This window comes from Neovison vison, chromosome 7 (genome assembly GCF_020171115.1).
Source record: "Neovison vison isolate M4711 chromosome 7, ASM_NN_V1, whole genome shotgun sequence".
In the NCBI taxonomy this organism is placed as follows: Eukaryota; Metazoa; Chordata; class Mammalia; order Carnivora; family Mustelidae; genus Neogale; species Neogale vison.
The window spans coordinates 188,267,553-188,383,112 of NC_058097.1; the positions used below are offsets into that span (position 1 = coordinate 188,267,553).

Consider the following 115,560-nt stretch of genomic DNA (forward strand, 5'->3'; position numbering starts at 1 on the left):
GCCTGCCACAAGTGGGACATTTCTTTGAAGTCTTGGGTTTTGACTCAAGATTACATACAGATTCTGCCTTCTGCTGCATGATGTTTCTGTTTTTGTTTTATCTAAAAATAGTGCTTGAAATTACTTCCACTGAAGACGATCAACTCTCCAGGAAGGTGTCAGGCTCCTCCTGTGGCTTCATAGACACCCCAGGCTCCCTGCCACTGACCTCTGGGCACTCGGGGCTGGGAACTTGAGAATGCTGGCGCCGCCCCTCAGTGGGCAGGACCTCTGACTTTCCACCTCTGACCTGTGCGTAGACACCCTTCTGAAGCCCCTCTAATTTCAGTCCCTCTACCACTGTAGCTAGCCCTGACCGGTGTCCTACGGCCATCAGGAGATACGGTCTTCTTCTGCCCGGGACCATCCTCCTCTCCACCCTGCCCAAGAGTGAAAGCAGCTCGGCCAAGGGAAAGGGAGCCCTAGACAATGACAGCTCCTGGATGGCACTGTTGGCTTTCCCGGAGCCGGCTGCACCCTGCTTTCCCCGGGGAGATGCCTAGACCTTCCTCTTGTTTTACTTAAGCTGGTAGGAGCTGAGCTTTAGAACTCACAGCTGAGAGAGTCCTGATTAATCAATTTGCTCTAGAGAGCGGACAACTCAGGGAACGTGCTCCTTCTCTTAATGCTTGGAGGCTATGATGGGGATGAGGAAACATGGGTCAGAACAAAGACTGAGATGGAGCGGAGGGAATGAGGCAGGTTAAGGATGATACTGTGAGTCAGATTCTTCAAGAAACAGCGGATAGTGAGCTCCCTGTCACTGGGGGAAAGTAGACAGAAGCTGAGGACCTCTTGGTAGGAAAGGGTAGAGGGAGGGATGGAGGGGCTGGGTGGGGAAAGGTGGGCTCTTGGTCCATAAAGTTGCTTCCCTTCTTGAATCTCTAATCCCATGATACTTTAAGCCCCGTCCAAGCATGTCGCCTTTTGGCTCTGGTGATGACGCCAGCTGGAAGTGACCACTCCTCTCTCAGCTGGAAGCACTATGTGGTCGGCAGGTGGGTGCAAGGACTCCATGAGGCTGTCCTCAGCAGAGGTTTGGGCACCGCTATCCACCTGTCGGGATTCTAGCGAATAGGAAGACTCATGACCCTTGCTTGAAGCTCTCCGCCCCTGCCGTGGCTTCTGCCCCTTGCATGTAAGCCTCCCTGGGAGGGGCAGTGCACACAGTCTTGGCGATGCTCAGTTTAGTCCGAGGAATTTCTCATTCCCTCTCTGGCGGGGCAACTTCTCCCTCAGGAAAGAGGAGACCAAAACCAAGACATGCCGTGTGTTGCCGTTAGAAAAGTGCAGACTCAAGTGAAGCATGCTTAGGAGCTTGCACTTCCCTGAATCCCACTCCGATCCTGACGGAAATGACCTAGAAATTGTGCAAGGGGGGAGGGCAGGAAGTGGGGACTGCAGGTGCATTAGAATAAGCTAAAGAGACAAGGGACACCATGGCTTTTGAGGAATTTTTAAACACATCATAGATGAGGTCAGGTTGGAGAATGTTCCTGAAAGTGAGCCCCAGCCCTGTAGATGGCAAACATCCAGTGGGCCAGTAGGGTCAAGGGGCTCTGCTTCTAAAGTGGGCAAGAGCACCCAAATGGAGGAACGGCTCCTGGTCTGGCCACCCTGGCAAGAGGATCTATACCGGAAACCCTGAAGACAAAGGCCCCTCTGCATCGGTGGCTGCCTAGTGACAGAGCCCCAGCTCCCCAACCAGCGCACCTGCTAAGCCCACTCCTGGGCTGGCGGGCGGGCGGGGTATTACTTCGGGCTTCCAGCAGAGGGCGGTAAAGTGCTCCCAGAAGAGGCACCTTCACCATATTAGCACAGAAACCATCCTGGCTCCTTACGCTGCAGGAATCTTGGAAATGACAACTCTTCAGACTCAAACTTAAGGGTAAGATTCCTTTTTCTATTTACATAGCTCTAATTTTAGTCAAAGCAATACATCGCTCTTTTTAAATGTCCAGCGGTTCTTTAAGACTTATAACAAAATCCAGGGGCGCCTGGGTGGCTTGGTTGGTTAAGCATCTGCCTTCCTTCAGCTCAGGTCATGATCCCAGGGTCCTAGGGAATCGAGCCCCGAGCCCTGCATTGGGCTCCTGCTTAGCGGGGAGCCTGCTTCTCCCTCTGCCTCTGCCCCTCCCCCGCCACTTGCACGTGCCCCCTCTCTCTCTCAAATAAATAAAATCTTCAAAAACAAACAAAAAAAGACTTATAACAACATCCAGCATTCTCCTTTCTGCCTCATCTCATCCACTACTCCCATGCAACCGTTCTCGGTTAGCTGTTTCTAAGGTTGTTCAGCCACCGAATTTCTAAATAACCTGCTTGTAGTTCTAGTGCTTGATTTCTCCATTGTAGGCATCACTTTGACTTATGATAATGGAAGATGAAGATTTCTCATTCTTACAACCCTCCCCAAGCTTCCCCCTTGCACACACGCACACACACACCCTCCTCTCCCTCCCAGGGTAATTATTCCCATATTCTTAAATTAAATCAATATCCTGCATGTGTATAGATTTCTGCCATCTCTGGACAGATGGGATGCCTGATTTGCCATCCTTATTTTCTACCCAATGTTGCTCCTGATCAAGATATTCATTGCATGGCAAGAGTGACCATGGACTTGGGCCTGTAGAAATCCCTCGTCTTGCCACACACCCCATCATCTGGAATCCAGTGGCCGCACTAGAGGGTGGAATGGCCTTCAGAAGACTCAGTCCTGCTTGTGCTCTAGAGACGATGCCCTAGGAGGAGGCGGCTCTATCCTAGGCTGCAGAATATGCTGTCACTCAGCCAATCCACAAAAGGCATTCCCCCACCCCCCGCCCACATCCACAAGAACAGCGCCAGAAAACAGAGACTGGCAGTGACTTCTCTCCCTGTGATATCTAATAGCCACCTGCAAAATTTCTGTTGCTTATCCCCATGACCATGAACTCTGCTGATGTGCAGATCTCTGTTCCCAGGGGGAAAGGCTTCCACTGCCGAACCCAGCAATTGGCCCCACTCTGTTAGCAGACAAGACTGGGAATTCTGGGTTCATCATGCCATTGAACCGACAGGCACATAGAGGAGGCAACTCTACCACCTGATCGATCCTGGTCATCAGATTGCTTGGATTTTTGCAATGAAAGGATGGCCTATGTCTGAAACCCAGTGGACTTTGTGGGGACATCTCTTAACTCCTCCACATCCAATAATAAAAGCTAATGTAAAGCTACTGCAAGCAAAAAAAAAAAAAAAAAAAGGCAGGACCCATGTTGCTGAATGCCCAGGTGGGCCACAAACCATCTAATATGGAATGTGGCATGGAGAGTAGAAGAAGGAAACTGTAAGGTCAGCTCTGAGTGGGTGCCCAGTATGGGAAGCCAGGACGATTGCAATGATGTGTACGAGCTTCTTGTTTATTATGTGTGTGTGTTTATATTTGTATATATTGTTAATTTTCTTTTCGTTCTCTCCCCCTATCCCCCTAGGATTTCATTAAGGGACTGTTGATGATAGTTGGTTTCACAGCTTAGTCTTTAGGTCATAGGATAATCAGGTGAGAGTGTGATTCGACCTGAGGATTAATTACTGTCCCCCATGGATGAGCCCTGTGACTGTCACCCCAGGGCTGGAAATGATGAATGTTAGGACAGTGTCTCCCCCTTTGCGACAGTTCCACGCCCACTCTTCTCTCTTCTGCTCTGTGATGCCAGGCTCAATCTGAACATTTCTTTTCTCACTTGCCAGCTGGCTGTCTGCCATTTGAGGGTGATTAGCTGGAGAGCAGAGGCAAGAGAAGGGAAGGAGGGACTGGCATCCTTTCCTCCTTGCTTGCATCCATTCCTGTCAGTTTAACCTCAGCAAAGGCTGTTGACCTTGGCAGTGACGCTGGCTCTGGAGGACGCTGGTTCCTGTTTCCAGCTTCCTTCAGCAGTCCCAGGACTAGCCTCATTGTATCCCCTTGGAGGTGCCAGCCACAGCTGGGCAGTGCCCCTTCCTTAAGGGTCACAGTCTCAGTGACATGAGGCTCTCCTCTGAGATCTTGATATGCAACCAGCAGCCAACAGTTCCCTTGCCCCAGGAGTCAAAGTGACAGCTCTGCAGAGCCCTTCTTTTGAGCTCCGGAAACCCCTAATACCAGCCAGGCAGCAGCTCCTCCAGAGAGGTCTGAGCCCCAACCCCATGGGATGCCTCCTCCAAAAATATAGTCCGAGCCAGGACAGGCGGAGTTCGATCCCAGGACCCCAAGTTCATGACCTGGGCTGAAGTCAGACACTTAACTGATTGCTCAACTCAGGTGCCGCACAAAACCTTTTTTTCTTTTTTTAATTACTAATAGTTTGTGATAAATTGTTCAAGGGACTAGCATCTAGAGGAAGAAAACTACAAAATGCTTGTGAGCAACATAAAGTCTGACAGAACCGAAGGAGATCTCTACCATTAGGGGAAGAAAGTTCCACTATTATAAGGATATTAAGCAATGATTGTACATATAAATCTACAGATGTAGGGGAGCCCGGGTGGCTCAGTCAGTTAAGTGTCCAATTCTTAATTTTGGCTCAGGTCATTATCTCAGGGTTGTTCGATCGAGCCCCCTGTTAGGCTCTGCATTCAGCGGGGAGTCATTTTAAGTACTCCCTCTCTCTCCCCTTGCCCCTCCCCCTGCTCTCTCTCTCTCCCTCTCAAATAAATAAATAAATCTCTAAAAAAAATCTACAAATGTAAAGAAATTCCATTCTATATCCTTCAAGGATTTTTTTTAAACATAACCAAATAAGTCTAAAGTTTATCAGGAGGAATGAATCACCAATAATCAACAAAGTATTGAAAAGAAGGGGAGCCTGTGTGACAGTTATTAAAATACATTACAAAAATACAGCTATTAAAACAGCGTCAGCCGGTTTCAGTGAAATAGCTTTCATTGAGTTAAAACTTCCTTCAGGTAGTAATTATACCCTCTGAACAAACTATAAAACCACAACTATTCTGAGCTACTAAAGAGTGAACAGAAGTCAGAAATGAGCAATATTGACCCATTAAAAGAAGGGAAACAGGTTGAAAAATCATGTCAGTTTTTCACATGAGAGCGCGCTCCTTGGTCCATGCACTAGGGGATGGCGAAAACAGAAGCAGAAAACTCTAGTCTCACTGAGGAGGGCAAGTCCTGGAAATGGCTTGAGGAGTCATGTGATAGAATTCAGGGCAGCCAGAGCAAATAGGATCTGATAGATTCTAATAGATGGCGAATCCCAGAAAGGATGAAGCCATGAGATGGGGAACAACACAATGGGTATAAACTCTACAAAATCCCAGGCTGCCCCTGGGGATTCCAAGGTTACTGTCGAAAAGCAAGAATAGAAGTCCGAAGGAAGTGGTGGAAGATTTCAGTCGCTACCCCTTGGAGAGGAGACAGTTGGTAGTGTGTGTTCAGCCAAGTTAAATCATTGCCGGAATGCATATCAACGCTCTTCCTAGGAGGATAACAGATTTTACACTCTCTCAACATACCATTCACAGTTTTAAAAATTACAGGACATGTATGAAGAAACAGGAAAATACGACCCAGAGTTCAGGAAAAACTAATTAATAGAAACCAAGGTTTTGGGGTGCTTGGGTGGCTCAGTGGGTTAGGCGTCTGCCTTTGGCTCAGTTTATGATCCCAGGGTCCAGGAAGATTGGGTTTCCTGCTCAGTGGGGAATCTGCTTCCCCCCATTCCTCTGTTCCCACTGCCCTACTCCTGTTCTCTTTCTTTCTCTCTCATAAATAAAATCTTTGTAAAAATTAAAGAAAAAAAAGAAACCATTTGTGTGACAAAGATGTTAGAATTTGCATAAGGCATTTAAAACACATTATAAATATGCTCAAGAACTTAAAGGAAAAATGTTCACAATGAATAAACAGAAAATTAAGGCAGAGAAACAGAAACGCTAAAGAAGAAGGAAACAGACATTTTGAAATTGAAAAGTACAATATATGAAATCAAAAATTCACATAACAGATTGAAGTTGGCAGAAGAGTCTGCAAACTTGGGCCTAATAAACAGAAATTATACCATCGTAAGGGCGAACGAGTATGAAATAAACTAAGCAGGACCTCAGAAATCCATGGGACTTTATTATTTGTCCCAACATGTGTGTGATTAAAGTCTCAGAAGGAAAGGAAATTGATACTGGAGTGGAAAAAAAATATTTGGAACAACCACTGAAAATGCCCCAAACTTGGTGAAAAACATAATCTACATATCCAGTAAGCTCACTGAATCCCAAGGAAAATAAAAACAAAAGGAAGTCATACTTAGGCACATCATAGTCTAAAGACCAAAGAGAAAGGGGAGGGAACTCTTGAGAGCAGCTAGTAAAAACAAAGTGAACAAAAGACATACCGCATACAGAGCTGGACCTATTGAGTGAGGGATGACATGACATCAGAGACCAGGGAGACAGGAACAGAAGGGACCAGCGTCACTGATGTGCTGAGAGGAAAAAATAAATCCAGAATACAATAGCCTTCCAACATGGTGTGGGGGGTTCGCTTTCACTTTCAAAAAATTTTTACTTTCAAATAAGGGAAAGGCAAAAGAAGTCATTGCCAGCAGACCTGCTCTGTAAAAAATAGTAAAAGAAGTTCTTCAGGCTGTAGGGAAGTTATACCTGAAGGAAACTCAGATTTAGAGAAAGGAGGGAACTCTAGAAATGGCAAATAGGGAAGTAGTTATTGGGGAAAAAAAAGTGTTATTCTCTTAATTTAATTTAAAAGATATAAAATGTCATTTAAAAGATTTAATATAATTTAAGTTGATAATTTATATATATTTCATGTTACATATAATTTATATTAATATAAAGTATAATTTAATAAGATTTAAAAGATATAATTGAAGTAAAAATAATAATCTTGTGTCACAGAGTTTATAATGTATATAGCACTAATATGTATGAAAAAAGGAACACAAAGAAACAGGAGACTGTTACAAAGTTCTTACATCCAACATGAAGGGATATAATCTCTCTGGGAAGGTAGAGGTTCACACTAGAATCCCTAAAGCAAATACTATAAAATAACACAAGGAGGTGTAGCTGAAAGGTCAATAGAGAAAAGATTGTTTTTTAAATGCCTAATTAACCCAAAATAACAGAGAAAAAAAGGGACAAAGGAACAAAAGATGCATGAGACCTATAGAAAATACACAGCAAAATTGATGGGCCTACATCCAACAATATCAGGGATTAATGTTAAATGCAAATAAATTAAACATTCCAATTAAAAAGCAGAGCTCAGGATTACCTGAGTAGATCAGTAGGCTAGGCGTCTGCCTTCAGCTCATGATCCCAGGGTCCTGGGATGGAGCCCCCTATCCTGCTCCTTGTTCAGCGGGGAACCTGCTTCTCCCTCTCCCTCTGCCTGCAGCTCTGCCTACTCCTGCTTGCTCTCTTGCTCATTCTCTATCAAATAAATAAATAAAATCTTAAAAAAAAACAGAGCTAATCAGATTTTCAGCTCTTGCTAAAAGAGCAAGAATCCTTACGATTTTTTTCAAAAGAGGTTTTATTTATTTATTTGACAGAGAGAGAGAGAGCGAGAGAGCGAGCGCACAAGCAGGCAGAGAAGCAGACAGAGGGAGAGGGCACAGCAGGCTCCCTGCCTAGCAGAGAGTCCAATGCGGGACTTGATTCCAGGATTCTGAGATCATGACCTGAGCTGAAGGCAGAGGCGCAAGCCACTGAGCCACCCAGGTGCCCCTCCTTACGATTTTCTTGACAATATTTTCTTTTCCCTAGCTTGTGCTATTGTAAGAATACAGTATATAATACATACAACAAAAAAACATGGGTTAACTAACTTTTTGTTATCAGATTTCTGGCCAACAGTAGGTTATTAGTAGTTATATTTGGGGGGAGTCAAAAATTATATGCAGGGGCGCCTGGGTGGCTCAGTGGGTTAAGCCTCTGCCTTCAGCTGGGGTCATGATCTCAGGGTCTGAGATCAAGCCCGGCATCAGGCTCTCTGCTCAGCAGGGAGCCTGCTTCCTCCTCTCTCTCTGCCTGCTGCTCTGCCTACTTGTTATCTCTGTCAAATAAATCAAATTTTTATTAAAAAAAAGTTATATGCAGATTTTTGCCTGCTTTGAGAGTTAATGTCTCTAATCTGCCACATTACTCAAGTTCAACTGTACCTTAATCTAATCATCATTCATAGAATATCACACCAAACAAGTGCAGAACGTGTATCCTTTGCAAATGCGCAGAGAACATTCACCAAGATCGTCTGTGTGGTGGGCCGTATAATAAGCATCAAAAACTTTCAAAATATTGACATCTTACAAAGTCTGTTCTCTATGAACAATGGAATTAAGTTGGATATTAACAATTAGATACCTATGGGCACCTGGGTGGCTCAGAGGGTTAAGCCCTTGCCTTAGGCTCGGGTCATGATCTCAGTGCCCTGGGATCAAGCCCCACATCGGGCTCTCTGGTCAGTGGAGAACCTGCTCCCCGCTCTCTCTCTGCCTGCCACTCTGCCTACTTGTGGTTTCTCTCTCTCTGTGTCAAATAAATAAATAAAATTAAAAAACAAAAAAAAACAATTAGATACCTAGAAAATCTTCAAATAATTAGAAATTGAACAATGTGTCTTTAAATAACTCATTGGCCAAAGGAGAAATCATAGAGAAAAATCAGAAAATTTTCCGGACTGAATAATAATGAAAATATAACACCTCCAAGTGTGTAGAATGCAGCTAAAGCCATGCTTAGAAAGAAATGTGTGCCATTAACTGCTTATATTAGACAAGGAGAATAGTTCAGATTCAGTGGTGTCAATTTCCACCTGAAGAAACAAGGAAAAGATTACTAAACTCTGTATAACTTAACAGACTTCGGTTAATAGTAAAGCATCAATATTGCTTATTAACTTAACTACTGTATCACAGTAATGGGATATGGGATTGATAGAAGAAATGGAGTGAGGAGCATGGGAACTCTGTACTGTCTTTTCAATTTTTCTTTAAACCCTCAAAATTAAAATCTATTAAAAGGAATAAATATTAGCAGATGTAATTCAGCCACACATAAAAGGGACAGCACATCATGACCAGGTAAGATTCATTCCAGGAATGTGAATTTGTTTTAATATTCTAAGATCAATCAGTATAATTCACCCATTTTACCAGTTTATTCCGTTAACAGAATTTGACAGTATTTAATACCCACTCATAATTTTTTTTAATTTCAACAAATTAGCAGTAGATGGGAACGTCTTCCACCGATAAAGGAGATCTGGATAGATAGTCAGACGGTAGCTAATTTCCTACAAATGAATGACTAGATGTTTTTCCTCCAGAATTAGCAATAAGACAAGCTCTCTACTCCTATTCTACTCAACATTGTACAGATATTGTACAGTGAGCTAGTGCAATAAGGAAAAAAGAGAAAGAATACAAAGACATTGAAAAGGAGGAAGGAAAACTGTCAAGAGTTTTGTATAGGATTTACATGATCCATTCTGAGCATGGCCTGAGAGTCTGGCTGGGTCCCAGCAGAGGGACTCTGGTGAAGGAAAGAGGTAATCCCTGTTTGTGGTCGCCTGGGTCGGGTACACTGTTTTTTAAACTGAAGGAGATAAAAATGCAAGGTCAATATTCTCCCATGAGAGATTAGCTGTGTCCCGGGGAGCACAGGAAGCTAAGGCAGGAAGCTGTAAAGACAGAGTGAAAACTCTTGGCTTAGGTGATTAAGAGACCAACACATGCTAGAGGAGGGGCCTATAAGAACCACACACTAGTTTCTTTCTCAAGACATATGTCATATTTTGGACCTGTGTGGTGTGGGAGGCGAAAGTGCTAAGTGTAAAACACCCAAAGGACAGATTTTCTGGGTTCTTAACCAGAAACCTGGGAGGGTCACCACTGAGGAACAGGGATGAACCAGAAGTGGGCTGAATCCTATTCACACAGCAATCCATCCACTCTATGGCTCAGTCATAGACTGAGATGATCAGCCTCTCCCCCTATTTTCCCAACAGAGAAAAGAAGAAATCCTTGCTGCTGAAAGATATAATTTATTTAGTCTCCATGGTCCTTTTATACACAATGTCTGGCAGTGACAACTAAAAAAGTGGTAGATACGCAAGGAGGTAGGAAAAAGTCACCCCAAAATAGGAGACCCACTGATGATCCAGATGGTGGAGTTAGTAGGCAGTACATAAAAATAACTATAGCTAATACATGAAAATAAATGGAGGGGCGCCTGGGTGGCTTAGTTGGTTAAGCATCTGCCTTCGGTTTAGCTCATGATCCCAGTTTCCTGGGATCCATGTTGGGGGTCCCTGCTCAGCATGGAGCCTGCTTTTCCCTCTGCCTCTGTGCTCTTTCTCTTTCTGTGTGTCAAATAAATAAATAAAATCTTTAAAAAAATAAATGGAGAAAAAATGCATTAAATGGTAAAAAGAGAGAGAAAGAGAGAGAATTCCAATAGAGTATTAGAATATTTTAAAAAATCTAATGACTGCCCTGGAATTTTTAAAAAATCAGAATTTAAGAACTTATTGGGTGGATTTTTACAGCAGATTGGACATAGTCCATGATCAGATTAGTGAATTCAAATGAACTCAGTAGAAAAATATCCAAATTAAAGAATGCAGAGAAAAACCACAGGGGTAGGAGGGACAGAGCAGAGCATAAAGGTAAATAAATATGGAAGGTACATTCAAAAGTTCTAACACAATGTTACTGGGGTGCCACGAAGGAGAGAGGGTCAGAAGGAGAGAGGAGAGAGAAGGAGAGAAGGAAACCCCAAAAATCAGGGTTTGAGAAATAATGCCTGAGACTTTTCCAAACACCACAGATTCAGTTATATGTGGTTATATAAAGCACAGCAAAATCTACGCAGGTTAAATGTAAAGTAAATCATATGGAGGCTTCCAACAAACTGCCAAACAGCAAAGACAAACCGTAAAAGCAGTCAGAGGTGAAAGGAACTATTACCTTAAAAGAAGACCACTGACTTGTACTAGAATCGATGGGAGCTAGGGAACAGTAGAGTAATCTTTAAGGTGCTGAAAGAAAAAGTTGCCAACTTAGAATTCTATACCTACCAAAAATGTCCTTTAAGGGGCACCTGGGTGGCTCAGTGGATTAAGCCGCTGCCTTTGGCTCAGGTCATGATCTCAGTGTCCTGGGATCGAGCCCCGCATCGGGCTCTTTGCTTGGCGGGAGCCTGCTTCTCTCTCTCTCTCTCTGCCTGACTCTCCGCCTGCTTGTGATCTCTCTCTCTCTGTCAAATAAATAAATAAAATCTTTAAAAAAAAATGTCCTTTAAAGTCAGAGGTGAAATAAACATAGTTTTATACAAACAAAAACAGAGAACTATTGCCAGCAAACCGGCTCCGAAAAAATCAAAAGGAAGTCCTTCAGAATGAATGAAAATAATCCTGGAGGGAAGAACAGAACCACAGAAAGGAATGAATGGCACCAGTAAAAGATAAATAGGTAGGTGAACATAAAAAATATTGATTACTCAACCCAGCAATAGTGATAAGGTATCCTAAGCCTGGAGTAAATGTACCAGCACAGATGAATGGCGATAATGGCATGAAAGGCAAGAGGATGTAAAGTTCTTGCCTTGCTCAGGAAGTGGAACTATGATCTTAAGGTAGGCTACAACAATGCAGGGATGTAGCTCAGATCCATTAGAAGAAAAAAATATATATCTAATAAGTATTAAATATATATCTAAGTGTTAAATCTAACCATGTCAATAATTGGATTAATTATAAAGGAATAACTGCTCCAATTAAAGTTTTAAATTGTCGAATTGGACCACAAATACAAGATCCACCTCTCAGTGGTTTATTAGAGACACACATAATATGTGAGCACAAAGGTTAAGTTAAAAAAAAATGAAAAGAGATATCGCATGAAACTGTTAGCAAAAAGCTGGTGATTATGTTACTACCAAACAAAGTAGATTTAAAGGCAAAAAGTATTATAATTATAATTAATTATATTATATAATAGATAGTTGTGTATAATTAATATATTTATTAAATATATAATTAATATAATTGAATTATGTAATATATAATAATTACATAATAGATATAGTATAATTATAAATGCAAAAAAGAAGAAACTTTTCAAAATTCATATGCTCCCAGATTCCCAGATTAAAAGTTTCAAATATTTAAAACTAAAATTACAAAAATTCTTTTTTTTCCCCAAGATTTTATTGATTTATTTGACAGACAGAGATCACAAGTAGGCAGAGAGGGAGGCAGAGAGAGACAGGGGAAAGCAGTATTGTATTCCCTGCTGAGCAGAGAGCATGATGCGGGGCTTGATCCCAGGACCCTGAGATCATGACCCCAGCTGAAGGCAGAGGCTTAACCTACTGAGCCGCCCAGATGCCCCTAAAATTACAAAAATTCTAAAAAAGAAATAGAGAAATTCAAAATCGGAGTTGTAGATTTTATTATTTTTTTAAGATTTTATTTATTTATTTGACAGAGAGAGACGGTGAGAGAAGGAATACAAGCAGGGGGAGTGGGTGAGGGAGAAATAGGCTTCCTGCTGAGCAGGGAGCCTGCGGCGGGGCTTGATCCCAGGACCCTGGGATCATGACTAAACTGAAGACAGACGCCTAACAACTGAGCCACCCAGACACCCCAAAGTTATAGATTTTAATGCATTTTCTCAGTAAATGATAAAACAAGCAAACAAACAATAAAGTAAAAAAATATGTAATAGTTAAACAAAATTATTAACCAGATTGAGCTACTTAACACATATATAAAACATTATATTCATTAACTTCAGAATGAATATTCTTTTTAAATGCTTGTGGAACATTTACCAAAATAGACTATATGATGGGCCATAAAGCAAATAACAAAAATTTTCAAAGGGCTAAAATTATACAGAATATGATCAGTACTGGAGTGAAATTCAGTAAAAAACCTATACAAAAAGACAACTAGAAAATGTCCAAATGTCTCGAAATTAAGCAACACATGCCCAAATAGTCCATAGGTCAAAGAAGTAATCACAATAAACAATTAGAAAATATTTTGAACTAAGGGCTAAGGAAAGCTTCTGAGATGCATCATAAAGCAGTGATTACAGAGAGATCTATACCTTTAGATGTAGTTATTAGAGAAAAAGACACATGGAAAAATCAACTTTTCTAAATTTCCATCTCAGTAAGCTAGAAAAACAAAAGCAAATTGCACATACAGAAAAGTAGAAGGCAAGAACTCATAAAGATGAAAGCAGAAATCAAAGTGATTGAAAAAAAAGATAATAAGGTCAACATAGATTAAAGGTGGGCTTTTAAATATGTAAATAAAATCTATAAACCCCTGGGAATACGGATCAAGAAGAGAGAAAGAAAGAGAGAAAACACAGATTATGTGACCGAGAAAAGAGATCATTGCTACAAACACTAAAAGATACAGTGATATCAAGTACCATTTAATTACTTATCCCAATAAATTTGACAACTTAGATTAAATTAGCAAATTCCTTAAAAACATAACTTATGATACAAGAAAAAGTAGAAGTACTGCAATCTGATATTCATTTTAAAAAACTGAATATTTAACTAAAAACCCTCCCTCAAAGAACCTCTAGGGCCAGATATCTTCATTGATGAATTCCAAATTTTTAAGGAAGAAAGACACCAATCACATACAAATACTTTCAGAAAATAGACACAGAGAAAACACTTCTAAACTTGTTTTATAAAGCTAACATAACTCTGATAACAAAACCTGACATTTTTATTATTATATATTATAAGAAAGAAAATGAAAATTACAGGTCAATAACACTCATATATATAAATGTAAATATCGTAAGCAAAATATTAGTAAATCAAATATAGTGACATATAAAAAGGGGAAATAAATCATGACCAAGTGGTTTAGTCCAAGAATGCAAGGTTACTATAACATTCTTTTAATGTAATTTACCACATTAACAGAATGAAGATGAAAACTTACATAATCCTCTCAATAGATACAGACTTATTCTCTGACAAAATTCAATATTTGTTCATAATAAACTACTGGAAAACTGAGAATTAAAAAAGGGACTTCTTTAATCCAATAAGCAGTACCCACAAAAACAGGTAACATCTTTTAATAGTGGAATAGTTAAAGCTGTCCCCTGCAGTTAGAAACAAGACAAGGAAGCTAATATCACTGATCCTATTCAGCATTGTCCTGAAGATTCTAACCAGTGGAATAAGGCAAGAAAAAGGGAAGGCATGAGATTGGAAGGGAAAAAGTAAAACTAGCATTTATTCACATATGGCATAGATGGTGTATGTCAACAATTCAACAGGATTTGGGAACAAACTATTAGAATCAATAAACAAACCTGGAAAGTTTGTTTAAACAAAGTGACTTCACAAATCAATTGTATTTCTGCATCATCTTAAGGCGAATTGGAAATAGAACTTTAGCATCCACTATTTAGAAGTGGATTTTTAAAAATCAAATGCCTCAGAATGAAAATAATGAAAAAATTGCAAGATGTGCACGCCGAAGACTATAAAACATTGTTGAGATAAATTAAAGAAGACTAAAAGAACCAGAAAGACATTTCACATGTATTGATTAAAAGCCTCAATACTGTTTCTCTCCAAATATCAATTACCTCTCCTAATTGATTTATGGACTCCCTACCCTCTCAATCAAATCTCAGCAGGAAATTAAAAATTTGACTCTACCATATACATGGAAATTCAGAGCAATCAAAAAAGCCAAAATGGTCTTGAAGGAGACCCACACCACCAGATATTAATACTGAAAATATAAAGATACAATGGTTAAGAAGACTATATAGTTTTTGTATAAGGTTAAATAGATAAGAGAAGGAAGTGGGATAGATTCCAGCAACAGACCCACACTTGTATGTCAACTGATTTTTTTTTTTTAATGGTCAACTGATTTTTGACAATGAGCCACTGCAATTCAAGGGATAAAGGAAGCGTTTTATTTATTTTTTTAAAAGATTTTATTTATTTATTTGACAGAGAGGCAGGCAGAGAGAGAGGAGGAAGCAGGCCCCCAGCTGAGCAGAGAGCCTGATGTGGGATCAGACCCTAGGATCATGACCTGAGCTGAAGGCAGAGGCTTTAAACCACTGAGCCAGCCAGACGTCCCTAAAGGAAGCTTTTTAAATAAATGTTCAATGTTCTTCCATCCATTGGCTATCCATACAGCTAATAAGGAACCTTGATTCTCACCTTACATCATACACAAAATCAACTTGAAATGGATCATAGATCTGAATGTGGAAGACAAAAAGAGTCTAAAGCTTTAAGCTAAAAACACAGAAGAATGGGCTTATGGCCTTGGGAGAGGGAAAACAATTCTCCAACAGGACACCAAAACCATGAACCACAAAATAAGCTTCATTAAATCAAGACTATCTGGTCATTAAAAGATATCAGGAGAGTGAAAAAGCAAGCCCCATACTAGGAGAAGATATTCACAATAACATATATGTGAAAAATCAATAAAACAAAGATAAAAAGCTCAAATGGACATTGGGCAAAAAAACGTAAGCACTTCACAAGAGGGGATGTCCAAATGACCAATGAACACATGAGAAGGTGCTCACCATCATTAATCATCAAGAAAAAGCCAATGAAAACTACCATGAGATATCACTACACACCCTCCAGAGTGAGTAAGAATAAAGACTGACAATACTAAGTGTTATCAATGATGTGGAACACTTGGAACTCTCTCACCTAATGTTTTGAGGAATGTAAATTGATAGGTTTACTTTGGGGAACTTTTGGACAACTTTGTATAAAGAGAAACATATATACCTAGCTCATCACCAAACAATCTGAATCGAAGATAACTACCCAAAAGAGATTACTATACACATATCCATCAAAAAGCATCCAAAAATGTTTCCAGTAGCTTTGCTCAAAATAGCCAAGACCTGGAAAAAACTTAAATGCCCACGAACAGTAAAATGCAACCCTGGGACTCATCACACAATGGGGTACTACACAGCGATGCAAGTAGCAAACTTCTGCTCTTCTCAATGATATGGGTGAATTTCACAGGTATAATGATGTCCAAAAGGAGTAGATATTAAAATCTATACACTGATTCTATCGTCATGCAGTTCAAGAATTAGCAAAACTAACTTGTGGCGATAGAATCCAAATAGTGGTTGCCTCTCAGGGTTTTTGTCTGGATGGAGTCTTCCGGGATGGAAATGCTTGACCATTTCTTGACTTGGGTGTTGTTTATATGGGAACATACGATTTGTGTGCATTAAACCTGATTTGTGTAATTTTCTCTATTGACGTTATACTTCAGTGACAAGCTAAAAAATAGCATGCTAACAAGGAAAGTAGATGACAGCGGGAAGGGGCAATGGGTCGCCACATACTTTGCTGGAATAATTATGAATCCATGCAAAGTTTTGGAGGGAAAATGAAAGAAAAACCTTAATAACAGACATGCTGTTTATCCAGTAATTTCATTCTTAGAAAATCCCTAGAACCAGACAAACACGCACAGATGTGTGCACGAGGATGTCATGACACAAAGATGTGTGCACAAGAATGCCACTGTCATTATCACACAGTTATTATTATTACAATGTCAAAAAATACCTTGACAACACCTGAATGTCTTGCGACATGCTGAATACAAGGCAGCTATTGAAAATCCTATACAGATGAAAGGTTATGGACTTGTGAAGATGTTCCTGGTAAATTGTGACATGAAAAGATCATATGATTCTTGCTTCTTGGTCAAGGCATTTCTTCCTCCATTTCTTCCATCTGCTTACATTGTGATCTGAGATTTCTGATGCCTCCTCCTTCCACCCAAGTCGGATTTGGTGTTCTGTTTTTTCTCCTTGTCAGAGGCTGGTCTTCAAGAGAGGAGATGGAATTCTCTTCCCTTCGCCTTAACTTGGTAGGCACCCATGAATTTTGGAAGGGAAATCTCATCCTGTCAGTAGCCAGTTATTATTCCTGGTAATGTTCAGAATAAAGTTGAAAATTTCCACTTTAGTCTGCCTCTCGCAAAAATATCCCATTGAGATTCTTTAAATGGGCTTTATTTTTTATTTTATTTTTTTTAATATTTTATTTATTTATTTGACAGAGATCACAAGTAGGCAGAGAGAGACAAGGAAGCAGGCTCCCCCCGAGCAGAGAGCCCGAGGTGGGGCTCGATCCCAGGACTCTGGGATCATGACCTGAGCCGAAGGCAGAGGCTTTAACTCACTGAGCCACTCAGGCATCCCTGAGCTTTATTTTTTAAAGAACCTGTTCAGATTTGCAGAAACATTGCAAAGATATTATGGAGTTCCCATATACTCCGCGTTGGGCTTCCCCCGTTATCAACACGGACATTAATATGATACATTGGTGACAGTTAACGAACCAATATTGATACATTTTTGTTAACTGAAGTCTAGAGTTAATTTGGATGCTCTTAGTTTTCCCTATAGATGTTTTGCTCTGGGATCCCATCCAGGAAATGACCTTACCTTAGTTATCATATCTCCTTGTGTTCCTCCTGGCTCTACCAGTTTCTCAGACATTCCTTCTTTTGGATGACCTCAATTTTGAGGAGGAGTCAATTTTATAGACTGCCCCTCTATTGTGGTTTACCTGATGTTCTTCTCATGGTTAGATTGGGGTCATGCGTTTGGGGGAGAAAGCCATTAGGAGTTTGATTAGATGTTATTACATTTATAGGATAATTTGAGCAGAATTGACATTTCCACAATCCTGAGTTTTCTTTCAGGGATGTGGTCCATTTCTCCAGCCGACTCAAGTCTTCTTTTACGATCATCATTGAAGTTTTATAGTTTGCTTCTTGTGGACGTAATATATTTCTTTTTAGGTTGATTTCAAGGTATTTTATAGCTTTTACATCTATTGTGAGTAGGATCTTTTTAAAGAGCTTAAATTACATTGATTTCTAAATTAACTTTATTTCTCAACTATCCTTGCTGGTCTTTCTGGAAAGCCACTGATTTTTGTAAATTTATATTCAGACTAGCCATCCTACTAAATTCTGCAGAGTTTATGATAGTTCCGAATTGAATCTCATGATTTTTTGATAGGCAAGAATCTCTTATGCAAATAATTATTTTGCCTCTTTCTTTTAAATATTTAAGCATCTAAGGGCACCTGGGTGGCTCAGTGGGTTAAAGCCTCTGCCTTCGGTTTGGGTCGTGGTCCCAGGGTCCTGGGATCGAGCTCCGCGTCGGGCTCTCTGCTCAGCGGGAAGCCTGCTTCCTCCTCTCTCTCTGACTGCCTCTCTGCCTACTTGTGATTTCTGTCTGTCAAATAAATAAATAAAATCTTTTAAAAAATATAAATAATATTTAAGCATCTAAGTTCATTTTCTTTTCTTATTACATTCATTAGACACTCCAAGGCAGTGGTGATTAGGAATAGAGACAGAGGTATCTTTGGTTTCTCACTGACATCAGCCTTTCGCTTATTTTTATGATGTTTCCTATATGTTCCCAATAACCTCTTACATTTTGGAAATGTCCTTCTATTCCTATTTTAGTAGGAGTTTATATTAGGAATGAAAATTGAATTTTATCAATGCCTTTGTTGATATGTGAGAATACCTATTTTTTTTTTTACATTATCATCTTAGTACGATAGTTATGACTCTGTTTTGTTCCCCTTCATGGTGCCAACTTGCTTTCTGGACAAGGCAGGCACTCTCAAGGGAACTTCTCTGCCAGCCTTTGCCCTCTGCAGCTGGGGTAAAGCTCAGTGCCTCTAGTGCCTCAGAAGGCAAGGCATATATGTGGAAGTCAAACAATGACCCAGCTATGCCATTGCAGACAAAGTTCACATCAGCTACTGATGGTGAGTGCCCTGTGGGGGTGGGGGGCGCACGGGAAAGGAGAAAGCCAATCTGTCCACCCAGAACCACAGGAAAGGCATAGGGATAGGAGGGGCCAGGATCCTCAGAAGGTTGAGGTCAAGTCTATGGATGAAAAATATGGGAATCTTTATTCAAAACCTACGCAAGAAGCAGTGAGACCCCCCCAAGATTGCCCACCTCAACCCCTCCCATGGCAGTCAAGGGGTTAGCCCTCTCCTTGTACCTGCAGACCACTAGAAATGTCTTTTCTAGAGAAATGGACACAGAATCGTCTAACTTGATTTCACCAGGCATTGAAGAGGGTGGGAAAATGCTCAATTTAAAAACAGATACTTGCGGGGGCGCCTGGGTGACTCAGTGGGTTAAAGCCTCTGCCTTCAGCTCAGGTCATGACCAGGGTCCTGGGATCGAGCCCCACATCGGGCTCTCTGCTCAGCAGGGAGCCTGCTTCCCTTCCTCTCTCTCTGTCTGCCTCTCTGCCTACTTGTGATCTCTGTCAAATAAATAAATAAAATCTTTAAAAAAAAAAAAAACAAAACAGATACTTGGGTGCCTGGGTGGCTCAGTTGGTTAAGTGTCTGACTCCTGATTTTGACCCAAGCCATGATTTCAGGGTGGTAAAATCAAGCTCTGTGCTGGGCTCTGCACTGGGCATGGAGCCTGCTTAAGATTCTCTCTCTTTCCCTCTACCCCTCCCCACCACTCAAAAACAAAACAAAAAGCAAAAAAACAAAACAAAACAAAATAAAAACAAAAACACAGATGCTCAAGCAGAAGTTGGAGACCTCCAGCTTCTTCCCACTCAAGTCCAAAATTAAGGGTCATTTTGACCTGCATCACTTTGAAGTCACCTAGGACTAGACTTATTATCCCAAGTCCCACCTCTGCCCTCCTCCCCCCACCCCTCCCCCCACACTCTGGTAGAGTGGAGGATCACCGTTTGTCAAGGAATGGAAAGCCTGCATCCCAGGGACCACAGGAATCCAGCCCACTGTAGCCTCCTGTCCGCAAGTCCACCCACCAGGCACACAGGTCCACTTAGTGTCCCACTCTTAAAAAGGAAAAGGCAGCCAAAGATCAGTGGACATTTGAAGAAAACCCCAACATGAAAGAAAAAGCAATAAATAGGGGAGAAAGCAGATAAAGGAAGGAAAGAAGCAGATAAAACAGAAAGTAGTGGGAGGGGTGATATTTGTAGGGAAGAGAAAACATGACACCCACTAAAAATAAAGGAGGCTATCAGAAACAGAGAACAAGAAATCTTATTTCTATTTCCTTTTAAAGATTTTATTTATTTGAGAGAGTGTGAGAGAATGAGAGAGTACAAGCGCGGAGAGCAGCAGAGGGAGAGAGAGAAGAGACATGATGCAGGGCTCGATCCCAGGACACTAGGATCATGACCAGAGCTGAAGGCAGATGCTTAACTGATTGAGCCACCCAGGCACCACAAGAAGTTTTGATTTTTTTTTAGATTTTATTTATTTATTTATTTGACAGACAGATCACAAGTAGGCAGAGAGGCGGGCAGATAGAGAGAGGGGGAAGCAGGCTTCGTGATGAGTGGGGAGCCTGACATAGGGCTCGATCCCAGGACCCTGAGATCAGGCAGAGGCTTAACCCACTGAGTCACCCAGGCACCCAAGAAGTTTTGATTCTTAATAAAAATTTAAAATACGAGAACTGAAAAAAATTTTTAAAAGAGTTTAAATGTTGAAAGATAAGGTTATGAAAAGTACAATAAAAAGGCAGAAATTGTGGTATACTAATAGAATAAAACACTACTCCACACTAAAAACTAACGGGCTGCTGGTTCAAGCAACAGCGTGAATGAATCTCAAATATTGTTGAACAAAGGGTTGTAAAAACATGAACAGAACAAGCAGAAATCAGAAAACAAAATAACAAGAATATGTGACAGAGGGGCTTCTGGGTGACTCTGTCAATTAAGCATCTGAGTTTTGATCAGAGCTCAGGTCTTGATCTCAAGGTCATGAGTTCAAGCCCTATGTTGGGCTCCACATTGGGCGTGGACCCTACTTAAGAAGAAGAAGAAGGGGAAGGAGGAGGAGAAGGAGGAGAAGGTGGAGGAGAAGGAGGAGATGGAGGAGGAGGAGAGGAAGGAAGAGGGGGAGGAGGAGAAAGAAGAAGAAAAATATGTAACAGTGTCGTAGGTATCCCATGAAGCCAATAGTATTCATTATCTGACTCTTTTCAGAAGGTTTGCTGATCCCTGCTAGAGGAAAAAATGTGTCTAGGACAAAACTAAAACTCTGCTATATAATCTAACAATGTGAGGATGTTGAAAATTATAGTAAAAGGTGTTCTCTATAGTGTTGGAGGGTGGATAGAATATCAGCTGTTAAAAAATAAGCAAATGAGAAAAGATGATTCTATTATGATCTTTTATAAATTCTAGGAAAAACAAGAAGCTGTGAAATAAAGGAATTTAATTATAGTGTGTCTGGCTCAGTAGCTCACAATGTTGATGTGGTCATTACAACAAAAATACTGGGTAGGAACACAACTCAATATTGAGATCTGACCACACTGAGCCTGTGGTGGTGGAAGGTGGGGGGCATCATGGAAAAGAAATTTAAAGAAATGAATGAGTTAAAGACTCTCACCTACCACGTCAGAAAAATCGACAGATAATATCTAAAACTGATTAACCAAAAGCTAGCAATCTAAGCATAAAATTTAGAAATATGGAGGCAAGTGCTAGCTGCACCAAAATAAATTCCAGATGGATCAAATATTTAAGCAAAATATTAAAAGTCAATTAGGAGAAAAATCGAGGATCACATTTTCACAATTTCCTGAAGGTCCTTCTAACTATGCCCATAAAGCCATAAATACAGGAAAACAGAAAACATTTGAATTTCCATATAGCAAAGGACATCATAAATAAGCTTACAAAAAATTTCTGAATTGAGAAAATAAATTGCATTATACATTTCAAACAAAGGCTTTTGCTATCCTTCATATGTAAACTATACTTACAAGTCAATAAAAGGACACAAGTTTCTGAATTTAAAATGGACAAAGGATATGATCAAGCAATTCACAAAAGAAGTAGAAAAGATTAACTTGTGAAACTACGTTCATTTTGCTAACAAAATCATTTCCCTTAAAACAACAATGAAATATATCACTGGCGCATCAAATTATTGAAGCTTAAGCAGATGGGTGACATTCAGCCCAAGGTTGTAGAGAAACCAGCCCACTCACACAAAGTCAGTGAGAACTGAAGTCAGTTGACCTTTGGAAAGCAAGTTGGCAAAATGGCTCCAGAATGTATGGCTGGGCATAAGATTTGACCCTGAAATTCTACTTCTAAAGCTTATTCAAAGGGAATAAGGAGAGAAGCACACAAACTATACATGTAAGGACATCTACTCATCATTTTTTCAATGGAAAAATAGGAACTCACCCACATATTCATTTGTTTATGTGTCTTTACATTGGTCTTTCCTGGGTCCCCCGTGAGCTTCATGTGAGAAGGGGCTCTGTCACACATTATCCGGTGTGTGGTCGGCCTTAGTGTTTTAGGAACAGATGAATGGATGAGTGAGTCCACGAAAAAGGAGAGGGAAAGAAGGGGAAACCATGTTGAAGGTTATTTGCAGTTATCTAGTTTAATGATTCTCGTATTTCTTAATCTCATATACTAATAGGCATTCCAAAAATTTGAGGGAACTAATTGCTATACATCTGATAACTTTTTATTTGGCCAAGTAAGGTCACCGGAGGAACCTTCGTGGGGGAACCCACAAAGCTACCTTCATCGTTTACGTATGTGTAACCACCTGCTCCCAAACAAAAGAACATGATCACCACACTAATAGGGAATTCATCATCTCAAATATAAGATCCTTTAACTGGAATGGATTTGCTTTATGAAATGCTCCACATTGCTTTATGGTTTTCATCTTCTCTACAGTCAGGGAGAAGTTCTTCTCCGGCAGAGCTGTCTCCACTGGCATGTGAAAACTGGTCTGTCATTTTACAGACTGTGAGACTGAGGCTCTGAACTGTCTCTAGCCCACCCCCCACCCCGCAGCAAAACAGCAGAAGGGGGACCAGAACCCACATCTCTTGACTCCTGGCCCAGAGCTGTCTTCACAACAGTATCTGCGACCCAGCAATGCAGCTGCACTTTCCTAGAATTGAGACTATTTCCCTATGGTGGGTACTTTGGAACTCATCAAACCTGAGATGTGTCCTGGGCATAAATTATCTCCATACGAGCTCCAGCCCGGGATTCCATACATCTTCCATACATCGGGTAGCAGGAAACTCACTATTTGCAGTAATAGTCCCCTTTGTGATGGGAGAGGTCCATTGTTTTGGCCGTTGACCTCGCCTGTCCCCCAACCCCCAGCTGACATCTGTCTGGATGCATTTGCACCCAGCAGTCCCGATCGCTCCCCCATCTGCACGGGGTTCCTGCAGGTTTTGGAATGTGTAGCATTCAGGAGTCTTCTCCCAGAGTTGGCAGGGACTGGGAAACAGCCTCTCTGATACCCCAATCTCTATCCCTCCCTCCTTTCTGATGTCTAATGGACAAGAAGAAAAGCACAATGCTGGGAACATCTTTTATCATTGGCATGATAATTGAATCCAACAGTCCCAACCCAATTTAGAGAAGAGGAGACAAAGACTTAGGGAGAGAGAGAGCTGTAGAATCCATCTGTTCCAACACCCTACACAGGGGAGGTCCCCCAAGATGCAGGGAGTTGCCTGGATTCTTGAATTTGGGAGCAGGGCTGGAAGTCCAAGATCAAGGCAGCAGCTGATTGCGTGTCTGGTGAGAACGCACTGGTTCAAAGATGGCTGTCTTCTGTCTGTCTGCTCACATGGCACAAGAGGCGGGAGATCTCTCCAGAGCCTCCTTTATAAGGGGTACTGGTGGAATTCATGAAGGCACTACCCTTAGGACCGAACCACCTTCCAAAGGCCCCAGCTCCTGATACCAACATAATGGGGATTAGGTTTCAAGATATGAATTGAAGGAGGGGGGTGCAGACATTGAGTCTACAACACCCAGGAAAGGAGTTTCGGTGTTTCTCCCTGGGCACAAATAAGCCTCCGAATGTGGGTGGCTCCCCAGTAATCGAAAGGGACGTCAGAGGCCAGGCAGCCAAAAAAAAAAAAGAGATGTGTCCACATCAACCTCGTCTCTAATGTGGGGATAATTAAACAAGAGGTCATACTACTCACAGGGCACTCAGTAAACGTAGGACGTCCCATGGCAGCCACAGCAATGGTGTGAAACTTGAATCCGTTTGTGTGTCTCTCCAGCTTAAAGGCGGCCAGCAGTTTCTGCTACACCTCCAGTCAACCCTAACTGTGGGAAAAGCATGGGGCCAGATCCCTGCACTCCTCCCCACCCCTGCCATCTCCTTCCCTGCATCCCTCTCCATGCCACATCCTGGGCATACTGGCCTTCTGCCACCTCAGCTAGGTCCTCCTTCATGCCCCTGCTCGGGCGGGCAACTCTTCCCAACTCTGTGGGTCCAGCTTCTTCATCTGTCAAGATCCCACTGAAACGCCACCTCCTCAGTGTGGCCTACCCTGTCCTCAAGAGGTCAAGTTGCTCCTCTGCCACCATCCCACTGTCCCCCACCTCTGCCCCGATCGCTTGGATGCATGGTAAACAGTTGTAAGTGGTGCTCGCTTCTGCAGAAACAAAGAGTCTGTTTCCTGCCATACCTCAAAGGGAGGAAATAATGGGGGCTACTTTCAGGGGCATTAGGTAGGGGATCGTGGTTTGGGCTTCCTGGGGAGAGGCAAGCTGTTTGTCAGTTGAGCAAAAAATAGCAATGCCGATCTAACCCGGGGCATTAGCTCTTAGCCATCATCGGCAGCTGGGCGAGGAATCCCTTGGTCTTAAGCCAGTTCCTCCTTCCTTCCAAGAGAGGGATCCCTCAGCTGTTGGGCAAGTGAACAAGACCAGACCAGAAGAGGACCAGGCCTGGCTTAACACAAGGCTGGTGGAATCCAGGTCCCTTCAGAAACTCTTCCAAACATGGATTTATTGTAAATATTTATTTCTTGCAATTAAAAAGGGGGGGCAGACAATACAGAGCTGTATAGAAGCTTAATAGAAGGCAGACAAAACAAAGCTGAGTCAGTAGGATTAGAAGTGAGAAAGAGGGAACAAGGAGGAAGCAACTGCCAAAGTTGTTGGGAACAGGGGTGGAATTTGGCTCAGAGCTTCCTGGCAGCCAATGCAAAAAGGGAAACCTGATCAGTTATGGAGCTCTTCTTATTAGCAAAGGACATGCTTGCCAGTTCCACGGGTGAAATGCAATTGATTTTCAGGTTTTGTGTTTTCCAGGCGCTGAATCTTGAGTGAAATTTCTCCCTTGAGGGTTTAGGAGGGATCAACAGTTCATGCCACAAACAACATCCTTGTTTTACAGCAAATGTGGAAGGGAATTGCTAGTGACCCAGGGGCTATTCAGCTCGTATCACTGGATGTATATTTTGCAATATCATTATTGGTAGGTAAGAAAGGCCTCAGGTTGGCTTTTCTTTCCAAAGAGCCAAGCTTGATTCCCTTAGAGCATCTCAGTGTCCTCACAGGGCCCTGGAGGTGACTCAGTTAGTACTTTTTTTTGTCAGGGGGAGGTCATGAAGTACCTGACCTCACACCACAAAGTTCTGGTCACTTCCTTTTGTGCAATACCCCCAAGAGAGAAATTTAGGAAATATTTACCTTTAGGTTGAAAAGCTGCATTATGGAAAAGGACAATAAATCAGAAGTATCCAGGAGCAGAACACATTGGGCTAGGGAGTCAAGCAGATCTGAGTTTGAATCTTATCCTACCTCTAACTAGCTGTGCGGCCTTGGGCAAATTTCTTAAACTCTCTGAGCATGGTTTCCCTGTCTGTAAAAACAGTGATGACGTTATCTGCCTTGGATTACTGAGTCAAATGGTAATGTCCCAAAAGTGTGTGCAGTGTGTTCTGTTTGCTTCCATCCCGGTCTCACCTCCCCTGCTAGTAGTTCCAAGGAATTCAAGTGGAACGCCCACTCCACCCCTACTTCTTTGTTTCAGGCCCAACTCAGACCACAGAGGGAAGCTGAGGTACAGCCTCACAAGACCTGCCTTGTCCAGACCACTTGTCCATGGCAATGACCTTCAGATCCCAGAGGAACTTTCTGTCCACACTTGCCCAGAGCACTTGTGCTGACCCTTGGGTTGCCATGGAGTCCCTTGGGAGATGGTTCTAGCAACTGTTCCAGCTTTGTTTCAGATTCCTTCCTGTACCTTAGTCTCGATTATGTGGCTATGGGGCAACTTCTTGAGGGCAGAATGTGGGATCCCTGGTCCAAACTCTTTGGGTCTTATGGGAAGAACCTGGAGCCCACACAGGAAGAATCCTGTGCTCCAGGAAACACGGTGTAGGCAGGAGGCTATGCCTCAGACCTAGGTCTCTGACCTGTGCAGTGTCTCTCTGCTCTCCGAGGGTCACACCTGCGGCCCCTGCTCCCCAGCCTGCAATGTCGGAGGACCCAGTCCCACTTCACAGATGCAGCCCTGGGAACCAGTGTTCCTGGCAAGGGGAAGCCAGACTGGGCCACACAGATGGGGAGATTTAAATAGAAAACCAGCACCACAAGATAAAATTCCCTCTTTTCTTCACTTACCAGCTCATTCCCTTAAAGACCTTTTTTGCTTTTTGGAGGCTGTGACCACACTCTCTCTTTATCCATTTGGCTTTCTGGACTCATTTCCAGGTCCTCTGGCCACCTACTCTGCACTCCTGCCACTTCCTGGCTCCAGCTTCTTCCTGCAGGACACAAAGAATTTGGACCAGGGATCCCACATTGTGCCCTCAAGAAGTTGCCCCATAGCCACATGACCCCACACCAGTCACCTGGGCACTTTATGTCTAGGTCTTTGCTTATGCTGTTAGCCTTCCTGAAATGCCATCTTATTGCTGGTGGAAATACCAGTGAGCCCTCCCCTGCCCACCCCCCCCAACACTGCAAGGCCCACTTCTAACATTGCTTCCTCTGTGGACTCTACTCCTGGAAGAGAATGAACAGCTCCTTCCTCAGTGCTCTTGCACTGCCCAAGCACTCAGCCTCCAGTATAATGCTTAGGGCAGTTGGATGTGCATTAATCACTGAATTATTTCGAGTTTGCTGTGAGTGCCTCCATCTCCCTGACAGGTGGAGACCTCCTTGAAGGATCCCGCTTAACGATCTTGGTGCTCCCCTGTACCCAATACTCTGCCTGGCATGGACTCTCTGGGAATGTCTATATTTATATTGGCTGTCATGGAATTACGGCATTAGTTATCGTTCCTTGAGCATCTACTGTGAGCAGCCAGGTGATGGGCCCTTTAAATATGCTCTCATGGCCCCTCACACAGAGCTGGCAAGCAGCTGGATGGTTACTAGTGTGCCTCACTTGCAGAGGAGGGAACTGAGGCTCAGAAAGGGGAAGTCACTTCTCAGGATCACCCAGCTAGAAACTGGATTCCACGAAGCTGTGTTCTTGATGTCAAAATTAAGGGGGAAAGATGATGTGGTACAATAAGTTTTTTAACTGCCCCCCCCCCAACATCCGACTCCCAGATCCCCCAGCACATCCTGGGCCCTGACCATGGACACCAGTCTTAGGGCGGGGCTCCTAGCCAACCGCGAGGTTGACCTGAACTTCATTCCCTTGGGAGGAGGCCTCCCTAGGGTGGTACCCACCAGAGGCCCCCAGTGCCAGCTCTTGCAGGGCTCGGATTGATGGACATTTTGGGGAGCGGGGTGGGGCGCTCCTCACTGGGCAGCGCCGCACCTGGGCGCCTTCTTGGGACTGAATCCCTCCGAGCAAACTCTAACTTGGGGTGGGGGAGGGTTAGGGCTCGTTTTTTTAAGAGCCAGCGTAGCACAGCCTCCCTGGGCAGGAGACCTTGCAGTTCCGCCACAAGCCTTGTGGACAATGCCAAGAGAAAGCGGTTATTTTGGGAATGGTTGTCGTGGTTACGCCATCCCGCGGTGTCCTCTGCCCCATCGCCGCCCCACTGGCTTTGTGGGCGCCCGAAGGAAGCCTTTCAGACTTTTCAACACTTTGTCTTTATGAAAATTCCGCCCCACCTTTTCCTGGCTACCTTGTCTCTCTGGGATATTGAATCCCATTCACAGATGGAGAAACTGAGAAACCGAGCAACGGAGGGAGGCTTCAATCAACGTCTTTTCCAAATCAGCCAGGGACCCGCCGGCCGGGTTCTCAGAATCTCAAACCCTGTAACGAATTTCCACTTGAAGAACACGTGCGGTGCCCGACTTTAAAACCGCAGCCCCACAGAACCAGTTAACATTACGAGCGAACCCCCACGTCCCTTACCCTCAGCTTGCCGCGGGTCTCCTATGTTTTACAACTTTAGTTTGTATCTCCAAACTGCTGGGCGTTCAAAGGGTTAAAAGGGACCAGGAGGGGCCCTGCTGCGCGTGACGGGGGCGGGGGGGGGTGTCTCGAAAGGGTTAAAATTATAAACGCTTTAATCCCCCCCTATCTGGTTCAAAATGGGCAGCAACGGGGCCGGGGAGCCAGGGAGCCCCCCCCCACGGGACGACTTTTAAAATTTTAGAACTTTTAATTCCGATCAAAAAAAAAAAAAAGTGTCCCAGTTCGAAAGTTCTTTTAACCTTTTCTTTTTTCATTTATTTTTTTCTCGATTTCTCCGCGGGCAGGATTATAAAACTCGCCCTCTCCTTTTGGGTTCGAGGAGCTAGGTTCCCCCCTCCGGGCAGCGCGCGGGGCGGGGGCCGAGGGGGCCCCGGGAGTTTTCTCCGGGGCCGGGTTGGGACGCGGCTGGTGAGTCCCGGCTCCGGCCCCTGAATTGGGGGGTCCGCGTCTGCCCCAAACGCCGCTTTCTTCCGTTTTCCATGTCATTTCCTGTACTAATAAGATGGTGGTCAAAGCAGGGGAGGAGAGCAGCAGCGAGTCGCCGCCGCCGCCGCCGCGCCGAGGCTGGCGCTGAAACTTTGCCTCGCCGGGGACCAGCGCGCCCGCAGCGCGGCCGCTCCCGCCGCGGGGGCCGCCAGCCGGGGCCGCGCCGCCTCCGCCGAGCCGCCCGCCGGGCCGCCCGCGTTGCCCGGGCCCCGCGGCTGCCGCAGCATTCCCGGGAAGGTGAGTCAGCCCCGGTAGCCAATGTGGCCATTGAAAATGGCTTCGGAAAGCGCTCGGCAGTTTGCCAGCGAGCGCGGGGGCCGCGGGTGCAGGGGCTGCGAGCGGCTGCGGGGGGCGCGGGCAGCCGGGGGCCGGCGCGGGCGGAGCTGGGGGCCCGGGGCGGCGCGGGCGCGGGCTTGGGGGGGCGGTTCGTCCTGGCCCCGAGGTGGGTTAACCCTCGGCAGGTAGCTGCCGCCGCCGCCGCCGCCGCCGCTGCGGGATTCGGGGGCCGCCCCTCCGCCTCCTTCCTCCCCGCTCTCTCCTCGCTCGCTCGCCTTGTTACAATGTAGCCTTTTCTCTGCGCCGACGTTCCGCCCGCTGACGGACGTGGCCGCCGACCAATGGGAGCGGCGGCCCGGGCCGAGCGTTCGGAATGAGAACGCGGTGACAGGGGTGGGGCGGAGCGCGGAATGCCGGAGGGCTCTCTGCGGCCGCTGGCCTAGTTCTCGGGGGCACTTTCGGCTCGCTGCCTGGGGCTGATGTCGGGGGCTCGGGCCCTTCAGGAGGCGGTGGGGCCTCTTCCAACGCCGCCCGCGGCGACTTCCCGCCGGAGGTGGCCGAGCCGGCGGCCGTTTCTTTAATATATTTTAAGTCTTAGTTGCCGTGTAGACTCTTCGGGAAATCTCTCTGGAGTGTAGCCTCCATCCCCCACTCGCAATCCCCAAGGTGCTCTCTTCTGCAGGAACTGCAGAAACTTGGCGGCCAATGACCTTTCTCCGGTCAAGGCCAGCACGCCCTAAGCAAGTCGCCGCAAAGAGCATACACATTGCTTGAGCGTTGGGCGATGCTGTTTGAAAAGTTGCTTCTGTCTTGAACTGGGTTGGGCGGGAGGGGTTTGACCCCTGGGATGGGCTGGGACTTAGGAGAGAATAATGTTCAATCTTTCTTCGTAGACGTTGGCTTCATGTGGGGAAAGGCTCTGGTATATAATTTAGAGTGGCTGAGAGGAAACACACCCAGTTCTTTGTGCGCAGGGACAGGAGGCAATAATGAGAGATTGCTCTTGATGCCTGGAAACCCTATAAACTTAGGGGGGTTTGTCTGGGCTGGGGCAAAAGAATTTTCCGTGGTGCCATATGCCAGTGGCACCCAAGCTGGCCTTTGTCCACAGTACCCTTGAGAGGAAGGGAGCTGTTAGGGATGGGGGTCCTGGGTCTGAGTCTGTAACAGGCTTTGGTGTCCTTACCTGTGGGGCGGGGGCATGGTGTTCACCCACCAGCTCTCTGAGAGGTGGGCAGAGTTCTGTGTGGCCAAATGTCTGAGAACCTGCTGGGAAGAGTCCCATATGATTGCTTGAGTTTAAGGAAAGTGGTTCTCTATTGGGAGTCCTTCCCCCACCACCGTGTTCTAACTGTATGACTTTGAATTTGGCACCGTTACCTTTGATCTCTCTGAACCTTGCTTCTCCATCCTGAAAATGGAGCCAACAGAACCTGTGTGGCAAGGCAGTTGTGAGATTAAAGGTGATAGAGATAAAATGCCTAGTCTGTGCTCCACGCATGATTCGAGAAGTGGTGTTCTCTATCTGGGATTATTGTGGAACCTACTATCCTGGAACTATCCGAATTGCCCAGCCCAAGACCATCCGATTCCAGACAGGGCCTCCAAGGAGCAGCTGGCAGGGGCTAGTTCTCTTTCCTAATGACATTCTCAAAGACGAGGGGCTCCCCTCCCTTGTCCCAAGAGCCCCGATCAGCCATCACAACCATCACTTTTATCCAGCATTGACATGAGTTAGAGTTCTGTCCTCCAGATCCCTTGGATTGATGTGTTTCATAAATTTGTTTTCTTTGGTGTCTGTAAGACTTCTGTCATTTGAATCTTTCCTCTCGGAGTCTTGGATGTGGAGATGGTGTTTCCCTGGTTCTAGGTCACTGGCAAGTGTGAAGGAAGTAAAGACCATTGGACTAGGAGTCAGGAGTCACACATTTATTCAGCTGCCTCGTTGGCCCATCCCCTTGGCTCTATCATAGTCATGACAGGTGCACAGCATCCAAGGCCGTCCCTTGCCTCCTGTCCATCCTCAGGAAATATTCTGAGCCTCCTGTCTACCTGCAGCTTCCCCTCCTTGCCAGTTTCCACCTCACAATCAGAGTGACCCGTTCCGAAAAAGCTCACATCAGGCCTCCCGTTTCTTGCTTAAAACTCAGAAGAGTCTTCTCAGCTTTTGGGATAAAGAACCAAATCGCCCCCATGACCTAAAAGCTCTGGAGTGATCTGGCCCCTGCCCCTTCCTCAGCCTCACCTCGCACCCTCCCCCCAGATCTCCCTGCGCTCCAAGTTTAGTTCTCTCCTGCATGTGCCCCGCCCTTCTTCTGGAATACTGGACCGCTTATGATCTAATGAATGAGTTGAGACTGGTAAGGGCAAGGTGGAGCAGGAGAGTTGTCTGGGTAGTTCTTGATACTAACCCCTAAACATTTCCAGTTCACCCAGGCACAGGGTAGGATTGAATCTGGGGACCCTTGTGCTTGGGTGGGGCCATGTGGCTGGTGGGTGAGTTGTGAGCTACAGTGACACAAATCAGGTCGGACCAAAGCATCTAGTGGCCAGTGCACGAGCCTCCAGAGTGTTCTTTTCCTGTGGCATGGCAGGTAGCAGCTGGTGGGACAGCTGCTGCCTTTGCTAGCCTGTGTCCTTGGCTGGCTGTGTGGCACGGATCCTCTTGACAATGTCCCACATTGGACATGCAGCTGATGATAACTAAACCTTTGTTGTTTGCAACCACTGAGATTTGGGGGTTGTTTGTTACTATAGCATAGCCTAGCCTGAACTGACTAATACAAGGACTAGAGGAACATTCCAGGCTGAGACAAGTACATACACACAGAGACTCGGGAAGGCTCACCATTAGCAGCCAGGGTGACCCTTTGGACAAACAAATGTGAGTCTATCAACCCCTGCCTGGAAAACTTTCAGGGACTCCTATTGCTGTTAGGAGAAAGCTAGAAATCATTTAGCTGCCTTCCAGACCCTCTGGGGACACCGTTTTGCATCCCTCCATTCGCTATGTTCCACCTGACATGGCGCATTGTCCCCTCAGCCCTGACCATGCACCGCATTCCCCCTGCTTAGGCTTCCTCATCCATCTTTCAGCTTCCACTTCACCTCTTCAGGGAAGCCCTCCCTGATTAGGTGGAGCCCTCCATGACAGCCTCTCATGACCCCATGTACCTCTTCTTTGCAGCAGTCATCTCTGTAGCAATTTTACAGTTGTGGGTGTGATTACTGATTCTGGTCTCCACCTTTCATCAGACTGGGAGCTCTGCGGGGGCAGGGCCTGGGTTTGCTGCTCTATTTCCAGGGTCTGCACACAAGGGCTGCTTCTGAAGGTTCCCTGAGCATTGAGTGCAGGTTCACTGGATGCCGGGGGCGAGAGACAGGGTAAATGAACCTGCTTCCTGGGTGTAAGGGCAGGTGGGTCCCGCTGGAAGGAGGCATCAGGCGTGGTGGACAAACTGGTCTGGAGGGTATAGGTACCAAGCTCCCCACACTTACAGGAGGCCGCACCCCACAAGGACCATGTTTGTGGAAAGTCTGAGAGGACACCTGGGAGGGCAAGAGTGTGGGGTTTAACAAACCCTGAGGCTTCTGCTGATCTAGAGAGTATATGATAAGGTGATGGGGCCACAGGGTAGGAGATCCAGGGGTGATGAAAATAATGATGGCAAAGGAGTGAATGTTTATTGAGGGCTATTGAGGGTCCTAGGCATGTCTCTATGTAGAAAGCCACTCCACAAGGTATGTGTTATTATTGCCATTTCACAAATGGGTAAACTGAGGGCCCAGAAGGTGGTGTAAAAGATCCAGGGTTACACAGGGATATGGCCACGATTGGAACCCTGGCATTCTGATGCCACCTCCTTGAAGATGCCCTCTTAGAATGAAGACAGAGAACCCCAGACCCCCTGAGGAGATACCCCTTTGGAAATGTCACATGGGTTTATAAAACCCTTCTGGGGGGGTAAATTCCCAGGAGGTGACACCCACCTACCCTTAGGGTTTGTGCAAACTGGTTTCTGGCCCAGAGCTGCTTGGTGGTCTTGCTGCCAGGGCTGGTCTGGAACCATCTGGTACATCTCCACCCCTGCTGGGGCCCGAGAATCCTTGGAGGCCCCAGAGCCCCATGTTCTCAGAGTGGGGCCTGGGAGAGGCTTCCCCACAGCTGGCCCAGGGGCTGCGCCGGAAAAATAAGCCGTGCAGAAAGGGGGGAAAAAACAATGAAGAAAAAAGAAAAAAATGTGCTGTTATTTTTAAAAAGCCTGTTTCCTATTGCAGATTTGTATCTGTGTTGGAAAGCCCAGTGTTCGCGTGGTGCAGCCACACTTGTGGTGGTGTCCCTGGCCAGGGCTCTGTAAAAGGGGAGGCCTGGGGCCTCCTTTAGTTCTTCCTTTCTTCATCAGGTGATCAGGGCTCATGGGCCATCCCTGTGCCAGGTACTGTGCTGGGCTTGGGGGTGCAAGGGGAACCCAGTCTCTGCTCCTGTAGAACTTATGGACCAGCGTGGGAGATGAGCAATTAACCAGGCAGTTAAAGATTCTAGTACAAGGATGTAAGGCAGATGGCCATCGACTCTAGGTCAAGGGAAGCTTCCTGGAGGAGGAGGTGGCCTTCGAGCTGGGTTTCGAAGGATTGAGGAGATAGTAGAGAGGGGCGAGGCATTCTTATGTGGGGTATGGCTTGTGCAAAGGCCTGGGCACACAGAAGGGCTTGGAGAAACTCAAGTAGTTCGGTTTCCCTCCCTATAAGTGGAGACTGTAGGATCAGTCCAGTGCCACATTCTTTGGACAAAATTTTTTTCCTCCCTGTCCTCATGACCAGATTTAAGAGGAACACATGTTGTGCCCCCTGAGGTCCCTTCTATATCCTTTTTTGGATGGGGAAGCTCAAGCAAGTTCAGAGAGGTTAAGTGACTAGCTCCAGATCACCCAGCTATAATCTAATCATTCCAGTCACCCGAGAAACCCACATTTATAAATGTAGCCTCAGGGGTGGCCTACCTGTGTTAGTTAACAATTCCCAGCAGGTCTCCTGGGTGCTTTAAATGTGGGATTTGATTTATAAGCCCTTGGTTTACACAGCTGGTTACAGGCCCTTCTCCCCACCTGGGAACCTCATGGGTGAGAACTTGCAGGCACATTTGGACAGACCAAGAGTCTCCAATGAAATGACAAGGGCTGAAGGAGGCGGGGAGAGGGGAGGGGGAAGATGGCTGCTGACTGTCCTGCTCCCTAGCATCAGCCTCAGATCCCTGGTGAGTGCTAAGGGGCAGGGACCCTTTACGCAAAGCCACACCTGGGCCTCCAGCCTTCAGTGCCTTCTAGAACTTTCCCTTCCACCACTCTCTCTACCCCCCCAACCAGACCCGTAAGGCCAACGGGGACTCCTCCCAACTCATCTCTTTCCAGATCCCCTGTCAATGGCCTGTGAGGCCCATGGGCTGGCTCTCATGAACCCCATTTTAGAGCTGAGAAGATGGGGGATCCCAGAGGGGAAGTGGCATGCCAGAGGTTGTACTGTTTAGGGAGTGATCAAGCCAAACCCCAAATCTAGGACCCCTTCCTCTACACCCACTGTCTTCCTGCAATCATCAGAGTTAGATGGGGAATTCTGAGAGCTTTTGGTCCAGTCTCTGTGGCCTGCTTTCCAGAAGGAGTGGCTGTGTGTGGGGGGGTACTGCTTGACTCTGCTGTGACAGCAGCTCACCCCTTCCTAAGGGGACAGAGGCAGCAGACCTGGGTCATGTGCATGAGGACCTGGGGGAAGGGGAGGGAGGAGTGGCCAGCGGGCCTTCTCCGGCTCATGGCGGGGCTGGGGGCCAGAGTGGGACCAGCAGACAAGGCGAGCAACTTGACCTGGGCACCGAGCTGGGCTGGTATGGACGTCACCAAGCAAGTAAATATGGAACCACCCCCACAGTGTCAGCTTTCCCAGAGTGGCTTCTCCCACTATCTCCCACTTTCCCAGAGGGAAAGGGGCGAGGGCCGGGAAGGGATCCTGCTGCCCGATGCTCGGGGGATGGAGATGGCCGGCTTGGGAGGCTCTGGGCTGGCCGACGGGCCTGGGGAACAGCCCACCGGACCCTCAGCCCCAGCAGGGAGTGAGCCTTTCGTGGGGGCGGCTGACTGGGAGCCAGCCCGGGTGGACTCAGCATTGTCATGGCCCAAGGTACAGGGAGGTGGGCTCTGGAGGGTGGGTGGAGGTGGGGGGGGGCTTTTGCAAGCCGGGGGCCTGTCCCTGATCTCTTAGCCCAGCCCTTCCGTGCCCCAACCCAAACAGGGTGGCATTTTCCCAGGGTGGTGCAAGATACCTCTTTAGACAGCTGTACTGCAGAGGAAAAGCTGGACCATCCAGAGGGCTGGTATTTAGAGAGGAGGTGAAGAGGTCAGAGGCTCAAGGTGTCCTGGGGCCAGGGGCCAGGCACTTAGACCGGGGTAGGGAGGGCCAGGGGGGTGAAATCTGCAAAGGAAATCAGCAAACTTAGCAGCCAGGGAAGAATTTACCGCCCCCCAGACCCCCCAAATAAGACTTTGGGTCTTGGGTGGAGGAAAAACAGAAAGGGAGGACACAAGGCCAAGTTTTGGGCTGGGTGAGCCAGGCCTTTATAAACATCAGTAATAGCCAAACTTAAATGAAGCTTATGAGTGTGGATGGGTCTCAGCACATTGCCCCATCCCGCTGGTGTCATTAGCCTTCATTTACAGAGGAGAAAGTGAGGCCTAGAGAAGTGAAATGACTTACCCGAGGCCACACAGCTATGAAAGGCAGAGCCAGGACCTGAATCCATGTCTCTCTGATTCCGGAGTCTGAGCTCTCCTCCACTGCCTGGAAACTGTGGTTGGAGAGTATGTTGGGAGGGAAGGTAGGAGGGGCATCTGGGGGTCTTGTAGGCTCCAAGCACCTGATGCCAGTGGTCCCCGGAAAGTACAGCGTGGGCCAGCTGTGGCATCTGTGTGCTCACCTGAGAAAAGGGTAGGGTGGCCCAGCACAGGTGCTGCCCATGTTACTGGGTTGTTGGGACCTTCCCATCCCATATTTGGGTCAACAGATGTTCATGGAGTGCCCCTCTTGGGCTCTGGAGGGCCAAACATAAACACGTGATTTGATGGATCCTGTACCCAGAAAAGGGTGGTCTGCAGACCCCCGCCTACCTGTCAGTGGGGTGTTACTGATCTGCATGCGAGATAGTTACAACATGGAAAGTAAGTGTCAAAAAACTCCTATTGCAACTTGACCATTGCTGCCTCATTTTTTAAAAATTGTAATTTACAAAAGCATCAGTTGGCAACAGATTGGAAAACTCTCCCCAAATAGTGTGAGCAGCTCTGGCCCAGATCCTAACTGTGATTGAAGGTAGGAAGTGTCCTACTTGCTCGTGGATGTGATGGGGAGGGGAGCAAGTCATTCTGCCACCAGCGATGGGAGAGGGAGAGCCTGTTAGGCTTCCCGGAGGAAGAGGCAGGGAGCTGGACCTAGAAGGACGAGTGGAAGTCTGCCAGGTGGAGGAAGAGGGCAGGACATTATAGGCACCGGGAACAGTATGTGCAAAGGCAGACAACATGAGGATAGGGCAGTTCAGGGAAGGGCGAGTTGTTTGGGGTGTTTGGAGAACAAGTAGAGGAGATGGCCCTGGAGAGGGAGGCTAGGGCCAGACTTTGAGGGCCTTGAATGCCAGGCTGAGGCTGGACTTAACAAAACTGAGTTTAGGGTGTTCTGGAGGTGGGAGATAGAGTCAGAGCTCAGGATGTGCTTTAAGTGACTGCAGAGGCCATCCAGGTGGTGTTTTCCTTTCTGTCTTCTGCCTTCCAGAAGGCTGTTTCTTGGTGCCCGGTGGGATAAGTTGCTGGAGAGCGGGCCTATCCTTGTTCTTTCTGAGACAGCCAGCCCCAAGATTCTGCTGGTGCCTGGTGGCCCCCGAGTCAGTCCTGGCTGGACGGAGGGCAGTTCTCGGCCATGTGAGCAGCGGGCCTTCCCAGGCTGTCGTCCTGGTTAGTGCGTTGACCTGTGGTGTGGTGTGGCTGGCCATGGCAGAGTTCTTTTATCCCCTGCCTGATGCTACCAGTGCTGTGAGCTGTCAAAGGGGGCGTACCAGCTGCCCCGAGGAGTCCAGAGCCATGCCAGGGAGTGTGGGCAGGAGGCGGGAAGGCTGAGCTCTGAGGCTGAGGTGGGGGCTTGGCCAGGCCTGGGCCTGGCATGTGCTAGTGTGGGGTCTGAATAGGAGGTGATCCGTGGACAGCCGCCTGAAGTGGCCTCCGGCTCGAACTGTCTGTTGGGTCAGGGCTAAAGCCTGCATTTGTGGCCAGAGGAGTGAACGTGTGGTCAAGGGGGAGAGTTCACATCCCGTCCCGGGCCAGCTCAGGTGACAGACGGGGAGCTGCTGCCATGGCACAGTCTGGGGAGGAGAGGAGCCCACCCTTCCCATCTGGGGCTGCTGGGAACAGCCCCTGGTGTGTCTGGGCCTGCCTGTGGCCACAGGTCTCCAGAGAAGGCCGGCCTGCACAGCCCCACCTACACCCTCCTGCTCTGGGGCCCCTGTTCCCAGTGGCCCGGCCTCCCGTTCCCTCCCCGCGGCTCCCCATCAGCTGGGCCCCACACAGCAGGCGGGACTGTCTGGCTGCCCTTCGGTGGGGAGTCCAGCTGCTCAGGACCCTGCGGGATGGGCTGGGAGGCGTTTGCAGCCCGTCTGGCTGCCGGCTTCAGGACCAGGAGTCACTGAGGGGCTCGGGTTTTGATGGTGGCCTGGCTTGTGCTTGGAGGCACAAGGCTTGTGTCCTCGGACCTCCCTGGCTCTCTGCCTTGGGCTGGCCCCACGCTGGACTCAGCCATAGCCCTCGGGTCTCCCCGAGGTGGGGTGAGGGGGCCCCAGGCCCGCTAAGCCTCCTAGCTCAGACTTCGTGCTGCTGCCTGCCCTTCCCAGAGCTGGTGCTTTTCCCCGGGAGCAGCAGACAGGACCTCCTTGCTTCTCAGGGGCCCCTCTCCCTGCATAGGACACCTCGAGCCTGTTCTGTGTGGCCTGGTGCCACTTGTATCCCAGTTCGGATCCTCTGGAGCTGTGCCCAGGACCCAGGGGCAGGTCCGGCCCTTGAGCTCCCTGCAGCCTGTCGTGGGCTTCTCGGGACTGAGCATCGCTCTTCCTCTTCCTGATTCCCCTGTGTGGATCTGTCGCTTGCCTCTGCCCCAGTTCCTGGCTACCAGTGAGGCAAGGACTCTCTGGCCTGGCTCCCAGGGTCCCCGCCCCCAGTTTCAGGTAGAAACTGTACTCTTCCTTGGCACCTGCCAGTGGCTCCCTGCCCTCCCTGAGCACCCTGGCCCTCGGCCCAGGACAGTGGCCAAGAAAGGCTCCACTGCTCTTTCAGACTCACTCCTGTCTCCTCTGGTGCGCCCTTGTCTCCGCCTGGAGAATCCCTCTGCCTGCTGCTTCCTGGTCCCCGCCTGGGGCCACAAATGGACCCCTTTCCAGCTGCCCCCAGGCCCCCGGACCTGTAGCAGGTCTAACTGCTTTTGGAGCTCAGTTGTGGCCCGCTCCTTTTCTCAGTGCCATGTCCATGGTGTGGACGGGGGCCTTACATTTTGTGGGAGTCCACAGAGAGTCTCTGTGGATGACATCACGTGTGGTCTAACATGGCTGACTTGGGAGTTAGATACTGTCTGCCCATTTTGGCATTAGAAAGGTTGAGGCACCCAGGGTTCAGTGACTTTGTCAAGGTCTTATGAGAAGTCAGGGGCAGGTGCTGGGACTCAAACCCGTATCTCTTGGCTCTTTTCTTGACCCCATTGCTGTCTTGCCAGGTAAGTTAAGGGCTCATCGACCTTTGCTTATTGGACTCTCACGGGCCAGGGCTTATGGCTGGGGCTGGGGCTGACCTTGTTGGGGACTGGGGCTCACCGTGTGGCCACGGTCACAGCTGGGACTCAGTGTCACTGGAGCAATCAACCTTGGGAGCATTTCTTCTGCTTCTTCCTTCCTGAACTCTTGTCCCCAGTGTGAGGTCCTCCCAGAGACACAGCCCTGACCCTGGGAGGCTGAGGCTAATACCAGGCCTGCAGACCGGGGGCTGGGGGCCTGCTGGAACTGAAGGGCTGGCGCTAAGAGTCACTGGGGGGAAGGGGAGAGGGAGAAACTGGCCTGTGCGTCCTTGCCCAAGTCACTGTGAGGGCCCACAGCCTTCCCTGCTCCAGGTCAGAAAGCTAAGCGCTTCCTTAAAGCCACTCTTGATGCAGGGAGAATGTGGCCATTGTTCCTACTCGCCTGATAAGCCTCTGAGGCTCAGAAGGGCCAGCCAACCCACCTGGCCCCTGTGTTCTTCAAATTCTTTTGAATCCCTCCGCCCCAGTGCAGATGCTTGCATACCTCCAGGGACCAGTAGCTCACTCATTCCAAGGCAGCCCACTGTGTCTTTCTTATGGTGTTTTACTAAGTTTTAAATTATGTAAGAAATATACAAATACATTTTTGTTGTACTAAAATCAAATATTATTTAAAAAGCTAAATATCCTCTTCCTTCATTACCACAATATTCCGGCCTCCTCCGCAGGGTTAACCGTCACTGTTATTACTTTGGTATATATCCTTCTAGATATTTCTCTATACATCCACTCACAGAACCTACAGGGAGATATGCCATCCCAGCACGCATATGTGTGTGTGTGTGTGTGTGTTTAAACAAATGGTTACAGATCATGCTGTAAATGCTTTTCTCACTTAACATTGGAGCTAGGAAATGTAGTCATGGTTTTACATAGCAAGCTGTCATAATTCTCTCTCTCTTTCTTTCTTTCTTTCTCTTTCCTTCTCTCTCTCTCTCTGTCCTCTCTTTCTAGAGTAGCTACTGCTGGGAATGCAAGCCTGTGGCATTTTAAAAAAATGATTGCACGATATTTAAAAGCCGTCCATGGAGACGTCTCTGCACGGAACCAAATGTCTCCCTGTAGGGCCCCAACTATTCCTGGGTCTCTTCTTTAGAAGCAAAGAGAAAGGCCGCTCCCCTGTCCCCAGGCAGTCCCCAGACGGCTGGAAATAGTAGCCGCAGCCCCTGGAGACTTTTCTCCTTCACACCTGGGTGCTTCTACCCTCACTCAAAGGGCATGTTCTGGAGTGACCCATCTCTTGAGCGCCTGTTGTGGTAAGTGGACTCTCGGGTCACTTGACCAGGTTGTTCAAGTCCAGGTTGTTTCTGGGAAATCTCCTTAACCTCGACCTCTGTGTGCCTCAGTTTCAGCCTCCGTAAAATGGAGAGGACAATAGTGTCTCTGTCACAGAGCCGCCGTGAGGACGGAGGAAGCGAACACGTGCAGCGTGAAGAATGCTGTGCCAGGCACTTCGTCAAATCCCAGTAATACTCTGTCCTGGGGTCTCTGGTCTGTGTTAGCTGCAGCCCCCTCCCCCCGCCCCCACGCTGCAGGCAGGGGCCCTGTGTCTCCTGTGGGCAGCCTGGGATGGCTGTGGCCTCAGCAACGGTTTCATCCCACTGTCCACCCCCTGATTTCCCAGAGGAGGCTGCTGCCTGGGAATGAGGCGGGTGATTGGAATCCTTCCTGGCTCGCCCGGCAGGTCCTGGACTAGGACCTACAGGGAGGGAAGGAGGTCAGCCTGACCCTTCGCTTGGCGGCGGCGGCTGGGAGCCTGGGTAACGTAACCCCACACCTTGGGCAGATTTACCAGCTCTCAATGGAGCCCGTTGTGGCCGGGGATTTGATCTCCCTTGGCCTGCAGGGTGGGCAGGAGAAGAAAGCAGCTTGGGGCCAGCCTCTCCCCGGAGAGGCCTGGGGCCCTTCTGGGCCACACTGGCCCTGGTTTGGGTTTGCCTTTCTGCTCGGGAGGCGAGTCTCTGCCCGTGATGGTATGTTTAGTGCTGGAAAGGATGGCCCTTTTGCCCTTTCTTCCCCTCCTCCTGCCCTGCAGGTTCTAAACCACTTCTCATGCCACCGTCCCGCCAGCTCGCTCATCACAGCCACCCTGTGGAACGGGCAGCCTGGCTGAGGCCATTTCACAGATGCACACACTGAGGCTCAGAGCCGTGGAGTGACTTTCCCAGAGCCCCATAGTGGGGCGCCAGTGGTGTTGAGAATATACCCAGGCTCTCTGGCTTCGTGTCCAGCTCTTTGTCATGAGGCCACCGAATGCGAGGGTGTTGGCGGAAGGTGACCCACTGATCGGCGGCCTGTGTGGTCGGTGAGCTCAGAGGGCTGGGATTATTTCCTGAGAAAGGAGAAGCACCGTAGCTGGCCCAGGGCCTTGCTCTTCCCTAGCTCTGGCCATAAACCCTCTTGGTGGCCCGAGGTAAGTGGGGGACAGAGTATGGCTGGGGACAGGGCTTGCTCTCTGAGCCCGTCTCCTGTGGTGTGGGCAGAAGACTGCAGTGACCCTCAGGACTCGGGGTGCTCCTCCCAGGGAAGCAGGAGCTCAGCCATCCTTGGGCCCTTTTAAAGATTGGAGAGAGCAAGGCTCAGAGAGGGCAGGGGCTGCTGTGAGCCGGCAGTTGGCAGAGGGGAAGCTCAGACCCCCACTTCCTGATTCCAGATATAGAACCCTTACCAGTCACTCCATTGAGTCACACCAAAGACCTTGAGCTGGCCCAGCTCTGAGTTACGAGCATGGCTGTTGGATCAAGGGGATGTGGGCTTGGGTCCTGGGTCAATAATAACTTCATATTAATTGAACATTTACTATGTGTCTGGTGCTATTCCAAGTCTTGACCCATAACATTTCACTTAATCTTCAGAATAACCTCATGAAGTGGATATCATTATTACTCTCCATTTACAGCTGAGGAAACTGAGGCACAGACAGGCTAAGTGACTCCCCAGAGTCCTAATGGGGATGACACTGGTATTTGAATCCCAGCAGTGTGACCCCCAAGGTTGTGTGTGAACCATTCAAATGCTTCTTAGGACCAGGAGGATCCTCCCCACACCCAGGACAAATCATACCTGTCTTCTTCCTGGCAGTGCCTGACCCACGGCCGGTGCTCAGTATACACATGTCGAGTGAATAAGCAACCACGTCTTTCCAGATGGCAGTGAAGTGAAATCAAAGGTGGCTTTCCCCAGCATTGCTGGGAAGGGGCCACTTAGTGTTGATAGTGCAAAGTGCTGACAAGCTCAGGGCTTGGGCCATGGCAAGCTCGGGTCCCATTGGGGACACATGGGGTTCCGCTGCCACTGAGCTGCTCAGAACCCTGTCCCATGAGTGAGTAGTGCTGCTCTGAGCTACCGCACTGGCGGTCAGCTGCCTGCCCCGGGGGGCAGAGGTGAGTTTTTTCTGCATGGGTGGCTGTGGGATGTTCCCGTGGCTGGCCTCGGGCTTCCTCTGGGCCCAGCCAGGGGCCAGAGGACTGAGGGTGAGCACTGTGACTGTGACCGTGAGGGACCCTTGCATTCCTATTGAGCACTCGCGGCCTATAGGAAAACACACTTGTTTTCTTGTCAATTTCCCAAGTCCGTTTCTCATCCAGGCTCAGGAGGTGAGGGGATTTGCAGGTTCCCACAGGCCTAGAGTGGGATTCCGGTCTGCTCCCAACAACGACCTTCTAAGGAGCCCCACTCCAAGTGCTCACGTGTGTCCTGTGGGCTCCAAAAGTGCGGTGGGTATCAGACATAACCAGATCACGGGGCCCTTGGGAGGTCTCTGGAATGACTCCTGCCTCAGCTGTCCCCCTAGTTGGGGAACCCCTTCCACTCAGATTTGCTGTCTTTATAAATAGTTTTGATGGCAGGCTCCCTGTAGTGGGACTCAGGAGATGCAATTCCATCCCAGGCTCCACAGGTTTGCTGTGTAGCCTTGAGTAAGCCCTTTCCCCTCTCTGGGCCTTGGAGGACAGCCCTGGAAAGTGAGTCCATGGGGCTCACTGATCTCCACTGTTCTGTGCTGCCATTAGGGGTATGATTTATATCTCATTTTCTCGACCCTTTTTTAAGAGACTAGGATATTGGGGATCCTTCACCTAGCCAAGCTGGGACAACAGGGCTTGGTTCTGGTGTTGACTCATCCTGACATGGTGAAAAGAATGTCTGAGGACTTGCCAGGGAATCCCCGCTGGGTCCGCTGCCCTTGGCCCACCCTGAGAACTTGAAGATTGGCAGACAACACCCAGCATGGGGGGAAAGCACATCTTTGGGAGTGCATGAGATCTGGGTTGGAATTCTGGCTTTCCCCATGACTTTTGGCTATCTACCTGACCTCCGAGTGCCTTTGTTTCTCACCTGGAAAATGGGGAGGATGAAACTGTCCTCCCAGGGTTGAGATGAGGATGGGATGCTTGAGCTTCTCCCTAGTAACCCACTGACACTTAGCAGGTCCCTGGTGGCAGGCATGAGTCTGCTGAGTATGGGGGGAGGGCGGGGGTCAGAACCGTTCTGGAAGCCTTGCCAACGGCTCCGGAGGCTGAGTCCCAAAATAGAAGACCCCAGAGACAGAGGCTCCCGATGGCCAGGCCGGCCTCTGCCAGCCCCCAGGAGGCCGCACTGAGCTGGCAGCGTGGGCCTTCCCTCCCTCCTGGGCCTGTTGGCTGCATAAATTACTCGGCAGCCTTTGGGCTAATTTTACCTTCTTGGTTTTCATGAATCATTTCCCATCCGGGGGCGTGTGAGAGGAATGGCAGCGGCTTTGCCAGCTGGATGCCCCTGGGCCAGCCGTGGTGAAACGGCCGTGGTGGGCCCTGCTTGCACGCTCTCCAAAGCAAGGACAGGACACTTGGGGACCCCACGAAGGGCCCCCAAGGGCTAGCTCCTTTCAGCCGTGTCCCTGGACCTTTGGGTTATCACGATTGGGAGTCAGTGAGCCAAAGCAGGTCCCAGAGCTGGAACTTGGGCTAACTCTAAAGGAATTTGGTATTACGTAGGGCCTGACTATGATGGCCCCCAGGGTCCCTTTTGACCTCGGTGGCGAAGCAGTGCGCAGAGAGACCCCTGTAGCCTCAGGTGTGCCTACCTGCCCAGCACCAGGAGTTCGCTCGAATGCTGAATTTTCACAGTGACCTAGGGCCAGAGCTGGCAGGTCCTGACGAAATCAAACCCAAGCACCTTGGACGAACTGGGGCTTGGACCGGGGAAGGAATTTGTCTAAGGTCTGTTCGATCAGTGGAAGAGGTCAGGCTACTAGTTACTGACAGTTTACCCCTTTGCCCAGAGAATCTTACCCGACTATAGTTATTCCCATTTTATAGAGGGGTAGCTGAGGGCACAGAAAGGAAGAGAACTCCCCGTCCCCTGCCGCCCCCGGTGACACAGTTGTAAGTGGTAGCAACCATCTGCCCTGAGCTGTCTCACCCCTGAGCCCCAAGTTCGACACCACACTGCCCCCCCCCCCGCCCCGAGCACACTGACAAGGTTGCTCACACCCTCTCATCTGCTTCGTCCATTCACCAAGTGTGTGATGAAGCCCTGCGGGGTATCAGGGACCTTCCTGGCTCCAGGGAGATTTGGGAGCGGCCGGAGCAGATGGAGGCTGGTGAGGTCCCACTGCAGCACCCATCTTGCCTGAGGCCAGGTGCCCAGAATTTGGCGTCTGCACAGCATGGTGGTCTCAGCCACGTGGGCCGTGAACCCAGATTAGATGCCGGCTGGGCAGGGAACGCATCTGAGTGGCCCAAGCTGGCTGGAGATCTGGAGAGTTAGCGCCTTGCCTGTTTGAGGAGCGCCCCCGCCCCCTGCCCCAGCTCTGGCACACTGTGGCCACGTGGGACCACCTGCCTGTTATTGCCAAGGCTTCTGATTTTCCTAAAAAAGCTGAACATGGGATTTTTACCTAAAATCGTCTGTTTCTTCAGAGTTGGCAACTAAAGCAAAAATAAAAATTGGAAACCAAAACCAAAAATCAGCCACCAGTTTTTAACATGTGGATCCCTTCTACAGACCTGTCTCTGGTTGGAGCAGGTTCTAATTATACCCCCCAAGAGCCACCTCTCTTGGGAAATCCTTCACTACCTGTCACAAAGCCCCGTACCCTACCCCGATTGTTGTTGGTCACCCTCCATGCAAGACTGCCACCTGGGAGTAGTGGCAAAAGCATGGCTTTGACTTGAGTCGATTCCAGAAGGCTGCTGGGCAGCCTTGCTCCAGGCACTTGTCTTCTCTGAGCCTCTATTTCCTGTGTGAAAAACAACTAAGGTAACTGTACTCACTGGGTTTTTGAAAGGACTAAAGACCATAAGACTCAAGTCAATCAGGATTAGGCAAACATGGAATTTATGCAAAGTCCAGGATCAGGTACAGCTTCAGGAACAGTTGGATCCAGGGCTCACACAGGGTCCTCAGGACTTGGTTTGTTCATCTTACTCTGCTTTCTTTTGTAGTGACTCCAGTACAAGGAGTCGCTAGGCTCCTTGTGTCACTAGGAGACACTAGGCAGGCTAGTGTCCATGCTGTCACGGTGGCTGGCTACAAGCAGATCCAGAGTGACATCCCATCCTTTCAGCACTCCCTCTTCTCAGCAGATTCCTCCGAAGCCCCCAAATCGCCACTCGTGATTGGCTGGGCCCTTTACCCTTCCTTGCACCATTCCCTATGAGTTGCAGATTTAAGTGCTGATTGGTTGGTCCTATCCCAGAATGGAACATTTGGAGAAGGGGACTCTCCAAGGACACCAGGCTCCTTGGTTCCAGAAGGGGGATTGGAGGCTAGCAGGAAAACCTACAGACATTCTACCCAGGCTGTAAGCCTTACGAGGGTGAGGACCCAGTTCACCCTGGGGTTCCTAGCACCTAGGACAGTGCCTGGCAGGCAAGAAAGTCAAGAGTGAATGAATAGCCTCCACAGAGTGCATTGAGCCCCTGGCACAGAGCCTCGCATAAGCTACACCATGCCCCTCCTGCCTCCTTCCTGGAGGGCCAGGATAACGGTCTTGTACCCTTACCAGCTTCACCTGTCTGATGGAGTGTCATGGTTCTGCAGGGCCCGCTCAGTACAGAGCTTGCCAGCTGAGCTGGGGGAGCCCCGGGACACCTGCTTGTTAGGACCATCCTGACAAAGTGTAATCATACTCATTGGTGATCACAGCAGCTTGCATTCAGAGGTATCATTTTCCCCAAATCCTCTCGTTCCTTGCTTCTTTACTGCGCATGTCCAGATGATTTATGTTTGTTACTGTTCTGAGACCAGTCCACAGGTAGAGCTCCAATTTCAGCAGCTGTAAAAAGGGGCCATAAACCACCCTGCAGGGCTGTGAGGAGGATTAGGTGACATAATGAAAAGGTGGAACACCAGGGGCGCAGGGGTTGGACAAAGTGGGTGCTCAGGTGAGCCCAGGTTCCCTGTGAATGCCTTCAGGTCAAGGTCTCCCCCAGGAGTCTTTCCACAGTGACCTTAGTGAATGGCCACGGGGGGCACACAGAGAGACAGACAGACACGCCCATACGTGCACGTGGAGAGTCAGGGAAGGACCCCAGTCTTCTGGCCAGGACTCTACAGATCAGCAGGACGATTGACTCCAGCATGGGGAAGAGTAAGGTCATTACATGGGGGGGTGCTGATTACTGCACCCCAAGTCCCGTGGGGTGACATGGTGGACCCAGACGGTGACTGTGTGGACAGTGGGTCACACAGCGCCAGAAGAACTTGGTGCTAAGGGCCCGGTACCTTGGGTGGCCGGCAATGAACAAGCCGGTTCCCTTCCTCTGGGCCTGAGCACCGCGCTGCCGTTGCTTTGACCTACTTAATTACCTACGTACGTGACCAACATGGCTCAGTGTTGAAGGTGGGGAGGCCTTAACAGTTCACATACTCAGCAGGGATGCTCAGGACCCTCGGACTGCCTCCCCCCCTGCCCCCCCGCCACATGCCTTACTTGTCCAAAGATGGAGCGGCGGCCTGGCTATTGACAGTGAGCTCCTGGGGGGAGGCAGTCATCACGCTTGGTGACGACAGGTGCCGCGGCTTTGGGCACTGTGCCATTGCAATGGGTGCTTCCCAACTTTTCTGCTCGTGCCTGTCACCTAGGGCAGCCTCATAAGTGGCGCCCCTGCTGCTGGTCTGCGGGCCACACACTGAGAAGCCAGGATTTAGATGACTTCTGAGGTTTCTTTTAATTTTGAGACTCTGGGCAAGACAGGATGAATAGAACAATAGCCAGGGAGAAGGGCAGGCGGGGGAAGGAGCAGTGAGGGAGGAGGAGGAAGAGACCTCAGAAGAGGTAAAGGAGGGTGCCAGGCCCACTGGGCCCCCCACAGTCCCCAAGCGACTCCCTCCCTGGGCTTTTCCCTCTGATCTCACAGTGCAGTAGGACCCTTTCCTTGGAGCCAAATACACCATGTGGAGTTTTCCCAGGACCCTACCTTGCTAAATGGAGGCTCCAGCTCCTTGGGGCAGGGAAAGTGCAGGTTTGAGAAAATGCAGGACACCCACACAGGGGCTGGAGAAATGAGGGCTGGGTGAGAGGCAGCTGCCCAGTACAGACCATGGCTGTGGGTTCCTATCTCCCACCGCCTTCCTCTGGGAGGCCTTGAGCAAGTCACTCCCATTCCGGGCCTCCAGCTCCTTGCAAGGAAAGGAGGTCCTTGGACCCAGTGGTCTGGGGGCAGGCATTCAGCTCCAATAGCCCAGAGGAGGCGGTGGGACGCAAAAGTTCAAGTTCACTTTCCCCAGCCCTACACCTTATTAAAAGCCAGAGGGGACTTGGGTGCAGACTTGGGTCCCTACCTTGCCTTCCTCATTAGCATCTGGGAGAGGGGACCCGAGGAGCTAATCAAACTAGAGGCTCTGGGGGTCTCCAGCATCTGTCATACCGGGGAACCATCAGTGTGGCGTGGCCCTGACCTTCCTTAAATGAATCTACACATCCAGGCGTCTTTCACACATGGCCACCTACCCTCCTGAGGCATCATGTGCAAGTGTAGCCTCCCCAAGACCCTGGCTGCCCCAGCCCAGAGACCCCACACTGGAGCAGCTGGACCCCGGCCCTCCACAAGCTCCCCTTCTTCTCCCCCCAAGCCTCATGTGTCTGTGCTTAGCTTGGTACTTGGGATCTTATAGCCATGTCAGCCTGGGGGGAATGGGTGTGGACTTCAGAGTCCCCTTCCAGGGGCAGCAGGTGGTAGGGAGGAGCCCCCTCTGCCCGCCCCCCTGCATCAGCAGATGCCTTCTCCCCTTCTGCTCCCCGCCTGGGAGGGAGCAAAACCGCCGTCAGCTTACTTTTGATACCATGAATAATACTAAGATGCCTTTTAAAATTTGTTGTTTGGCAAAAAAGATAGGAGAGCATAATAAACTTCCTCCGTAATCAATAACTCAGAGGCATTACTAATCTGTTTTTTAAATCAGAAATGCATGCATCTGGGTAAAACCCGGTAAGAAGTAAGGCCCTTTCCTCCACTAGGCCTCAGCCCCAGCAGCTGTCATATCTCATGGCTCTTGTGCACAGACATGAACACAAATACCTGTGTACGTGCTTTCTATTTTATGGAAATAGGGCACATTTATTTTATATAACATTTATCCAGCTTACTCGCTTTGTGTCCGATGCCGTTCTAAGTATATTGTAAATATTAACTCATTCAGTCCTCCAAACAGCCTTACCAAGTAGGTGGTTTAATCATGTCCCCCGAGCACAGAGAAGCTAAGCCCCCTGCCCCAACATGACACCATGTTAAGTGGAACAGTTGGGAGTTGAACCCCCGGCAGCCGGGCACTGGGATCCATGCTCCCAACCAGGACTCGCTGCTGGCTCTCTTCTCTCACGAAGCATATGGTCTTTACCTTGGTTTTGTTTTCACCACTGATTATGTAATCCATTCAAACAAATGTTTATGGTGTGCTCACTTTGCACGAGGCACTGTCCTACTTGCAGGGGATACAGCAATCAACAGAAGATAAACATCTCTGCCTTCCTGGCCTTTACATGCTGGCTGGGGAGACGGCAAAGAATATAAATGAGGGCTACGTAAATTTGCCGGTGTGAGTCAAGCGCAGGAGAAAAATACAGCAAGGAAAGCGGGGTAGGACTTGCCCAGGGACTGCAGTTTTGTTCAGGTGGCCGAGAATGTGACATTGGGTAAAGGCCTGAAGGGATGAGGGAATGAGCCCTGTGGGTATCTGGGGAAGGAGCCTTCCTGGCAAAAGGAACAGCCTGTGCGAAGGCGTAAGACGGGAGCCATGCCGTGGGGCACAGCAGTAGGAACGGGGTCGCAGAGGGCAGACTGCGTCTCTCTGGGCAGTTTTGCTGGGTGCTGGGCATGTGATGGGCTCCGGGAAGGATTTGGAGCAGGGGCGCATTTGATCGGACTGGTTGGAATGGATTCACCCTGGCTGCGGGCTGGAGAATGGACAGCAGGGGCAGAGTGGACCCAGGGAGACAGCCAGGCTGCCCCTACACCCCTCTGGCCTGAGGGAAAAGGGGCTCAGGCCATGGTGGTGGCGTTTCTTACATCCCTTCCTTCTTTGTCCAGAGACCCTGTCGTTGACTTACCCGGCCTCCAGATGGACTCGTTGGTTATTTCCAGTCTTTTGCTATTCTAGACCGTACTGCAGTGAATCCGCTTGCACATGTGTCTCAGTGAAATTCCTAGAAGTGAAATTGGAGGACAGAAGATTATGTGCATCTTGTAAAGGCTCCCAGGCTTCTAGAGCACTCCATAAATACACCAGCTTCTGCTCCTACCGGCAGCGCGGTGAGCGAGAGAGGGCTCGGGTTATAGCTTCAGGTCAGGCCTCAGGCTTGGGGAGAGCCATGTCTGGTGGGTTATGCTGCAGGGCTTCCCCTTCTGCCCCTTTGGAGGTCAAGGCACTGTGGAGGCGGACTCCTCACAGAGGCACAGCCAGAGATCGGGACCACACCCAGAGCAAGTTGGGGGGAGGCTGTCCCTGTGGGGCAGATGGTGATGGCTGTGTCTAGTAGAGACCTGTCCTGGAGGGGCTTGAACGACACAGGGGCCGAACAGGAAGTGAAGTAGGACAGATTCCAGAAGCAGTTGATTCTGTTGTCAGTTCAAGTCCTGGTCTCTGAGGCACAGTCTGACACCAACCAATTCTCTAATTCTGTGACACCAGCGAGGTGCCCAAGGACTCCTTTCAGTTCTAAGCCTCAGCACCCAGAGCTAAGCATTGACCCCACAGATGGAAGGCTCAGTCCTACTAGACGGTCCCCACCTCAGATACCAGCTGAGCGTCCTGGGACACCCGTGTTTCTGACCAACATAAATTGGGCATTTCCACCACCTCCTCCTCAGGTTCTATGATTTGCCAGAATGACTCACAGAACTGAGGAAAGGGTTTTACGAACAATCACCCGTTTCCGATAAAGGGTACAAGCCAGATGGAAGAGATGCGCAGCGGAGGGTGTGCGGGAGGGTTGTGTGCGGGAGGGTGTGCGGGAGGGAGCTTTCCTGCCCCCTCCAGATCCCTCCACTCCCCTCCCAGCACTGCTCCCTGTTCACCACCCAGGAAGGTCTCGGAATCTTGCTCAAGAATTTTTGAGGCAACTTACTGAATGAGAGAAAATATTTGCAAACCATCTATCAGAGAAGGGAATTCATATCCAAAAGACGTAAAGAACTCCTACGACCCAACAGCCAAAAAACCCAAACGAACGGATTCAAAAATGGGCAGAGGATCTGAATAGACATTTTACCACAGAAGACACATGGGCCAACAGGTACACGAGTCAACATCACTCATCATTGGGGGAATGCAAATCACAACCACAATGAATATCCTGACACTTGTCCGAACGGCTGTCATCAGGAAGGCGAGAGCTTGAGCATTGGCCGGGAGGTAAGAGGGAAGGAGCCCTCCTGCACTGCTTTGGGAATATCAACTGGTGTGGCCACTGTGGAAGACGATATGAAGGTCCTTCCAAAAAAAAAAAGGAAATATCCTAATATCCTATAATCCAGCAATTCCACTTCTGGGTATTTACCCAAAGAAAACGAAAACACTAATTTGAAAAGGTACCTGCTCCCCCATGATCACAGCCGCACCGTGTGCAGGAGCCAAGGCTTGGGAACAACCCAACTGTCCATGGCCAGATGAATGGATGAAGATGTGGTAGAGATATACAACGGAATATTATTTATCCAGATGAAAGAATGAAATCTTGCTTTTGGTGACACCATGGATGGACCCTGAGGGTATTAGGCTAAGTCCAACGAGTCAGACAAAGACAAATACGATAGGACCTCCCGTAGGTGTGGAATCAGAGCAAATCATAACCAAGCTTACAGATACAGAAAACAGACTCCAGGTTGCCGGAGGGGGTGGGGGGGTGAGGGGAAAGGTGTGAAAGGGCAGCAGAAGGGACAGACTTCTAGTTTATTTTATAACTAGTTTATTTATAAAATAAAGAAGTCCTGGGGATGTAATGTGCAATGGTGGCTATAGTTAATAACACCGTGTTGCGTATTTGGAAGTTGCTACAAGAGTAGGTCTTAAGTGTTTTCATCACAAGAAAATGAATTCCGTAACCACGATAGATGTTAACTTGACTTACTGTGATCATTTCGCAGTATGTACAGGTAGCAGGCCAGTATGTGGCGCACCTAAAACGAATATACTGTTGTATGTCCATCATCTGTCAATCTAAAAACCAAAGAACGTTTGTAGACCCCATCTCCAGGCTCCTCCCCTCCCAGGAGGTCAGTGGGTGGGGCCGGAAGTTCTAACGTTGAGTTTCCGGTTCTTAACCCTAACCTGGTTCCAGTGACCAGACCCATGGCGGGGGGGGGGGGGGGGGGGGGGGGGGGGGGGGGCTCTGTAGGGCCCCACCCTTAGTCACTTACCAGCATAAACTCAGGGGAGCTGGAAAGGGGCTCCTTATGAATAACAAAAGACACTCCTATTACTTGGGAAATTCCAGGAGTTTTAGGTGCTCTCTGCCAGGAACTGGGGACAAAGAACAAACATTACTTATTACACATAACATAATTACACATAAAGTTATTACACATAAAGTACACACAAAGCTGGTACAGCTTCATCCTCGGGGGGGCTTCCCGCCAAAGGCCTTTGCACAACGTGTCTGCTATTTCGTGACAATGGCTGCGTGCTTCCCTGTCCAAGTCATGAAATAGAAGTCCCTTTCTTCTTCCGACGGGCCTAAGTAGGTCAGGTATCCGACCTGGGGAGGGGAATGTCAGGTGCTGATGAATGAAAGACCAGGTTCATGATCTAATAACTGGGGAGGGGGATGGTATCTCCGTAATAGGCTTAAATTAATTGGAAGCCCACACCTGGAGCTGAGGGTAGGCTTAGCAGGTCCTGGGAGGGACATGTTGCACCTGAACAATGTCCGGTTCTGTTAGTGGGGAGGAATGGAGGAATGGGATCCAGGTAAGCCACCAGCAGGGTCTACTATGAGAAGCAAACACACACACACACACACACACACACACACGCACACAAAAGGTGCCATCCTTGACCACCTCTGTGCTTGGCTCAGGGAGCTCTTCCAACCTTTTTCTGTCAAAATCTGATCAAGGATGGAGTCAACCTGTTACCCTGAAAAGGTTCCTCAGGATGGACCACCTTCGGAGAATGTGTTTTCTTGCCCTTCCCCCTCTCCCCCCCTCAACCAGCTGCGCTCACTGGAAACTGCTCTGCAGATGAAGACCTGAAACCCAGCTGGCTGGACCCCAGTTCTGCAGCTGCATGATCAGGGGCTACACTGACTGGGCCAGAGTTCCCCCCATGGGAGCTCTTGGCCCTTAGGGCCCCTGCAGATATTTTCCCTTTGTTTCTACCAACGTATAAATACACACAGAAAAATCCACATGTTATAAAAGCATGGCTCAATCTATTTTCACAAACTTCACACACCTAGTGGACTAACACCAAGATCAAGAAATAGAGCATAGCCAGCCTCTGAGAAGCCCCTGGCTTATCCCTTCCTAGTTCTTCCCAAGGATTACCATGCACACTTCCAAGAACACCATAATTTGGCCCATTTTTTTTTAACTTTTTATAACTGGAACCATACAGTACGTACATTTGGGGTCTCACTTCTTAGCATTGCGGCTTCATACCATAGCACGGAGCTGTGGTTTGTTCAGTCTCGTTGCTGCATAGTAATTGACCCACTGAGGTATTCTGTAAACATAAAGAAGCTTAATGAATATTGTACAGTTCCCTGTAATCTGCAAGACAAATGAATGAGCGGGCCAGATCTCTTTGCTTTTCCTTAGGATGATAGTAACTAAGCAGTGTGGTTGCTGGTTATCACATGCCAGTGTGTATAAGAAAAGCTAGGAAAAGGAATGAATTTTTTTTTAGATGTATTTATTTATTTCAGAGACCGAGAGAGGGGGGCCGAGGGAGGGGCAGAAAGAGAGGGACAGACAGTCTTAAGCAGGGTCCCTGCTGAGCACAGAGCCCATTGCGGGACTAGATCTCATGACTCTGAGATTAGGACCTGAGACTGAACCAAGAGTCAGGATGCTTAACTGACTGCGCCACCCAGGTGCCCCGAAAATGAATGAATGATCATACAACGTATACAGCCTGTTCGGTAGACGAAATCTTTCAAAATGGGAATCATAAAGTAAAGTAAAAATAGAAATCTTTCATGGTAGAAATATCGGGGTCCTTACTGATCGATTAGTCAATTTGCATTCATTCATCAAATGGGCAGTATGCCTGGCATTCAGCCTTGAACTTGGAATCCTCCTTCCTCCAGTCAGTTGGTTGGGTCTTAGCATCCAGGGACAAGTGGGTGAGGAGGGAGAACCTTAAACATTATCTTCTCCAGCAGTTTCTAAATTAAATGATGGTCAAGAGTTCCCTGAAACAATTTTTAAGTGACATCTTTTTTTCCTCCTAAGCAAAAAGAAAAAAAGAGACACTCTTTCTCTTTAACACTCTGCGCCAAGTAACCACAAGCGATCCCCCAGAATATATCCTCCCAGACTTGTGTGTGCAAATCTGTGTATGTATATATTTCTAAAATGGGATTATTTTGTATCTATCTTTTCACAATTTGCATTTTTTAAAAAGAGATTTGACTTTCTAGAGAAGTTCTAGATTCACAGTAACGCGAGGGGGAGAAAGCATAGAGTTTTCACATTCCCCCTGTCCCCACACACCTGCTATGGGCCCTCCGCCCACCCCTTCCCACCCCCCCACCCCCCCCACCCCCCTCCGTGGGAGTGTACGGGGAGGGATACATTGTTACCACTCATGCACGTGCATTGACACGCCATGCTCGCCCAGAGTCTGTGGTTTACATCAAGGCTCCCTGTTGGTGCCCGACATTCTGTGGATTTAAACAGATGTACCCAATTGTGGACCCATGGGTTCACAATTATCCTACCACACAGAGTAGTTTCACTGCCCTAAAAATCCTGTGCTTCTGCCTGTTCATCCCTCCCTCCTGCTAACCCTGGGTAACCACTGAACTTTTTACCATCTCCATCGTTTTGCCTTTTCCAGAACGTCCTATAGTTGGCATCACACAGCAGAGATCCATTCAAATTATCTTCTTTCACTTAGTGACTTTCACTTTTCATTAACAATATGTTGAGCGTGTTGTTTCCATGTCAATAAATATTCTTCTAAAGCACTGTTAATTGCTGTCTAATATTTCACTGTGTGCTATATATTAATTTCGCTCCTATTTTCATGGTGTGTATTTTTCCTGGGGTTGTTTGTTTGTTTGTTTCCTACTAAAAATAGTGTTGCAGAGGACAGCCTTGTGGGTACATCTTTGCACACCGCTTAATTACGTCCTTAGGAGAAACTCCTAGACTTGGGGTTGCTCCTATGAAGTTTTTGCTCATTTCAAGTCTTTTGATATGTGTGGCCAAATTGCCCTCTAGAAAGTTCATACTGATTAATTTTTCCAACCAGAAGAGTATGTAGGATCTTTCCCTCACACTCTTGCCAACTTGGAATATTATTGAGATTTTTAAAATCTTCGCTAACTTAACAGAGGAAAAATGATGTTTATTTTAATCTATATTTATTTGGGTATGAAAGTTTTGTGGTTTTCCATAAAGCATACTGGCCATTTGTCTTCTTTTACAAATTGTTTTTTTAATAGTATTTCCCATTTTTTTCTGTTGGGATGAGCATCTTTGTAGTATAGACTTTTTTAAAGTGTTTCTCTCCTAAAGGTAGTAACTGCTTATAAATGTCCCCTTTTTGGTGTCAAAAAATTTTTATCAATGTGCCCACCTGATGCTCTACTTTTAAAACAACAAATAAAATGAATGATAACAAGAATTCATATTTATAGAGTGCTTATTCTATGCCAGGTGTTATGCTGTGTAAAATAGCCTATGAGACAGGTTCTGTTCCGCTGGACAGATGGGGAAACTAAGGTAGGAGTGGTTCATTTTCTCCAGGTTACATAGCTTGTAAGTGGTTGTGCGGGTATCGTTTGATTAACCAAATGCGTGGTGACATTCGGCTTCCATGAATTCAATAACATTTTAAAATAAATGTATCATTCATTCATCCTAGAATTATCTCCATACATTTACAAATCTGTTTTACGTGTAAATTAAAGGCATATATTTGTTCTAAGGGCAGTGTTTGCTGGACATGTAATTGAACAACTCCATGTAAGAATTCTGTGTTCTTCCTCCATTACCCCCGTGGTTTACCGTTAAGAACTATGTTGGACCTTTGATTTTTTCAAGAAGGGGAAACTGAGGCTCAGTACAAGGCAGGAAGGAACTTGCACAAGGTCACCTAGAAAGTTTACGGCACAGCCAGGACTGAAACCCAGAGCTCGGGATACCCAGCCCAGGTCCCTCTGTGGCTCGGCCCCGCCTTCTAATCTCCAGTCCCTTGCATATCAGAGGAAAGGACAAGGATGCTGTGCTGGTCCCAGCATGGACCCGTCACATTCTCAGGGTGCCAGCCGCTAGGGAAACCGAGTGGGCACGGATTCCCAGTCCTCGGGTCACATCGGCTGCCTGGCATTCCAGGACCCTGGCACCCCGCCGAGGGTGAAAACAGAGCTGCTGCTTCCCGAGTTGCCTTCTGCCCCCTCCTCTTGGGTTTGCATCTCATTGCTGGGTTTGCAACATGTCTAATCTCTGTGTGTGCAGACTCAGAGGAGCCAGCTGAGAGGAAGCATTGCCAGCAGCTCTGAGTCCTCCACGAGGCCTGCTGACCACCCCTCCCCCAAGCCCCTCGCTGGATGAACAGGTCCAGAGTGGCTCTGGGACATGGCTCCTGGAGCTTCAGCGGGCTCAGGCTTTATGGTGCCCGCTGAGAGGGACCCAGCAAAGGACAGTAGCTCGGGGCGTTCTCTCTCTCCCTCTCTCCCCAGATGGAAGTCCTGCCACAACCCACCCCGTCCCCACAGCCTTCATTACAGACACAGAAAGCAGCTGTAGTGTACATCAGTCATGCAAGTGAGACTCGGTTCTGGTTCCCCCAGGCAGCCGGACTCTTCCAAGAATGGAGAGGACTTAATTGTGCCGTCAATAAATAAATATCAAATACTGAGTACTCTGTAACCCATCGTAGTTCCCTTTTTGCTCTAGCTGCTGGGAGGCTCAGAAAGGAATGGGCGGCTAGATGACTAGCCATCTTACAACAGATGCTTGGTATGATTGGCATCAACCTTTCTCCATGAAATCTCTGTCCCGTTTAGTATTCTGTGTTTGTGTTACAAATCATCACAATGCTTTTTACGTGATGAAGGTGGATGTTAGTAAAAAATTAAACATGAAAGAAAATGGCCAGTAGACATCTCTACTTTGAGAGAGAAATGCTTTTCTCAGAAGAGATGGTTTTCTGTTTAAGACTCAGAAAAGTGGTTGTATGTCTCTTTTCCTCTCTCTCCCTCCCTTCTCTCTCTCACCTTCCATCCTTTATTCTCTTACTCCTGCTTTTCCCTCCTTCCCTTCCCCTTTTTGGGTCCCCCCCCCCCCGCCCAACAAACATCTTCTTTCTGCTCACCCCTTGCCTCTGCCTCTGGGTGGCGAGTTTAATACTAACATCCTTTACAGATCCGTAGCACTTGGCTCTTCCCAAGGCCTCGCCCCAGCCTTTACCTCATTTATTTCTCATGGGGATTGCCTGGCAATTATGATGATTTCCATTTTACCAGGAAGACACTAAGGCCTGGTGAGTTTAAGTGATGTGCGCATGCTCACAGCATACACTCTTCCTATCAGGTTCAGATCCAGGACTCGTGAGTCTAATTCCATCACACTCTCCGCTGAACCTCGCTGTCTCTCAAGGCCAGCCTCACCCACCGGGCCACCCACGTTGCCTGGCCAGGATCCCTGAGAGCACCCCAGAGAGAAGAGGATTCAAAATAATAACCTCCCCATCCTTTTGAGATCTCTTTAAGAGCTGAGATTCTCAGTGGGGCCAGCAGGATCTATGGGGGGGGGTGGGCAGTGAATTGCGACATGGGCCATCTGGTCAATCATTTAGTAAATATTGAGAATGAGCTATGTGCTAGGTAAGGCTGAGACTAGGGTGCAGCAACAAGGTACCTTCGGTGCCAAATTCAAGGACACATTCACTTTCAGGTGCCGTTCCTACAAGTGCAGGACCTGGAGAGGCGGTGTCTCCTTAAAGTTTCTGCCCTGGCACGTTGCTTGCCTTTCGCTAGATCTGCCCTGGTACCGGGCATGGTTACAAGTGCTGGCTCTTCAGTGGTCAGTGCCTGCCCTCGTGGAACTTACCATGTATTATGGGAAACAGGTATTAATCAAATAGTCACGCGAACAAAAGACTGTTCTAAGGGTGACAAGTGCCATGCAGAAATGGACATGGGGCTGGAGGTATTATGGCAGTGGGGGTGGAGGGGGGTGGGGAACAACAGTGATTGCTGAAGGATCTGTAGGCGTTTTTCGGGTGTGCTCCGAGGAGAGGACACAGCAAGTTCACAGGCACCACAGCAGGGTGGAGGTGGCATGGGGGCAGGGCCGGGGGAGGAGGAGGCGTGTGCTGGTGAAGGATGGAGGGGCCAGAGCAGGAGAAATGCAAAATGGTCCCAAGCAGTCTGTTTCTAATAAATTGCCAGAGTCTGCAAATGATTGACTTAAAAAAAACAAATCCAATCCAATGGAGAGAATTCAAAGCCACCCCTTAATGAGGTCACTCATACCCACCTTCCTGATCAGTTTTCTTCCTGGGCAGGTATGCAGAGACTGTGCCTAACCCCCTCCAAATTCATCTTTGTCCATTTCCATACAGCAATGTCTGTAATAGACTCTAACGCTAGCCACGTTTTGCAGCTGAACAAAGGACACAGACAGGGTGGCCTAAACAAGATTTATTTCTCACAGTTTCAGAGGCCGGGAAGTCCAAGATCAAGGTGCAAGCCAATTTGGTTCCTGGGGAGAGTTCTCTTCCTGGTTTGCACACTGATGCCTTCTCGTCCACACCTGGGGCATAGAGAAAGCCAGCTCTGGTGTCTCTTCCTTTTGGATTAGGGCTCCACTTTTATGAATTCATTTAATCTTTACCACCTCCTCACAGGTCCTGTCTCCAAATACAGTCACATTAGGGCTTAGGGCACCAACATACGGGGTGGGAGAGCACAGAAACTTTCAGTCCCTAACACACCTGCGGGGGATGGGGGGGATGGTCACACAGCCAATCCCTGGGATTTGAACATAAACCGTGCCCTTTTGGGAACCTAGGCCTCTAACCACCAGTCTTCACTACCTCAGGAGGTATTCTGTGTGAATGCTGCCCCTCCCAGTGAGAAGTGCTCCTCCGAGAAGGAAGCCTTCAGTAATCCTTTACAAATCCTTAGGACCTTGTCCCCGCCTGGCAGCTGGACTTGTGGGCTGCCGATCCCACCCCAGGGTGATCCCGGTGATCCTTCTGGAAGAGGCTGGGCTGAGAGTGTGGCATAGAGGTGTACCAGACCTGAAACGTAACGCTTGAATCTGGGGGTTCTCTTGTTTCCAGTTTACTCTGAGCAGGCCCCCAGCTCCAGTCTAGACTCCATCAGGAAGGGACTGCGTGACCTTGGGGGAGTCCCTCGACATCTTCCCGCCCTGGGTTCCTGTCTGGTGACCGCAACCCTCCTCCCTTGACAGGTGGCTGGGGGCCATTCCGTGGGCCAGGAGATCTGTGCCCCGCTCCCACCGCTCCCACCGCCGCAGGCGCCGGGCCCCCACCCCGCACCGCGCAGGTGGGGAAGGGGCGGCGTGCGGCGCGCCTGGCGGTTGGGGGGCAGGCAGGGATCGGTGGTGTGGCCCGGTTCGCCGCAGGCCGCGCCGCAGCCACTCCGAGTCCGCTGCGGCCGCAGGGAGGGAGCGCGGGGGGCCGCCCGCGCACGTCGCCGACCGGCTCCCCACGCCCGCCCTCTCCGGGCTCGGCACCCCCCCCATTCCCCGCGCTCCCGGCCACCCCAGACATCCGCCCGGCGCCCCCACTCCCCGCCCCGCGGGGGGCTGCACTCCCTCCTCCCCCCGGGTGGGCCCCCGGCCGCCCCTCCCGGGCGCCCGGTCCCTCCCGCTCCCCGCGCGCCCCCCTCCCGGCCGCCAGCCAACTGCGTGCCCCCGGGGCCGGCAAGAAGCCACATGCCCCCGCAAGGAATGCCGGGCCTGGCGGGCGGGGGGCGGCGCTGGGCAGGGCCGGGCCGGGCAGGGCAGGGAGCTCCCCGCCGGGAAGGTTGGTGAGAGGGAGAGAGCGGCCCGCGCCCTCCCCGGCCCCCCGCGTCGCCCCTGCGCCCGGCCGCGGGACCTCACACTTTCCCCGCCGGACACGCGGGCGGGACGCCCCGCGGGGCTGCGGGAGCCGGGGGCCGGTGGGGGGGCGGCGGCCCGGGGGCCGGGGAGGGGCAACTCGGCCCGCCCCGGGCAGCCCCCGCCCCCCTCCGCGCGCCCCCCGGCCCCGCCGGCTCGGAGGAGGGGGCAGGCCGTCGTGTTTCCCCGCACCCCTCCCAGCCGCCGCCGGCTTTGGGGCCCCGGTGGGGAGCAGGGGGCTGATTAGCCGAGGAGCAGGGGTGTGGCCAGCGGGGCCCCGGGTAGTGAGTCACACACGCAGCTCGCCCAGTCCCGGGCCGCGAGCGCGGTCCCAGTCCGAGCCGCGCGCCGCCCTGGCCCGAAGAGTATCCCCGGGCTTGGCATGAGGATCCCGGGGTGCCGAGGGAGGGGCTGAAGCCCGGCGCGGTGGTGGAGGAGGGCGGTAAGCAGCGGGCTGGGGAGACTCCCCTAGAGAGAGCGGGTGGGGCTTGGAGTCAGGACTGGCCCTGCCGGCCCGCACCAGGACCCCAGGCCCGCCTGTACCTGCTCTGAGCTGGCAGAGCGGGCTTGGCCACATTCCCTGGCAGCCCCTGAGTGAGGGGGCTGCGCAGCCCGGTGCTCAGGAGCCAGGTTCCTCTGTCAGTCCCTCCTTGGCCCCAGCTGGACCCGAATGGGTCCCTCTCCCCGTCCCCCATTGCAGACTTTTGTGCGGAGGCTTCTGTGGAAGTCTCATCCTTTGCCCTTTCTTTGGTCTCGGGGTCCATGCTGTGCTCTCCAGTCCTGCCCCCTGGCCTGAGCTGCCCCTCGGCCTCTGACCCCATGGGGCTGGTGGCTCCAGTCGTCCCCAGGACCAGCCCGGGATAGAAATGGCATTTCCTCTTGGCCGGGCTACAGCTGTTTTTGTTGTCTCTGTTCTCAAGCGTTTCCTCTGGGGATGGCAGGGAGGGTAACCAGACTCCACGGGACCCCCGCTTGCCCTCTCTGACACTCACCCTTCTTCCCCTGTCTCTTTGATCCTCTTCTTGTGCTGGTCCCGCCTTTGTGTCCCCAGGACAGAATGACTGACAACATGAAGGAGTGCCTGGCCCAGACCAAGGCGGCTGTGGGGGATATGGTGACCGTGGTGAAGACCGAGGTCTGCTCCCCACTCCGAGACCAGGAGTATGGCCAGCCCTGGTGAGGCCCTGACGTGGGGGCAGGAGAGGGAGAAGTGGGGAATCTCGGGGCTGGGTTGGTTGCACGCCCTGGGGAGAGTTCCCACTCCTGGCCCATAGTCCTTCGCCTGCTCTGGGCAGCTCCCGGGAGCAGATGTGAGCGAGCACAGGCCCTAGAAGACCAAAAGAACCCACATGGTGGCCCTGGAAGGCCTAGGCCCAGGTCTCAGAACACCTACCTTTTCACAATCCCCTGCCCTGAACAAGCTGGCACTCCATCGCCTGCTCCATATCCCCACATCCCTGTGGCCTCCTGGCCGGGTCCATGGCTTCTCTGCCCAACAGCCTCCCACTCTCTGATGGCTTCTTTGCTTCCTTTACTGGCCCCTGGTCTGGCCAGCTCTAGGAGACCAGACCCCTCACCCATGGAAGTGGAGCCCAAGAAACTGAAGGGGAAGCGTGAGCTCATCATGCCCAAAAGCTTCCAGCAAGTGGACTTCTGGTGTAAGTGGAGCCTGGGGCTGTTCCTGGCTTTCTCCTCCCTTCACCCCTTCACCCTGCTCCCCCACCCCCATACCCCATCTCTGCTCAGGGAATTTGCGGCCATAGGACTAATGATAGGCACTTGCCTATGATGTATCAGAGACTGGTCCAGGCTTCCATTAATCCTCACCCTTAACCCCTGAAGTGGCCCTTATTGGCCTCATTTTCCAGGTGAGGACCCTGGGGCTTGGTGGGGGCTGAGAGCCCCGCTTCGGGTCCCACAGCCCTCAGATGCATACAGTTGCCGTTCCAACCCAGGCCCATCTGCCTCCAGAGCTAGGCTGTGAACTTGAAACAAAGGAAGCTCCTGGCCTCCTTCTCACTGGCAGGCGTGTCTTCCGAGCCCCCAGGGAGGGGAATGGGTTTTTACCACTGAAGACTCAGGGGCCTGTGGCTGGCTGGGGTGGAGCCAGGGCCGGGACTCGTGAGTCCCATGCAGTGTGCTTTCCACCGCCTGATGCCATCCTCAGGGTGGGCCTCCCTGCAGCCCCTCAGCCTCCGCCGTGGGCGTCCCGCGTCCCCGCACCAACTGAGGCTCTTTCGCTCTTTCCGTCCCTTCAGTCTGCGAGTCCTGCCAGGAGTACTTTGTGGATGAGTGCCCGAACCACGGTCCCCCAGTGTTTGTGTCCGACACGCCAGTGCCCGTGGGCATCCCAGACAGGGCTGCCCTCACCATCCCGCAGGGCATGGAGGTGGTCAAGGAAGCCAGTGGGGAGAATGACGTGCGATGCATAAATGAGGTCATCCCCAAGGGCCACATCTTCGGCCCCTATGAGGGGCAGATCTCCACCCAGGACAAATCAGCTGGCTTCTTCTCCTGGCTGGTGAGTGTCCCCTGGCCTGTGCAGTGGGAGAGGGTGCTAAGGAGCATGGAAGGAAACCAGCAGGGGGAGCCATATGCTGGCCCAGCCTGGCCCGAGAGCTTTCCTGCCATCCATCCAGGATGCAGGGATGATGGATCTCGCTATCCCCTTGCCCTGGCTGAGTAGGTGTGCCACCCTGGGTGGCTGATGGCCATGCTGAGGGGCCCGTCTGGCTGGGGTCATCAGTAGAATCGGTGGGGCTCTAGGGAACCCATGGCAGGCCAGCCAGGCGGAACTCAGGGCGATTTCCCCGTGAATGTTCATGTGTGTGTGTCTGGTGGGCCATTGTGTGGCATTTACAAAAGGTTGACCCAGGCCCTCCTCCGCAGTGGGTGACTTGGGTCTGGGGGCTGTGGGAATGCAGAGCATGACATTCAGCCCAAAAAGCAGTGATGCTGGGTGCTGGGCTGGGTACAGGAGGAAGTCGCCCCTGCCTTCAGGGAGGGGACAGTCTGGTGGGGAGAACAGATACTGGACAGGTACGTGCACACATGATCATTGCTAGGGAAGGGGGAAGGCGGGACACTCTCGAAACAGAGGGAGACGGTAGTGTTCATGGGATCTGGGGCCTGGACCCAAGTTTGTTATGTCAGCCAGCTTTACTGTTTACTATCAAATGTGACCTTGGATGAGTCATTTAACTTCTCTGTGCCTGTGTTCTATAACAGAATAATTATAATTGATGGTGGAGAGGAAATAGGTCAATACTATGACGTTTTTAGAGCCATGCCTGCCTTCAGGAAGCATGCAGTGAGTATCAGTTATTATTATCGTTGTCGCTGGCCTCCTTGAGGGGTTTGGGCAGGATTTCCTTCAGCTTGAGACTTGAGGACTGAGTAGCAGTCAGGGGACAGGAGTTGGAAGAATGCTGTAGATACACAGAGCAGCTGAGTGAGGGAAGCTCCCAACAAGTCCGGTGTGGTGTTAGCAATGATCTCAAGAGTCAGTGTGGCGAGAAATCATCAGAGAAGGAGGCAGGGACAGATCACGCTACATTTCCTGAGTCTGGGTAAGTGTGTGCTCCTCCTGTGGGCTGGGGGAAAACACTGAAGCAGGCCAGGCAGTGGCCTTGCAAAATGGGCAGGTTAGGTAGCAGAATGAAGAACCGGGATGGGCAGGCAGAGATGCTGGTTTCAACTTGGGTGCTGGAGGCAGGCACATTTGCGAGAGGTTCAGGAAGGAGAATCTCTGAGATTTATTAACGGATGGGATGTGGAGGTGAGGAAGAGGGTTTGTAATGATCCGAAGAGGAAGGATTATTAGGGATGACTCTTGACTCTCGGGAGTCAAGCGTGAACAGAGGGAAGAAGGCAGAGTCGGTAGAAAAAGTCAGGCTTAGGGAGTCGGAAGATCATTCATTAGTCATTAATTAAACCCTTCTTGTGGGGCTCCTCTGTGCTAGGCATTGAACAGGCCTTGGGGATATAGTGATGGGCCAGATCAGACATCAGTCCTGCCCTCATAGGGCTTCTTATGGGGAAGCTAGAATGAATCAAACAATAAGATAAATAAATGTAAAATCATGATTCAGGAGATGAAGAGACAGTGAGGCTAGGAGAAAAGGGAACAACTGGAGGAATTGATGTGACCAGAGGTCAGGGAAGGTTTCCTGATAGTGGCGCTGTGATTGACAGGAGAGAATGCCCACCAGATGGACAGAACAGCATGTGCAAAGGCCCTGTGGCAGGAGAGAATGGCACATTTGCCATTGTGCCATTGACCTACAAGAAGGTCATTGTACCTGGGTTGTAGCTTCGTACCTGGAGTGCAGCCCCTGGAGTACCAGGGGCCGGGAAGGGGAGAGAGAAACTTGGAAGTCTAGGGCCCAGTAGGCCAAACTGGGACTTCTGCTCTTTAAGAACAATAAAAAGTTTTGTTTATGTTTTGAAAGGGTGACTTTGGGTGCAGCCTAGAGAACAGATCAGGCGTGCGGGCATTGGTGGAGAATGGATGCCCACATCCCAGTTAGAGGACTACATTCGTTCTCTACTTCAGTGATAGTGGAGGCTTGAGCGAGCGTGGGGTGGCAACATGGAGACCGGTGAACTGGTTTATGACCTGGTTCAGGGATGAGCAAGACTGACTGGCAAACAGATCAATTGGCTTAAGTAAGGGAGAGGGAATTGGCCGGGGCAAGTCCTTCAGTGTTCTGCTCGCAGTAGGTCAGGAAGGGGACTCTTAGAAGTGGAATGCAGGGCAGGGCCTAGGCGGAGGGCAAGATCCCCTTTCTGGTTTTGGACTCGCAGAGTTTGGAGTGACAGCAAGGTCCCCAGTGGCCCTGTCAACTAGGCAGTTAGCTACATGTGTGTGGAGCTGGGAGAGGAGGTTTGCAGATGTCAGTTCCTGAGTCACCTGGATGTAGGTGTTGGTAGGGCTGGGGGTGCTGAGGGCAGCCCCCAGGGAGAACAGGTGAATGAGAGGTGGAGAGGGCCTAAGGTTAGCGGTCCAGGAGGGGAACGTGATCCAGCAAGGGAGATAGGAATTGCAGCCTCAGAGGTGGGGAGGCCAGAAGGGCCAACAAGAGAAGGGCTCAGATGTGTCCACTGGATTTAATGCCAGAGAAGTCACCGGCGACCTTGGCAAGAACTACTCGGTCTGACAGTGGTTCTTGAACTGGGGGAGTTGGTGCCCCCCATGCCCTGCCCACCCCAGACATTTGGTAAGGTCTGGAGACATTTTTGGCCATCGTAACTTGAGATGGGGATATGCTACTGGCATCTGGAAGGCAGAGACCGGGGATGCTGCTAAACCTTTCACAGTGCATCGGACAGCCTCATCCCACGAAGAATGATCTGGTCTCAGTGGCTGATGGTGCTGTGGTGAAGCCCTTCGAGGAAGCGGCAAGGTGGGAACGCTGTTAGAACCCAGGCGACCAGTAGACCCACTTCTCGGGAGCTGGAACAGCGGTGAGATCAGTGCAGGAGAGACAGGAGCTGGGAGGGGATGGCTGCAAGCAGACCCAGGGGCAGGGGGCTTTGTTCAGAGAAAGACAGTAACATCCTTGAAAAACCTGGTGGGGGGGCTGTCCTCCTGGAGAGCTGGTTGACTCCAGAGGAGTGATGAGGTAGGGTGGACAAGCTCTTCTATGACCAAGAAGGTTCAGATGGAGACGTTGTCTATGGAAGGGAGATAGGTCAACAGTTTTGCTCGCTAAAGGGATATCCTAGAGACTCGGAGTGGTTGGAGGGAGGAGTGTAGTAGGCCTAATCATGGCTTCTCTGAGGATGGCCGTGTCCTGACCCCTGGATCCCTGCCTATGTCTTCGTAGATGGCCAAAGGGACTCTCCGGAGGGTATTACATTAAGGCTCTTGAGATGGGGAGATTATCTTGGATTATGGAGGTGGGCCCCATGGAATTACAAGCATCCTTACAAGACAGAGACAAGAGAATCAGACTCAGAAAAGATGGGAAGATGTTATCCCGCTGGCCTTGAAGATAGAAGAAGGAGCCAGGAGCCAAGGAATGCAGGTTCCCTTTAGAAGCTAGAAAAGGCAAGGAAGTAGAATCTTCCCTTAAGCCTCCAGAAGGAACTCAGCCCTGCCGACACCTTGATTTTTAGGCCTTCCAGCCTCTGGAACTGAGAGGTAATAAACGGGCGGTGTTTGAAGCTCCGGTGTTGTGGCAGTTTGTTAAAAAGGGATAGGAGGTGAATGCAGTGGGCTTGCGTGTCTAGGGTGGGGGGGACGTCTGTCGACACATGCAGAGAGCGGGAGATTGCTGGCCTGAGCCAGGGGAGTGGCGAAGGTGAGTTCAGGCGTGGTGAGTGAGCTGCAGGTGCCCATGGCTAGGAGACGCCCAGGTGGGCGGTCCAAGGACAGGTCGGCGCATGCGGGTCTGCTGAGGACAGGGGCCTGGGCGGAGGGCACATGAAGCATGTGCCTGGATGCAGCTGAGGCCCCTGGAAAGGATGGGCGGTAGTTGCCTGGCGGCAGAGAAGCAGGGGTTACTGAAAGCCGCTGGGCTTGCACAGGGCACGGGGCTCTGTATCCTGGCTACAGGCAGTTTCGAGATGGAAACCACACTGCTGGGGATGGAGATATGAGTGGGAGGGGAGGAGAGAGCCAGCAAGGCTGGCTGGCTTGTTTTGAAAGTCTGGCTGCTCGAAAGCAAGGATTCTAGGCTAGCTGGGTGCTACATTACTCCTCTGACAGCCCCACAGGCGAAGGTCGCTGGCCTTCTGGTTCTGAGGGTGGAGCCCAGGACTAAAGAGGTTAAGCACGTGACCCTAACTCCCAAGGTTGATGCACGGTAGACTATGGCTTCCCACAAAGATAGCGCCTTTCCACAGTGCCAGGCTTTCAGGATGGGAGGCGAGGAGCTCTATTCCCAACCAGGTACCATCAAGGTGGGGTGTCGCTGGTGGTTGTTGTCCTTGTAGAATGTTGTGGGGCCAGGGAGGAGGCTTTTCATGGGCAGACTGGAGATGGGTCTTAAAGGATGGGTAGAGGTTCAGCAGAGGCAAAAATCTAGGGCTTTGCTCTTTCCCCCGCCCACAAGAACCTACTCCTTGGGACAGCCCAGCCGGGCAAGCAGCCTTCCCTGGTTTGCAGCATGGCGCTGCGGTCTGGAGGAAAGGAAGAGGAGGAACCCCTGGAGTGTGCAACCTGGTGGTAGACCAGCTCTACCAGTGGAGAGTGGACGTGGCCTGCAGTTCAGGGCCCAGGGGGTGGGCAGCCCTGTTGCCCTGCTGGAGGTTCCTTCCTAGGGTCTTGGGGCTGCTGTGAGCTATGACATGGGGATGGGTGCGGGGTAGGGAGGGGCCAGAGGTCACAGGGCCATGTGGAGGCTCTGACCTTTGTGATCCAGAGAGGTGAGAGGCCCTGAGAGAACAGATAGGCAAGATGGCTCAAGAAAGCAGAGCCCCGTGTATGTGTGTGCACACGCGTCCGTGCACATGCGTGTCCTCAGTCAGGCTTTGAGTTGGGGAAAAGCAGGAATGAGGAACAGCTCTGCCTGCTCAGTTGCTGCATTGGTTGAACGGAAGGGGATGGGGAAAGGTGGGGTGAACCACAGCGCTGATTTTGGACCGGGATATGGAAGATACCGGATATGGTATCTCAGATAAACTGCATTCATTGGTCGGATGCTGTCTCACAGCCATTCTCGATGTCTTTCTTGACCTGCTGCCTGCCTTCTAAAGCTCTTGCCTTCATCCAGCACATTTCCTTCCACGGGGCCTCAGTGTGCACACTCTACTCCAGTGGAAATAACGGCAGAGCTAAGGAGAAGCGTGCCTGTTCCCGCTTCTTTAGCACTTAACGAAGTTTCTGGGTCTGTGCTTAGCACTAGACAGCGTGATCTCATTTGATCTTAACGATGCCCCCGGGAAGTAGATATTATTCTACCCATTGTACTGCTGGGAAAACTGAGGCCTGGAGAGGGAAGTCAGTCTGCCCAAAACTAAGCAACTAATGAGTAGCAGAGCTGGGATTCTAACCTAGAAGTCTTGACTCTAGAACCTGCCCTCTCTTCTGCCTCTTGGGCCTTCTCCACCTGCCTTCCTTATCTCGCCTCTTCCTCCCTGTTGGCCTTACCTGACTTTATTCTACTCATCCTTCCTGCCCAGTACTCGTTCCTTCTCTGTCTCCCCTCTGGCCAGAGGAAACCTGGTCCCCCAGGCCAGGGCCTGTCTCTAGATGAACTTGGTGGCCATGCCATGTCTGTTTTGCATCTCTCCATGGCCTGGCCTCCTCTGCCAGAGTTCTGCCCGGACCTCTGGCTGCTTAGAAAAGAAATGCCCCCTTCCTCTGCCTTCTTATCTCATTGGAAATGATAAATCCCAGAAGTTCTTGCCAGGCCTGCCAGGCCGCCCTCGGCCAGCGGCGGCCAGCGACCCTGCTGCAGGCCTGGGGGGTTTGGGAGTGCGGGCAGCCGTGTGGTTTGGAAACAGGAGGAAGAAAGAGGAGGCCAGCACAGGGTGTCTATTTACATTTCTTGCTTAGACTCCGTCTTGTTCCAGAAGGGATTTAGGGTAGCTTAGCAGGACACATAAAATAGAACATCATAGCATATTAAAACTGGGAGTGACAGAAGAAAGAAAAGCAAGAATAGAGACCCTAAGCAGAGGCAGAAATGAGGCTAAAAATGCAGACCAGAACGACCCTTATATGTGCTTTTAGCTCTACGGGGGTCCCAAGCCAGCAGCCACTGGGGAAAAGGGAAGCCTGGTCAGCTACCAGCACCTTCTGTCCATATTGTGAAAAGTCCCCAGTTAGCTCCTGGGGAGGTCTTCCCTTCTGGGTGCTGATACTGGACGGGAGATTTCCCGGGGGTCCTTACAATGAGGACACTGTGTGGGGGCCTTCCTCACCTGCTGTCGGTCAGCCCCTCTGCTTGCTAGCTCCTACTATTCCTGGGGGAAACCAAGGTGAAATGGTATTTTCCAGTGTTCTCCATTTCAAGTTCTATTGTGAAATGTTCAGAAGCTCATGACACAGCATCCAGAACAGAGTCTGAGAACCCCCAAGTGATTGGGATAGAGGGACATAGAAGCCAACAGTAGCAATGCCGCGAGATGTCAGCAGGAGCATGCAGGTGTCACCGAGTTTGGGAGAGCTCTGAGAAGGCAAGAATAAGGGGCTTGTCCAGGAAGAAAAGAAGGAACACCTGAGACAGGTGGACGTGTGTGTGTATGTGTATGAGCAGGTACTTCCCATGCTTGTCTGCTCATTTTTTATCAACTCTTTATTTTGCAATTTTTAGACTCCATGAAAAAGTTACAAGGGTAATATAATAAAACACCTACATACCCTGCACCTAATTCACTCATTGCTAACGTTTTGTAAGAGTTGCTTGAATCTCTCCTATATATACCGACAGGCGTGTGCGTGCGCGTGTGTGCACATGCTCTTTTGTGTTTTGTTCCTTTTTGTTTTGTGTTCTGAACTGTTTGAGAGATGGTCATAGACATCAGGCTTTATGGGCCACGTGCTCTCCATCACTGCTATGCAACTCTGCAGTCGCGGGGCGAAAGCAGCCAGAGACAGTAGATGAATGAACGAGGGTGTTCCGATAAAACTTTATTTGTGAACGCCAGATGTGAACATCCTATAACTTCAGATGCAACTCACATCTCATCTACGTTTCACACATAAAACCATATAAATGAAATTAATATAAAAAAACTTTTTTGTAATCATTAAGAACTGCAAGCACCATGCTTCGCTCCCAGTTGTACAAAAGCAGACAGGGGGCTGCATTTGAGCCGTAGCCGTAGTTTGCCGACTGCTGTCCTCTGTCCCCATGATAGAATTATTATAGGCAGGAAATTTAACTGTGGTTACAGTACTGTCTTAACTGGAGTCCATAGTCACATCTTGCCTGTGGCCCTGGGGAAGTGGCCTTTATAGTCTTTCCCCCATCCAGGACCCACTCAAGCATCCCATGCCGCGTTTAATGGTCACGTCTCATTAGTCTCCTTCATTCTAGAAGAGATCCCCTGCGTCGTTTTTTTTGTTTTGTTTTCTCTCTCTCTCTCTCTCAGGATATTGATATCTTGGAGAAGTCCTGCGCAGTAGTTTGCAGAACGTTGCACGGTTTAGATTTGCCTGATTGTTTCCTCATGATAGATGCAGATCGTAGCTTTTTGGCACGGAGGGTGTTGTGTCTTTCTCCCTGTAGATAGCGGGAAGCATGTGAGGTCAGTTTGTCTTACCTTTTACCCAGTCGTTTTAGCAACTGTTGATGATTCTTGCCTGCATCATCAATTATTGTTCATGGCTTGAAATGATTTACATTCTACATTTACTACGGGACATCCTTCTGTTAAAAAAAAAAAAATTGCTCAACTTTCTCCTCCACCTCATCCCTCATTTTTATTAACGTTATTTTATCATCAGGATGGACTCTTGAATCCTTTTTTTTTCTTCCGTGTGTTCTAGTCCATTCCTGTCATTATTCATTCTGATGTTTAAATTGCCCTAGATTTGGCCAGCGGGAGCCCATTCAGACTGGCTCCTTGTCCTTATTTTCATACTTCCCTTACTTTCTGGAGCAAGAAGATGTGCTAGTCATCTCTCCCAGGAGTCCTAATTTGTTTTAGTGGTAATGGTGTGCAGAACACCAGATCCCTAGGCACTAAGTGTGTGCGTGGCCACTGGGGTCTCCTGATTTTTAGGTCTGAACTAGGTGTCGAGGGATGAGTTGCAGTGGGTGGTCAATGGCGTCGGGGACTGAGGGAACACGGACCTGAGCAGCAGGGGGCACGGGCACGGACGCATTGAGGGATGAAAGGTGATAAGGGGTAGTGAAAGTACAGAGTGTGCTTAGAAGGAAGAGTGGAAGATGATGCTAGAAAAAAGTTGCTTTTCTCATATTCTAACATGCAAGGGATCCTTAAAACACTATCAATTCAATATCAGCTCTTCCAGGAATAAAAAAGTTATGTACCCGAGTCTTAAGATTCCGCTTAAGATCAGAAGCATGAAATGGGCTTGTCATATACCTATTTGACAAATGCTGGTTGTTTGTTTATGAATCACAAACCGAACCAAAGATTCCCCACAAATATGTACTATGCTGGTGAACCCGTTTTGGCTAGAACTGTCTCTTATTCTCCTAATCTATTATTCTGGAAGAAAAGAGCGAGAAAAACTATTCTGAGCTGGCACAGTATGTTCAGTGTAAAGGAGCTCCTAGCTTGACCTTCACCATGCCTTGTCTTCTCAGCACTTCTTCTGCGGTGGTTTTCTCACCTGGTTCGTATTGAGGTGACTTTTTAAATAAAGGAATAACTATGGTCACTGTGCTGTCTGTTACATGGCCAGGGCTTACTTATTTCACTTTGACCATCTTCACTCCCCCTCTCCCCACCCTCTGCCTCTGGCAACTGCCAATCTGTTCTCCATATCTAGGAGTTCGGGTTTTGATGTTTTTCTTTTTCAGATTCCACATATAGGTGAGATCACCTGGTATTTGCCTGGGTCTGACTCATCTCACTCAGCATCATGCACAGAAGGTCCATCCGTGTGTCGTTGCAAATGGCAAGATTTCATTCTTTTTCATGGATGAATAACACTCCATTGTAGATCTCTACCACACCTTCCCCATCCCTTTATCTGCCGAGGGATATCTGGGTTGTCCCCATGTCTTGGCCGTAGTAAGCAATGCTGCAGGGAAGACGGGAAGGGCACAAAACTTTTCACATTAAGTGTTTCTGTTTCTAAGAAAGAAATCGCTGGATCACGTGGTAGTTCTATTTTTAAGTGTTTGAGGAACCTCTGCACTCTTTTCTGTGGTGGCTGTGTCCGTGTACGTTCCCAAAGCTGCGCTCAGGAGTTCCCTTCTCTCCACATCCTGGCCAGCGCTTGATCTCCCTTGTCACCTTGATGCTAACCGTTCTAACAGGCCTGCAGGGGTAGCTCTTTGTGGTTTTGATCTGCATTTCCGTCCTGACCAGAGAACTTCAGCACCTTTTCCTGTATCTGTTGGTCAGGTGACTTTTAATGTAGCGGGTGGGTGGGTGTTTGTGGTGTCCCAATGTTACATTAATCTTAGGTTAATGTAATTCGAAAAGGTATGAACATAGATCTAGATGAAACAACATTTCTTCTCTCTCTCTCTCTTTTTTTTTTTCCTGAGATTTTATTTATTTATTTGACAGAGAGAGAGCGAGCGAGCGCACAAGTAGGTAGAGCGGCAGGCAGAGGGAAAGGGAGAAGTAGGCCCTCCGCTGAGCAGGGAGCCCGATATGGGGCTCAATCCTAGGACCTTAAGATCACAACCTGAGCTGAAGGCAGCCACCCAACCGACTGAGCCACCCAGGTGCCCCCATTTCTTCTAACTCTTAAACAGCTGCAACTACCCAAGACAGACTTACAAATATAAAATGAACAGAATGATACCAACCAACATAATTCAATCGAAGGAAATCAGTGTAGTGTGTCAGATGGTGTTTTCCTGGAACAAAACTCTTATTTATCGGGTGACCCCCTCATTTTCTTCGTTTGTCTCTAAAACACTGGGGAATCTTTTAGTGCACTTACCTCAGTGGTTCCTAACCTGTTGTTTGCCAGAATGGGTCCTGTGTTTCTTAAGTTTGCATTTACTCTTCTTTCGCTAGCTCGCGGCGGACAGCAGTAAGTACTGTCGTCTGGAGAGCTGTGTGTCCAGAATTTGGTGACCTAGAACTGGTGTTGCACACTTTTTGTGTAAAGGGCCGGATCGTAAATATTTTAGGCTCCGTGAACCCCACATGGGGTTCTGCCCTTGTAGCGGGAGAATAGTCAGGTCTGGTGTGGTCTAATAAAACTGTTAACAGGTGCCAAGATTTGAATTCCGTATACCTTTTACATGATGAGATAGTCTTCCCTTGGTTTCTTTCCAGCCACTGAGAAATGCACAAACCGTTCTTCGCTGCTTGGCCATCCAACACAGGCGGCAGCTGGATTTCCCTTGCAGGCCATAGTTTGCCGACCTGCTCTGTAGAGTAGCAGTCTTGCATGCTTGCTCGTGTATCTGCTGGCCCAGCTGCCGGTCCTCATTTATAGTCTGGGGTGTCTGGGATGTCTGCTGGGGGACCACGAGGGACTGATTTTGCTGGGTGCAGCGAGGCCCCAGAGGCAAGCCCACCCTTGCGAGCACATTTCCAGTCTATGCTTGCTTGGTGTTTGGTAACATCCCTTCGGCCAGACAAGTCACACGGCTGATGCCAAGCCGGAGAAGGGAGGCACCTGAAGAAGAAGTCCCCACCAGCTGTAAGAGAGAGCCCCGTGCAGAATCACATGGCCGAGGCCCGTGGGGAGGGGCAGGAACCGGGGCCAAGAATTCAGTTGACCACAGGTGCCAACCGAGTTCCAAGCACAATACTCTTTGGGACGGGAATCTCCTAATGATTCCCATATACTGATTTTTTTTAAATGAAAACATTGAATTAAAAATTCTTAGTGTGAGCTTTTGGATCTTGAGAACATATCCAAAGGCCTTTGTTTTGAGAGACACTAATTTCTAGTGAACTTCCTGGCTTTAATAATAAGGGACTTGGGGTCTTCTGGTGTTTGAAAATTCCTTTAGGATGGATCTTGTTGGAACCCAATTCAGCAGCCTTAAACTCCCGGGGGGATCCTCAGCAAAAGCTAATGAGGCTTGGCAGACAGCAATACCTCTAACAGCCACCAAATTGCTGCTGTTCATTGGCCACTGAAGGATTTGTGAGCCGTAATTCTGTGTCCTTGGAACGGTACCAGCAGACAGGTGTCCCTCTTCCCCTTTGTCCCAGTTGGGAAACTGGAGCTTCAAGGGCCAGGTTGCTTGTCGAAGGCCATGCAGCTAATCGTGGGGGTCAGGACTTCAAACCAAAACTTGAGCTCATCTCCAACCCTATACATGAATGCCCGTATGCCATCTCCTTGGTACTCCCACTCACACAGAAACTCCTGTTTCTCTAGGGAGAGCTTTTCAAGCAGATAGTAGAACATGGTTTCCTTTTCCTTCTCTGATTGCTGATGATGAATATTTGGCAGATTTCTTTTTCTTTTTTTCTTTTTTTTTTTTTCCCAATTTATTTATTTTCAGAAAAACAGTATTCATTATTTTTTCACCACACCCAGTGCTCCATGCAAGCTGTGCCCTCTATAATACCCACCACCTGGTACCCCAACCTCCCACCCCCCCGCCACTTCAAACCATCAAAATCAAAAGCTTCTGCACAGCAAAGGAAACAGTCAAAAAAACAAAGAGGCAACCCACGGAATGGGAGAAGATATTTGCAAATGACAGTACAGACAAAAGGTTGATATCCAGGATCTATAATGAACTCCTCAAACTCAACCCACACGAAACAGACAAACACATCAAAAAATGGGCAGAAGATATGAACAGACACTTCTCCAATCAAGAAATACAAATGGCTATCAGACACATGAAAAAATGCTCATCATCATTAGCCCTCAGGGAGATTCAAATTAAAACCACATTGAGATATCACCTTACACCAGTTAGAATGGCCAAAATTAACAAAACAGGAAACAACATGTGTTGGAGAGGATGTGGAGAAAGGGGAACCCTCTTACACTGTTGGTGGGAATGCAAGTTGGTGCAGCCTCTTTGGAGAACAGTGTGGAGATTCCTCAAGAAATTAAAAATAGAGCTTCCCTACGACCCTGCAATTGCACTCCTGGGTATTTACCCCAAAGATACAGATGTCGTGAAAAGAAGGGCCATCTGTACCCCAATGTTTATAGCAGCAATGGCCACAGTCGCCAAACTATGGAAAGAACCAAGATGCCCTTCAACGGATGAATGGATAAGGAAGATGTGGTCCATATACACTATGGAGTATTATGCCTCCATCAGAAAGGACGAATATCCAACTTTTGTAGCAACATGGACAGGACTGGAAGAGATTATGCTGAGTGAAATCAGTCAAGCAGAGAGAGTCAATTATCATATGGTTTCACTCATTTGTGGAGCATAACCAATAGCATGGAGGACAAGGGGCGTTAGAGAGTAGTAGGGAATTTGGGTAAATTGGAAGGGGAGGTGAACCATGAGAGACTATGGACTCTGAAAAACAGTCTGGGATTTCTTTTTCTTTTAAGATTTTATTTATTTATTTCAGCAAGCAAGCATGAGCGGGAGGAGAGGGAGAGGGAGCTAGGCACATCCCCTTGTCGCCCCTTCCCTCTTGAGCACCAAGTCTGACATGGGGCTGGATTCCAGGACCCTGAGATCGAGACCCAAGCTGAAATCAAGAGTCAGATGGTTAACTGACTGAGCCACCCGGGTGCCACTTGGTAGATTTCTTAAAACCACTTTATTCCAATGTAGTCACATACCACACAGTTTGCCCATTTAAAGTGTGTCATTTCGTGGTGTTCAGTATATTCTCCTCTGTATGCAGCCATCACCCCCATCAGCAGGAGGACCCTCTCATCACCTCAATAAGAAACTCTGTCTTTAGCCATCACCCCTCTCCGCTTTCCAGCCCTTAGGAACCACTGATTTGCTCTGTCTCTAGAGATGTCCCAGTTCTGGACTTCCCTACGAAGGAGATCGTAGGAGATTAAGGGATTCATGTGAATGAGTAGGTGGCCTGTCGTGACTGGCTTCTTGCACCTAGCTTGATGTTTTCCAGGTGCCTCCCTGTTGTGACATGTTGTCCTGTGGATGTAGCATTATCATTCCTTTCTGTGGCCTTTCTGTTCTGCAGCATGGACATACCACATTTGGTTCGTCCATTTGCCTGTCGACAGACAGCGGGGATGGTTCCATCTTTGGCTCATTGCTCCTGTTTGTGCTGGTGTGCGAGTTTCTGTGTGGACATATTTCCTCTCAGGCGTCTACCTAGGAGCGGAATTGCTGGGTTAATCGACTCCATGTTAATGAACTGTGTGTTTAATCATCTGAGGACCTGCTAGACCGTGTCCCAGAGCAGCTGGACCATTTTGCCCCTCACTGGCCATCTGTGAAGACAGAGTCCTTCTTGTCCCTGCCGACGCCTGCAGGTGGCCAGCGTTTTGATCCTAGCCACCTCGTGGATGTGAGATGCTGCCTCAGAGCTTTGCTTTGTTCTCTGCTTTTTTTCTGACTCTTGTTCATTTCTCTGGTGATTGGGGGCAAGCCACCCATGGCGAAGGGGCTGCTTTTTCTCTGGACCATTCTGTGGGTGCTTTTCACATCAGCCCTGTCCACTGCTTCCCTCTGCCCCGTCAACCTGGAAGACCCTTGACATCTGTGGCATATTTAAAGTTGGTTTCTATTCCCTTTCCCTCTGGCCACAGGCCCATTCTAACCCTGCTGCTCCGGTACTTTTGTCCAAGGGCTCAGCCCACTGGTTTCACCAATGGGCAGATTTATGGAGGTTGAGCGTGTTCAGAGTTAAGGAGTAGTTGACCCTGAGGCTGGTAATGAGGCCAGGGGGACCTTGATTGGACCTGGGTGGGGAAGACCTGTCTGAGTTGCTTACGGGGCTTTGGATTCAGACGTTTCTACTGTTTGTTGACGTGTGTCTTGGGGCTAGGCGCTTACTCTCCTGGAGCCCTAGATTTCCTCTGCATAAAATGGGGATACAGAGTCCACCAGAACACACCCTTGTGAGTTGTGAGTCTTGAGGCTTGTTGTAGGCAGGTGCCTAGTGGGTGATGAGCAGATCAAGGATCTCCGTGTTATCTCCAGTTAGTGTCACAGGGGCACAGTGAGCAATATTACACTGTGCAAAACCTGGATATGGGATTTGGGATTGAATGTAAACATGCCTCATTAATCAGGCCTCTAGTCCTTTGTTTGAAATTTGATAAAAGAGAGTTTTAGAATGATAAGAGGAAGCACTAACTCCACTAGCAGTTAAAAGGCAGGGAAGGGTGGGTTAGATCTGGTACTAAAGCCCCCAGAGTAGCCTAGGAAGTTATATACCAATATTCCCCAAATGCTGCTCACATTTTAAGGGACCTCCTCTTCGCCTTGCCAAAGCCCATCTGTAGACACCAGGCTAGGAGGCCAGGGCCTAAATAATCTCAGAGCCACTCCCCCTGCCTTCCCCCTCAACCCCTGCTTCCAGCCCAAGTGTTCAGTTCAAGTTCAGGTTCAGGCCAGCCTCTTTATGGCTCTGCCGTTTCAGTTCGCTAGGCTGGGAAGTGGCTGGAGAACAGAGGCGATGCTGTCTGCCTCCTGGGGTTCTGGGAGGAGCATCTGAGATGCGCAGAAGTGCTTTGTCAACTGTGAATAGCTTCATCAATCATTTTTGTAACAGCTTTGCTTTAAGAAGAGGTGCAGGGCTGAAAATCAGAATGCTTTATGGATCCGTGGGTTCCTGGAAAGTCGCAAGCAAATCAGGTTGTTGAAAATCTAATCTCTGCAGCATCCAGTGATGGCACCATTTAGAGGAGCCCAACAGTGAACCCTTGACGGCAGGGAATGTTCTTCACCAAGCAGAATGTTCCTCTATTAAAATGCAGATCTTCACACAGCAAATCTCCTCAAGCCTGCAGCAAAACTGGAAATTCTGAGGGGGTCCCCAGGACTTCCCTGGTTGATTCTGATGAAGTCCTTAAGGGGAGCGTGGGGATAAGGCCCATCTCTCTGTAGAGTGCGTAAGAGGCAGACTGTACCAGCAGAGGCCAGAATTTGAACAAACTCTGGCTTCATCACACGTTTCTTTTGTGGCCCCAGGCAAATTACTGAGTGGCCCTGAACCTCAGTTTTCTAATCCGCAAAATGGGAACCATGATGGTAGCTCATTCACAGAGTTGTGAGAATCCATGAAACAGTGTGTCAGACTCCATGGCACAGTGAGATTGATTTTTGGTTTGGTTTTGTTTTTAAACTGGCTCTTTATTTTTTAAAAATATTTATTTATTTATTTATTTATTTTAAGGAGAAAGAACACATGTGCATGCATCTGCACACTAGCCGGGGGCAGAGCGGGCAGAGGGAGAGGGAGAGAGAGCATCTCAAGCAGATACCCTGCTGACCACGGAGCCTGATGCTTGGCTCGATCCCACCAACCCGAGCCGAAATCAAGAGTCAGATGCTTAACCAACTGAGCCACCCAGGTGCTCTCGAAATGGCTTTTTGAATGGTAGCCACTGGTGTTTCATTACCGATGTCTTTGTTAGTCGTTACTACATTGAGGGAGGCACAGGGAGACCAGCCTTCTGCGGGCTGGGACCTGAGCATCTGACCCTGGCTGACCATTCCTGAGCCATCTTGGGCTCAACTGTCTACTCAGGGTGGCCTGGGTTTCTCAGTAACATGTGACATGCTCTGCAAACTCAGATCCTGCCCCTCCTGCTCCTTCCGCCCAGAACACCCTCACTTTCCTCTTCTCCAAGACCTCCTCTTGGATTCCACATTTCCCAGGAAGGTCCTCAACTGACTCCCAGACACTGGCCACAACTCTGATCTCCCCTTTCCACAGATTTGCCTGCCACTGTGCTGCCCACGCACTGTCACAGTGCTCTCTCTTCTGTGGCTCCCTGGACTGTGAGGTTTGTGAGAGCAAAGGCATTGCCTCCCTGGATCACCATTTTATCCACAGAGCCAGACATGGTAACAGCCCCCTCAGTGATAGCTGTTAAGTGAATGAATGAATGGTTTGAGAAAATCCTGATGGATGGGAAAGATAAGGCCAGAACTGTCCCTCAGCAAACCTCTAGATCTGAGCCGGTGTCAGAGGCCTGAGGCAGTCCCCCTGTCCCTCCCAGCTCCCACCTCCCCGAGAGCCCCTCTGCCCAGTTGAAGCCATAAAGAGGCAGATTACAACAACTCACTGTTGACCGGAAGACCTCCCACTGCCCAGAATTAATGATAATTGACAATTTATCTCTTCATTAAGAGGCCAGAGACTGTGATTCCAGTCAGAATCCAAATTCCAGTCATGACAACTGTTTACTGAGCGCTTCCCACATGGGTCATTACTGCAGGGTTGCTGTGTTGGCCTTTACCCCATTTTACAGATGCAGAAGCTGAGGCCAAGGTCACTCACTTGTAAATGGTGAAGCCAACATTCTAGGTCATTCCTCTGGCTCCATGGCTCTCAGTACCCGCTGAGTGCTCCCGCTACTGGCTGCAGGGCCGAGAGATGCTTTTCTTTTTCTCCAGGAGAGAGAAGAACAATCAGAAAATGATAATGTCAGGGGGACTCATTATGATAAAGTATTGGGCTCTGCGACGTTCCAGGGGAAGGTCCCCGAGGACTGGGGCACCATCTGGGGAGGCTGTTGGGGCACGGATGCAGGGCAGTGTGAAGCCTGAGCTGCATGCTCTCTCTTTTGGTCTGTTTGCGTATTTTAGTATATGTGCTGCCGAAGCGAGCACTATCTGTGAAATTTAAACCACAAAAGCAATATAACCTCATAAATAGACAGATGAAGGAAAGGCCTCATCCTGCTTTCTTCTTTTGCTTTCCTCTAGAGGTAACCAGAGTTGAGAGCTTGAAATGTGTTTTCCAGACTTTCTGTGCACATACAGACACATGCCAGTCACGTGGTGACGGTGGAGGTAGGGAGGGTGCGTGCCAATTTCCGTGGAGTAAATGCTCCCACCGTGGCCGATTTCAGGGTACCCACGTGAGGTCACAGAAGCAGGTGGTGGGCAGACACAGGCGCTAGCCACTATTCCATAGCATTTCTCCTGTGCAGGTACAGCAGAGGCCCATTTCCCTCAAGAACATAGATGATAGTGAAATAGAAAATAATGAGGAAGTGGTAAGCGTTCAGTATTTATTACCCTCAAAATAGCATTTCTGGAATTGTAAGTTTATATAATTAAATTTCTAATAACAGCTGGTTCATAAAATTCTGGAAGATTCCAGAGTCTGCGCTCATTAGCCAGTGCAAGCCAGCTCCAGCACACCACTCATTTCGTTTTTCCCTAAAATATTAACATTAGACCTTTTTTATTCCCCTTTAATTTGCTTTTTACTTAAAAGGCTCTTCAGGCACCATTCGTTTGTTCAGCCACGATTCTGTTCCATGCCATGGGCTGTGTGGTGGGTCTGGGGCCAGGCCACCATCATGAATGGGATAGCTACATGCTTTGTGCTCATTCACTTATGGTCCAGTGAGGGAGATGGTCGATGGCCAAGCTTACAGATAAACACTGTCAATGTCAAAATTTCACTGTTCGGTTGGGTCTGTGAAAGGAAGTGACAGGTGATGTCATAGAGATAATGCTGTTGGGAGGGTGGCGTGTGGCAGGCAGGAAATGGCAGGGGAGAGCCTGCTTTAGGTTCAGGTCAGGAAAAGCTTCTTCAGGGGAGGTGACAGTAACTGAAACCCGAAAGATAAGAAGAGAGACCAGTCATGCAAAAGTCAGTGGGGGAAAAGGTACAAAAGGGTAGGTTCACTGGGACGCCATATCTGTGAACTGTACAACCTGCAAAACTATTCTGGAAATTTTTTCTAGAAAACTCCTCGTGTGGTAAAAATGGGAAGGCTCCCCACCAGCCTCACGATGGTGGTTAACCTTGGAGAGAGGGGGTAAAATCGGAAGCAGAGATGGTCTTCAACTATGGTGAGGTGTTTTCTTGAGGCGAGCAAGGTGGGGGATGGATACAGCTGGAGGTCATTCTTGTTGGCGGCCACATTATAATTTCTGAATGTGTGAAAAACTTCGTGATTGTGAATTTTTTTTAAAGATTGTTTTTATTTACTTGACAGAGAGAGATCACAAGCAGGCAGAGAGGCAGGCAGAGAGAGAGGAGGGAGCAGGCAGAGAGCAGAGAGCCGAATTCAGGGATCGATCCCAGGACTCGGGGATCATGACCTGAGCCGAAGGCAGAGGCTTTAACCCACTGAGCCACCCAGGCGCCCCCGTTATGCGCCTTGTGAATTTTTTAAGAGTGGGACAGAGAGGTCGTAGGCAGTGAACCCTCCTGGTGGAAAGGCTCACTGTCACGGCCTGTGGCTGCCGCAAGTGAAGGGGAGGACGGAGACGCCCGTCGGGGAGGTATGGAGACATGGGCCTTGGAGGCTGTGACCCCAGGTGCAGATTTTATTGTAAGCACTGCAGATGACCCTGGGTGAGTGACATCCATAAAGATGATAGTGGCTGCTCTGAGGAGAACTGGTGGGGTATCCGGAGCCCTATCAGGGGAGGGAAGTTAGGGTTTCCTGTGCTCATCGGGAAGAGAGCTAATGGCTCAGACCAGCATGGAAGCAGGACACGGTGGAACTAGAGGGGAAGTTTTGACATGCAATGGCAGGACTTGCTGAGGGATTGGATGGGGGGCTTTGAGAGAGCAAGGGATGATGGGTAACTTGTTTTTGTTTTTAACAGGCTTTTCAAGACATAATTCACATACTATACAGTTCATCCATAGGAAGTATACCATTCACTGGTTTTTGAGAGTAGGGATGGCTTATTTTGAAACCTGAGTGTGTGGTGGTTTCAGATACTGTGATGAGGAAAGTGGGAGAGGACCGGGCTTGGGGGTGGTCCTGGGGGTGTGGGTACCTTGGGGGAGGTAAGTTTGAGGTGCCCCTGAGACAGCCAAGGAAAGGAAGTCACGTGGGAAGTCAGATAGTCACAGCTGGGGCTTGAGGATTGTGAGTAATGAACAAGTTGAGAGTCTGGAGATGGATGGGAATATCCAGAGGAACAGCGTCGGTAAAGAAGGTGTGTGTGTGTGGAAGGGGCGAAGGAGCTTTTAGTCCAATGCACTGAGAGTTCATGCTTTGACCAGCCCCAACCCTTTTTTCCCCAAATATTACAGTGAGAGTCCCCCCCACCAAAAAAGATAAACCCTCCCACCAAACCAAATCTCCAAAACTAATGAAGACAGTGTTAAAAAGACAGCCTCTGAATATCAATGACAAATGAATTCACTTAAAATGAAAATTATATTCTGAAAGTGAATTTAAAATAACTGTTTAGGATCTGTATCAGGAATTGGTTTGACTGTGAGTAATAATGGTAGCTCGATCTAAATAGGAGTTAAATTTTCTGTTATGAATATAGTCTAGGCCTGGTGTTATGGCTCTGCCCCACTAAGCACTCGGGGAACCAAGCTTGACCCCAGCTCAGAGTGTATCCTCAGAGTGTAAGTTGGTTGCTAGAACTCCAGCCATTACGTCTGCAGTCCAGTCAGTAGCATGGTGGAAAGGCATGTATCAGCTGTCTTACGAAGAAGTTTTTGGGAAACTGACACTTGACTCTTCCACCTACATCCTATTGGCCAGAATTTAGCTAGCAGAGAAACCAAGAAACATATTCTGGTTTTGTTTTGTTTAAGCTTATTTATTTATTTAGTGATCTCTACACCTAGCGTGAGGCTCTAACCCATGACCCCAAGATCAAGAGTCATATGCTCCCCCGATAGAGCCAGTCAGGTGTCCCAAAATGTATTGTGTTATTACAAATAGCCAGGTGCCCAATTCTAATCCGGGGGTTCTGTTACTGTGGACAAAGGAGATAATAGATAATGAAGGATAATTAGCAGCCTCAGCCTTACGATCCTTGAAGAAATAAAAGAAGGATAGTACACATTAAAAAGAACAAAGCAGTGGATTTTTGTTTGTTTGTTTGTTTGAATTTCAAATGTCTGCTCTTAGAAGAGCAGATTTAATTGTATCATTAAGAGAATGAATAAACAAGCTTTAGATTAGGAGAAAGTATTCATATATCCTATGTCTCATGATGGACTGGATCCAAAAAATATTTTTAAAGAACTCTCAAAACTCAATAATAAAGAAAAAAACAACCAGTTTTAAAATGAGCAAAGATTCCAGTAGACTCTACCCCAGAGAAGATACGTAGCTGACAAGTAACTGCATGAAAAGATGCTCAAAATCATTAATCATCAGAGAAATAAAATTAAAGCCACAGAGATACTGCTTCATGCCTATCAGAATGGCTAAATTAAAAAGACTGTCCATACCAAGTGTTGGCAAAGATGTGGACCAGCTGGTGGGTCCATACGCTGTTGTATGGGAATGTAAAATGTTGCAGCCATTTTGGGAAAACAGTTTAACAGTTTCTTAAGTTGTACATATACTTACCGTGGGACCCAGCCATTCCATTTCAAGGTATTTGCCAGCAGAGATGTGTGTGTCTACAGAAAGACTTATAACTGGATTCTCTTACCAGATTTAATTGTAATAGCCAGAAATGAGACAGAACCCAAATACCCATCAAGAAGTAGATAAAAAAGCAAATTATGGCACACCCAAGCAGTGGAATACTACTTCCCAGTACAAAGGAATGAAGTCTGGTACACACATCAGTATGGACAGATCTCAAGATAATTGTGCTGAGAACATGGCTTCTCTTTGATTTCATTTATATAAAATCCTAGAAAATGCAAAGTAATTTATGGTGACAAGAAGCTCACTGGTTTCCTGTGGACTGGGGATAGGAGGGATGGAGGGCGGTAGGAGGGGAAGATTCTGGGGCACAAGGAAATTTGGGGGTGATGGGTATGTTTGTTTTCTTGATTGTGGCAATGGGTGTACACAGTTGTCAAAGTTTATCAAATGGTACATTATATGTCAATTACAGTTCAGTAAAGCTGTTAAGAGAGGGAAACAGAAAGAACATGATTTTGTGAAACAGGTAGAATGAAGAAAAGATAGATATGAAGATTCTGGGAATGAAAATATTCATTGCAAAAAAAAAAAAGAAAATATTCATTGCATTAAAAGTGCTCATTTAAGGGGCGCCTGGGTGGCTCAGTGGGTTAAGCCGCTGCCTTCGGCTCAGGTCATGATCTCAGGGTCCTGGGATCGAGTCCCGCATCGGGCTCTCTGCTCAGCAGGGAGCCTGCTTCCTCCTCTCTCTCTCTCTCTGCCTGTCTCTGCCTGCTTGTGATCTCTCTCTGTCAAATAAATAAATAAAATCTTTTTTTAAAAAAAAAGTGCTCATTTAAAAAGAAAGGAAAAAGAAAAGAAGAATGTTAATAAGGGGGTGAATTCTCTACTGGACACAGTCAAAGAGAGAATTAGTGAATCGGAAGAGAGTTCTGAGGATTATTTTCAGAGCACTGCCTGGAACAGGAGAGAAAGAAAAATAGAAAAAGCTAGTCAAAAGACATGGGGAATAGTCCCAAATATGTTTAATAGAAATTCTACACAAAGAGAAAATGACTAGAGAAAATGACTAAAAAGCTGTACTCAAAAATTAAGAGTTTCTCAGAATTTTCCAGAATGGAAGAAGAGATATGTGTTCACCAAGTAATATGCTTGTTGAGTAATAAGAATTTTAAAGGAGTAAATCCTCCACTTCAAAAATAGAGGGAAATTGCACTAAATAAAAAATGAAGGGAAAACCTTAAATTTCACCCTTGACAGCCTTTCCACAAAAGAGCAACGGTAGTTTCCTGAACAGCCTATAGCAGCCTTTTGGGCAATCTTCCAGGGGCTGAAAGACAATTAAACAGCTTGCCTAGAACTCCATACCCAGCTGAACTCTGATTCAAGAGTGATGAGGAAATCAGGACATTTTACAGAAGAGAAGGGACCAGCCCATCCCTGTGGCTCTTGACCAGCTTGAGGCTGGGGAGAGGAGGAAGCCCCTCTCACGTGTGCTCAGACATCCAGTGCTGGGGAAAGCTAGAGGGAAAGAAGAAGGGCTGGATCTAACTTTCATCATTGCAGTACGGGCCTCCTGGAAGTGCTGCTTGTCTACCATGTTTCTGGTCTTCCGTTAGGACAGGAGAAGGAGATGGGATTCCTGGCCCCCACTCGGTTTTCAGTCCTGCAGCTGTAGAGGCATTGTACAGGAGGGCAAGTGGAAGGGAGGGAGACCCTGGCTTGGGGAGGAGCCCAGGGACATGAGAGCCACTCAAGAGTGGCGCCTTCTAGACTCTCTCTCTGTCTTCCAGATTGTGGACAAGAATAACCGCTACAAGTCTATAGATGGGTCAGACGAGACTAAAGCCAACTGGATGAGGTGAGTCCTGCTTTCTGCTGATTTCCCAGGAGTATTTCCCAAACTCCAGAAAGGAAACCAAGGGAGTGTGCTGGGGCCTATGAGGTCTCCAGCGGTGGAGGCCCCTGAAGGCCCCGGGACTGCTGTTTGCAGGGTTTGGGATGTATGTAGCTCTGGGAGGACCCTTTTGCTTCCCCAGCCTTCCATCAGGGTGCTCTGGAGGAAGCCTGTGGGTTACAGATGGACCCCTAACATCTGCATATTCATCCTTGTGTCTGGAGCGCCCGGGGCCACCAAGGAGGGGGCATCCCTTCCCTGAGATGCTAACACCCTCACAGGGCCATCTCCTGCTGTGGGGGTGCAGGACTCATCCCAGTGCAGCTGCCAGCACTTGTTGAAGTGGCCCCGTGGAAAAGGAGGCTTCTGGCACAGTCTAGCTTAGTTGTCTATGGTACTCACCGCCCAGGCATGAGTACTTTCAAGAGTGGTTTTACTGTGTTGCCGTGTTTGGGACAGAATTTTGCGCCAGAAGGATCCTTCCTGGACGGCCAGAGAGAGCCCGAGACTGGCCCAGGGCTGCTCAGGGGTGGCGGGACTGAGCCTGGAACTGAGGTCTCCGCCCACAGCCCTCCTTTTGGGTCTGTGCTGCTGGCCCCGGGCAGGGGTTGCCAGGTTCCTGCCCAGAAGGGTCTGTGCGCTGTGTGGGAGGTCAGACTTGCACTGGCACCTCCCTGGTGCCTCTCTCTAGGCCCCAGGAGCTGTGACAGGGAGTTTGGAGCTGGGTTGGGAGGGGAGGGCCTCGCGTGGCTGGACCAGGGCCACCACAGATTGGGCCTTCTGTGGGCGTTTGCGCGGTTCTGTCACTCTTGGAGGCTGGGGGATGTGAGAGAGGTTGTGCCCGGAGGGAGGGCCATCAGGAACTTCCTGAGAGGGAGTGTGCTGTATTTCAACTTTGCCACCTTCCCAGCAAACAAGGAGAAGTTGGTTGGAGGTGAGGAGGCTATGATGAGGTTTGCTGTCTCCTTCCCCAAGCCTTCCTGCCCACCTGTGCTCCCCACCTGAGAGCTGCGGATGGGGAGCATGGGGAGGGTGGGGAGGGAGAGAGGGGCTGTGGTTTACACTCTCCAGAGCACGCTAGGATTTGTCCTCTTATTTGGGGGCGGCTGTTCTCACTGCCACTTAACAGGGGCAGAAACAGAGGTGCCCAAGGACAGGTGGACCTTTCCCTCCAGCGCCCTTTCACATCATTTGTAGAGCTCGTGCCCTGCAGGGGGCTCCAAGAAGGCCATGGTCACACTCCTAACCGCCTTCTCCCTGACCACTGGATGCCAGTCATCCTGGCCCTTGGAAGCCCCACCCATTTGCAGAGCTGACCATGGAATGGGGCGCCCTTGATGGCCCTCGACGGCCTGGCCCTCCCAGTCCTCCCTGGACTCCTTCCTTCCACCGTGGAAATCATTTTCTGTACCGCACTTGTTGAATGAAGGCACGGACAGTGTGCTGCCAGGGCCCAGAGGACAGAGCAGGGGGCCTTTGAGCTGGACCCTACCAGGGGGCCGGGTTGCATTTGAGGGCACTGTGACCAGCCACACAGAAATGGGGACCAGACTGGCGGCCTGGGCATCTTCCCTGTGGCTCCCGCCTGGCTCTAGGTGAGCAAAGGAGAGTGTGTCTGAGTGCAGCCTGGCTTCAGGGCCTTTTTGCACCGGAAGCTTGGCCGGCCGAACTGATTCCATGCCACGCTTCCACCCATCTCTGATCTTTCACTCTGGGGACAGGCTTGACCACAACCCCCAGGAAAGACATCATCTGAACTAGCTGGACGATCCTCTGACATCCCAGAGATTCTGACTTCATCGGGCCAAGGATGAGCCCTCGGTACTGGTGTTTCTAAAGCTCGCCATAGCGAGGCTGACGCGCTGCTCATGTTGAGAGCCCCTGCCCTATCCTGCCCTTCCTGCCACAGCGGTACAGCCGAGGCCCAGAGCAGGGCAAGGTCATACGCAAGGTCATACGGTCAGGAGCAGAACCAGAACCTGAACCCAGCTCTGGACTTCTGAGCCTGCGTTCTTTCTGCTTGTGCACAGAGCCCAGGCGAAAGCAGGACCTCCTGGGTTCTGTGTGGGGTGGGTTCTGCTCCTGCAGCCTTGCTGGCAAGGAGTCTGGCCTGTCAGCCAGCCCCGATCTGATGCAAGATGGCGCCAGGTGGGGCCCCTCTCTTTGAACAGTCAAGGAGTAGGGGTGGTTGGGAGTGTGGTTTGTTGCCACGGAGATGTCCCTCTGGTGGTAATTGGAGGGGAAAAGCCAGTTCCATCCTGGGAACCTGCCTTTCCCCTTAATGTACAACTTCCTTTTGTGCTTACTCACTCCACTGTGCAGACATCCTCTCTTGTACCGTGACAACTTCGGGTCTTGTGCATGATTGAATGGAGTTGATGAGTTTTTTTAAAAAATTAAGTGGCGGGCCGGGAAGAGAATGGGCATCGACATAATGATTGTTGACCTTATGGCCTCCCTATGCTGGGGGCTCTGCGTTCATGAGATCGGTGGTCTGAAACCAGGGACTTTTTTGCTTTGAGACATGCTGGGTGGTCACGAGTCTTCGGGAGAATGCTACTGGTTTCTATCAGGCAGAAGCCAAGGATGCTGAGAAACGTCCCACATGGCCCAAGATGCCCGTTCCCACTCACAGAGAAGTTTCTAGCCCCAAATGCCAATAGTGGAGAGACTGAAAACCTCCCCCAGGAATTCCTCCTGGCAGCCCTAGAAGCTGATCCTAGAACTACCGTCCTCATTTAAGAGTGGGAGGATGGTTTGCACAGGAGACTCTGCATCTAGCTCCAGGTCGTCTGAGTGCGGGTGTGGGCCCCTGTCACCATCTTGGCCTGGTAACAAAGGCCCAGCCTTCCCTTCTCCTGAGCTATGGTGCTCTGAGTAGGTGGGGTGGGGAGGTGAGGGCGGAAGAATTTTTGCGTCCCCCGCCTCCGGGGTTGTGGGAGTGGCAGGGGAGGGACTTAGGCTCAGGATTCCTCTCTTGGGTGGTCTCAAGGTCTCAGTCAGTCAAACAGCCCCTGGCTACTCTGTGCAGTTGGAAGCCAGGGTCACTCCTGGCCTGCATCAGAGTGGAACTGGTCTCCCAGTGGGCACTCACGGGCTGCTCACGTTCTCCCCCAGAGCTGCCAAAAGGCCACAGTGACCCACCCCCAGAGAGTGGCAGCTAGCCAGCACCAAGGTCGGAGGGGAGTGTCCATACCCCCAGAGGTAGGGACCTGCGGGGCACTTGGGAGCCAGGGAGGGAGATGAAGAGAGCCACAGGACAGAGTGAGCTTTCTGTGACCACACCCTAATCACAGGCGTCACCAGCGAGGCCACACTGTAAATAGTCGCCCTGTGAGCCATCTGCAGGGGCAATGGTCTGCCCGGTAAGGACGCTTTGTTTTTCTGGAGGGCTTTAAAGCTCTTGGATGTCGCTCTGCTTTCCCCTCCCTAGTAACGACCCCGAGGTCTGCGCGCCTCTAACTTCTGACCCGGCGGGGAGAGGGATCCGGGAGAGGCCAAGTGCACAGCCTGGGCTCTCCCCTCTAGCCAGGGCTGAGGCAGAGCCTGCCACGGAAAGCATCTGACTCAGGCCACGCTCCCACCCGCTATGCCGCACCCCTCCTGCTCTCCTGCCCCCTGAGGAGTAGGGGAAGGGGCCTCTGGCTAGGAGGAGGGTGTGGTGGTGGTGAGCGGGCGAGGGTGCCCAGGTGCCTCCTGGCTCCCCCACTGGGGGCCAGCAATTAGGAAGGAGGAGGACCACCAGCCCTGATGGTCATTTACCCAATTGTGCTTTGTGGGATATTCAACCCAAGGAATGTGGCGCCACTGGCCGAGCGCAAGAGGAAACCCAAGTTCTCCAAGGAGGAGCTGGACATTCTGGTCACGGAGGTGACCCACCACGAAGCAGTTCTCTTTGGGAGGGAGACCATGCGGCTGTCCCATGCCGACAGGGACAAGATTTGGGAAGGCATAGCTCGGAAAATCACCTCCGTCAGCCAGGTCCCCCGCTCCGTCAAGGACATTAAGCACAGATGGGATGACATGAAACGGAGGACCAAGGACAAGCTGGCCTTCATGCAGCAGTCCCTGTCGGGCCCCGGGGCTGGGGGCCGGGCCCCCACCATCGTGCTCACTGCCCACGAGAGGGCCATCGAGTCAACCCTGCTCACAGCCCACTCCGGGCACAGCTTCCCCAGGGCAGAACTGGATGGCACCGACAGCCCGTCAACCAGCTGTGAGTACCGCCGGCCTCCCCTCCCGGCCTCCCCACTGCCTGCTCCCCGGCCTCCTCTTCCTCGGCCATCCCCCCCCTTCCCTGGCCCTCTCCTCTCTTCTGTCCCTCCCCGTCTCATCCAGTCTTCCCATGTACCCTTCCCTCCTTCTCCTGCTTGGTCTTCTCCGCCCTTTTCCGTTCATTCATTCTAGAATATTTCCTGAACTCTGTGCCAGGAGCTGTGCCGGGAGCTGGGAAGACAGAGTTGTATATAAAACCTACAACACCCCTGCCCTTGGGTCGTCCCTAGACTCGTGGGAATACACGAGCTTTAAGTCGTTGTACAAGGACAGCCGTTAGGAAGAGATCAAGAGTGGACGCAGGAAGTCCTGAGAGCGAGACTGACTTCCCAGGCGCACGCCCTAGACCACCTGCTCGGTGTCCCTTGGGCTCTGCGTGCACAAGGTCACGGTGCTGACTTTACTGGGCTGCTCTTGCCTTCCTGAAGTTCATAGTCATTTCTAAACAAGGGGCCCTGCATTCACATTTTGCATTTGGCCCAACCAGTTCCCTCGCTGCCTTATCTGATGGCCAGGGACCCTGGATCTGACTCTCCCTGGGGGGCAGGGGAGGGCTCCCAGGAGCGGCCTGGGAACTGGGAGGCACAGGGTGAGTAAGAGTTAACCAGCCTCGGCAGCGTGGGGCTCCGGGAGGGGAGCAGGGAGCCTCCAGGCCGAGAACTGCATGTACAGAGGCCCTGCATCAGGAAGGCGCTTGGCACGTTCCAGGACTGAGAGGAGCCAGGGAAACCCAGTGTAGCAGGCGCGGGGGAGGGGGCGTGGGAGGAAGCCAGCCAAGTCTTCAGGGCCCAGGACAGGGTGCAGGGGGTGGGGGGGGTGGGGAATCAGTCTTTTCTCTCTCTTTTCCTAATGTCTTGACTTCTGCATTCTTTTGCTGGGGCTGCCCACTCCCACTCCTCGTGGTCCTCTGCCTCTCTTCCCCGCTAAGGCACTCTCAGATCTGCCTGTCTCACCAGATCTGCTCCCTGTCCCTACTGCCCCCACGTCCCCCTCCACCTCTCTTCTGCCCCGTTCTCCTGGGTTTCCTGTGTCCCAGGATGGACTTGGATGCCTTGGGCTTGACTAGAGTCTCCAGGCCCAGCAGGCTCTAGTTGGGGCTGTAGTTCAAGCTGAGGCTCCCCTGATGGGACAGGGGGAGCAGTCAAGACCCTTCTGTGCTGGGGCCGCACCCCCTTCAGTTCTGGCTTCTGCACACGCCCGCCCCCCACCCTCAGCCCACCGTCCCAATGGGAGCCCGGCCTCTGAGAAAGGGAGCAGGGCAGGAGGACTCCAGGGAAGTCAGCGGCTGGCCAGCCTGAGGAGGGTGATTCACAAAGACCCTGCTTCCCTTCCAAGGCCCCATGCCGTTGTCGGGATTGGGATTGTGCTAGTTTCCTGTTTGGCTAGCGCTCGTGACAGGTGGCCATTTGGGGTCAGTTCTTTGGGACTCAGAAAGGAACAGAGACCGTCCCGTCTGACTTCCTTGCTATGTAGACAAGGCAGCTGAGCTCCAGAGATGAGGCAGCCCCCGAGCTAGATTCTGAACCAGGACTCAAGCCCGGGTCTGCCAGCTCCCCGTGAATCTGTGTTTTGCTAAATTGTGGGGTGATTCCGCCCAGTTACGAGAAAAAGAAGGGGGCCTACAAGTCAGTGAAGTCTATTCCCTCCATCCTGCCCTGCTCTCTCCTCCATCTCCCTAACACAGAAGATAATGAGGTTACCAAATGTGACCTGGCCTGGGCAGGGGGCGTGGGACCCCTCCCCTGCAGGCTTGGCCAGTCCCCCTTTCCCAGTCAGTGGACCCGCTGCTACAGCACGAGGCCAGAGGCTCTGTGGAAGGAGGCCCTGGAAGGGAGAGAGCACCGTCACCTCAGCCCCACCCTCTCCTTCCAGCTCTGCCACGCCAGAATGGGTGTCCTGGGATCCCCGGGGTGGGGAGGATGGCAACTGTCCCACCGGGTACGGTATGAGTAATTGGGCTCTTCCCGAGCCCGCCTGAGGGAGGCCCTGGACCCCGTGGAGGCATGCGTGTGGCTGGGGTCAGCATGAGTCTGTCTGTCCTCCCCGTCACCTCGCCTGAGGGTGGTTCCGCATTTAGCCCCCCTGGGATGCCGGGAACCCATATATTTTTTTATTCCTGCCATGGGAACCCGCTCCTGATCCGGCTCCCAAGAGAGCCGAGGCCTGAGTGTGTGGGGGCTGGGCCCCTCTCCCTGTACTGTGACTGGCTGCAAGGAGTCGTCTGTGTGAGGGCGCCTGCAAGCTGTCAGACACTCCCGGGTGGCCCACCAGGGGGGCGGGTCGAGGGGGACATCAGGGCTGGCCGCGGGAATGGCTCCCCTGCTAGACACCCCCCAGTCAGCTCCCTCCCATGCCACCCTGTGCATTGGCCCCTGTGACCACTTAGAGCTGCAGATTCTTTCCAGGCCACAAGGGGGCGCAAGCAAGTCCACCGCGCGCAGGGAGGCTGGAGCTTTTTGGCAGGTGTGGCTCCTGAGGCTTTTGCCAAGCTGCCTCCTGGCCACTCTCTTGTTTAGTTTCCCTGGCAACCCTGCCAGGTGGGCAGGTGGTTGGTTAGGTGGACAGAGCAGGTATCAGCTTTGCTCTGCCGAAACTGAGTCCCAGACAGATGAAGGGAGCCACAGGGTCGACCTGGGCTCCCCAAGACAGCCCTGACGTGGGCTATTGCGCCAGAGTGGTGCCGCTCTGGCAAGAGGAAGGGGGACCTGGGCAGTCCTCGTGCCTGCCCTTCTCCCTGGGGGCGCCTGGCTCCCACGCCTCAGGGATTTGGGGAGCAAGTGCTTCTCTGGGGGTGGGTGGTGCTGAGTGAGCCTCAGGGGTGGTGGTGCAGGGGGACCAGAGAGTGACCTGGGGGTAGGCCCAAGCCCACGGCTACCCCTGTCTTTCTGTTGTAATCATCTGCCCTTCTCTGTTTCTGTCCCCCAAGATGATGAAGATGAGGAAGCCCCCGGGCCCTCGAGGCAGCCTCTGCGGGCGTCCCTGCAACGGTCCGTGGAGGAAGAGGCCCGCCTGGCCAGGCCCACCCTGCTCCGCTCCTCCTCCTCCTCGGACCAGTCTGAGATGGTGGGTCCCAAGCCGGAGGCCCTGCCTCGGCCCTCACCCCAGGCCCAGGCCACCTGCAGGACCCCTCGGCCACACCTCAGCCCGCCTAGCACAAGCCTTGACTGGCAGCTCCTCCACGCCCACGTCCAGCAGACCGAGGCGCTCCAGCAGATCTGCCAGGAGCTGGTGACCGTGCACCGGGACATGGCGAACAGCATGCACGCCATCGGCCAGACCATGGCCGAGCTGACCAGCCGCGTCGGTCAGATGTGCCAGACGCTGACAGAGATCCGAGACGGTGTTCGGGCGTCTCAGCAGGGGCCCGATGGGGTAGCGCCCACAGGCTCGACCAGTCGGGCCGAGGCCCCGCCGGCAGAGCCCCCGCAGGCGGCCCCGGCCCCGGCCCCAGCCCCAGCCCCGGCACGGACTACCAGGTCTCGGAAGAGAAAGCACAATTGCTAGCGCAGCCCGTCCACAGGAGGAGGAAGAGAGACGGAGGATGGGGGCCCAGCTCGACACAGGAGCTCGTCTTGTGTCCGGGACTGATGGCACCTGTAGGATACCGGGGAGCCCGCCATCTCCTCCCCACGTGCAGCTCAGCGGCCCTGGGCTCCCACAGAGTGTGCTCCGGCCCCGCACCCTCGTCTTTGGTCGAGGCTGAAGATGTGGACGAAGCTGCCTGCGGGCGCTTGCTCGTGCCGGAGAGGTGGCCTCCCTGGGTCTGCACCGCAGCGGCGGGCCTCTTGGGGACGCAGGCAGCAGGAGCAGGCAGCGTCTGAATGGGGAATCCTGCTCGCCAACCTCAGGGCTGCCACAGCTGCCTCCCACGGCCAGATCCTGCTGCTTCCCAAGGGGGTGAAGCTTGAGGACGGGCAGGGGGAGCGGAGCCCCCGCCACGAGGGGCCCGTGTTCTCCTTCCCTGGGGCTCCGAGCGCGCCCGAGGGTGCCCCTGCCTTGGCCTTGCGCTTGCCCTTGCGGTGCGTGTGCTCAGCTGCTGCGCTTGCCTTTTGTGGAGTGGGGAGACGAATGGGATGGCGTCGGAGGAAGGAGAAGATGCCCTGGTGTTCTCAGGGCACCTTCCACTTTCCCTGCATTTGCAGATGTGTGATCTCAGTGGGTACTCAGGACAGCTGGAGAGGCAGCCGAGCCGGGTGTTTCCGGCACCGTCAAGACCAGCATCACCTGCATTTCATAGATGACAGATGACGCAACAGTTAGGCCAGGTGTGGGGCGGCGGGGTGGGGAGCAGGCGGGTCCGGAAGCGGGGTCTGTGGATTCGCCCAGCTCCCCTGGTCAGAGGCCAGATCTGGAGTTGGGAGGGGGTGGTGCTCCTTGCCTCCTCTCTCCTGGGGTGCCCCTAGGAGGCAACAACAGCATTTAGGAAGTGAGTCCCTGACACCACCCTGGCACTAAGGCCAGGGTGCTGGGGAGAGGCAGGGCCCGAGCCTTGGCACCCACAGGGTGACTCCTCCTGTGGCTTCTAGAAGAACCCAGCAGGGCTCCTGTCCCATCCAAGCTCCAGCATGCCTCGCCTCCGCTTGCTTGGGCTGCATATGCATTAGCTACCCACGTGTCTAGCTTCATGTTTCATTGTGGAGTGTGGACAGACAGCCAGGTTCCTCGAGTCGGGGGTGGGGTGGGGTGGCACTTGCGAGCTTAGCTCTCCCCCATGTGTAGCTCAGCTCTGTGTCCTCTTTGCTCCCTGGCCCGAGGCTGACCCCAGCAGAAGCTCTCCCCCTGCCCGCCCCGCCCCCCCCCCGCCACCCTCGCCCACGTCCGCCCCCTAGAGCCATGGTGGGGGTGGGAGGACTGCTCTCCCCAGTGCCTGCTGTGGCTGTTCCTGGAGTGCTGCTTCTAAAGCCAGACCACGCTTTGTCCCATATTGAGAGCATGAGGGACACCGGCAATGTCCCTGTGTCCTCAGCTCTATCTCCCCACTCTGTGGTTCTTTGGGGACTCCTGCTACCCCAGACCGAACAGCCCCCTGTCCGACAGCCCAGTGGCTTGATCCTTGCCTGGCATCCCCTGCCCTCCAATGCTGGAATCCAAGATTGCCTTCCCAAGTCTTTTTGTTAAGATGGCAATAAAAAGAAATTGATCTCACACTTGGAACGCACCCAGTCTCCAGGATCTTTCTTTGGTGTATATTCTCTTTCTTCGCTTCCTGTGAAAACCTCAAGGCCCGCAGAGCAGGGGTTAGGTGACCGAGGGAAAGCATGCCAGCCAGAGGGGCTCCAGCGCCGCCGGCATTTCCTGGCTCCGAAAGGACTCAGATGGCCTGCATCGGGCGCCATGCTAGCTAGCCCTGTGAGGACAGGAACGGAACTGGGGAGCTGAGTGAGACGAAGCAGCCACATAGGAAACCGTTCAGCCATGCTTGAAGTCTCTGCACAGCACAAGCAGAGCGTGCGTGACTAAGTGACTTTTACCTTCTGCTCCTTAAAAATAGTTAGGGGTCCTGGAAAAACAAAAGTCACCATTTCTGACAGGAGACTCTAGAAGGATCAGGGGCTATCCATTTGCCAGTGTACTTCAGGGACCAGCCTGAGGCATGAACTTTTTTGGGGGGACGTCTCCCCACTGATCCTGGTATCTGTCACAAGGCAGGACCCCGCCCACCGAAAGCTGAGGCTTTCAAAGTAGCCAGAGCAGTTCCTCCAGGTCCCTTTGGGAGCCTCCTCAGAAGAGAAGGGACCTCCTAACCCGGGTGTTGCCCAGGCTTCCTCCTAGTCACACAGAGAGATCCTCCCAAGCAGGAAATCCCCAACTCCCGACCAGGGATCTATCCCCTCTCTAGAAGTTTCCAGCTCCCCTTTGACCTCCTGGAATCCAGCTCATCCTCTTCTGTTCTTGGCCGGAAAGCAGGGCCGTGGAAATCAAACGTAATCCCATTTCTGCCACAGGCAAAGATACTGGGAAGCTGGGATCTTCTCCAGCCCCGTCCAAGAGCTGAGCAGGAACTGACAGGCCCCTCCCTCTGTTCCTGGAGAGGGAAGGGATCAAGTTGGAAGCAAAGGGGACAGAGAGATGAAAAGCCTGTGAACTTGAGATGAAGTTTCTTTAGTTTCTTTTTGTTGGCTTTAGTGGGGACTGTGGGTCTGGCTCATCAAAACAGGAAGGCGAAACTGGGGCCAGTGGTTGGAAGTGAGTGGGCAGCCAATTTCAGCGTAAGATAGGGAAGTCCGACCTAAGGGCCTGATGCCTCCAGCCACTTTGAGAGCTGGCTGTGTGATGTTCTGGCGGAGGCTGGGTGCCCATCTGACCCAAAGACCCACCCTGCTCAGAGACCTAAACATGTGTGAGAAAACAGAACCCAGCCCCTTTTTGGTCCCTCCTTCCCATTTCTGGCTCCGTGGCTGGTGTAATTTCCTTTCTGTCAGAGACATACCCACTGAGCAGGACCGTCTGAGCCTGGCCTTTATACGCCCCCACTCCAACAAAATGGCTGTCCCGTAGGTTATTTTCTCTCTTCTGTTGGAACTGATAGTCATTTCCTGACCCAGCTAGAAAATATGGTGCATTTGATAAGACTCAGTGGGTGATGTATAAAAAGTGTTGTCTTAGTGCTTATCTATCCAGTACCCAAAGTCCGCAAGGAGTTCAGAATAAAAACAATCCATTCTCATCATGAAACGTTCAGTCCAGAAAACAAGCTGCCTCCCCCATCCCCTTGATTGCTTCAAAGGGCATCAGCTTTGTGGGTCTGACTTGAAAAGCCATCAGATGAGCCCTAGCATTTGAGTGGCCTGTGTTAGCCATTTTCCGCCTCATTCTGACATACTCTGTGCCTTTTCTCCAACAAAGTAGTGACCTAGAAACAACAGATCGGAGATTTTCACTCTCCAGAAGCCTTATCTTCCAGGAAGGGCTCTCGGAATGGGACAGGCGTGGCTCTTCATAAAGGGATTGTCGTATGGGGATAGGAGGATTCTGGGAGTAGATCAAACCATTGGGTATTACTGCAAAATATTGGTAAGAGGGGGATCTCATTAGAAGCCATTTGTGTTGGGACTCAGCTTGACTCCATTTACCATCTTGAGGGGACGGGTTGTTAACACTTTGCTGGGAGTTGCCATATATGTCATATTTCAAGGGCCAAGTTTCAGAACAACCAAATACAACCAGATACTGAACAAATTCTGATCTGTCTTGGAAGATGGGATCGCTACAAAGACTACAAAGACTTGGCGTTCTCTTCGAAACCTTGATTCTTATCGGGCAGGAAACCACCAGGCGTAGAAAGGGAAATTGACCTGAATCTTTATAAAGCTTCGGACCTAGTCTAGAAGTTGTTCTTTTGAAGAAATGCCTGAGAGTTACGTGCTCCTCATCTCTCTTTCTCCTAAGGTTGAATGCCAGAGGAAATAATTCTAGGTTTTAGAGCTCGATGATTGCTTAAATACCCCGCAAAAAAGAGAAGAGTGTCTCTTTCCTTGTGCTTTGTGGTCCAAGTGATTCTTGTGAGGGAAGATGAATGAATGGTTTGCCTTCTGAACCCGGGAGTAGGAAACTTTGGATCTACCCCAGTTCTGTGCTAACCACAAGGGTGATTAATTGTGGATGTCAAACCCCAAGCTTTCACTAAACTGGGGACTGGAAAATATTTTGCACATTCAGAAGAAATCTCAGTTCTGGAGGAAAGAGGACCCCTGGCCTAAAGAAGCCTTTCCGAACGAATACTTCGGAGTCACAACTCTCTAGCACAGGGGGCTGCTTTCCTCCAGAACTGAGATTTCTTCTGAAATCTCATGAAAGCTCATGTCTGATGCTGACAAGCGCAGATGCGTTGAGGCTAAGTTCCTGGACCCAAGCAAGTTCTGGGGATCGAAACTCCCAAAATCCTGCAAGCGTGACCACCCCCTGGCAGGGTGGAGGCTGCTTCTTCTCTCAACAGGGGTGAAGCAGCCAAAAACTCACGTTTGCCCTCCAGCCATCCTTGGCCTTACTCCCACAACCCGGGGACCCGTGCTGCAGCCGATTCCTAGGGGGATTGGTCCCTGAGCTCTAGTTGTCCCCTTGTAAGGTCATGGCCTCCTCCAGGGTCGAGTAGAACAGAGTCCACAGGGGACTGTCCCCGACAACACGGGGCAATGTAGATTGGCAATATGGCTGGCCGCCAGGACGGCACCAGTCCTGGAATTGGCGTTCGTGCATGTCTGTTTTTTAGGGGGTGCCTGTGGGGGTAACTGTAGTAATTGCTTAACAAGGAAAACTTGGAAAATACAGAGAAAAAACTGATAAAACAGATCCCCCGGTAATGGGTAATCAATCACTGGTAAAACAGCGGTGTATTTCTTTCAAGTCGCTTCCCGAGGCGTGTTTTGAAAGCATGATTGGAACCGTAAAGTAAACAGTTTCCAGTCCTACTGTTCTCGCCCTGCGTTCTATCAGGACCGTTTTTCCACGTCGTGAAAAATCCTTTGCAAACATTTTCTTTAGATGAGTAACAACATTCCATCGTACGGATATACCATGGTTTACTGAACCGCTTCTCCAGTATTAGAGGTTTCGGTGTCTTTGCTTTTGCACGATTGTAAACAGTGGCACAGGCAGGGTGATGGGAGCACAGTTTGTCTACTTGGTCTGCATCTCATGGTCCCTTTTTAAATTTTGCAAAATTTGTGACAAAACGTACATACCATAAAACCATGACCATGTTAACCACTCTTTTTTCAGGTGTACAGTTCGGTGGCATTCATTTCATTTACACTGGGCACCCATCACGACCATCCCTCTCCAGAGCCCTTTTCGTCTTGTCCAACTGAGACAGGATGCCCATTAAACCCTAACTCCCCATTCCCCAGCCGCCACCCCCCCGTGCCCCACCCCCGCACCCCACCCCCGCCCCACCCCGCTTACCACTCTTGTACTTTCTGTCTCCCTGAATTTAACTATTCTATTCAGACTAAGTACCTCATATCAATGGAATCTTACGGTATTTGTCCTTTTGTGACCTGCTTATTTCACTTAGTATGTATCTTCAAGGTTCATTCATGTGCTAGCATATAGCAGAATTTCCTTCCTTTTTCAAGCCCTATAATGCGCAGCGTGTGCGTACCCCACATTCTATTTATCCATTTATCCACTAGTGGATGCACGGGTTGCTTCTACCGCCCAACTATTGTGAATCGTGCTGCTAGGAAGGTGGGTCCACGAATACTTGTTCGAGTCCGTATTACCAAATTTGTGTCCCAAAGGGCCGGGCCAATTTACTCTCTACCATTAGGATGGGAAATGCTTTTCTAGCCAATATGGATCTTATTGTTAAAAAAAAAAAAAAAGGAGAGAAATCTGTGCCAATGAGACAAGTTGCTACTTTGTGTTTCTTATCAGTGATGCTGAATACTTTCCATTTGTTCATTTGTTCATGACCCCTGTGGATTTTTTTCCGTGAATTACTCCTTACCCTGGACTGTTCTACAGACAGCTCTCTGGGTTAGGCCAGTCAGACAGATTTTGATTTCTTCCCTTCCTTTGAGACAAACCATAACCTAAGGGAAAAAGGTTTATTTTTCCAAATTTCCTAGATCCTTAAGACGTCAAATAATTTCCTCTTTTGATCTCTATGCCTCCACTTCTCTGTACGTGTTATGTCATCTCATCTTTTAGAGGAGGCAGGTTGGATGTTGGAAATGTGATTTCAGGGAGAGCTGGGGAAGGGAGAGATACTGAGGGTTTGGTGGAACTTTCAATGTTATCTGCGTGTCACTGGGTTGGTGCTTCACAGACTCACGGAGAAGCTGTGAGTTCTACAGGGGAAAATATAGACTCAAAGCTCCCATTTATTAGCTGTGTGGCCTTGGGCAAGTCACTTACCTTCTCTGAGCCTTAGATTCCTTACCTTAAAATAACTTAGATTAATGAGTGGTTGCTAATCCTTTCTTGTCACTTATCTACCTCATCTTCTGTCTGGATTGGACACCCACTTTTTAAAGATATTAATCTTCCGCATTTATTAATTGCCCTTTTGGGCACCCTCATCACATGAGTTATTTCTGCTGGGCTTTGTGAAATACTGGAAAGAGTCCGAGAACCCCACACTCCCCACCATCGGAGGCCTGTGGGTGTCTGGGAATCCCTGCATTTAAAAGTTAGTGAGGAAGAAATGACCTGATCTTTCTGGTTTGCTGTCATTTTTGTAACCGGTGTTGAATTGTATATTTACCAGAATCTGGGAAGTAGGCAGGGCAACTGTCATTTCTAGGCTCAGAAAACACAGATTCTCAGAGGCTCAAAGACTTGCTCAAGGTCACACAAAAAGGTGAGGTTGAGGCCAGGGACGGGCCCCTAGCTGGTGTCCCAATCGTGGACAGGCAGCTGCCTCTGGACTTTTCAGCACATGCCACATGCTGGTGGACCTCTGACCTCCCAAGTCTGCCCGGCACCGTGCCTGGCCCTGGCAGGCACTCAGTGATGAGTGGCCTGTGTGTTCTCACCTGTCCCCCTCACCCCCAGGTACGTGGTCATCTCCCGGGAGGAGAGGGAGCAGAACCTGCTGGCCTTCCAGCACAGCGAGCGCATCTACTTCCGAGCGTGCCGGGACATCCGGCCCGGGGAACGGCTCCGGGTCTGGTACAGTGAGGACTACATGAGGCGTCTACACAGCATGTCCCAGGAAACCATCCACCGCAATCTGGCCAGAGGTGAGTACCCACCCCGAGGTGAGGGCCACGCCTGCCACCCAACACAGGGGAAGCCAGCTTCTGTGGGTGCTTCCTAAGAAAACCGATGGGAAACGCAGTCTACCAGCAATGGGGAGACCCAGAGGGACTTTGGGGGGGGTGGGGGAATGGGCAGCTGGTCTGGGTGTGAGCGACAGCTCTGGGGAGGGCGGCAGGCACTCCTGCGTGCTGTCCTCCCTCAGAAACCCTGTTACAGACGTTTGAGAGTATCCAAAGAGACGAGGCCCCAGAGCTAAGCATGGACATTTCATCAAAATTGATCCTCTTTGACCAAGTCAAAGGGACGGAAAGGTGCTAGAAGGTGCCACTGGCTCGGTAGTAGCGAGCATGCTGGGAGAAGTAGGTGGTACCACACAGAACACATCAAGAGCAATGGCCACCTTGACCCCTGTAAGCCCTCAACTGTGAGTTCTTGATTCTAATGATTCCCTGTGAACTGTGATCCCCATCTCACAACTGCAGAAACCTAGCACCAGATAAATACGGTGACCCCCACCCCCCGCCCTGGGGTCACATGGCTGGGAAGAGTAGTGCGGGGTTTCTCGTGCACATCGGTCTCAGTGCAAGGTCTAGCCTCTAACTTACAGTGTTATAGGCCTCTCTGACCAAACTAGTTTCTTCACTACTACCTCCTGGTCTCCTTGGAAGGCCAAGTCCCATGCTGTGCACGAACAGTGTCTATTAGAAGGCTGGAGGGAGGTGGGAAGGAGACCGTAGGTGTCGGTGATGGCTTGGTGGGTGAGATGTTCATCCAGACTCCATTTAAATGAGTCATTGGAAGGTGGCTTAAAATACGCCCCAGCCCCTAGCCCTTTGCCTCTCTGCCATATCCTCAGTCTGGCCAAGGCAAACTGGTGAGTCTGGCTCCTTCTTTCCAGGACCTTCCTTGCGCTAAAAATACACATTCAAATACCCAGAGTCCATGTGGTTCCAGGAACCAGGGCTATCCCCAGGCCCGACCATATCACATTCCTGAGCAACCTACTTATTGGAAATAAATCTTCATGTGGAGTGTGAGTGGAGACGAGGAAGAGGGAGTGGGGTGGCCCGTTGCAATTAAGCTATTTTTAGAAACAAAACAGAATAAAGCAGATTGTGGACATTGAATGCACAGCTACTGCCTGACTTGGTAAAAGGTATCTGTGATTGGATGGGCAGTGACAAGGCCCAGTAGACATACCCACTTCTTGTCTTCTTCGGATCTGGGGGTTGGGCATAGGCTGATTTCTCGCGGGAAGGCACGTTTCTATGATGAGATTGCCACGGTTTCCATTTGACCTCTGAAGATGCCTTATGTAAGCGTGTCTGGTACCTAGTAGCAGCTCAATAAATCTTTGTCGAATGGATAAAAAAAGAAATGAATGAAGACATCCAAGAAGTCTCCACGAGAACCGTATCACCAGAAGAAAAGAAAACCAAGAGAAGTCATGTCTGAGGACACAGGTTTCATCCCTTGGCCGTAATCTTCTTGAATTCTTCAGGATTTATAATGTCCTTTCCCCCCTCCCAGTGTCTTCTCCAAAGTACCTCAAGCTGCAGTCGTCCTGAGAGAGCTCTGAGACCCAAGGGGAATGCTCAGAGAAGGGAGTGAGCTTTCAGGAGTGGTTCAAAGGAAGCGTGGCAGAGAGATTTGAAATGAGATCCATGAAGACTTGCAAAGATACAGGAGGCTGGCCAGGCTGAGCAGTAGGAAACAGGAAGGACACCGAAAGGCACCGTGTGGGGCAGGGCCAGAGCGGGGGAGGGGGTATGGGGATGTTGGTCCTAAAGCCCTTGGGAGCAGTGATGAGCTCAGTGGCCTTTGGATGCGGCAGTGGCTCTGTAGCCGGTAGTTTCGGCGGACTGAATAGCTAGCTGGTGGAAGCTTAGACTGTTGTGCCAGCCCCGCTCGGGAAAGGGGATTCCTACCCTCAATCACTGAAGGTCTTGCATGGAAGGAGGTTTCTTTGTAATTGGAGGCTGGGGCCCTGAGAAAGGCCAGAGCGTGAATTATTAGTCCTTCTTAAGTAGGGACATTACTCGGAGCCCAGAACTGTTTCCTGAAGACAGTGTAAATTATGCCTTTGTGGTTATCTTGTAAGAACAGGATGCATCTGATACAGTGTTTTCAAAAAATTTATGTTATTTGATCTACTTTGAGTTACTGATTCACTTTGTGGTGTTTTCCCCCATATTTTATGGAGGCTTTGAAATCAATTCCATTGCTGCTTAAAGGATTTTTTCAGCCCCTAGATTTTTCTGGAAGGCTTGGGCCCCCAAGAAGTCTCCCATGCATCCTAGAAAATCTGAATGACCCTGTCTTTGAGCAGAGAGGCATGAGGACTCCCTGGTAATGTGTAGCCTTGACCTTCCGACATCCTCAGCTCTTTGCTGCCTGACTGGTCCGTGAGAAGTGACAGGGTGGCCCTTGATGTTTAGAGATTCTAAATGGAAAAGTGTCGCATCTGATGTGTAATACAAACCTGGCTTTTTTTTTTTAAACAAGCGTTCATCTTCACGCTTTCTGCCCCTCAGCTGTTATGGAAGTGTAAGCTATGAGAGTCACCTGACTTCCAGTGACCTTGAACATGAGGCTGCTCCTCAGGCGTTCATGTGAGGACAGAAGAGGGGTGTCCTGAATAAGGTAGTCTCTTTTTGCTGTTACCTATAGGAAACACGGATTTCCTACATGGCCCAGGGCACAGCCCCTCTCGCCAGCTGTGGGAAGCCAGGGCTCTGTCTTCTGGAATACCTAGATCACTCACAGAGACCCCTTGCCCTTCATTCAGAGGTTGTTTTGTTTGTTTTTTTAGCAAACCCCGCTTCCGGAAGCCTAATGGCAATGTATATTTGGGACAAGTCCTTGCCCAGAGTCATCTCCCAGGGCCCTGCCCCAATCTAGGAAGGCTTTGTGATTTCCCAGTCCCATGGGCTGCTGTCAGGACCTTCTGAGGGTTCCCCTTGAGCATCTGTACCCCCCAGCGAACCCACTTCTGTAGCCATTTATGAAACTATGTCGGCTGTTTCAAAGCATCAGGCTAAAATTACTGTTGGGAGCTTACCAACATCTTTGAAGTCAGTCACATGATGGCAATAGATAGAAAAGGGAACGTCCCTTGAAGGATCAGGTAAGGAGACACAGCTATAATTCAAGAATGCTTTGGGTCAGTGCGGTCACGCCGCTCTGGCCCTACGGAGCCATCTGGAAGCAGGCAGGGAGCAGGGAGGAGCGGACGCGGTGTTTCCTGCGTACCTTTTACCAAGTCGAAGCAGACATCTTCCGATTGCCAGGCCTGGACAAGAAGCCCAGAGGGTGGGGATCCACACGCGCTGAGCTCTGAGGTCTGCTCCCACCTGCCCAGTCTGATTGGTGGGGTGTCCGCGTCTAGGGTGACCGCACTCCCGACTGCCTTCCCCTCCAGCATTCCCTGGACCTATAAATGTGCAGCGTACAGACATAAGTCTCCCTCGAAACGGTCTTTTTCAAGAATTCTTCCCACTTCTTTGGGTCCCACTCTAGACCCTACGACCCACTGAGTGACTCACCTCTCCCTTTCTGTCGTATCTGCCCCCCACAGGGCCAGCCCCAGAGGAATGTGTCCGGTGAACTGGCTAGCAGGAGACCTGCTTTGTTTTCTGTCGGTTTCTCCCACTTCGGGGCTTTTCCCCACATCCTCACACCCTGGTTTTCCTTCCTAGGAGAGAAGAGGTTGCAGAGGGAGAAGTCTGAACAGGCTCTGGATAACCCAGAAGACCTGAGGGGTCCCATTCAGCTCCCCGTGTTGAGACAGGGCAAAAGTCCGTACAAGCGTGGCTTTGACGAGGGGGACGCACACCCCCAGGCCAAGAAGAAGAAGATTGACCTCATTTTCAAGGATGTGTTGGAGGCTTCGCTGGAGTCTGCAAAGGCGGAAGCTCGTCAGTTGGCTTTGAGCACCTCGCTGGTCATCAGGAAGGTCCCCAAGTACCAGGACGATGCCTACAGTCGGTGTGCAATGAGCGTGTCCCATGGCGTGCAGAATGTCAGCCGGACCTCAGGGGAAGGGGACTGGAAGGTCCCGCAGGGGGCTTCCAAGGAGCCAGGCCCGTTGGAGGATGAAGAGGAGGAGCCTTCATCCTTCAAGGCCGACAGTCCTGCAGAGGCCTCCCTTGCGTCGGACCCTCACGAGCTTCCCACCACCTCCTTTTGCCCTAACTGTATCCGCCTAAAGAAGAAGGTTCGGGAACTCCAGGCCGAACTAGACATGCTTAAGTCCGGGAAGCTTCCCGAGCCCCCCGTATTGCCAACACAGGTACTGGAGCTCCCAGAGTTCTCGGACCCTGCAGGTAAGTTGGTGTGGTTGAGATGGTGGTCGGAGGGAAGAGCTCCCCGTGGCCAGTGTGAGGGGGCCAGGCGTGCTCTGCGGGAGCCACCTTTGGGGAGCCCCACGCCCGCAGGTGCCTGCCTCAGACAGGCTGCTCTGCAGCCCCCGGGGGGGTGCTTTGTGTCTCGCCCTTGTATCCTCCTCGTCAATAAAGGAAGTTCCACTGCAGGAGGGGTGTGTGCTGTGTTCTTGACCCGTTGCCCTTCTCTGGCGGTCCTGGGGGTGTCTTAGGCCCATGCTCAACTTCCAAACCCAATCTTTGTCTCTGCCCCCGCCCAAGCAGGGCAGCTCACAGCTGGGTCGGTGCGGAGAGCTCCCGGCCTTCTCAAACTCAGCCCCGGGACACGGCCTCGTTCTTCTCTCCCGAGTTGCTGTTCTGCCACACATGGTCCTCTCTCCCCTGCCTGGAACTCCAGAAGGCCTGGGACATACGACCCGTGGCTGCACACCTTGGCCCTTTTCTGTTGGCTGCCTGGATGTTCTAGAGCCCGTCGACAACCAGGAAGGGTTTTTCAGTACACAGCTGCAGCCGAGACCGAGTATTTACATAGCATTTCCTATTTTAACCACATCCCTTAGCTCAGAATGAGGTGTTTCAGATATTCAAAGCATGCGTCTTAACTCAGCTGCATTCTGATCCTGAAATAAGCTGGGGCCGTGGCAAGCTGCCTGCGTTGGAGGGCAGCACACCTCCCTGATCACGTTAGCGCCCAGAGAAACGGAGCCCCACGACTTGGCTGTCTGTGTGACCGGGGCAGGCTGGGTGCGCTGTATTCTCTCCCTCGGGCTGTTCCCGCAGTGGCCCCAGCGGCTCAGCCGGTAGAGAAGGTGGAGTTCCTTGAGCGCCCACTAGTGGAAGGTAAAGGCAGGCCGCCTGGAGCAGGAAGGCCACCAGCCTGATCCCCGGAGAGCAAAGGTCACTCGCGGAGCACAGGAGTGCGCATTAAAATAAACGAAAGAACGAACGAATGAATAAATAAATAAATAGATAAATAAATAAATAAATTCTAGGCTGGGATTCAGTCTGTCCCCAGATCTGGCCTCTGTTTCGCAGGGTGTGCCACCGACCTCTCGCGGGGAGCCCCCGCTCATTCTGGAACCACCTGCCGTTTTGGCCACTCGAGGTTCAATGTTTCCTTCCCATTTGTCTTCCAGCCTCGGAGAGCCTGGTCTCCGGCCCCGCCCTCATGGAGGACGACGACCAGGAGGTCGATTCTGCCGACGAGTCCGTGTCCAACGACATGATGACCGCCGCCGACGAGCCCTCCAAGCTGTCCTCCGCCAGCGGGCGCCGCATCCGCCGCTTCAAGCAGGAGTGGCTGAAGAAGTTCTGGTTCCTGCGGTACTCCCCGACCCTCAACGAGATGTGGTGCCACGTATGCCGTCAGTACACCGTGCAGTCGTCCCGCACGTCGGCCTTCATCATCGGTTCCAAGCAGTTCAAGATCCACACCATCAAGCTGCACAGCCAGAGCAACCTGCACAAGAAGTGTCTGCAGCTGTACAAGCTGCGGATGCACCCCGAGAAGACGGAGGAGATGTGCCGCAACATGACGCTGCTCTTCAACACCGCCTACCACCTGGCGCTCGAGGGCCGGCCCTACCTGGACTTCCGGCCACTGGCCGAGCTCCTGCGCAAGTGCGAGCTCAAGGTGGTGGACCAGTACATGAACGAGGGTGACTGCCAGATCCTCATTCACCACATCGCGCGCGCGCTGCGCGAGGACCTGGTGGAGCGCGTCCGCCAGTCGCCCTGCCTCAGCATCATCTTGGACGGGCAGAGCGACGACCTGCTGGCCGACACGGTGGCCGTCTATGTCCAGTACACCAGCAGCGACGGCCCCCCGGCCACCGAGTTCCTGTCCCTGCAGGAGCTGGGCTTCTCCAGCACCGAGAGCTACCTGCAGGCGCTCGACCGGGCCTTCTCGGCCCTGGGCATCCGGCTGCAGGACGAGAAGCCCACTGTAGGCCTGGGCATCGACGGAGCCAACGTCACGGCTAGCCTGCGCGCCAGCATGTTCATGACCATCCGCAAGACGCTGCCGTGGCTGCTGTGCCTGCCCTTCATGGTGCACCGGCCCCACCTGGAGATCCTGGACGCCATCAGCGGCAAGGAGCTGCCCTGCCTGGAGGAGCTGGAGAACAACCTGAAACAGTTGCTGAGTTTCTACCGGTACTCGCCGCGCCTCATGGGCGAGCTGCGGTCCACGGCGTCCACCCTGTGCGAGGAGACGGAGTTCCTGGGGGACATCCGCGCCGTGAGGTGGATCATCGGGGAGCAGAACGTCCTCAACGCCCTCATTAAAGACTACCTGGAGGTGGTGGCCCACCTCAAGGACGTCAGCAGCCAGACGCAGCGGGCCGACGCGTCGGCCATTGCGCTGGCCCTGCTTCAGTTCCTCATGGACTACCAGTCCGTCAAGCTCATCTACTTCCTCCTCGACGTGATCGCTGTGCTCTCGCGCCTGGCCTATGTCTTCCAGGGCGAGTACCTCCTGGTGTCGCAGGTGGACGACAAGATCGAGGAGGCCATCCAGGAGGTCAGCCGCCTGGCCGACTCCCCCGGGGAGTACCTGCAGGAGTTCGAGGAGAACTTCCGAGAGAGCTTCAACGGAATCGCCATGAAGAACCTCAGGGTGGCCGAAGCCAAGTTCCAGTCCGTCAGGGAGAAGATCTGCCAGAAGACCCAGGTGATCCTGGCTCAGAGGTTTGATTCCCGCAGCCGGATCTTCGTGAAGGCCTGCCAGGTGTTCGACCTGGCCGCCTGGCCCAGGAACAGCGAGGAGCTCCTGAGCTATGGCAAGGAGGACATGGTGCAGATATTCGATCACCTGGAGGCCATCCCGACCTTCTCCCGGGATGTCTGCAGGGAGGGGCTGGATCCCCGGGGCAGCTTGCTGATGGAGTGGCGGGAGCTCAAGGCGGATTACTATACCAAAAATGGCTTCAAAGACCTGATCGGCCACATCTGCAAGTACAAACAGCGCTTCCCGCTCTTGAACAAGATCATCCAGGTCCTCAAAGTCCTCCCCACGTCCACTGCCTGCTGCGAGAAAGGCCGCAATGCCCTGCAGCGAGTCCGCAAAAACCACCGCTCCCGCCTGACCCTGGAGCAGCTCAGCGACCTGCTGACCATCGCTGTGAACGGCCCGCCGATCGCCAACTTCGATGCCAAGCGAGCCCTGGACAGCTGGTTCGAGGAGAAATCTGGCAACAGTTACGCGCTGTCTGCCGAGGTCCTCAGCAGGATGTCGGTGCTGGAGCAGAAGCCCGTGCTGCAGACCGTGGACCACGGGTCCGAGTTTTACCCGGACATCTAGGGGGCCAGCGACCCAGAGTTCACTAAGCTGTTGAATATTTTTTTAATCTATACTCATAAGCTTTGATATATTATATAAATATATATTATATATATATATATATACACACATATATATATATATAAACCCACACTGAAAATTTTTAAAAAACAAGGTGACGCTCCACCAGAAGCCACTGGGAGCTTTCAGAAAGGAACGACGTTGGAAACGGACTCTCCTCTACACGATCTGGCAGCTGTAGCCTCCGTGGCCATCCTTTTCCCTCACGGAAGCCCGTGCTGGGGTCACATGCATTCCCGCCTCACAGCCAACCAACAGCCTGAAGCTTAAGTGACTGGCATCCGGTCGAGGTGGTTTGTTGTACGTTTTTGCTTGGGGATGGAGCGGTTTGGGTTTGGGTTTGGGTTTCTGTTCTTGCCTTTCCTTTTCTCATTCGGTCTGCGTCGGGGTCGTCGGCCCCTTCGTGGCCATGCTGGTGGAGCTGAATCCCATCTCTGATTTGGGACGGGGTGGGTGGTGTATCTGGATCAGGGCTTATGACTCTTTCCCTCTCCCCCTGATTTCAGCTCAACAGGTCTGTATGCATTTCCTGAGGAGTGGTCTTTCACTGTCTTAGAAACAAACCTGTCGGTCAAACTGTGACACCCACTACTTGCCCACCTCTGTAGCCTCTCCCATCCCTGGGTTATGGATTCCCTCCTTCCAGAACCCCCGATCCTAAATATCTTACCTGTTATCCTGAAGGCAAAATTGCCTTACCACCGAGCTTGAAATCCTGGGAAAGGGACAAGGTGTGTGTCTATGGGGAAGGAAGGGATTTTTTGCATTTCTGTTCTTATGTAGTGTGGGGTAAAATAATTTAATTCCAGTCAGATCCGGGACTGTGGGGGAAATGAAGAGCCAAGAAATCCAGACCCTAACAGGGCAGGGATTTGGGGCTAAAAACAAGTAAAATGAAAGGTATGTATTTCATTTACATGAATTATTTATGCTCTGTCTTTATAATCACAGAATGTGTCGGGGGTATTTTTGTTGTTGTTCCTTAAATAATCAAATGCCTGCTCTAGTTCAGTGGCAGGAGATGTCAATGCAAGTTGTGCCCTGGGTTATGCGTGACCCAAAGGAGGGTCTCTAGAGCTCGAGGTCTTCTTTGGTGACAAGGCTGGTAATGAACCCTTGGACCTGGCATAAGGCAGTGGGAAAACAGGCATTGCACCCACGCCGGGGAAGGCTTTCTTCTTTTGAACAGGGTAGAGATGTCCTAAAGGAAAAGGAATAAGCAAGAGGTCAGACAGGACTCTCAAGGCATCAGCCTATACACACATACACACACACACACATATGCGTGAGCACACACGCACACAAACCCACACACACACACAACCATGATATAAGCTTTAGAAATAGCCACTTGCCTACTCCCTGGGGCAAGCAGTGGTTTAAGCTAGAGGAGTCTGATCAATGCTCTTTTGTTCATTTAACTACCAGTATACCTCGCAAGGGAGTTCTTTAAAAAAAAAAAATGTGCGTGAGCTGTTAAAAACTTCTGTTCATGTTTCCACGTCTGATTTATGCATATTGGGTATGCAGAGATCTTGTATTGTGGATACAGGTCCTGTGTGGGGGAGGGAGGAAGAGCTGCATCGTCCATGGTCAGTTCTACAGGGACCCACCCCTCTCTCATGGCAGAGGGCGGGCGAAGGACGGTGTGATCTGGCCACAAGCAAGGCTCCCATGTCCCCAACCTGCCTGGCTCAAACATGAAACTGTGGTGGCTTCCTTCCTTCTGGGTTTATCTCGTTTCCGAGGCCTCATACCACTGTCGAGAACCATAGTGGAAATGTCATCAACACTGAACATGTCACTCCCCCTTCCTTGTCCTGCCCAGTCCCCTCACCCCCCACACGTCCCCTCCCTCACCCCTATGGTCTTGGTGCTAAGATAACTTTAGAATCATTGCTGCTAGTCGATAGCTTTTCATTATATAAATATATTATATATATATATATTATATATTATTTTTGAAACTTTTTTGTTCATTTTCAACAGTGATGTAGCATGTTAAAAAACAAGAAACAAAAAAAAACTGGTTTTCTCCGACTGTCCCACTGCCAGGCCTCATATGCTGCCTTCTTCAACAAATCAATGCACCCCTGCCTGGTGACATTCACCTCCCACCCCCCGCCAGCCTCCTCCCTGGTCCCACATTCTTCCCCACTGTCCTCTGAACAAGGAAAGAGCAGGAACTAGCAAGGAAATGCCCAGAGCTCTTTCTGAGGCTTTGGAATTCCCAGCCTTGTGGTGTGTCACTAGTTTAAGCTGATGAGCCTCCCCCAACTCAACTAAACTCCCCCCACCGCCTGCTTTTCCCCATCCGGGTCAGTAATTGTGGTCACATGGATACTGTTGCAAAGCACAAGGTTTCACCTGTCCCTCTTCGACATCCTCTCCACCACACACACAAACTGTCACGTCCGTGGGAGCTTTCTTTGAACATCACACAGAGTAACTAAGCTGGATTGAGGGCAGAGATGGCTGGCAAGGGGGCCTTGGTGGGGGGCCAGAAACAGTAGGTTGGGATCCTTTCTTCTAGCCACCAGATGCCTTACACCTTCTCCTTTCTTCTTCTGCCCCCCTCCACCTCCAACACTGAGAGCTATCCCTCTGGGTCAATCATTTATGTCCCCCTGAGCACTAGTCAGGGCTCTGGCTGTTTTAAGAGGGCCGTGGCCAAAATGACCTCAAATTTTTATCTGGGGCAGGGGACAAAATCCTTTGGGTCTATGCCAGCAACTACCCCGTGTCTCCTGAGAGAGCTGGGAGCTGGTAAGCTGCCTCGGGGCTAGAAGCTAGAAGCTGCTGGCAGCGCTGGACAGCAAGTGTCCATGCATCAGGTCTTGAAGTTTGGCAAGGTGCTCTAAAACTCGGGGAGCTCAGGACTTCTGTTGCATCCAGCCAGGCCTGGGCTGTGTCAGGCACTCTGAAGGTCACTTTGCCTTGGGACAGGGAGTAACCGGGGAACAAGTTGGGTGATGTACCACTGCAATTCACACAGGGACTTTTTCAACCTGATGCTCCCAGGAGGCTCAGTGCTGCCATCCCGTGAATGCTGCCCGTGATTTCTAGCCTAGGCGTTTCCACTCTTCTGCCTCCTTGGGAAAGACTCCCGGGCTATTGAGACCCACGGGGTCTAGCCTCAGGAACCAAATGCTTACCTAGCCTAATCTCCCTTCGATGGGCGTAAAAAGCTGTGGCCAGCCGGTCCTGGCATCTCGAATGTGGTCACTTCAGATGCGATCGAGCCCTGAAGCTCAGCTCCCGGCTTCGAAGGACATGTTTGTCTCTGGGATTGAGACTTGTCCAAGTGGGGCTGGCTGACTGGTGACTTTCTTTAGCTCATAGAGGCGGGTGGGAAGCGAGTTCAGGGTCACGGCCATTTATGTCAAGCAGATACACTGCAGAGCCCCCAAGCCCTCGTGATGAAGATGCTTTGCTTCCCCTCCGTGGAGGAAAGAGACACCCAGAGCCATCCAGTATCTGTGAACCCTGAGGACAGCCGAACCCTGTCTACAACTCTTACCACATGGAATGCCCATGTTTTGCCTGCCTGGTTGAAGGTAAGAGTCCAGGCATCCAAAACACTTGCTTTTTCTGGTTCTTTTTTTCACATCCTGTAATGCAGGGCAGATCCTTACTTTCTCATCCTCTCTGGAGAATGAGAGCAGGCTCGAGCTCCAGGGTGTCTGCATGGCTGGCTTGGGTGCTGGGCCCTGACTCTAGGGCATTCGGGGGTCTCACTCCAGCCCCTGCTGTATGTTTCCATGTTGAGTTGTCTTGCTGAGCCCCTTCTCCTTGACCTGCTTGTGTCAACCCTGTCATTTGGGGGAAGAAGCTTATAATTATTTAAAGTCGTGTTTAAATATTTTCCCTATATTTGGACGTGATACCAAGAAGGAGAAAAGAGGGAAAAAGCATGTTGGATGCCGAAAATGATCATGGTGACACGGGAATGGACTACAGGCTTGGCCCAGGCAGGTGTAGGGTTCCTGGTCACCTGGAGCCCTAAGGGGTCCAGGAGGCAGCCTGGGAGTTGAAGTAGAACATGTAGATTCCTTCACCTGCCTTTCCCCCTCCCCCCTTCCAGGAAGAGGATTCTGCATCTGGATCTGGTTTTGGCATGTGGTCTGGGTTAATTTCCCAGTAGAACTGGTGCCGTATCTAAGGCCCCACACCCAGTCTGTGATGAGGGCTCCAGTGACACTGGACCTCACGCCCCTTGGCCCCTTCAGGTGGCTGCCCTAGCCTGGCCAGCCTGGGGTAGCTATGGGCGAGGAGGCCAGGCCTCCTTAGGTGGGCGTGGCATGTTTGGAAGGCAGGTGACCTTGGGACAGTCCCATTCCAGACACCAGCCTCCTGGGGGAGGTGGTGCTGGGTCATGGGTTGTGGTCTGGTTTCTTCCTCATGTCCTGAGGAGGGAGGATTTTGTCCAGAGACACACAGGGCCCTTCTTCTGCTTGGAGGGAGACCCCTCTCTTGCTCTCTGTTCACAGGGTCCTTTAGTTGAGTGGATGGAGCTGTGATATTTTTAAGGAGCCTCTGAGGTGATCCTTGTGCGTTAGCCAGAGGGAGAAAAAGTGCCCTTTGGGGAGGAAAACGGTACGGCCCTCCTCTTCCATCTGGCTTTCCCTCCCCCCACCCCCAATCCCCCAAAGTGGTGTTTTCTGCAAATACCTATGCAATCCAGTCTCCCTAGGAGCGTGAGCGCATGGAAGCAGGGGGTGTGTGCAGTGTGTAATACAAATATTACAGCATATATATTGTATATACGGACATATACAGTACAGATACACGCGAGTAAGAGATTAAATCACGTCTATATATCTATAAATAATATCCTATATATTTATACATTTCTATGTTTTAAATAGATATAAAAAATAGAGTCTATAGAGAGCTGGGAGAGCAACGGGAAAGCCTGTCGCGGAGCCGGGCTGAGGGGGGGGAGGAGCAGGAGGCGGAGCCTCTGCGGTGGGAGCTGCCTGAGCAGCCCGCAGGTGTGCAGGGCCTGGGGCCTCCTCCCCAGAGGAGGGGACAGTGACCGGCTCCCCGCCCTCTCCATGCACTTTCTCGCCTTCCCTGCAGGCTTGGGCTGAGGCAGAAGGAGACTCGCGCTCCAGCCGCAGGGGCCCCCCATCCCTCCTCACCCCTTTCCCGTATTCCTCCTCACCGGTCACCCCCGCCCCCCACCCCCCCGCACTGCGCCATCCAACGCTTTGGTTGTCAGTGCTGCTTGGCACGAGGACGTGGTCTCTGGGCCCTGGTGGAGGGACCACTGCACAATTTCCCCAATGCCCTCCCATCCCACACCCCTCCCCCCGGAAGGAGCAGCACTGGTGGCAATAGGAAAGGTGCCAATTGGACCCGGGGGTGCCCAGGGAGGAGGCCGCCCTCCCCACCTTAGATGCTTCTGCTGCCCCCTAGAGGCCAAGCCTCTGGAGGAAGGGCGGCCCAGGCTCCCTCACCCCCTCCACAGCCCACTGCCCCGGGGCGCCCCCCCCCAGGGGTGAGGCGGGCAGCAGGAGCGCCAGCCAGTGCTGCCCGCCGTGCGGGGGCTCTCCGGCCAGGGCAGGGGGGCACCAGAGAAAGGTGGGACAGACCTGCCCACACACTCATAACTTCAGTGGCAACTCAAGTTCCGAAGCCGGGCTTTGGCTCAGCCCACTTTGCACAGCTGCTGCTGCTGGCCGTACTCAGGACAACGCTCCCCCCTCTCCCGTGTGGAGGTCCAACGACCCCCGCAGCCCACCGCCACCATAACCGGCAGGTTTAGTTCATGTACACTGTTCTCATTCTGTGACTGGGGGCAGAGGCTGAGCCCGGTACCCCAAGCTTATCCGCTTCTGCTGGGGAGGATGCCATCCCTGGCTTGTCCCTGCTGCCACCCGAGGCGGGAAGGGCATGTCTGGAGGCCTGCGGGCCGGGTGGGGGGCACTGGTGCGGCTGGCAGACCGACGGAGGGCTCCTGCGGCCCTGACTGAACCAGGAGCCCATGTAGCTTCCAGGTTTCTCTCTACCGGTTCTCCGCCCTGCATTTGGGAGAGGAGGGGCTGATGGGGCCACAGGTGATGGGAGCCAGCCCGTGTTGGCTGCATCCTCGGCTCCCTGGACTGGCCCGGGCCTTTCAGCTCTCCAAAGGCACTTACCTCTGTCCCCGAGCCTCCTCTGACCCCCACGTCCTCCTCTCTCCTGCCATCTACCAACGTACCTCAGTCTCCAGCAGACCTACCCCTACACCTGTTGTCCGGGGCGGGTCTGTTCTGCCAATGCCCACCTCGTCTCCCCTCCACATCTGCCTGGGTCTCCTTGAGCCATAGCTGGCTGCCAGCTGGGGCCCGGGACACCCTCCAGTGCCTCCAGAGAGACCAGGCCAGCCCCTTCCACAGCGGTGGGTCAGACCCGTGGCCAGGGGTGGGCATCCCAGGGGAGCAACCCACGATGCACTGTACCTCAGAGAGAGAGAGCATAGCCTGGACCTCACGGGCACCGGGCCCCCCATCCAGGGGAGGACAACCGGTTACAATACCGCTCGCAAGAAGACAAGGGCCAGGCTGCCCTCGGGCACCCCTCCGTCTTCACTTTGGTCTCTGGGGAAGAGCCAGCAGTCCAATCTGCTCTTTTTCGGGCCCTCTCTCCTTCTCTCCACCCCCACGCTGCTGAACCGGTTCATTTCAATCACAAAGGAAAAATAAAGTGGGGGTGGGGGGAAATACCTAGGAGTCTATTATCACATACATATTAATATGTTAATACTTTCTTTCTTTAAAAAAAAAAAACCTCTCGATGTTATTATTTTGCAGACTACGCTTTATAGTACCTGTGTGACGGGCCTAGAACACTGGATACAAATAGAGCTATGTTGGTTTATCATAATATGTACGCAGAAACTTTCCTTTTGTCATATTATCCTTGTAATGTAAGAAGATTGTTAATAAAAGCATTTAAATTTACTCGCCAAAGTCAAATCTCTGCCTCCTTGCCTCCATCCCAGGCCTGGGCTCTAGGTCATTCAGAAGGTCCCATCTCAAGGGCTCCAGGGTCAGGCTGGAAGCCTGCCTGCTGCCCCATTGGAAGGAACTAGAAGAAGCCCCTTCCTAACTCTTTCCCCAGTGGAGTCCATTTCCAGCAGGTAACCTACATGCCTCACCCACCCATCTGACACAAAGGAGATGTAACTAAAATGATTTAAAATAAATCTAACTGCCCCCACATGCCTTTACGCCACAAAAGATCTTGGAAGAAGTGCACAGAGCTGTTGCCAATGGACTGTTTTTCTGATTCTCCCTCCGACTGCCTTGCTCGATTCTCCACATGTTGTCCTGCCCTCGAGAACATTTGCCCCGGTGGTTTGCTAACTGCACTGACCTGGTGATGGGCGATCAGCAGCACTTTGCCCAAATTGTTTTAGAATGAGGATGGGCATAAATTCAATAAAGACACAGATAAGTGTTTTTATTCCTTCTTCTCAGGATGCGAAGCTCTCCTACTCTCAGCGTCTGCTTCCCTTAGTCTGGCTTTTTTTAGGAGCCGATCCCTCTCCCCCTTTTTTAACCTCTGTCTTCTTAGTGCCTGCCATCTTCCTCCCAGCCTGTGACCCTCCCAGTCCCTCCAGTTGGTCAATCAGAGGCTGTTGTGAAAGCCACTGCACAGTTCCCATGGAATGTTCTGGTTCTCTTCTTTTCCCAGAGGAGGGGAAGAAGGAAGAAAGGAGCAAAGGGGCCTAGCTGTCCGTGTCTGAGCAGCCCAGGTGAACCAGGGTCTGTCTGCATTGCACGGCTGGCCATCCAGATTTGACATATTGACAACCGTGTCTGGAGTTTGTGAATGATTCCATCACCGGGAAGCAAAAAACGGAAAGATTGTCCATCTACACTTGGCCATGAGGTGGTTCTCCCCAAAGCAGGGTTTGGAGGATGGGGTAAAGACCATGAAGTCTAGCCCACTCCCTTCCTTCCCCCTTCTCCCAAGCTGCTCCCCAGCAACACTCTCCAAGAGGCAAAGAACAAGTTGAGTTCAACTCAGAAAGAAGATTCAGGACGCTGCCCAGTCTCCCAAAGACCTGAGAAGCTCCCCCCATGGGACAGTTTCTACAGTCATCTTTTGAAAACACAGATCTAGTCTTGGTGTCCTTTCTGCTTAACCCTCTCCAGTGGTTTCCCATTTCCCTTGGAGTGCATTCCAAAGTCCACGAGCTTGACCATTGCCTTGTGTAGTCCAACCCCTGCCTA

The 115,560-nt window shown here is 50.6% G+C and overlaps 1 protein-coding gene across 4 annotated transcripts; it reads left to right on the forward strand.

Moving 5' to 3' along the window:
- Window positions 1-29,012: 29,012 nt before the first annotated feature.
- PRDM11 (PR/SET domain 11) lies at window positions 29,013-107,333 on the forward strand. Of its 4 annotated transcripts, none has more exons than XM_044259141.1 (8): window positions 29,013-29,064; window positions 60,745-60,869; window positions 61,248-61,351; window positions 61,952-62,214; window positions 84,510-84,577; window positions 99,386-99,573; window positions 103,291-103,917; window positions 105,111-107,333. In XM_044259141.1, exons 2-8 carry the CDS (start codon window positions 60,751-60,753, stop codon window positions 107,273-107,275), a joined length of 3,534 nt encoding a protein of 1,177 aa, XP_044115076.1. In that variant the 5' UTR covers window positions 29,013-29,064; window positions 60,745-60,750; the 3' UTR covers window positions 107,276-107,333. The 4 variants fall into 4 exon arrangements, with proteins under 4 accessions (XP_044115076.1, XP_044115075.1, XP_044115077.1 ...); XM_044259140.1 differs by lacking the exon at window positions 29,013-29,064 and adding an exon at window positions 60,024-60,135; XM_044259142.1 differs by lacking the exons at window positions 29,013-29,064; window positions 103,291-103,917 and adding an exon at window positions 60,024-60,135.
- Window positions 107,334-115,560: the final 8,227 nt, after the last annotated feature.

Bases quoted from the DNA above. Each gene is read 5' to 3' on its own strand.
- PRDM11 (XM_044259141.1), top strand. From the start codon at position 60,751: ATGACTGACAACATGAAGGAGTGCCTGGCCCAGACCAAGGCGGCTGTG. The intron at 61,352-61,951 runs GTAAGTGGAGCC...CCGTCCCTTCAG, and splicing joins CCAGCAAGTGGACTTCTGGT to TCTGCGAGTCCTGCCAGGAG. The intron at 62,215-84,509 runs GTGAGTGTCCCC...TCTGTCTTCCAG, and splicing joins CTGGCTTCTTCTCCTGGCTG to ATTGTGGACAAGAATAACCG.